Below are 102,336 nucleotides of genomic sequence, written 5' to 3'. Positions count from 1 at the left end.
TCCAAAATTCTCCTGTGTATTTGTAGATATGTCACTAGCCCTACTAGTTAAGAAAAGCACGAAGATGTGAACTTTAAAGCATACAAATACCCGCAGGGGGGGGAAGGGGAAAAATATAGTTTGCTTCAATAAATTGCATTACTGCAAATAATCTAATTATTTTATTTTTAGGTAAGTGGGGTGAATCTGACTTATCGCTGCATAAGTGATTTCCACCAGCCTTTCCCACTAGCAGGGTATTATTGCATACATATCTCGCTTCTGACATGGCTACAGTGAGTAACTGTAGCAATCAAGCTCAGAGCACCTGAAAAGGAGCCTATTTCAGACTAATCTCTTTGAGGGTACTTCTCCCACTTTTCCTGCTGTAGTACACAGTAATAAAGACTTCTGCAATCGATGCTGGAAGCAAATGGAGAAGACTTGCTAATGTATATCTCTCTTTCTTTCTACGCAGAATCTCCTTTACTCTCATAACTCTGGAGAGAAAGGGGTTTATGTAAGCACAGTAGTGGAAACCTATTTATATAAAGCCATGAATAAAAAATTTCATACTGCCAAATACAACTGGAATCCTGTGTGATAATCTTTGTAAGCCACACTAGCTCCTTCAGAAATTGCTGTTACTCCTGTCAGAGGATGACTTTGCTGTACGGGAACATTTCAGTGGTATGGACACTATCCATTTGTCAGATCAGGTGGCAGGAAGAAGAGAGGAATGCATTTTAAGCCTGTGTACAAATATAAAACCTGCTTTCAGGAAACAATTTCCTTTTAGAAGGGCAACTATTAGTACACAAATCATTTGTCTTCTACCCGAGTTCCAGTACTACACAATATTAAAAAGATATTCTGTGCAAGCGTTAGACACACAGCTATAGAATGTCTCCCTGTGTATGCAAAACTGTCTTATACTTGAAAAGAGAAGGAAGGAGATAAAATTTTAAAGGACACATAAAATACTATATATGTTATCTTGAAATTTAAATACAGACTGTAACAGTCATTGATATCTATCAACCAGTTCTAGAAGATTACAGAAATAGGTCTTTTATAAGCTGAAAGTTATGTACATTTGAAGGAAAGTAACTTTTTTATTCATATAGATAATTTTCCCAGGAGTCAGAAACTCCTCCAAATAGTAAAATACTGTGGAATTACCTTCATTTGGTGATGTGAAAAGTGCTCTGAATCATCAGGTAAAGGATAAACCACAGAAAGGCTAATGAGCTTGGCAGGCTGTTAGTCTGCTCTGTTACATGAATTCCTGTGCCTTGCTCTGCATAAATACAAAGCAAACAAACCCACAAAGCTATCCCATGCTCCAAAATGAGAAGTTTGGTAGTAAGTTAGTTTTTGAGATGGTTCTTAAGTTTCCATTACTTCAAATATGGCATAATAAAATATGGTACAATTTTGACTGTTTATTAGTTTTGTATAATGAAATCTTTCATAGCAAAAAATCAAATTGTTTCTAAATTGGCTTTAAACTAGTTTCAGTCCTTGTTTGCTACTTTTGGCATTAAGGGATAATGAATAAAGCTGGCAGCCCATTTAGCAGGCAGAGATGTACATTAAAATGCGTGTTGTGTAAACTGATTCCTGTTGCTTTCAATCTACTTTCATTAATGTAAGATGGATCAGAGAAAGTGCACCAAAGCCAAGGGCATGATGCATTCGGAGTAGATTGGCTCTGCTGCAGGCTGAGGCTAGCTCATAATTCTAGCAATCTCTTTGGGGTTATTGGGAAAAGGGCATGTTGAACTTAAAGAATATCATTTTTTGTCTCGCTTTCTTTCCTCTCATACACATTCTCCTTCCAACATTTACAGGAGAGAACAGAATTCTCAGTGAAAACATCACTAGTTTTCCATCATTTCATTAGAAATGAAACACTTGTTGCAGCAAGAAACACAATCCACTGGAACAAATTACAAAGGCAGAAAAGGGATCTTTTTAATGACTTACTGTTAACAGACTTCCCAAAGCAGTCAGAAAAGGCCCCTTTTCATTTGAGAGTTTCTCACCTGGTATGGGCAGCTTCTGAACCTTCTGTTATAAGATATGCAATCTGAAGAATGATGGGGAGAGGAGCAGCAGCAGATGGGAAAGGGAACAGAAAAAAGGTAACAGTGAGCGGAAGAGGGAAAAGGGAAGAAAAGTAATGGAAGGAAACAAATGTGATCGTGAGGAGAAATAATAATAAAACCTAAAAAAAAAAAGTCTACAAAGAGCTCCAAATTCAAGGGTGTGAGTTTATGGTGAAAAGAGGTTACCAGGAGCCATGGAAATAACCCACACACATTTGCTGTATGCTGCATTGAGTTCATTCCTTACTCGTGCCTTCCACTACTTAAGTTCTGACACCTATTTCAGTGGGTTGGGGTCAATATTCTTTGTTAAGCATCGACAACGTTTGCTGCATCTCAGCATAAGCGGGCAGCTCTTGGACGCGCGACATTCCTAGGAGGGAATGAGAAGCCCCGGATTTGCTAGCGTTAGTGGTGGGGTGCAGCCTGGCGCTGTACCCCGCCGCGGAGACTTCGGCTCCTTCCGACAAGCCGTGGCACTAATCGTATCCTAAACCTGAGAAGGGTGGAAAGCTAAGAATAAACGAAGAGCTGGCTCCTGGCGCGGTAGATCAGGGGGCAGTGCTGATGAGGCCGGGGCTACGCTGCGGGGCGAGGGGCGGAGGATGGGCGGGTGGCAGATAAACCGCTTGGCTGCCCCGCCCGAGAGGGCGGGTTGAGTCCAAGGTGCAGGTAGAGATCGGCTCTGGAAGGCTGGAGTTCTGTGGGAAGTTGTTGTTGTCTTTCGTCCGCCCGCCCGCCCGCATGGAGACCCGGCTCTTTCTCGGGGCGCTGCTGTGTGCCTGTCTAGTGGGTGAGCGTTCCACTGGGCAGGGTGCGAGGATGGAGCGGGAGAAGAGGCAGGGTGAGGCAATCCTAGCCATCATTAACCTGCTACTGTTGCCTTCCAGCCCTATATCCTTGGGATGCCTGGGCGCAGCTCCCTGCCGGCGGGCACATGCCCCTCCTCAGGTAAGGGCTCGCCTAGGCGCAGTGAGGCGTGCGGCTTGCAGCCCTGAGGCGGGCAGGGTGGGGTGTGGTATGTCTGGGCACAGCAAACCGTGCCTTGTTCTCCTGCTCTCAGCGAAGGCAACTCCGCGGGACCTCGGAGAGAGAACGGCCTCGCAGCGACGGCGCAGGTTTGGAGCGCGGGCTGGGAGCTGCGAGGGGCAGCGGGCGGCCATGGCGGGTCTGGGCGCTGTGGGGTCTCCTCGGGGAGATGAGGCAGCCGGGACGCGCGGCTTTTCTCTGAAGAGCCCCCTGAGAGAAAGGCAGCCCCTTCCCGTGGTCCACTCCCTCGGACAGCGGTGCGACCGGGGCGCATGAGGCGGTGCAGCGCGGCCGGTCGTGCCGGAGATGGGTGCCCGGCTTTCGCACCCTGCACCGCCGCCTGGCGAGATCCCTCTGAGGGGTGCCCGGCGTCAGGGTAACGTGATTCTCGTGTCTTACCTGAGTATATGGGTAGGTTACCATGAAATCGTCAATGCATCTGATAGCGGTTGTACCCCTTGTGATTCTTTAGGACTTGTCCTTCAAACAGTGTCGAACGTGTACCTAATCCTGGCCACAAGGAGGCTTTGGTTGCAAGGGATCTCGAGGATCATCTAGTTCCAACCCTTTGCTATGGACTGGGACAGCCAGCCTGGTCCTGAATACCGCCAGGGCATCCGCAACTTGTCTGGGCAACCTTTCAGTGTCTCACCACCCCCCTAGTGGCAGTCATATATGAAAGGAAACTTGGGATTTAAAGTGTTGAAGCAGTGAGGGAAGATGGTAGCTAGACCTTCAGCTCATTCAGAAATAGTTGTATGTAAATATGAAGCATCCTTGCTCCAAGGAAAGCTGGGGTCTGGTCTGGCTTGCTCAGCAATAATTGCTTTGTGGGAGCCTTTTCACTTCTTAGTAAAAGTAAATGAGCTGGCAGTATCAGATCACTACAATTCAGTACTGGGTTTTGGATGTGGTTTGTCTTGGCAACCTGATTGTATCACTGATGGCATGTTGCTGAAATGTAATTAGGGTGTGTGGTTCCAGCTCCCTTGTTTGAGGGTGGGAAAAGGAAAGTTTGCTTTGTAGCCCTTGTTTGAAGCTCTGCAGAGGAGTTGCCTTTCTGCTTGCTCATTCTGGGAAAAGCTCGTCAGCGAAAATCAAGGCACATAACTGCGAACAGGTAACAAAATCAACCACTGATAAGAGCAAATGTTTGTGGGTTGAGGTTCCCCCCTTTGCACACCGCCCCCCCCCCCCCCCGGAATTGCACATACAATAACAGACTCTGCTTCCTTTTTGTTAGCCTTCTGAGCAGAAATCTGCAGTAATAAATAAGCTTAAGAGAAAGAAAAAAAATCACATATAAATAAATGTGTCAATAAATATATAAATTGGTTTTAAAAAAGGAGGAACCTGAGGAGTTCTAGCCGTTTGAAAGGTCTAAACCAATAATGCATTTTCACACGTTCTTGCTTTTGATAAGCTCCTTTAAGGTGAAGGAGTAAAGCAACAGTAAGCGATGGTAGTTTAGCCCTCTGCAGAATTTTATGTCCATGAAGATTTAGTTAATGACATGGCTTCTAAGACTGGTTTTCAGTCAAATATCTGAAGAGGTACTCAGAATGCAGAAAACACCTAATATATTTTAAAAATATTTGTGAAACTGGCCAATAGATGGAGAAGTGTGAATTATAAAACTCTAGGACATGAAAATTAAATGCAATAAATCAAGCTAAGTCCTCAGGTAAAATTATGTAGCCATAGCTGGTGTTGTTTATAATGTCAATTCGGAAAAGTTTTGCTTGATTTTTTTTTTTTTTTTTTAATATCATTTTAGGCATACACTGTAGCCAACTGTAATGTTATTTTGGAAATATTTTGCTCAGCTGTTTGTAGCACTGTACATATACATTGTGGCAGTTTATTAACAGATACTGAATTTGTCACTGATTTTTTCCTTAATGGAAACTTTATTCTATAATTTTGTCACTGAAATATGAACATTTTAGAGGATATAGCTGCTGCTCTTCATAGGGTGAATTGAACAAATAATATGAAATGGCCGTAACATTTGTGTTACTGTATTAAATGAATGAGGAAATGTAATTGACTCTTCAATAAGGAAAAACTTACTGTCATAAGCCATTGGCTTCTGAGGATCAAAAAATCCATGCTAAACTGAGAAAAAGGTTACTCACCCTAGATGTTCTAGAACAAAGATAGGTCATTATAGAGAAGGTGAGCAACATTGTTTTGACAAAGTCTTGCTAATTAGGACTTAATCTTCTAGCTGTCGTGAATGTGGCAATATGACCACATCATGACAAAATATCAGTGGATTTTTGTAACTTGGCTGAGCAGGCCTACTTTTCTGTTTTTTCAAGTAGATGATATAGGCTGAATTGTTTTTTTTTTAATTTGATGTGTTTCAAGTGCTAAAACTTAGCACTTGCAAGGGAAGGACCTTGTATGTTCACACATCATGCCTAAACTATGCACCATGCTTGGGTAAAACTGTGAAAGAACGTTGTCCCTCTAGTTTACTTAGATGCTGTGGGATGGCTAGTGACCATGACTGACTTTTACGCTGCTAATGTCTAATCTATGGATTCTTTGTTTTGTTTTGTTTTATTCCCTTAAAGTATTGAAGTGAATCCTTGACTTTGTACTCTGGTATGACTTGGTATATTTCTGGTTCAGAAGTGATGCACGTGCCACTTTGTAAGTAGTTTGAGTTCACAAAGAGTGCAGGGATTGTGACTGGCACCACTGACAGATGGAAGAATGACGTGGAAGTTGGATTAATAGATGAATGTGGGAAGAATGAAGGGGAGTTGAAGTATCATGACTTACTAATTAAAAAAAAAATAATTTATAAAGTAGAGCAGATTAAGACCACTAGAGCTCCAAAGGTATATTTGTTGGAGAAAAAAGAAGCTTCATTTAATATAGTATGGAAAATGAATACAACAAAACTTGATACCTTGCTGCCAGCTGTTGAAGGCAGAAGTGCTTATGAGAAAGGAAATACAGAGAATAAATGCTTTAGTCTGTCATAACATATTTTTGAATGTTAGGACAGGAGGAAATTAAGGGGAAGATGGTAGGAAATGTTTTGAAAACTAACCTGGGTGTCTATGATTTCTTGGTTGTGTTTTTTGTTGTTGTTTTCTTGTTTAAACAAACAAACAAACTTGATTCTGCTGTGTTTTGGATCATGTTCTTGGAAAATAATGTGAATTCAGGACTTTGTAAGACATTTTGCTAATTATGATGATGTTGCTTAGTGATTTATTTGGGCACATTGTTAATTAATTTAAGTAACTGTAACTGAGTGATAAGAATTTCCAAGGCAACAGAATGTTTATTCTGAGAATTGTTAAATGCATATGATGTACAGAGGCTGTAAATGAGAATGAAAGGGTATGGAGAAGGGCACAGAGGATAGTGTTTAGATAGTTAAGCCAACATGCCTAAACCTATCTGACTTAAAATCTGCCAACTGTTTTCACATATAATGTACTTTGCTCTTTTACTGAAGTCTGGAGTAGAGGGACTGCACTTTTTATTTTACAATAGTGTTTTTGATAGCTTTTTAGTAGATATGAGGCTGTGAGCTTACTAAAAATGGTGAATTTACTGATAGTCTGTGAAGAGATTTTTAAAGTGTCTTGGCTATAGCTGGTGATATCTTTGTTCTTTCTGAAAGGAATCTGGAATGGCAGTTTATAATGCTTCATCGACTACAGTGTCCTTATCTTGGAACAGGAGACTTCACAGTATGAAATGTGGACCATCCAGTAAGTTAATTATGTTTCTACATGATGTAACTTCAATTGCTCTTTATAGTCTGAATCAATTATTTCTCTGAAGAAAAAACAAAAAATAGCTAATACAGACCTTTATGGTAAGTGGGGTCTACCTTGATTGGTCTCAAAATTGTATTCAAATTGTCACATTCTTTTTTAGGAATGTGACAGTTTATCATGGGGTTTGATCTAGCTTTAAGTTTACCCCTGATTCTGGTTTGATCATTTGAAGGACGGTCTCTAACTACAGCTTTTTTAATGAAGATCTTTCAGCAGAGAAAACCACTTTTGTAGCGATATGCCTGAAGACGTGGATTGCTGCCTAGATGCCATTAAATTATCTGTCCTGTATCTCCTCTGTGCTTGAAGGTGTTTTTGCTTGTTATGGCTTTGCTGAGGTTATCTATTGGTTAGCAGGATGTAGTACTCTTAGTCAGCAACTTGCAGTGGTGGGTATTTGCTTGAGAAATTTGCATTTTGACTTTGTTTCATCTTGCTTTCAACAATGAAAAGGATAGGCTTAAATATCTTTGTTCAAGGGTAAAGATCCTCTGTGTTAGTTCTTCTGTAGAGCCCCTGTCACGCTTTTCTTCTACAAAGGAGACACATCAGGCAAAGTAATTCACAGTAATTTTAGCTAGTGATGCAAAACGTCTAGTTTCTTTTCAGTCAGCCTGATTGGTTGCATGCAGTTTGCAAAGAGAAGATGAGAAGTTTGTTGCCAATAATAATTGTTTGGTTCCCAAAGCTTATTTTTTTCCAAGTGAAAATTTCTTTAATGGGATTCGTGGATTTCATGTTCTGTTTCAGAGCGCCTATCTCAAAAAAGGGTATTTAAGATTCCTTGTGCTGCTGTTAAAGTGTGCAATAATAAACTTGCATATAAACCCTTTGCAGAACAAGACTTCTGTTTAAGAACTCCAGCTAAGGGAGTGTAGGTTCATTGCTTCTTAAATAGTCTTAATATTTGAGAAGGGGAAGATCAAATCTAGAAGGAGGAAGGATGAAATGGGTAGCAAGTATCACAAGTCAACTCAAAGTTTTGGCCCTTCCTATCAGAAGAGAGATGCAAGCTGCTATAGCTCTGCCCATGGACAGAGATTTGCACCAATAACAGGACATAGTAAAGATTTCCTTTTTTTATTAATTTTTTCTCTTAAACTCAGCAAGGTAGGTTGTAGTTTTTTTTTTTTCCCATCTATTTTAGTGATGTCTCTATGAAAATTATTGACATACTTATGAAACTTATTATAACAGGTTTACATTTCATCCTATTACAGTCAATTCTTGTTGCAGTAACATTTTTTTCTTGCTTCCTATAACTCTGTCTATATAGATAAACCAACATGTTTTATATGAAGCTTTTCTACAATGGGTGCATCATTTTTGTGTGCAATAGTTCTCTTTTCCTTTGTGTTGTATTAGTCAGCTGAAAGTAGTTTGGAAAGTGATGTAATGTCTTATAGGTCAATGAAACAAAATGTTGGTATAGTACAAATAAATGCTAAGGGATAAATTCTTGTGTTAGTTTTTTGTACCTAGGGAAAAAAAAAAAAGCCCAAACAAAAAACTTCAGAGCTGAAGCATATTGAGAACCTGGGACAGGAGCAACAACTTGTTTCTGGAAGAAAGTTTCAAACTACTACTGAAAATACCTAACAGGTCACATTTTCTTATGTTGAAATGCTGTAGCAGGCATGAGTCTTCAGTTTAAGTCACTGTTACTATAGAAGACACTTGTTCCTTACAGTATGTGTGTTTAAAGGCTGATTTCAAATGATGTACCAGAGCAGAAAATCTGCAGCTCACTGGAAGGCTCTTAGAATTCAAGTATTAAAATTGCATCCTACTCGTTTCACCTTAGTGTCAAAAAAGAAAATTTTACATCCTGGTGTAAGGAGACCTTTGTTGTCATTTCAAGGCTCTATTGTATCCTCCTGAAGCCTGCATGCTGCAGAAAACTTGTGCCATTACAGGCAGATGTTTTCAAAGACTGTGAAGCTGAAGGATAAAAGATAATGCAAGAAATATTTGTTGTGTTAGTTCTCCTGGAGTCAAGGAAGTGCCTGAGAGATTTCTAGAGAAAGTGTACTATGGAAATTATGCAGAGTTACAAAATACAAAATTTCAATAACATTGACAGCAAAATATAAAATACTCAATTTTAGGCTCAAAATATTGAATACTCAATTTTTTCTACTTTTATTCACGACTATAGGTCTAGCTGATGTTTGTTGCAAATTCTTATCCCAAACAGCTTTTTTTTTTTTCTAATCCATCAATAATAATCAATCTTTTTAGTGCTTCAATAAACATCAGGCAGACCTCTCTGCTACACTTGTGTAGAATTTTAAATATGTGTCATCTTTTAAAGAATCCTGAAACCTAGAAAGTTTTTGTCTGTTTCTGTAAATGACTTCCTGGAGCTCTGAAACTGTTTGGGCCAAAGTTGGTAAATAGGCAGAATCCTAAGAACTGAGGGACCAGGCTGGACCTTGTACCTTGTAGCTTAAGTAAAGCGTAATCACTTTCAGATCTCTAATCTATATTTTGACTTTTATGTGCAAGTGAATCTAGTAATCAACACCCTGAAAGGAAACCTGTCTCCAGTGATATATGTTAAACAATTTTTTAATGACATGTCTTAAACAGTAGCAAAATACAGAATTCCAACACTAGGAAGTGCTTAATATTTTACAGAAAAAAACCTATAGGAAGGTCCGTATCAGTCACAAATCTTCAGGAGTTAATAATGTATTGATGATAATGGTATATAACAGTGAGGTCAAAATTCATCTGGAGCATCTGGATTCATGTGATAGCTAAAACAAAAGTCAAGTGTTTCAAAGAAGAGCATGGTAATTTGAGTAGTCAGACATGTCCTTGAATGTGTTGGCTTTTATTTTTGTGAAAGCTTCAATTTAGATGTACATTTGATTTAGATCTTAACTCTTGTATGGGGTACAGGTACGTACTTTATTTGCACTTATCTCTGTGTGCTCCAAGAGGAGCTCCAAGTTTTATTGGCTTTATCTCCCTTCACGTTAAAGGGCTTCACGTTATATAAATTACTTTGAGCTGTACTTATTTAATAAACGTGTTACAAGATGAGAAGAACAAATAACAGGAACAAATGACAAATAACAGCAAATCTGTACATGTAGTCCATTTGCAACTGAAATAAGTTTGAGATCTTAAGTAATCATTAGAAATAAGAAAGCATAATAAACTAAGGGGACACAATATTATAGATTCAAACACATGAAATCCATTGCATCTATATCAATATTTCAAAATAAATACTCATTTTGATGAAGATGCAAGATGCCTTTGAGCAGTTTATTGAAATTGGCATAGTTGTGCTTGGAACCTAAGTGAAAAACATTTGAAAGGCCAACCAGCATTTGTTCAGACTGTAGTGTATTTCAAAATGGATTTTGGAGCTCCCTCTTGTTAGGTATACATGGTGCTCCTAAAGCATCTCTTTTCAGAGAAGGACAACAGTAGCCACCTCTGTGAAGCATGGACAGTGATCACTAAAAACACTTGCAATGAAATGCAAACAGGCTAGGTTAGTCTCCCTGTTTCAAAGGCTGCAATAAATAACGGGTGGGAGGTTCTGCTGCTGCTTATAGGGTGCCAGCTCTAGCCTGAAGTCTCTCACTGCCTGACTTAGTTCAGTTCCTTCTTCTTAATTCTTCACACAAAATTTCATGTGCCCAAGGGACTAAAATAATGTATTAACACATTAAGTGGGGTTGTGTCCTATTCAGTAATTACCAGATGGTTGGAGTATTTAAGCAATGAGAGCAGCAGAGAAGAATTCAGACCTGTGTTACAAGATGAACCCAAGTCTTCACCCCACTCAGTAAGGAAGGAATTTGAGACAAGTCGCTTCATGACAACAATGGTCATATTATCAGACTGAGCTGCAGGTTGTAAAGGCCTCACTGGTTAGAGATCCCATTATTACCTATTCGAGACAAATCATGTTATTTAGGCCTACTACTTTCCGCTAGAAAACTCTCACCAGTTTTCAATTTCAGATTCCAACCCAATGCACTCAACTGGCATAATGTCAAAGGAAAAAGAAAAGCTAAGGACTTTTTAATAGAGGTCACTTTCAGGTAAACGAAGGACACAATATTCTGCCATGACCTTTCCTAATTTTAACCTTCACTTACTGTAGATTTTTATTACCTTTTTGCAGATGTCAAAACATTTCTCATGTCCCTAGAAGGGACCTAAACTTCTGATATGATCATATGGGTTAGCTTATTTAGGGAGCTTATATTTCTTTAATGACAGAGTGAACTGTTATAGGATCTTTATTCTGGATTCCTGAGGAAGTGTTCCAGTGTTAGTTGAGCAGAATTGGATAATTAAAAAAGGCCACATTCTTTACAGTAGGAAGAGCACTAAATGTGATCTTAATCAATGCCATATTCCACTTGTTACTTGGTTAAGGATAGCTACTGTTTGCACTCGGAGATCTTCTGCGCAGTGTAGTGAAATATATTCTACAGTGATGTAAAAAGGGAGATAAATACAAGAACTATGTTTGTCATATTTTCTTGGAATCATATATGCATAGACAGAAGAGAACTTCATAAAGAAGAAAATACTCATCGTTGAGTTATTTAATTTCCGATTCACAATTGACTAACTCTCTAAAAGGGAGCCAAGGAGATCCTTCCCAGTGACAGCAAGGGTCCCCAGATCAGCTGACTGTGTTCACAATCTGAATAAATGTGGCTTGAACTAGGTTACCTGAGCCATGCTTAAAGGGGAATCATTCAACACAAAACATCAAAAGGGGGATAACTTCCTCTACAGATACAAGGAACATGACTTGAAGTCGAATTGCACATTATTGTAAGCGGACAGGCAATGGGGCATATTTTTAAAGAAGCAAAGAACAGAGGCATGATCTCTGATTACACAGGTCTCGCAACACTTGAGATGAAAGAGATCGATGTCTGCCTCTCTTGACAAGAGGAATAAAGCTTTTGCATTAGTGACAAGATTGGTCACTGTGAGTATGTAAATGAGATGGCTCAGTCCGAATAAATAGGGACCTTTCTACGTGGTGCTTGCATTAGTTTTTAAATTGAACTCATGCTGCTCGGGGAGGGAAAGTAGCTGTGTATTTGGGGTAGCTAGGCAAAGGAGTGTTCTCTTTTACTTTGTCCACCTGCCTTGTTCTTCTCAGCATGGTCTGTTTTCTTTTTTTTTTTTTGGGTGGTGGGAGCAATGGTGTGTTGAAAATAAAGGAATCAAAATTGATTGTTTGGATATTTTAAAAGTCTTCATGTAAGTAATTAGTATTTATAATGTATTTACAATACATTAATGAATGTATTTGCAATACATTAATGAAAATGGCTAAATAAACATTAATGAAGCCTACTGACAAATTTTGGCAGCACTCGGTAAAGAAGTGTTCTATAAACTTGTAACTGAAGATAATATTTTGTAAAATCTCATGGCCTAAAGTAGATGAGCATGTAAGCTTTCTTTTTTTAATTATGGTACACTGTAAATTTCTTGAAGTCTTCCTCTTTCTAACATTATAGCTAGTTGTGAGCATAGATCTTGTTTCTCTAAGTTTCTAGGACCTCAGAAAGCTGAAGGAACTTCAAAGATGATGTTTTTCCTCATTAAACTTCTACATTGACCACACTTGGGAAAACCAGCTGCTGCTGCTGCTGTTTGAGGTAGCCACACAAAAAGCAGTCTTAACAGCATTCTATCCATAAATTCTGACTAGTTTGCATGTGAATTAAATTTTGGGTGCACTATTACTTGGTGTGTACATCTGAAAGTAATTTGTGTGTGGTAGATACTTGCAAGCCAGGTGAGGTTTTTAAGAAGTCTTGAGTTTTTTTTGGAAGTCTTGCTCAAGTAGGAGCTGGAGAGTGTTTGTAGCATCTTCTTAAAAATGCTGTTTCTCATTCTTCTCAGAGGTTTACTTGCTTTGGGGTAGGAAACACTCACAGGACACCCTCCATGTGCAACTTGCTTTTGGATTATTTTAGTGTATTTAAAGCTTTTAGTAAGAGAGTATGGCTCACTGGCTTCTGTAATGATGCTTCTGTTGATGTTTTCTGATGCTGGCAAAGCAAACTGTGCTATAAAAGATGTTGGGAGGAAATTTGCATTGGTAAACCAGCAATAAAACAAGCTTCTAGAAGAGGGGAGAAGAATCAGTAGGGAGAATACAACCCCAGAAACTGATTTATTTTTCTGTTGCTATTACTGGAATCAAGATTTCAACATCCGTTTAATGGCAGTAGGATGCCAATGGTCAAATCTTGACTTCTTAGAAAACGTTTGTTTCCTTGCAATCAATTTATAAAAAAAAAGCATTTCAATTATTCTGTAAAGTAGTTCAGAATCTGCTTTTGATGTCTGTGTTTAGCGAATGCCGAAAGTGCGAACAGAACTTAAAGATGGTGTGGGCTATGAAATCATAAAACAAATCTAAAGTCTAACTGTCAAGACTAACTCAGTTGTAGAGTTTACTTGGATTGTAAATAATGGAGTTTTATTTTGCCTGCAAAAAAGCTTCAAACCCTCTTTAGCAACGCTTTCTCAAAAGCCTGAATGTACTCTAGGTATGTCAGGACTTCTGTGTATGTGTGATATTTCGTAAGTGAGGGTTTTACTGAAATGGAAGAAAATATCATCTTCTGTGATTTCTGGTTTTCAGTACACCACTCAAAAATTCATTTAAAAGACAATTTTTCAAGAATGCTGGTGCTTATAAAGATAAAGAAAACAAGAAGGCTGAGTCTTTAGTTTGCCTCTTCCTGAAATAATTTGTTGTAAGAAACTTCTCTGCAACAAATACAATCAGTTTCTGTTAAACAAACACAACAATTCCTAATTCAATTGTTAGAAATCAAATGCTTTCCTAAAGAGACTTAAATTCTAAAGGATCTAATGTTAGAAAAATAAGTGAATATATTACAATTGTTAGAAAAGCATTTAATCAGAAAGTGTAAATCTAGCAGCAAGAAGCTTTGTTTCTGCTTTTGCACATCTTTCCTTAGACTGTGAAAACTTGTTTTGTCAGATTTTGATGGGGATCTTACCAGGGAAAATAAGAAGTAAATAATCCAATACCTCTCTCCCACAAACCCAAACCTGTTTGTGAGTCAGGGAGCTTGCTTTCTGTACAGTAGGCTTGCTGTACTTAAGCATTCCTCTAATAAAGTAAGAAAAAAGAGAAGTGGCCTGTGTCTTTATGGAAAATGTTTGTGGTTGGTACACTTGAAAGTTGCAAGATGAAGGCGGACCGGCAGCTCAAAAATTTACAGCTGGTGTGTTTCCAGGGCAGTACGTTCTCATCCTGGTAGAGCTTATCCATGAAGTGTTATTTGTAGCAGTCTTTTATATAAGGTTATAGACATTTTTTGATATAATAATACTTGATATATATATCTCAAGTATATTTTTTTGACATATAATACTTGTTTGCCTCCTCTATTCATTGCTTAGGGGATTAAATCATGTCACCACTTTATTTGGCTTCTGTAAATGTGCAATGGATTTACTTCATCTGGCTGTATTTCTTGAGGTGAAGCTTTTGCAGTATGTTTCGTGTTCGTGGTGGCCTGTGGGATTTTCCTGGACATTTAAATGATAAGATGACATCTCCTGTCATTCATGGATTACATTCAGTGACAGAACTGGGTTTTAAGAATACAAATTAACATAATTTATATTTAACATGCCTTGTTTTTTTCCACTCAGATTCATTTACATGTTTTAATGGAGGAGAATGTGTCAACAGATTGCTGTGCAACTGCAGTCGATTTAATGCAACTGGACCAAGATGCCAGACAGGTGTGTAAACGGAGACAATGAACTGGGTTTCTGGGATTGTACTTGGATTCCCAGTGCTAGAAGAATAACTGCCCACTGCCAAAAGGATCTTTCATGCCCTACCATTTTCCCCTCCCTTTCTTTTCTGTGTTGGCATTTCACAGCATAACACATACACTATTACATCTTAACTGCAGGTTGAATCTAAAAACCAGCACTATGTCTCAAGTGACTCTCCTTTTGTCAGTATATAACACAGGTGCTGAAAGAGATCATATATGCAGAACATGGGGTCAATATAATTTTGAAACTTTTGATGGACTCTATTATTATTTTTCTGGGAAATCCACATACGTACTTGTGAGACATACTGAATTAGATGAACAGAGTTTTTCCATACAGGTAAGGGTCTGTGCTTCTACATTCCTTTTAACTGTTGTTGAACATGCTAATAATGCATTAATTTTAAGATATTAAAAATAACTTGAGATGATAGTATGGTGTTCTAGATTGAAAACGTTGGTATAATTCTAACATGATGTAGCCTACCAGTTACAATAGCTGGAAGAGAACTGGTGCGTGTACTTCCAAAGTGTGCTGCTGCTGTGAAAAGACCAATTCAAGAAGAGTGCTAATTGTACTCATCTTTATGGGGACCAAACTACTTGTTCACATGCTGACAGTGGGAATGGGGGTATTAATTATATAATGTGGATTACAAAGAATTTGGTTAAAATCTTTGACTTTGACACTAGTGGTTTTATTTGGCAGGTGAATAATGATCCTGAATGCCATTCTTCTCCTTATTCCTGCAAACGGTCCATTAGTTTATTCTTTTCTGGAGATGAACAGATAAAGATGAGCAGTGAAGTCACCTATAAAGGATTTGGGTAATTGCACTCATGTTTCTGATTCTGTAGTTACACTGGAATTAATCTCATGGTAATGTTTTGATAGCAGAGATGTAAACTAGATCAGTTATTTGTTGGTACTTCAAAGTAAGTATCCAGACCACAGCAATACTCCCAGTCTACAGAGCAGTGTCTGAGGAAGGTGATGTGTAAGTAAGCAGTATACAGTATTAGGAAGTGTAGCCATTGACACTCATCCTTTAATTTTTGCAGCTATTTGCAGCTTCATCTCTTTTAGTGGAGTTAACTCCATATTTATATCAGGGTTTTTCAGATGTATGAGTGAGTCATGAAATCAGCAAGTAATTTACTTGTAATGGTGATATCTTATGTGAAGTTGCTTTTGTTTCTGTGTCATTTCAGAGTACAATTACCTTATATTATCGGAAACTTACATATCCAGAAACTAGCTGGATACTTCCTAGTCAGGCACCAGAATGGTTTTACTCTGACTTGGGATGGTACATCTGCAGTGTATATCAAAATGGCACCAGAGTACCTGGGCAAAACACATGGACTGTGTGGGAATAATAATGCTATCCTGCAGGATGATCTTGAAACTAGTTACGGTGAGTATTTAAAATATTCCCCCTTGTGTCATACAGTGTTGCTTGGTGGTGGTGATTGTTGTTGGGTTTTCTTTTTGTTTTGTTTTTTTTTGTTTGTTTGTTTGTTTGGGGTTTTTTCTTTGTTTTGGGTTTTTTTTTTGGTTAGGTTTTTTTCAGGTGAAAAAATGTTACTTTGCTTAGTTTTTGATTGTAATGCTAATTGAGTTTATGATGGGCAACTTCTAAAATGGAAGATAGGATACAGAAATACTTCTGGTAGATGATGCTGTTAGTGAAAAGGAACAATTTCAATACAGATGGAACTATGGGGAGAAAGATCTTTAAAAAGCTATCTTACTCACTTATTCACAATAATATTTGTACTTCAGTGTTTTGGCACCTGAAATGTAAAATCTATTTTTAAATGTCTACTGCCCTCAGCAATTTTCCAGCCTGTGGAAGTCTGACATATAGATATTTGAAATAAATCAGTAATTTCCATTGTTAAATAAAGTCACTGAAGACAGACAAATCTTTTTTGGTCTGGCTTTTCATTTATGCTAACACTTTCAGAAGTGGCCAGTGATCCTTCAGTACCAACTTTCAGACACGTCCAAGAGGCTTGGCTTTCAATAAATACTGAGTGAAGACCTCTATAAAACATAAAGAACTGGAAGGGGGTGGGGTTGGAAATAAGACCCCTTGAAAGGTATCTCAAGCTAGGTGATAAAAACTCCTCAATCTTTGCTTTGGGCTGTTTAAATTTTTTGCATCTCCTCTTTAAGCTATTTCTGTAGAGTACTACTTCAACACTCAGATTATATGTGGTAGGTTTCCTTTATTGCGAGCCACTCAATTTCAGAAGGCATCAGCCCTGTGCTATTACCAGTCCTTACCCCCACTGAATAGTTTGCTCACTGAATCAAAACATTTAACTTAATAGCAAGATCAATAGTTCATTGTCCCCATTGCCTTCAGAGACTTTACCCTCCCACCTTTCTCTAGGATATCTCAGTCACATAAAGCTGGGATTGTAGCATGAGTTGCTACACTGCACACAAGCTTTGTCCAATTAGCTTGGGGAGCAGTAGTAGTACAGATATGGCAAGGTATGCATTTGTGGGTAGTGCAAGCAGTAATCAATGTCACTATTTGTCTATGATGGATAATACCTTTCTTAGCTAGTATAACACTAGTGTAGACATACTTACATGAAAAAGTCACACCTTTTTTGGTTAATGTAGAAAATTACTTTGGTACCCTTGCAGTGACCCAGGAATGCCTCATCTTTCCTGGGTTTTAGATGCTCTTTTAGGAGTTTCATATAAAGTATCAGTGTAGACCTATGTATGCATATACAGTTTGTCACGTCTTCTTTCCTGTCTTCCATTCAAGGAATTTAGCAGGCACAGTCCTGCTCTCTTAAAGCCCTTCCTTGCCAAAATGCCTATCTAAGCTTTTCTTCCATTTTAGAGCCTTCCTACTATAGTCCTTTCTAAAAGTATTTTTGGGTTTCTTTAAAGGACCACATTGTCATCAGACTAACAGCTGATTCATTTAGTTATAGGAAGGGTTTGTCACACGCTGCTTAATATAGTGTTTAGATTATTGAGATATTTCTCTGGGAAATCCTATAGAAATGCTGTTGTTCTTCCAAGTCACTGTGTGTACCTGTGTGTGTGTCTTGTTTAGGAAAACTGACAGATGATGTAACAGAATTCGTAGAGAGCTGGCAGGAAAATCCTCCACAAGGAGCACCCAACTGGGATAAATCTCTTCTCAATGAACCACCCTGCCTGAGGCAAAGCCATGAATCTCTACAGGTTTGGATCAACACAGAAGGATTATTGCAATAGTTGGTGATTCTAATTAGAGTGAGAATTTGTCTTGCTTTGAAGGAGACTGAAAATATTCACATTTCTTCTTTGGAGAGATGGATTTAAATGGTTGCTGCAGAAGAGCTTCCCTTGTCTTCTACTTTTGCCCCCACTTCTGTGTTTCATTCTTGACTTTTTCAAATATTATATTGTCTGCATAGCAACCAATAGAATTGTTTGAGTCTGGGAACTTAAATGAGTGAAAAGTTGTAAAGTATGGGTGCATTCTAGAGCTGGTTCCTATTTCTTCCCTTAGGAATGATAGAAAGAAGGAAGTAAGCAAAACCAGAATGAGACCACAGTTAATTTGTGTTTAAAAATTATTCTTACTTTTGTCCATCACATTGAAGCAGATTATCCTTTTAAGTAATATTTTCAAGACATAACCCTGAAATGAAGTCCTCTAAAACTAAAGTTTCAAAGTATTGAGTGCACCCTTAGTAAATTTGCAGATGACACCAAGTTGGGTGGGAGTGTTGATCGGCTGGAGGATAGGAAGGCTCTGCAGAGGGGTCTGGGCAGGCTGGACTGATGGTCTGTGGCCAATGATATGAGGATCAACAAGGCAAAGTGTGGCTCCTGTATTTGGGCCACAACAATCCCATGCAACACTACAGGCTGGTGGAAGAGGGACTGGAATGCTGTTTGGCAGAAAGGGACCTGAGGGTGATGACTGATGGCTGAACATGAGCTTGCAGTGTGCCCAGGCAGCCAAGAAGGCCAGCAGCATCCTGGCCTGTATCAGCAATAGCATGGCCAGCAGGGCCAGGGAAGTGATTATCCCCCTGTACTCGGCTGCACCTTGAATACTGTGTTCAGTTCTGGGCCCCTCACTACAAGAAAGACATTGAGCTGCTGGAGTGGATCCAGAAAGGAGCAAAGCTGGTGAAGGGTCTGGCAAATACATCTTACGAGGAATGGCTGAGGGAACTGGAGTTCTTTAGTCTGGAGAAGGCTCAGGAGGAACCTTATTGCTCTCTACAACTACCTGAAAGGAGGTTGTAGCAAAGTGGGGATCAGTCTCTTTTCCCAAGTAACAAATGATAGGACAAGAGGTAACAGCCTCAAGCTGCACGAAGGGAGGTTTAGATTAGATATTATATAAAAGTTCTTCACTGAAAACGTTGTCAGCCAGTGGAACAGGCTACCCAGAGAAGTGGTAGAATCACCACCCCTGGGAGTGTTCAGAAATCATGTAGATGAGGCCCTCAGTAACATGGTTTAGTGGTGGACTTGGCTGTGCTGGGGTAATGGTTAGACTTGATGAACTTAAAGGTCTTTTCCAACCTAGCTGATTCTATGATTCTAAAGCTGATGCCATACGTGTTTTGTTTCTGTTGCTTTTCACTCTGTAATTTGACAAAAATGAAGACTATTTCACATCATCTGGGCTTAGCTGCAACATGGCTTATGCCTTTCTTGGTGAATGGATATATTTTACTACCACTGTTATGACCTCGGATAAAAGAATACTCTGGCATGGACAGCAGTGTTGCTAGCCACTGCTTCTTGTTGATGAAATGAAAGTGATTCCTAGTCACAGACTAAGATGGCTGTTCTGATTTACCATAGTCTTCTGTTCTGCTCAGGTTTATTTTTTAAAACCTTCTCTTCACAACAGCTATCTTATTCATTTCAGAGGGCATACAAGCTGTGTAATATCCTGTTACATCCCCCATTTGAAACATGTCGTGAATATGTGAGTCCTCTACCTTTTATGGCAAGCTGCACCAATGATCTCTGCATGTAAGTAAATGTTTTTGGGTAGTTCCAAAACTATTTCAAAAAACACTGTCCTTCTATCATGGGAATGAATTGTAAATGTTAACAGGACTAATTTGTGTCTTTTTCTGCAATTTTTTTTTCATCTAAGTCTTTTATCTTGCCTTTCTGGTTTACTTCTGGTTTTACTGCCAGAAATTCCTGTGGAATTGTTCCTGTTTTCTTTGGTACAAGGATGACCAAAATCAGGCCCAGATATTTTCATAACTTGTTAGCCCACCTGCCCTTGAATATGGCATCTGTTTTGATTCTAAGTGAGCAACATCATTAGTGTTTCTAACCTTAATAAACAGTAATGGTGCATAGGTCAGTTTGTCATTTGCAAGCCATATGTTAGTCCAATGAAAAGAGGAATCATATTACTATCTGATTTTATGCTATCATTTCACGACCTCCTAACCTCCTTATATCAAGCAGTTTTGACTAGCAGGCAGGACAGAAGATAATTTCCATTTCTTGTACCATGGTGACTCACTGGTGGAAACTTTACACTTTCCTCGTGTGAGTTTTCTTCACAATGTTATTCCTTTTGTAAAAATCAAGACCCTTTTTCAGGTCTGTTAATACTGCTCTATCTCTGGCTTTCATGGATTTATTCAGGAAGTTAGTTTCAGGTCTCAGATTTATTGATAACTTGTCTTCAGCTGTGCCATTTAACACTTTTAACCTAGACAAACAGCACAGTATTTTAGAACATTATTAAAGTAGATTCAAAAACATGATTGCATACAATGCAGGAGTATTCATGTGGTTATGATTACATGTTTGAATGTAGGAAGAAAATAATATGTCAATTTTTATTTGTGTAAGGTCAGCAGTTGATAATGCAACTTGGTGTCGAGCATTAACTGAATATGCCAGAGCATGTGCCCAAGCAGGAAAGCCACTTCATGGATGGCGAATGCACTTTCAGCAGTGTGGTATGAAGATGCTTTCGTACTTGGAAAGACTGCTTAATAGTTGTATTTTTAAAAGTATTCATACTTTTACCTCTTTGTCCTTTCTCCTATTTTGAACCCATATAGCTCTCATTGAAAGCATAAATATGGACTCAATTCAAGGCTACTTAAATGAAATAGAAGTTCTTTTTTTATATGTGTCATTTCTACTGAATGTATTTAAACACTAAGCTTATTAGAATGTGTTTTAAGAACCTTCTTACTAAAACATCAGAGATTCTTTAGGATGGTTAACCATTTGTTTTTTCATAGAGCTACTCTTTCAAATATTGTCAAAGTCTTCATGGATTTCTAATACATAAAATTTGTCATGAGCGTTTAAACATGAACTTGACTTACTCTTGTGTAAGTCATAATCTCAGAAATCACAGAAAGTAAGTTTGAAAAAGATCATCTAATTTGTTTGCCTGTCTGGAACACAGGACCAGAACTATTATGTCATTCATGACAGCAGGTATCCTCCATGTTTCCAAAAATATGTTATTGGATATTCTACTACTTCCTATGCTGGTCTGAGTATCTAAATAGCTCTATGGTGAGAAAGTTCCCCGAGTTTTCCTTGGCTTAATTTAAGATTATTCCTTCTCAGTGCATCTTTAATGGGCAGAATATGAACATAGGTATATCGTGTGTTTGTGTGTTTTATTAAAGCCATTGTTTCATTGTTCTAGACAACAGATACCAAATTGACTTATCAAAAAGTAAATACCTGAAACAAATATCTGCAGTCTATTTTAAGTGCTGAGTCAGAAACACAATACTTTGCTATTTATAAAATCATAGAATAGTTAGGGTTGGAGAGGACCTTAAGATCACAGAGATCCAACCCCCCTACCACAGGCAGGGATGCCTCACACTAGACCATGTCACCCAAGGCTCTGTTCAACCTGGCCTTGAATGCTGCCTTGGGAGATATGGTCTCCATCTGTTTCTATTTTTCAGTGATTACCTGTGCTGAACCCTTGACCTACAATGAATGCATCAACTGTTGCCCTGTTTCATGTCATCAAAAATCACAGTGCATTGACAGTGAACTTCCCTGCATTGATGGATGTTACTGTCCGGACGGTAAGTTTCGCTTCTCAAGTATATGTTATATAATGCCATGTAACTTTCTGATTGCTATCACCCAAGGTTAGGGGCTAGATTAAGGCACTCACAGGAGCTCTTTATAAAGGCAGCACGGAGCGTGTGGATGAATAACCTTGTTTTGCTTGTAACTGAGAAATGCCTTTTCCTCCCTTTAACAAGTGGGAATAGCTTTCAGTGCAGATCCACATTCTAGCTGTAGAACTCGACCGTATGAATGAAAAATTGGGTTTGCGCTGTTAACAGAGCAACCATCTTCCTGATTCTGGTGATATTTTGGCGAGTTATTTTTCTTCTGGTACACTTTGTTTGCCTTTAGGTTTGGCTGATTTTATGGTTTGGTTTGGGGTGTTTTTCACCCTGAAGAATGATTGCAAGGTCAGGTGTTTAGGAGATCTCAAAAATGTGACATGACTAAAACTCATTCATGTGGCCAGAAACAGGTTTTGATATTGATATTCTTCTGCTGTTGTATAGTTATGGCAAGTGAGGTATTTAGCAATGCAGCCTGTAGCAAAACTTCACCCTTGTTACCGAAATATACCCTGATGTCTAGTTTTATCCTTGTTACTGGCTTCTCTTGGGTACATAATTCTATCTAAAAGAGGTCAGAGAAAGTTATATGCTGAATCATAGAATCATAGAACAGTTAGGGTTGGAAAGGACCTTAAGATCATCTAGTTCCAAACCCCCTGCCATGGGCAGGGACACCTCACACTAAACCATGCCACCCAAGGCTCTGTCCAATCTGGCCTTGAACGCCACCACGGATGGAGCATTCACAGCTTCTCTGGGCAACCCATTCCAGTGCCTCACCACCCTTACAGTAAAGAACCTCTTCCCCATATCCAATCTGAACTCCTTCTGTTTAAGTTTTAACCCATTACCCCTTGTCCTATCACTACAGTCTCTAATGAAGAGTCCCTCCCCAGCATCCTTATAGGCCCCCTTCAGATCCTGGAAGGCTGCTATGAGGTCTCCATGCAGCCTTCTCTTCTCCAGGATGAATAGTCCTGCCTCTTAGACATACGCGATGATTTATAAGTAAGTCATCTTTGTCATAAATTTTATCTTTTATGGCTTAGTAAAGCCTTTCAGTTCCTGAATCTCTTAGAATGGAACACGCACAAAACCTCTCACAAGTAGAAAAAAAAACATTATAATAAAATAAAGACCAAACAGTACCTTAAAACATAGAAGCAAAACTTTGTAAATGTGTCAAAAAAGAAATGAGGGATACTCAAAACAGCATGGTTTGCTGTTTGTGTGTGTGTTTGGTTTTTTTTTGTTTCTTTGTAGGTGTTTTTTTCCCCCTGCCCCTCAATATTAAATATTTGTTATTCAGGCTATTGTTACTGTATCTCAAGCAATTCTGGTACTTGGTCCACATAACATATTTAATATAGTTCAAATCAAACTACTGCAGAAATTGCGTAGAGTTTTATTATCATACATGACTATTTGTGTTGTTCTTGGGTATACTTTGTGCTCCGTCAGCCATTTGTACAGATATTTAATTTTTTCCTTGTTTCATTTTTTCTAGGCTTAATATATGAAAATGAATTGTGTGTCAAACCTATGGACTGCCCTTGTGACTACCATGGAAGTTTCTTTGAAATGGGCTCAGTGGTTTATGAGGAATGTAATAAGTGGTTAGTAATTTTTCTTTTTACACTGTGAACTTAAGCTTTTCATGGTCATGAGAGACGACTTTTTAAGACCTGTTTTAGTTAAGAATTGAATGAAGTTGATAAGTACTCACTGTTTCTATGTGCAAAATCTGTTGTTTCATATGTTTTGAAGAAAAGGGAAAGATAAAGGAAACTATAGAGCTATTAATCTGAAATAAGAGCGAATGACAGATGTTACAGAGAATACTGTAATGTCTAATACACTTTTCACCTCAAACTCTGTCTCAAAGTAAAAGGAATCTAGAATTTAAAATCTTAACAGGAGAATGACTACTTTCTCTCCTAGTTTTGTTGTCTTGCTTGGACGCAAAGAGCGTAATGTCATCATGACACTAAGCTGCTCTTTTGGGAATTTCTAAGTTAATTTCATACATTGGAAAGAAAAGTTTGTAGGAAGAGATAATGTCTTTATCGGATAAATTTAACTGATTAAATGGATGAGCTTACAGATGTGCAACTTGTTTTTTCCTATAATTTTTTTTTCTTTTTAAAGTATTAAGATTCAAATTGCTTGCATTTATTCTTCTCGGTTTTAATAATCCTTAACTTTTATAATGGTTATCAAGGAGCTAAAAAGAAAGAAAAATGTTATTGGATGCATGGATGAAATTTCACCTGATCATATCCTCATGACAACTACTTGCCACAGCTCCCAGGCATTCTAGTGAGTGTGATAGTGCTGTTGTACCCTTTTGTGAGACTCAAGATGCCTGGTAACCACTTCATATAGAAGGAAATCAGGAAAAACAACTGAGGGACAGCCATATATGCTTCACCAAAAAAAAGAAAAAAGTCTGAAACTTTGTATTTCCATATTAATAAATTCATTTATTTATTTCATTTATTTTTTTCAGCACTTGCATTGGAGGAAAGTGGATTTGTACAAATCTTACATGTCCAGGTATGTCAAAGTTCTGAATACTTAACTATTTAATAACTGAATTTCTACTTTGGGTCAAATATTACTGTTAGATCTTAATAAGCTATTTCACTGTATAACTTGCATTTTTATTTCTATCTACATGTAAATGCATCAACACACAGTAGGTCAAATATTAAAATAATCTGAAGAGCAGGAATCTGCCTTTCAATTTAGGGCACTCATGTGTCTCCATATACATCACCATCATGTCTCTGGTAGATGACACTGCCTTGTCATTCTTGTCATTCAACTAAAGTTTGTTCTGCAATCTTCACTTGAAAGACATACGTCAAAATTACCTTTCCCCTCTTCCCCCTGCCCCAGTGTTGCTGGCTGGAGATGTAGTATCTAGGTATTGTACAAATACCAGTTAATTATTTTTACATGCCTGTGGAATGAGGGGTGTTATTCTCACTTCATAGGTGGGCATCTAAACTACAAAGAGATTAAGGTCAAAAGGATTTTGCATAGTTCTTATGGTTGCCAACAGATTCAAGCACTGGTCTTGGGGTTGTCAATTAACTGTGGGAGTGTTTAATGTTTCTGCAAATCTAATAATGTTTTTAGAGCCACAAATCAAATATCCAGAATGTAAGGATTACACATGTCATTGTCACCTCCAGGGTAAATTGTTTAGATATCTTGGCCTGGCACCAGGTAGGAACTCCGTAGCAAAAGCAAGGATAAGGATCACTTCTTCACTGTGTTCCTAGTACCTGATTATAATATGAATGCAATTTTATAAATTGTAACATATCAGAGTGTATGAACTCTACTCTTTTCTGCGTACTTCAAGACACTATTTATGTTTGTCAGCTGAATGCTCAGTTTCAGGAGACACACATTTCATGACCTTTGATGGGCGCAAATATACTTTCCAAGCTACCTGCCAATATATTCTAGCAAAAAGCCGTGCGTCAGGAGCATTTACCATATCCTTGCAAAACGCTCCTTGTGGACAGGTAAGGCTTAGAACTCTCTTGTAATGTTTATATGCTGATGGGTTTATTAACTGGGAGGGGGAGGAGTGGAGTGGGGAGAATACTAAAAATAAAAAATAATGAAAGCTACCTGCAATGGAATATGTTAAAATTAATCAGTAGCAACAACTTTCCTTAATGATGAAATAGTTGAACAACAAAGTTCAAGAAACCTAAGAAAGGTGTTGTATATTGATGCTATATCCTGTACTATATGGTTGAAGATAAGCAAAAGGGATCCCCAAAGAAATACTCTAAGGAACTTTTTTTATCAAATGAAAGTTGAAGCATGAAACCCTCAGTTAGATACCTCTCAGCCTGACCTGTTCAAAAACCCATCAATGGACAACAGAGGTCTGGAGCAAATATGTGCTATGGTAATATGCAGGATATGCATTGTGTGTCTTATTCCATTTTGTGCTAAAGAAAGCTTATTTCTGTGTGCAAAACAGACAGAAATGTGCCTTTTAGTTTAGTTGTTGTGGTACTTTTGTTGGGGGAAGCAATAATCAAATTAGTTGGCTTTCTGTAGCACTTGTGAGATCACCAAGAACCTTGCAGTATTTCTCGCGTCTTGTTTACCCTGACTTAGGGAGTTTGCTTAATATGTCTCCATGTCCAAGTAGTTTGTAGGTGAAAAAAAAACCCAGATTCTCTTGGCTTTTGCTATATGTTAGGCTTCATACTTCATTTAGCCTTCAACAAAGCTAGCCTAATCAGTCCCTCATAGGTACAGACTTTTATAGAGGTTTGAGTAAAGCTTTCTGGACATTAACAGCCAGGTGGGGGAGCAGAGACTTGTGTGGTATGTTCCAGGGCTACATGCTGCTAATTAAATTATCATTGTACAAGTTATGGGAGGGTAGTGAGAACAGTCTGAGTACTATAATGCAAGAGAGTGAGCCTTCAGTGCAGCTATTCACGTGTCTTATCAACTAGCTGGTACCACTTTGCAGAAGAGCTGCTTTACAGTTCTCTAGGCACCATCTATTATCTTTCCCCATTTATAAAAATTAATGAATTGAAATGGAAAGCTAAAAGATTTGTAGTGCAGAAATCTCATATTTCTTGATATATCGAGATTTTGTGGTTTTTTTTTAAAAAAAAAAAACAACTTTATCAGTCCCATCTCATTCAAGCAGATTAAAAAATGTAGAAAGAAAATACCTAGGGAGATTTTAGTTCTCTGAATCACAAAGAATCCAGTCATGTAGAGTCTTAGATCTGGTGACATAAACAGTCATCAGGCAACAAGTTATTTCAAAATGATGTGAAATTTTCTTTAAGCACCTTTTGGAAGGAGAATCATTCCAGTGATCAGCACAGCTTGACATTATCTGAGTTTCAGGTGACAACCTCACTGGCTTTGTAGTTTGTATGATGAGGTCTTCTGAATATAGACTTTTTTTTTTTTTTTTTTTTTTAAGTGCTTACTGAGAGATATCACCATTCCTGTGAAAACACCTGCTGAAAGTTAGCAGGGGCAGTGCTGTGAAAGAAGCAGTTCATTGGAACAGAGAACAATTGTCAGGCAGAATTTCTCCTTTAGTTTCAGCATGAAAGAATAATAAAGCTTTTGTCAATATTGTGCAGTAATTTATATAGTATGGAGACTTGTTCTCTTGTTTCTGGTCTGCTGCTCATACCAGCTGGTATTATTTTACTTTTTGCTTCTTAAAAAGCCAATAAAATTGTCAATTTATAGCTGCTGTTGCTGAATGACAGGCACAGAAACCTAATGTCTTAGTAAAGAGGCAAGACAACAAGACAATCTACAAGAGCACAGCTTCACCATGCAGATATCTGTCTTCACTATCAGTCTGGGAGAGCTGGTTAAGCTGATGCTATTTTTAAGTTTCATTTTATCATTTCAGCTGTTGGTGAGAGATCACTGTTGCACTATTATTTAGACAGGAAAATTCTGAATATAGTTTTTAATCTTTACACACCAGTGTGTGTACTTGTATGTCCATCGTATTTGAAGGACTGACATAATCTGCTCTGTGCTAGTTCAGCATCTGCCAAAGCCACATGGTAGCCTTAGGAGATCCCTGAAGCCCTAGCTATTGTTTTCAATGAGTAGGGCAACATTTGCCCACTACTAGGCAAGTCCCAGTGAAAGTCAGTGAGAGGAGGATAAAAGTGTGAGTCTTTGAATTGAACATCCTAATCTGTTTGCAGTGTGAATGATGTTATTCATGGTATAATTTTGCAGTTAGTGTGACTGTCCAAAGGTAGGGATAGTTTAGCTTCATCTTGCCCACTGCCTCTTACAGCACTGCAAATGCTTAACATTTTAATATTTCATCATAAGTTATGTCTTTACTGCAGGCAGTGGGATTGAAAAGTGCAGCTGCCTGCACCTCTTATGGACATTTCTTGACTGCAGCTCAGGACCAGACTCAATCAATGAGATTTCCTTCAGTGAGACCTAGACTGCTGTTTGCCAAGTGGTTTCAGATGTGTATGTTTTGGTATATAAGACATTATGAGACACTAAAGACGCATAATCAAGATGAGACTAAAATGAACAAATAGTGTGCCAAAAATAACTGGACCCAGTTTTTTTCATTGTTCTTGAATACCTTTTAAATGGTTACAAGGTCTTGCAGTGAAGGAGGGTGAAGAAACAGCAGTTGGATGCTTCCCGCTTTCCTCTGTAGATGACAGGGAATAGACAGGCTTCTAACTTTATCCAACTACACCAAATCCATGTAAATAAGCTGATGTCTTAGCTATAATAAAGAGATTTGAGTATAGCAGGAGTGGAAGAAACTTAATTCCTTCCTAGAGAAAAGAAAAAAGTAGAAGGTGGATTCTCATGTCTTTCAGCGTGTAGCAAGGTAAATTACAGAATGCTGACAAAGTTAAGTTCAAGTCATCTCTCAGTCCACCTTTATGCTTGATTCTCTGTGATAGAATATTTTTCTTTTTTTAAAATAAGGCAGTGATCAAATTAATTCTCTCAAGAAAAATTTGGTAATCTTCTGTGAGTAATGATCATGCTTTAATGAGCATTCTTTCCCTATTGGCATCAAAAGCCAAAATACCTGTAGTTATTCTGAAAGGTGAAAGTCCTGGCCTAACTATCCTCCTAGATAGGAACTGGTTAGTGTTAACCTTTCTCTGCCTAGTTTCTACGTTACTTAGTGCAGGTGTGTTTGTTACTGTGGTATGTTGAAAACAGTCAATATTCAGTAGTCTTCAGACTTGTGTTGCTTTCCACCCACATAGTATGGTGTCTAGTTGAAGATCACTACAGTAACATAAGACGTGCAGGAATTTTAAATAGTTTAGGACATCATTTATGTGCCAACTGATTTCAGAACTTGAATGGAAAAAAATATCCAACATAACTAACACAGAACATGTACATGATGTACATGATAGTCAACTTCTGTTTTGATCAAGGCAGTTAGCCTCAATTCTTGATTTTTAAGCTGCTGTGAAAATTTCTTCTGTAAGGCATGTAGCTTCTTTATGTTGTGGAATTTCAGCACAAGTCTCAATACTTTGATTTTTAGGATTTCAGTCAATAGCTACTTTTGGTAATGTTGACAGTTAAGTGACACTGAAGAGGGTGGTTGTGAGTAAGGCAGATGATTTTGAGCTAGGATTTTTTGGAGTATGTTTCATCCAGACTGAAATGAAGTATTTCTTTCCATGTTTTTTCTGTGTGATATTTTGACTTAAAGAGCTGAAATGAAAATAAGAATAAGCAATGGTAGTAACAATAAGATAGGTCTGTAGGATGTTGTAATACTGTATGCTGGCATGATGCTGCCTTTCTTTTGTCAATATTCATCCAGGGAGCTTATGAACACACTCCACAATTCCTCTCAGAAATAATGATTTTAAATGTTGTTTTAAATAACTACTCACAGGATACTTCTGTCTTTCATTGTAGTTTGCCTTTAAAGGAATTTTGTGTCTTACATATGCTTTGAAAAAACCTAGTATATCAGAACACTTTAAAGTACAAATTTTGATTTTTGCACACAGCAGTGCTGTGGATAATGCAGCCTTGTTTGGAGCATTCATTGAGCCTCAGTGGGTCTTTAATCAGGGGGTCCCATGAATTGCAGATGTGTTTGTACTTAGCTATGTAAGAACTATTTAGTTTCTCTTTCCAAATCCCACTTTTGAGCTGTATCAAACACACATGTGAAATCATTCCAAATACTAAGTTTTTTTTACTTAGCTGTAAAGCTGTGTTTTACAAGTGCTCTCTGCTAATAAGATAGATACAAATGAACATTTTCAATTCCCCACTAATTATAGCTTTACTTGCAGTCTTACGTAACTTTTATCCTTCTTAAGGTTTGTTTGTTTGTTTTGTTTTAAATGTGTTTTGCTCTTACTTGTAGAACCAGGATGGATCATGTATCCAATCAATCAGCCTTATTCTTAAGCAGGACCTCAAGAGACAAGTGACTCTGACTCATTCAGGAGATGTTTTGGTATATGACCAATACAAAATTAACCTGCCTTTTGTGGATGGTAAGGAGTAATATATAAACTTGCAACTTCTATCGAGCACTAAGGCAATATTTTAATGGCATATGCATATGTTGTGGTACTGAAGTGGTATATTTTTAATATTCTGTGTAAAATGTTTCACAAATTAACTTTTCTAAGGAGAAATTATTTTCTCTGATTCTTGAACTTCATAATTTCCTTTCTTTTGTAAACAAGTGAAGTAAATAGAAATGGAAGGAGCCCTCTCACAGATGATTTACAAACAAAAAAAAAATTTCTTTGTGCTTCAGTAAGTTTTAAATCTCTCCTTCTGGAAGGTGTTACCAAATATTCTGTGTAGGAATATATGACAATGTTCTGTGAGATTCAATGTTAACTTTAACAAGAGATTTATACGAAAAAATTAGTACATTTAATGTCTTTGGGAATTTCCCCAAAAAGGCTTTAGTACAGGAAGTATGTTGCTGGTATTGGTCTGCAACGTTTCTATCTTTAAATTGATTTACATTTAGTTAAACTTTATGAATATTCTGGTGAACTCTGGATGCATTTTTAAAAAAAGCGGTACTGTTGTAAGTTTCTTGTTTTCTTTAAAGTCTGAATCAGTGTAATGTTTGGTGAGAAATCAACGATTAGGGGAAAATTGGGCTTTAGTAGGAAGAAAATGCAACTTACATAAAAATGATACAGAACAAAACCAGTGAAATGGCAAGAAACAAAATGCAGGCAGGTTTCCTTTGCTTTTCAACAGTCTCTGTTTTTACTCACCAGAGTCATTTGAAATACGGAAACTCTCCTCTGTATTTCTTCAAGTAAAGACGCGCATCGGATTACAGATACTGTACGACAGAGAAGGATTGAGGCTTTACCTTCAAGTGGATGGACGGTGGAAGGATGATACTGTGGGCCTTTGTGGAACCTTCAATGGGAATACAGAGGATGATTTTTTGTATGAATAGCTGCAAGATTTCTATTTACTAGTGTATATATATATCATCTACAGTTAGAGTGGTAGATCAAATGTGGGCTGAAGCTGAACTTACAGATATCAAGAATAATTTACTTAGAAGTTTTGTTAGTGAGATAGTAAGTTTTAGTTTACTAACAAAAAGATCTGTAAATTCAACTATAGGGTATCAAGCCAGGTTTTGCTTAAAATACTGTAATACAAAAAACACAGTGAAGTATATTTGACTAGTGCTTGTTTATCTGCCAAAATATGGAGTGGCCTGTAAAAGGGACTTCCTGTCTCCCTGCAAGCCTCTTCATCTCTTTCCAGCTCCTGTTTTCTGCTGCAAGTTCTAATCCGCTCTCTGTGACAGAGCCTCCATTGTTCAGTGCCTTCAGGCTAACAACAGGAATTGACTGTTGCCTGAGCTTCACTTCACTGTGATGCAGTGAAAGGTGGTCAGAGCTGCCTGAGCACCACGGTCAAGATTGCTGCTTGTCCAGCTTCTTTCTAGCATGTTTCCTACAGATAATAAAGAACAAATTGGCTTCCAAAGGACTGAGCAGCCTAATGGAAGTGGGAGAAGGAGAACATGAATTTAGAGCTTGACAGAACATTTCTTTGACCAAGGGAAGGGGAAAAAAAGAAAGAATAGAACATCTTTCTCTCAAAACTAATAGAAAAATGGGAAATCTTTCCATAATGGTTCTAATTTAAAAACACACGCACACAAATACAGTAGTGGGGTTTTTGACGAATTTCAGTCTTAAAGATTAAGAAGTATTATCAAGATTTTTTGATAATGAGACTAGGAAATATATAAACAAGATTTCAATGAAGAGATTACTTATGTAAAACTACTTTAAAAATTCTGTTTGAAGCACATAAGTTTTGTAGTGTGTTTTTGACAGTCTTTGAACTTGTTCTCAAATAAGTGAGAAATTGTTCAATAGTTGACATTTGTGAAAAAAATCCCTTAAACTAATCGTGCTGCGGTATGACACAAACCATAACATGTAAGCATCTTGATATGTACACGCAACACCTGACCCACAACAGGTTTGGGGCACTTGCCATAGATGGTGGTGCCTTTTGCAACACCTTCACTCCCAGCTACTTTACCAGAAGTAGTATTACTGGTTGTGTGCCTAATGCAATCTTTCCCAAGGGTATAAAATCCCATGCACTGTTTCAATCATTCTCCCTATACAATAGAAATGTGCCTTGGTTATTTTGATCAAAGTCTTTCTATCTTTTAGCTTCTGCTGCCTGTTTGATTACCTCATTGAATCCTCATGGATTCAATTGCTTATGCAGTTACATTTCTTTACCTTTGAATTTCTGTTCCTTCCTCTTTTTTGCAGGGACTAGAGGGCCTAGGAAGTCAGCTACCTAGGAACAGACAGGAAAATATAGGTAGAGGAGAGATGAAAATGAATCAGATATCACTGAGGAGGCAGGATTATGAATGAGGAGGCAGAATTATGAATATGAGAATGCAGACTTTCAGGGCAGTGGTTCTCCCTCCTTCTCTCTTGTGAAAATGGAACTTGTCCTGTTTTGATCTGTTCTTCCTTACAGGAAAATATAGGTAGAGGAGAGAGAAAAATGAATCAGATATCACTGAGGAGGCAGAATTATGAATATGAGAATGCAGACTTCCAGGGCAGTGCTTCTCCCTCCTTCTCTCTTGTGAAAATGGAACTTGTTCTGTTTTGATCTGTCCTTCCTTACAAAGTATCTAATGGCTCTAGAGCACATCTTCTCTTGTTTCTGGGCCTTTGCCTGGAAAGAAAGAGGAGTCCTGAAACTTAAGCTGACTGCTTTACATAGAAATGCATGTGAATATGGAACAGTGGAAGGGGAGCTTGAATCAGCTCTGCTGAAGAGGGTGGTAGAACTGAGACCATTCTGTAAACTCACTGTGTCTTTTGTGACTGGCTTCTGTTTTGTAAAAGATCTCCAGTTGGAGTAACTGAAAGCACTCCAGAGCTGTTTGGAAATGCATGGAAGACTTCAGCGGCATGCATTCTTGTGCATGATAGTTCACAGATGGATCCATGTGATATTCATCTGCAGGCAGGTGGGCAGTGAAGGTCAATTGTTATGTACAAATGTACTTTTACTTATATCCATGCCGATTTTCCTAGTTGGATCAGGGCAAAGTGATAAACAGTCCTACCCACTGAAAAAGCAGTAACATTTGTTGAGTTGTATTCCCTAACAAACCATGTAGTGTATTGTTTAAGTATTTTATGATACTTGCAGAGGCACTTGAAATACCTTTTTTTTATTTCTGGATTGCAGTTACAAAGTGTTGAGTTAGACATGCATGAAAACTTGATAGTATGTCTAGTATTAGTGATGCTGCTGGGTAAGATGGAGACTCAAAAGTATTGCAGTGTTCAATTTTGAAAAATACTGAAAAAATGAAATATTTGATTTTGTTGTCCGATATCAAAGAGAATGAATAGGAGAAAGATACTGATGCCAGAACTCAGCCAGACTCAGCCAGAAGAGTCCAGTTGGGAAAGATGCTAGGACCCCAGATGGTCACCAAGACATCCTTTAATAGTAATGAACTCTGTAGATCATCAGTTATATCAATTTCATAGTTCTTACCACTTCCTGACTTGGACTGTACATACTTTTTGGCAAGATATAGGGGTAAAATAATGAATTAAGTTTTGCTTGTAATTTCAGCAGTGCTAGGAAATCATCACATCTGCTGCTACATCATCCCATCTTTTGAGTGTTATACAATGTGCCGCACTAAGAAGCTGCATTCTTGTTAGTGGGTTTGGACATAAGTATAGAAAAAAGTGGCCTGTACAGGAAATCAGAAATCCTGGAAAAGGAATTTTCAAGTCCTAGTTCATGCATGCCTCTTACTTTTTGGGGAATACAAAGTTAACTCTTTCTGGGTATGCTAATGTAGCATAGTATTTCTTTTGATTATTGTTGCACAAATGTTAGTGCATTCAGAATTAAGATACTCAGATGTATGCAGTATTTGGAGCTGCTTATGTAATCATTTGATATTGATCTCCCTCTCCTGTGAGATAGAGCTCTGGCTCTGGCAACAGAAACAATGGGTAACAGGTTATTCTTTAAAGCAGTGTGTGTTTATGAAAGGCATTGGGTAGTGTGTAGCATCTGTTGCCTAACCCACATTGATGAAATAGTTTAAAGACTGTATGTAGGCACTGTCTAGGTATTGTAAAATTTCCTAAATACCTTAAAATCATTCCCTGAACAAGTTCAAAACTATGAGCAGCTAACTTCTTTTCTGACCTTTCTTGTAGCCGTATAGATAAAGGTAAAAAGATATATATGACAGTAGTATATAACCGTGATCAGTTGCTTGGATTAGAAGATACTTTTTATTCCAAGTCTCTTTAAACTCCCTTGCTGAAACAGTGTTTAATCTGTTATTTGTATAGCCTCTTACGCAGCGGAAGCTTGTAGCATCCTTACGAAGGACCTTTTTGCTCCATGCTACCCCTATTTGAGTCCTGTTCCCTATTTTGAGCAGTGCAGAAGAGACACTTGCAAATGTGGACAGATTTGTTTTTGCTCTGCTCTGGCCCATTATGCCCATCATTGTCGAAGATTTGGAATTGTAATAGATTTCAGAGGACGTGTCCCAGACTGCGGTGAGTTGCCTTTCACTTCTAGTTTTAAATAGGCTTCAGAATGACCATAAAACTAAATGAATATAATATTTAAATGAGAAATTAATTAATTCTATAATGATCTGTTGTGTATAAGGCAAAGTTCTTTTTTGTCAAGACAGAAACAAGTGTTTTAAGAGGAGTGTTGATATTTAATTTGATTGGTAGAATACAGGTAATGTAGAGATAGCCAAAGGTGACATCTGTTAACTCCTCTATAATGCCTCACAATTATAGGATTGGGGTTTATATTATGAATTTTTTCAGTTTATATGAACTTCTAGTCATGTAAGAAATGTTGATAGGACATGTAGTGCCCTTGTATAATTTTTTGTTTTAAATTATAGAATTGCAAACCTTATAAAACAACACTTAATTGACACCTCTGATGTTTCAGTAGGTTTTGCTCCATAAACAAGGCTGAAAATCTTCTCTTAGGAATATTAAAAATTTAACATGTTAGTTTTCATCACATCATGTAATTAAGCATGCTGTAATGCATGGTAAAGAGGATTTTGGAAAGTTGGTCCAGCTTAAGTATCTTGAACTGGAGTTGTCTGCATTTATATCTGAAAAGTCTGGCTTGCTTACTGTCATTATGACATGCATGTCTGTGTCCACTATGACTAAATGAATCATTTAAACCATTTAATTATATTTTACTCTTCTAGAAGCAAGTATAGTTTTATTAGAATATATTTAAAAGTCATGCTTGTCAGGTTTTAAATGAGTCTTTTTAGTACTTCACAAACTTCAGATATTTTTAAAGGAGAGATTTATAGGATGTGTGTGTGTATATATATATCTCAGAAAACTTATGATGATACTGAGCAAAGTATACATTTTATTTCTTGCTTTTAATGTTTTTGTTAAGATGCTGTGCATTTCCTAAAGCCCATACACAAGAGCCATGCATTTTCAGAGTTAGAGAAAAAGAACCTTCAACTGTTCTGTTTTCCATGTGTAAATCTGGATTAACTATGCAGACTTCATTGTACTTGTTATTTCTGTGGATTTACATCTGTGTAGTGTACACAGCATAGTGCCAAGATAGCAATTTTAGTGGAATTTAATGTGATTGGGAATGAAAGAATAGAGATGTTTATCAGAAAACTGTTGGGAGGTGCTTGATTCTCTTGCACTGTGATTTGAGATGTTTGTTTCATTTGGACAGCTCTTTCATGTGAAGATACAAAGGAGTACAGTACTTGTGTATCTACCTGTGGCAGAACCTGCCAAGCACTGTCCATGCCAGAGACATGCAGCAGTGATTGTGTAGAAGGCTGTGCTTGTCCTTCTGGAATGTATTTGAATTCCAAGACTGAACGATGTGTACAGAGGTAGGTAAAATTGCATTTCTGATAGTCACATTCACTATTTTAGAACACTGCATTTGCAAGTCAGAGTGAAAAGCTAATAAGCATGTAACCTTGTGGATATTATGAATCTGTAAACTTGGAGGGATCATAGAATTATACAGAACCTGAGTGTTGATAAAAAAAAATAGCTCTTTTATAGTACTGACACTCATCCAACATTTTCAAAGCTAGTTTCTACGTATTATCTGGGTTTGGCAAATAAGAGATACAAAAGGTGTTCACTGTTGTGTAGAGGTGCTGCTTTGTTACTGATTTGTTTTGGAATGTGCTCAATATATATGGTGTGTTGAGATCAATTTCTTGTATTTAAAAATCAAACAAGCAAACAAAAAACCCCCCAACCACAAAACCCCAACCCAACCAACCAAAAAAACTCACCAAAACCAGCAAAACAACCAATTGAACTTTGAACAGCAATTAAGTTATTGGGAATTCTTTTCTTCCTTCAGTTTGAATTAATCATAGTTATATATTTTTCCTCTACTCCAGAAATGAATGCCCGTGTTATTTTCAAGGAATTGACTATCCCCCTGGAGAAAACATTATGACATCTTTGGGGAAATGGTAAGATACTTATTTATTTTGTTTAGTTTTTTAAGAGCTCTGGGTCAAGTTATTCTGGGTAGTCTGTTGGTGTTTTTTGGTGGTGTGTTGTTGTTTGTTTGTTTGGTTTTGTTTGGTGTTTTTTTTGTGGGGTCATATTAATGAAAAGTACAGAACAAGCTTACATCAGTTTCCTATGCATGTTAGGACAGAGCTTCTTTAGAACTTAGGTTTTCAGGTGCTTATAATCTAATATATTGATGTGCAAAGTAGAGAGAAAAGCCACTGTAATTTTGTACATCCACAATAATGTAGAGAGCTCCAGAAGACCCCAGACACTTGCTAACTGTCGATTCAAATTTGTTCAGCTAGATCTTCATTGCTATTCTCCTTCACTATACCAGATCGTAAATCCATACATATGTATCTCAATATATCTTAATTGGCAAGTTAGCTCATCTTTACCTCAGGACAGATTCCCTGGAGAACCAGGCAACCTACTCTGTGTATGGGGGTGTGCAAAATCTGGGTGCACTGTTGCCTGCCTTCCTGGATATTTTTTACAGCGCTTGTGCCAGAGAGCAGTTATGGGAAAGGGCTTCTCCTGATAGATTATTTGATTTATTTCATTTCATCTTCTTCCTTAAGGGTCTAGTTTAGCTTATTATGCTAAGCACTATGGGAGAGATATGGCTGAATGCACAAAAATCTGTGATCATTCACAAATGCATTTTTTAAGAAAAGAGTTATGTTTCATGTGAATCTGTTAATTAAAAATATATCTACTGGTTTACAGCTACTAGTCTTGAAGATAAGAGATCTGTATTTCCTATTCAGTCATGAATTTGCTTGCCATGTTTTAATAAGGCTGTATACATATAAGCAAGGAAAGGCTTTTAAGCTCCTTTGAATTGCCTTGTGCTAAGTAACACATTAGGAACTGTATAGGACTGTATGCATGGATGAACTGGAAACAATGTGCACAACATGTATTGTTTTTAATCTGTCATTGCTTTTTTTTTATTAGAAACAATTATGATCTTTATTATGCACTCTCCATCTTTCTTATCAGTTGCTTCCTTTTTGGAACTTCAACTTTCAAACTTGAATTTCTTCTCATGTTTGTCTATGGAGTAGCTTTCTTTCTCTGTTCTCAGCCAGTTCTTTGAAATATTTTCATTGTGATACCAGCATTTTATCAGCATTTGAGTCCCCTACCATGCCCCACTCTCAGTTCACTTTAACAGTGTTTTGCCTGTTGGCTGCATTGTACTGTGAAGTCCTTGCCCACTTTTCGTGCAGTACTTTGGAGTTCAGACAAACCCCCAAACATGACAGCACAGTGTCTGTAACACATACAGAATTCATTTCTAAATCTGCTGACAAGCAGTGAGTGTACTGGGGACATCATAGCCACTGCAAAAGAATGGAGAATAGAGCTGGAGTTCCTGGGCTCTAGGTTCTCTAGTGCAGCACAGGACCTGAAATTAAGCCAGCATGGCTAAGCTGGCTAAGCCATCATGGCTAAGCCAGCAATGCCATTTTTCCCTGGCATTGAGTTGCTATCAGATCTGCTACCATTTTATAAAAGGACTGGGTAATTTTGGTTGGAATTAGACAGAGGCAGTGGTATGTTGCTCAGTACTTCCCTGCACACTTCATTCAGAATTCTGAGATTCAATGCAAATATTTGTACAGTTACTTTGTGTTGACTCATACTGAATGCTTCAGTATTAAACATTCATATTTTTAGATCTTCCTGGCTCTTATGACAGCTTCATATGTTTTTATTGCAGCCATTGCAGGGATGGAATAATGAATTGTGATAACAACATAATAGGTGAGTGAAGAGAAAGAGGTGAAAAGATATTCAGGTCAAATGAATATGCATTCTCTAATCTCTGTGGAACCTGTTATTTGTAGTAGAAGAATGTGCAACATGTACAAATGCATGTGCTCGCAGGAAGGGATTGATCATGTAGGAATTATATGTTTGGGTGACTGGAAGAAAGGCTGGTGCAAATCAGAAGTGTAACTGTACAAAATACTGCTAAATCTGAACAACGTTTTTTTTTTCCAGTGCTTTTAAATACTTTCTTTTTCTTTTTTTTTGGGTTGTTAATATAAGTAAGCTTAGCTACATGACAAAGAGCAGAATGTCAGAAGAACAAACAGGTTAGCTTTGCCCCATAAAACGTGATTGTAGGAACTGAACACTGGCAATAATTTTTCACAGATATTTCCTCTTTCCCTCCACAAACCTTGAGAGTAATTGAAATATGGAAGAATAATATATCTTGTGTCATACTCAAGTAAAAGAATGTAGCAAGTACTTTTTTCTATTGCAGTATATTTTATATATGATTAAGTATTATGGTCCATATTGTTGTTCTAATGCTCCTTTTACATCAGTGAGAAAGACTTTCATTTGAGGTTTCAGCTCTAAAATTACCAGCTCTTTGGCCTTTAGCAGAAATCTCTTCCCCATGCACTTGAAGGTAGTGGTTGTACTGATTTGACAGCCAGAACCTCTCTCCCTAATAAATAAACAAAACCTAGCAACCAACCAAAACAGCTTTAAAACACTGCCACTGCTTCAGGCATTTGTGTTAACTATACAAAGTATGCTAAGTGCAACCCAAAGGCAATTGTGTAATTGAATTGTTTTATTCATAGTCAGTGACCAAGGCATGGAAAGTCACACATAGCTCTCAGACCTCTTCTTGTGTTTTTTTTTGTTTTTTTTTTTTGCCTTCTGTTGATTTATGATTCTCTCTTGGTAGCACTTTGTATTTCTGTTTCAGAGGGCTGAATCCTGACTGTTTAGAAAGTCATGTCCCTTACTAAACAAATATATTAATTCCGGTATTTTATATGAGATTTTACAAGGGCATGTAGGGATAGGAAAGAGGGAATGGCTTTAACTGTAAGAGGGTAGATTATGATTAGACATTAAGAAGAAAAGAGTGTGGTGAGGCCCTGTAACAGGTTGCCCAGAGAAGCTGTGCCTGACCCATCCTTGGAAGTGCTCAAGGCCAGGGTGGATGGGGCTTTGAGCAACCTGGTCTAGCGGAAGGTGTCCCTGCCCATGACAAGGAGGTTGGAAAGATAATCTTTGAGGTCCCTTCCAACCCAAACCATTCTGTGATGCTGAGATTTATAGGGGTTCTGTGAAGTTAGCTATGCTCAGGAGAGACAGGTAGTCAGATGTTACTGGATGATACACCTTTGCATTACATATTCTCAATCTAAATCTAATGCACCTTTATGAAATACAAAATTTCAGGCATGAAGACTAATATGTTTGTCAATTTTTCCCCTCAGTATACAGCTGCCCAGTTGGACAGATTTATATTAACTGCAGTAATCCACAAATTGATCCTGAACTTAGCAGAGAGAGAACTTGTGAGAATCAGCTATTAAACCTCACTTTCTCAGCACACCTTCCTTGTGTTTCAGGTTGCGTCTGCCCACCTGGGTAAGTACAGACAGATTTGCATCTTTTTGTGCACAAACACAGATGACCACCTTCATTAGTGATTGAACAATTAATTCTGCTGACATAATACATTTCTACTTGGAGAATTTGAGGTATTAAGGTGTGAGCATCCGACTTGCAAAGGCTTATCATGCAATAATGTGGACTGTTTAAGGCATAAGGAATGGTAAACTGAGAGACAGGTGGAGCTAAAGGTCTAATACCTCACAACAATAAAACCAAAAACCAACAGAAGTATAGAAAGGCCATTGCAATATTTGATCTAATCCCTGTACTGCAGCGGAATGATGTTTACCTAGATAGTTCTTTTCAGATAGCCGACTTCATTTTTGGACATATCACTGAGGGAGGCATGTTTCTTCATTCTTTCATTACTTTCAGTATCCTCTCCATCAAAATGATATTTTCTCAGGGATTTGTGCTGAAAATGTGCGGATGAGCAGCCACTGTGTTTTGGAATCAAGCACTGTATTGCAGATATTTTTTGAATATAAAAATAGAAATCATGTGTTTAAGTTACATTGGTTTTGATGGGATTTAGTCTCTTAAGCACATAACTAAGAAGTTTTTGAGTATTATTACCCTAAAATTACTGTTTATGCCTCAGAACAAAGAGTAAGAGCCAGATCCTCTGTCAAACTGTGTTGAAATAGCTCATTTGAAGTCTCTACTACAATTGGAGCAATTCAACCTAATAAGAATTTTCAGGTTTGTTTCTTTTTCTCACTTAATGTTCTCACAGAATAGAGCTATGAAAAGATAGTAAACTGAAAGCTATAGTATCCTGAAACTGCAATTAAGTTTTGAAACAATGAAACCATTGGGTGCTACAGTAATATTATTGACACCTGTTGGTTTTTAAATATTAGTTTATACTGTTTTCTGTTTAGGGAAGTAATGGTTGGTGGTGGAATTCTGGTATGTTACCTGCTGCTTATTTCATTCTTTTTACCTCCCTGAAACTCTATTGCAGATGTTTTGTTCTTGGGACTGAAGTCTACGTGGCTGCACAGAATCATAGAATAGTTAGGGTTGGAAAGGACCTTAGGATCATCTAGTTCCAAACCCCCGCCATGGGCGGGGACACCTCACACTAAACCGTGCCACCCAAGGCTTCATCCAACCTGGCTTTGGACGCTGCCAGGGATGGAGCATTCACAACCTCCCTGGGCAACCCATTCCAGTGCCTCACCACCCTAACAGGAAAGAATTTCCTCTTTATATCCAATCTAAACTTCCCCTGTTTAACCCGTTACCCCTTGTCCTGTCACTGCAGGATAAATCAGTTGGCAATAGACTGTTTCCCAAGGGAGTGCAAAGAGCTGTGCAATACAAAGCCTGGTGAAAACTGCACTGCTGGAAGCTGAGGGGGTTATTTTTTAGTGTTCTGGTCCAGATTTCTGTGTTTTGCAGAAGTGAAGAATTTTTTGACTCACAGGTGGCACATTGCTTCTAATGATGTCCTTACCAACACTATTTATGTATTTGTTTTTCTGTGAATGAGTAAAGCTATAGATAATAAAATAGTAACTGCATCTTCAGTGTAGTGAAATCATAGGTGTCCTTGGATCTTTGCAGTTCATTGTAGGTTGGAGAGTAAATATAAGCATCAAGAAAAACATCTGATACTTCAAAGACGAGCTGTGTACAGCCTCTCTGTGCAGTATTTGTGGTGAATTCTTAGATCATTGAAATCTATCCATTTGCTTGGCTTTACAAGAGAGAAAGCTGTTATCACTTGTTTTAGCCAGGGCAAGAAGGTGAGGAAAAAACTGTATTTAGTGTTACTTTGTCAGTGTGATGCTCTTTGTCTGAATGTGCCCTGTTCAGTTCTGAGCAGCTTTCTATCAGTGGGAATTTCAGTTTCACAGTTGGTTGTCTTCAAGAGACACAATATTTAAATTAAATATGGATCAGAAAGAACACTTCACATACCCTGAGTGAAAATTATAGTTTCTCAGTTTAATGGCGGACGGGAGTTTATGATATCTGCACATTCTCATTAAGAGGAGCTACAGAGTGGCAAATTTCTATCTGATAATTATCACAATGAAGAAGAACCTAAGTTACAGTACAAAAATTACCAGTTCATTAATATGAGTAAATAAAATGCAAATCTTTCCTTTTGGATACCTGGGAAGCAAAACAGTGTCATCACCCTGTTTGCCATGCATGTGCCTTACACCCATGATCCCTTGTCCATGGTTCAGGGCTTTTTTTATAGTAAAAGCACATACCACTAATGCAAAGAGGCATAATGGCACCCACATATCTTGGAAGACCTATTGTCTTCAGTTAAATGTAAGTTAATTGTCTGAGTTACAACAAATTTGGTGAAATGTAGAGGTGGTCTGGAAAAATCTTTCCCAGACTTTAATATTTATTTGTCAATGAAAAAGTCTTCATGGGGTTAGTGGCTAAAGGGCTAGTGCTGGAAGTGCTAGCACGTACCAAAGAGTCACTTTCCTGTGAAAGAAAATTACCAAATTACTTATATAATCATTAATAAAGTTATGCCTTTTCAATTTTAGAATATTTAAAATATTACTTGTTTTTCAATAATAATAATAATAATGTTAGTAATGTGAAAGTTTAGGAAAACGTTGTTGTATCTAGATACCAGGTGTACTTCTGCTGGATGCATGTATTTTTGTTCTGGTTTTTTTTTGTTTCTTTTTTTTATAGTCTTGTTAAACATGGGGATGTGTGCTTGAATGCAGATGAATGTCCATGTTCATGGAAAGGAAAGGAATACTTTCCAGGTGACAAAGTAATTTCTTCCTGTCATACATGGTAAGCAGAGATCTGTTTAGGATGATTATTTGATTTTAGTTGTTTATTTATGAATGGATTATTCCTTCATATTTTTTAATTATAAATTTCACACCAGATTTCAGTAAATAATCTACCCTAATTTTGTATTTACATTTATTCAAAGAGCTATGAAAATGACTTTTTTTTTTTAGGTTTGTTTGTTTCAAGGAGCTTTTGCATACAAAATTACAGCTATTTGGGATTTATTTTTTGTAAAGCTTGAATTGTAAAAATATTTTATTTCATTATCAAGGCAATCTAAAGATTCTTTGCCTAGTGTTCCTAAGCTAAAGTAAAATCCTTCAGTTATTACACCTGAATGACATTTTTTTTTTTAGAGCTTTATACTTATTTATTTTCATATTTAGCTTTGAGTCCTAGCAGTCTAAGGACCCAAAACATGACCTTGTGGCCATAAGCATGTGCCCCCTACAATGATAAATTAAGGGGAATACTGAGCATAGTAACAGATAAATTGGTTGCTAATTTTGAGTGTATGGATACTGATGAATCAATGGCTTTAAAAGGAAGCGTTCCAATAGACGGGTTGATAGGATCACTCAAATACATACATAAACCTATTCCATTTACTATCCAGTGTTGTAAATGCAGCACATACCCTACAGCTACATTATTCTGCAAAATTTCCTTGGGCACTCTCAGTAGATCATCAAACACTACCATTTTAATAAGCTTCACAATAGCTAAGATATTAAAATATACCCCATCTGCATGATCCTAAAGTAAACTTGTTTCTTGGTGGTCTCTGCCTGTTTTTCTTCTCTGACCACAGTTGAATGTTGCAAGCTGGCACTAAGCAGCACTATTTGTCTTACCAAAGCCTCAGAAAGATAAGGTGTACCATCAGACATCAAGATACTATGGTAGTGGTGTAGCCTCTAGCTTCTCTGTCTTCCCAGCAGAGCAGTTCCTGCCTTTTGTCCCATTATTTTAGCTTACCAGGAATATTTAACGGTTGTCACCTGGTAAACTACTGCTCCTGGCCTACACAGCTCAGTATAACCTAGTACAGTGAAGGCTTGTCCAGTCAGCACTAATCACTGCCTTGTCTGGATGTTGTTGCCCCCTCCAGCCTTGTGCTGACTGCTACCTCTGCCTCTTGTCAGGTCCTCAGTATCTGCTCTAGAAGATATTTCTAGCCCTTTGGTCGACTGGTGAAGCAACTTACAAGCCATCTCCACTGGGCAGGCAGGTAAAGCGACCCGGGTTATTCACCCCCTTATTTCTAAAGGCCTCTCCAATTGGACCTGGTGTGGGATTGCTTGCATCAGAAAGAACTATTATATCCCATTTAATCAATATGAGACTTCACCAAAGGCAACAGCAGTGCAGGCAGAAAGACACTGGATATTTAGCCTTCTCTTTTTTTTTTTCCGAGGCCAGGCTCATTAATTCGTGTACAAATCCTTCCAGTTGTCATGGCTTTTCTAGACATGTAAATGTGCATTTTTGCTCATGCAAAGTGTGAGAATACTCCTGTGTAAACCAGCCCACTTTGGCTATTATAGCAGTTATAATGACATTAGTGTTATGTAGTGCACAGAAATAGCCTTCATTCATACTAAATATCATCTTATTAACGTCTGATGTAGTATTAGCTACACAATCGTTATTGTGATTTTTCTATTGAGCAGTAAAATAGCAAAATAATTTCTTAAATTGGCAAAACTACCAGTGGAGTGCCAGGAACTTTTAACTTAAGCTTTGGGGTCTGGATGAACTACTGTTCTGGTTTCTTAAGTTTGGTTTTCAGTGCAACTGCTTCAAATTGTTAGCATGTGCTGGTGAGATTAAACACAAAAGGTTACTGCATTAACTGAAGCTATCAGAGTGGCATTTTCGTGCTCTGCTGGGCAAGGTAAGATAGGTGGTGCAGTTATCTGTGCTGGTTTGCTGTCATACTTTGAGACCATTGAGCAAATGTTCTTAAGTACTTCTTGGAGATACTTTTTTATAAAAAGGTAATCAAAATTTGGAAGATGCAAAGTTTGGAAGTAGCTCTGCTTTTCCAACTTAAGACTCCAGATTCTGATAACTAGTTCACTTAATATGAAACAAAACTGGTGCAGAGGACTTTGAAAACATTCTGTACCTCTTAAGCCCTTCCTTCTGACTGTAAATGCGTTAAGACTCCTGAAAAAGTATGCAAAGGAACTCCCTACTCTTTGCATGCTAAGAAATGTTTCTGCATGAGTCTGTAGCATAAAAGCATGTAGAGGATTGTTTGAATAGTCTTAAAAAAAATAAAAAAATAGGTAAACCTAAACCTTAATATCTTGCAGAGAGCATGAGAAGCAGCACTTGTTCTGTCCATCCAAATATACTTTCTTCTATTTGCCTCTCTCCATCAGCTTGATTAGGATCTTGCCTTAGGTACTGCTTTAATGTGACTAGAGTTAGGTAGGTGAGTCCCACTGCTGCATACCTGTGCTTTGGTACAGCACTTTCCACATGTCGGACTCTTATTTTAGCCATGTGCTTAGTGGTCTTATATGTGTTGTTATATAAAACACAAGCAGTGGGTGCATGAAAGAAAATTCTGGCCATCATTTGTAAATCTTACAGCATTTGTGAAAATGTTATTTAGATTGCAAGAGGGATATGCAGAAAGAGACGTAGTATCCAGTACTGCAAAGCCTCACTGTGAGGCAGTTACAAAACAAAGGTAATTCAGAAATGTCTGAATAGTCAGTGTATGTGTGATGAGAGCATTTTGATGCTTAGGGTGGCCATAGACAGAGCTTGAACTGTTCTGGAACCTCCTAAACTGGCTAGGGCTTAGAGTGGTATCTGGCCGTCTGAAAGAAAAAGGAGCCTAAGAACCAAAATAGGGTACTGATTTTTTTCCTTTTTACTGTGAAATTGTTCAAGCAGAGAGTGCATAATGACTGTAGCAACAGGACACATTGCTTGTTGATTCTAAGATGCAGCTCATATAGAAACAAATGTTCTGTGAGAAGCTGAAAAGGAAAACTTGTGGTATATCATTGGTATGAGTTATTAGAGAATAAATTGTATTATTTGGGTAGTAATTCTTGTTTTCTTGTTTAAACAAAGAATGCCCTTTTGGTGTTTGTATTTTCTAGAACCTATAAATTCTAACAGGAAGAAACACGGACTGTATGAGTTCAAGATGCAAATTTTTATTCCAGAGAATCAATTTATACATGCTGCCTCTAGTTAGCCTTCCAAAATGCTTTTGTCCGCAGTCATCATACCTGCATGGCTTCTGTTTTTTTGTTTCTTGGTGCAATAGCTGTAATCATTTGCTTGTGGTTACAATTGATACTACTATTATTGGTCATACATTTTTCAGCATTTGCCAGCATGGATCATTTCAATGCATCTTCCATCCTTGCCCATCAATGTGTACTGCATATGGGGATCGGCACTACAGAACGTTTGATGGACTAACTTTTGACTTTATTGGAACTTGTAAGGTTTACCTAGTTAAGGTGAGACTTCTTTTGTAAAACCTCTCTAAAACTGGATTTAAAAACTCCTCTTCTACTTATTTCCCATCTGACCATTTTATTGAGTTCATCATACTGTTTTTAAAGCTTTGATGTTGGTTAGACTTTGAATCATTGTTATGATTTAAGCCCAGATGGTAGCTTAGAACCACACAGCCTCTTGCTCAATTCCCCCTTTATTCCCCTGAGCTCCTGGTGGGATGGGGAGGAGAATCAAAAGAATGTAAATCCCACAGATTGAGATAAGACCTGTCCAATAACTAAAGTATAATGCAAAACTACTACTAATAATACTACTAATAATGTTAAGGCGAAAGAATATAAAACTAAAAAGGGAAACAATAACCAGCAGTGATTCACAATACAATTGCTCACCACACACCAGCCGATATCCAGCCTGACCCAAGCAGTGATCTAACCCTTCCGAGTAACTCCCCCCCCCATTTATAGACTGGGCATGATGTGCTATAGTATGGAATACCTCTTTGGCTAGTTTGGGTCAGATGTCCTGTCTCTGCTTCCTCCTGGTTTCAAGTGCCCCTCCTCACTGGCAGAGCATGAGACTGAAAAGTCCTTGATCAGGGTAAGCATTACTTAGCAACAGCTAAAACACAGGTGTGTTATCAGCATTGTCCTTAGACTAAAGTTGAAAACACAGCACTGCACCTGCTACTAAGGAGAAAAATAAGTTACATCTGAACCTCTCAATCATACATTATATAATAATTATACTCCGTAGTTTCTGCTATGTGATTTAAATATTTATGTCAGTATATTTAAAAGTGGCCATTTCAATTTATTTTTTTTTTTTTTCCCCAGGGTACTTCTTCAACCAATCTTTCTGTTATTATAGAGAATGTTAACTGCTTTAATACTGGAATTATTTGCAGAAAAAACATTTTCATTAACGTTGGAAAATCCTTTTTAATATTTGATGATGAATCTGGAAATCCAGTAAGTTTCAGTCTTTAACACTGATCAAAAGGTAGCATATGTACCTCTCTGGGTGTTTTTTCCTTTCATTAACAAAAACTTACTGTGCCACATGAGTAGCAGAGGTGTGGATATCATTGCTGTGAATGCTGATCACATCTAGATTGGTCAACAAAACCTTAAACAAAATCTTGTCTGTATTTAATGAAAATGTTAGATAATTTTTGTTCTTTTGTTTAGACTTAATTCCTGTTTAGTGTCTTTGGAAAAATCCAAATATTTTGAAGTCACTGGGAGTTTTGCTATTATTTCCACTAGGAATAGGAGTTTAGTCTGGTCTGGAATGCATAGGAGGAATATTCCTATACAGTTTTAAAAAAATAAATTGCAATCTCTGGTTTATCCTCCACAGCCTGGATTTCATTTTTGTTTTGGCCAAACTACAAGCTATTGCTGTAAATATTTAGTGGTTTTAGTAACTTTAGTATAAATAGTACTATTTACAGTCAATGGACTGACTATACAAAGGAAGTTGTGTCACTTCCTATGAGGTATTCTGCAGTTAAACCAGACATCTTAGTCCATGCTACATATAACTTAGAATCTGATTGTTATTAGACAGCAGGAAAAATGCCTTACACAAATAAGATGACAATCTTTGGGCAAATCTAGATAATTCCTTTTTCCAAGAAGTTGCCATTACCCATGCCTTAAATTTGATGGAAAATGAACTTTTAAAATAGCAAAAATTTAAAAATACAACATAGTTCACAATCAAAATCCACACCACTTTTATTTAAACATTTAACCCTCTGTGGCATTCTGTCAGTTTGTTGACTTTTGTCAGCATCATTCATTTTATTTAGGTGTTTCATTTCCTGTTAAATGAATATTTTGTGAAGACATTACTTTCATTATAAGCTGCCTTGTTGTATTTTGAACAGAGCTTATCTAGTCACATAGATGAACTACAGAAAATGCAGGTATGGAAAGCTGGATTTTTCACTATTATTTATTTTCCTGATGAGCACATCACCATCCTCTGGGATCAGAGAACGACAGTTCATGTTCAGATGGGTCATCAGTGGCAGGTAAGTGGAAGTCAACGTTCTTATTGCCTGCCATTTCTTTGAGGTGTTTATGTAAGTTTTATTAAGACGTTAGTATTTGCAGAATAGACAATCTCTCACGATCTCTCAGAAGTCATGAAGGAGAGTCTCTCACAATCTCTCAGTCAAGTAGAGAAACATCAACTACCTTGTCGATTAAAATTTTTTTTTAGTTCCTATTTACTGTCTGAATTCTATAATAGAAACAAGTATCTTTGGGCAACATTCTCCGTCAATACTGATTTCATATATGACTGATGCAGTTGTTTTGCTGAAGCATAAAAAAAGCACATAGCTAGCAAACAGGTCACTTCCTTGAAAAAAAGATCAGCTCCTTTCTGGAAGGCTTGGAGATAGTTAGTTGAAAAGAAATAATATTGCTGTTGTCAAAATAAAATATTTTCTGTAGCTTTATTATCACAAATTTCTGAACTGTTTTGGCTGAAATTTAGGTGAAAGGGATCAAATCCTGTCAAATTTATAATTAAACGGCTGAAGACAGGAGCTTAAGAAGCAAGTTTTGAAAATGGTCATGGCTCATAGTGTTTTGTGTCAAGCAGAAATATGGTGGGTTTTAATATATGTGAGTGTATATCTTTTTTTCCCCAGGGTGAATTGACTGGATTATGTGGAAATTTTGATTTGAAGACAGTCAATGAATTGAGGACTCCAGATAATTTTGAATTAACAAACTCACAAGAGTTTGGAAACAGCTGGACAGCTGTAGAGGTACATAGTAAAAAGAATGTGTCTGCTAGTAGATTTTTTGCTGTTATATCACCTAATTTACCTAGAATGAAATTATATGATACTTCCTGGAAGTATCAGGCAGGCAGCAATGCAAATAATAGCGTTCTTAGAGATGTCCTAATCCATTAAGGAGAAGAATATAATCTCCTTTTTTTATAACACAGCGTTGTTGTGTAGAAGAAAATGCTGTACAGTAGTATGAATCTACAAGTGTTTCTGAAGATGTTTGAACAGTAAAGTAGTAATTTTTTTCATAATGGTACAATTATGGGTTCACTTTAGACTGTTGTCAGTTTAGCTGATCTTTCATAGCTGGGAGCTATTTAACTGTGAAACCACAGCAATGGAAAGAAAAAATACGCTTTCATATGCTGTAAAATTAAAAATGGAACTATTTTTAATGTCATGTGTTTAGCGGTGTTCACAGAAAGGTTCCTTCCTAATAGTTATAGTAAAAAGTTCTGATTTCTGACCCATTCATGTCCTCCGAGTGATCATTTTTACTTATGTAAGCTAGACTATTCAGGTGTAAGGACTGTTTAGACCTATGTGTACGTAAGTGGTTTTTGTGCTGCTCTCAGGCAAATGAAACACTTCTTCATATTGTGTACTTTTCCTTTTCTGCAGATTAACATCCCCTTTTAATTCCATATCTTAGTCTGGCTTTAGTTTCATATGTGATGCATTTGCTTTGTGGTTTACATCTCTAAAAAAGTGAAAGAAAACAAAAGAACTCCAAGAAAAAAAACAAAGTTATGCTTTACAAGTTCAAGCACAAAGTGGTTATGAAACATGTTTCTCACCTTAATTTTGCTTTCTGGTTAAGTGTGTTGACAGCTCTGACATCCGAAATCCATGCAGTTTGAATCCCCTCAGAGAGCCATTTGCCAAGAAGGAATGTGGAATACTGTTAAGTGAAGCATTTGAAACTTGCCATCCAGTGGTGAGTTGTAGTCATGATATGAGGTGAACATATCACTAGAGAGAAACTCTATTCTTCAACTTGCATCACTTTGAATCTTCATCTTGTCTTCTGTAGCATAATAATTTTGACTACTATAGCAAAACAGAAAACAAAGAAAGGCTAACCCATAGCGATTCTGATTCTAAAACATGAATGTTTAACTGGTCTATCCTCACTTAGCTGATTTAGACAGTAAGCCACTTTGGCACCAATTTAACATTCTTCAATGCTGGTAGTCTTCTTAATGAATTCAGCCAAATTTATACCCAATTTGTGTTTTTCTTTTTTTTTTTTTTTTTTTACCACAATCACTATTTGCATCAGCATAACTGTTTGCTTTGTTTTGCTCAAATGTATTGCACAGTATGCATTTTTCAGACCACGTTTAAATAAACTGACAGTTTCTGCTAGGTAACATCAGATGTGAAGAGCTCGTTCCTAGAAAAAAAAAATGCATATATCTCCTCACTCAGGCAGCTACCTAAGGAAATAAATGAGCTAATCAACATTTTCTGACAGCCAACAGGCTCAGGTTTGGTTGGAAAAGGGGGGGACTGGGGACAACCTATTTCCAGAGATAGGTCTTATATGGAAATTGACATATCTCAAGATGTTCAGGTATTGACACTATGTGCATGACTTAAAGAGTGTAAGTGTCAGAATGCTTCCTAGGGAAAAAGGAGGTTTCATATGAAGGACAACCAGGAGTCTTGCAGAGTTGCTTTGTATATTATTTTTTGAAGACAGTGAGGGTTGATGTTAAAGTTGTATTAATGTAACGTCAGCTTAGTCCACTGTGTAAGGTAGGTAGCCGCTAAATCCCTTATCATTTTGGAAGTATTAGTCAAGTGTAAGTCCATGCAGAATGTGTCATGATTAAATAAGCAAATCCGCATTGAAAGTTTTCTGTGGAATTTTGTCACTTAAGACAAAACTTCAAAATAACCTAATGGAAAAGTCATAAATTTGCTTGTGAAATTGTTTAATAATATGAAGAGAATGAACCACTCACATGTAAAGAAGGGGTTTTGGTCTACTTTATTATTTCTTACATTTTATGTATATCTGTCTTCCTTAACATTTCTGCACTTTATTGATTTGTGATCAGTTTAGAGAGAGTTTCTCTTTTTTTCATAAGCTTTTGTAGTTTATTATGGTTTAAATATTGCAAAACCATATAAAACACAAGCTCACATGAACATCTTAGTGTGCATGTTCTTAATGGGTTATTGATTTAATTGTGTTACTAAGTACTGTGCAAGATTTCATTATGTGTTCTAATAAACTGTTTACCTTGTGTTTCAGAAAACATTAAAATTAAAATCTTTCATGCTTCAAAGTCTTACATATTAGATTTTGAAAGAGTCATAGCTTTGTATCGAGGTGATTGTTGTCTGTATCTATATGAATATTTTTTGTAAGTGATATTTTTTCCAGGTTGATGTCACCTGGTTTTACTCAAACTGCTTGACAGATACATGTGGTTGTAACCAAGGAGGTGACTGTGAGTGTTTCTGTACAAGTGTGTCAGCATATGCCCATCAGTGCTGCCAGCATGGAGTTGCTGTAGACTGGAGGTCTCCTAGAGTGTGTCGTAAGTTTACTTAACTAGCATTGCCACTGTCTGCATTCATGAGACCCAGACCTAAAAAATCAAACATATTAAGTTACCTGAGGCCATTAGTTGAATCACTAGGCCACGCTGGTAGATATATGAGTGGGTGCTTCTCACTGCCCTCTGTGTCCATTTTGGTCTATCTGGATTACACATTTCTTTCCACATTTGTGGGGGGTACTCTTCTGCTTTTTAACTCCTTGTCCTATGATATGAAAGGAAAAATCATGGCAAGTTGATATTAGGATATGGAATGCTTCCTTCAAATCAAAGTTACAAAGTCATCAGCTCAAGTAATTTCCATCTTCAGGATTTCACTACTTAACAGGGTCTAGAAAACATAGCTGCCTTACTACTGTCACCAGAGCAAGAGTGAAACAAAGGTCTTCTGAAGAAAAACAAGTAGGTTTTTAAGCAGGACTTTGTCATTACCTTAGCATCCTTATTCAACAATGCTTAAAAGTTTTAAAAAGATCTGAGGCCTTTTTCTAAAGTATCTAGTGCAAACACATAACGAGAAACAGTCTTTTCCCCAATGATGTGATAAAGCAGACACAACAGAAAGAATGGGAGGAAACAAGTATTTTCTGACTTTGCAGTTGCATAGAGAGAGCTTGCAGCTTGCTCAAAGATGCACATCAAATTGGCCATAGATCAAGAGGGTTACTCTTAGTTTTTAATGAAACTACATGAATGCTTTAATGTGAACACATAAAGACAGCAGAGTTTAGTCTTAACCACTAGAGGTCACAAAAAGACAGCTGTAGATATGTAAGCTTAATATTTCATGCTAGAAAACTGTAATTTTATTTAAAACAGTATCATTAAAATTAGTATTTTATTTAAAGCAGTAATTATTTGACAAGATTTTTTAAAATATCTGTGCTTTTGGTTTACCTCTTAATTGTGAAGGGTAATAGAAAACCTGTATATCTGCAGAATGCCTGAAACTGCCTTTCTTTTCCTTTTATTTTTTAGCTTATGATTGTGAATATTTCAACAAAGGTAAGTCCTAAAGGAGCTTATAAAATCTCAGTAGAATCTTTGCTTTCTTTATATAACTCTTAGTACCTTCTATGCAAATAATTGTGTTAATTAAAACAGTTGTGAATAATTTATTATTTAAATAAGCAAGATTCTGTTTTAGTCATTTATTTTGTTTTGTAAAAGGCTTTTCATGTCATTAACTTTCTTATTCCTGGGCCTTTCCCAAGAATACACACTTAACTAATTTTGTTTTCTTTTATGGATTATGATTAAACAATTCAATCAGTAAGTAATCAATAGACTATTCAACTCGCTAGTTCTAGTGGCAGTACTTGATCCAGGCACAGTGCAGTTCAAAACTGATGCCCTGTGGGTCTCTTAAATCAATCTTGACCACCTGTGCAGCCTCCAGAGGGAGCTAGCTAGTAAGACTTTTACAACTTTTGTGCCCAAACGGGGAATAACTCTCCATCTAGGTATGTCTGACTGAGCTTTAAGTTCCTGAGCAACAGCCACTGCTGCTGCATTGAAACGGCTCTCAGAGAGAGGTGCAAAACTTGTGCAAGGGGCTAGAGGAAACCTTGAATCTGTACTGGGTACTGTACTGCTGTGTTAACACTGGAATGCATATTGAAGTTAAATTGCAAGCGTCTGCATAGTTAGATGTAGCATGCAAGCCAGCCTGATGTGAGGAATGGTCAGAACTCCTGCTGTTTATTGTATAACTCTTTTTATCAAGCTTGTGTAGAAGCCTCTCTATCCAGATGGTTTATGATATTTTGGTCTTCTGTTAGATTCTATATTGCAGCAGCTCACCCCCAGGATAATCTCAGAAAGGAACTGAGTTTAAATTAGAAGAGACTAGTGTAATGTGCCAGGCCCAAACAATATTGCCAATAAATTTGCATTTTGTCATATACTGACTGCTGAAAATATTTGGAGTGGGGTCAAATTTCTAATGCAGTGGAATTTTATCTAAATCTAAGCCTTTAATTTAAATAAAAGTCCATTGAATATAGGAGGTGATTGCAGTTTTACATTTCCTTTTTTATTTGTTTTATCAATGAAATAGTTTGATGCTAAATAATCTTATTGCACTTGTAAAAGTTTGAAAGTGTGGTGCCTCTAACATCAGTTGTAGTAGTGAATTTAGATTATATACTTTCATAGTGCTTTATTAGTTTTACTTGCTACTGAATTCTTGCTTACAGAAATGGTGGAGAGTTTTGCATGTGACCAACTTTTAATAAACATAGCTATTGTAAACTTCTCCCTTTAGATCCTGCTACTGTTTGCTAATCCAGTTTATCAGTATTCAATATCGGATTTTTCAGAGCTCCAATGGGGGGGGGGGGGGGGAATCTCTATGCTGAAGATTTTATTTTCTACCTCAAATATAGAAGCATTCCTGATGATTACTTAGTTTTGGATACAAGAAAGTTAAGAAAATGTCTTAGACCAGGGAGAGGTTTTCTTTATGTAATTTTGTCATGAATCCAAAGTGAAATAGTTCTAGTCCTACTAGAAGCAGGAGCAGAAACCTTTTGTGTTTGGTAAGGGGAAATTCTCAGCTGGTAGCTGTGGTTTCTCAAGTTTTGGATGGGCCTGAGGTACCAGACTTAAACATATGCTAACATTTCCAGATCACTGAATGTTTTAAGCTATTTATAAAATGTATTTTAAATCCCTGCGCTGAAGGTAACCAGATATCACTGTACATGTTTAGCATGGGCTTGTCTTACTTCCCAGTGATTATGTTTGTATCTATACTCTTCAAGGAGTTCTCTGATACTTGATGATAACAAACTTCTATTCCCTGCAAAATGGCTAACACTTTAGACACTAATAAAATAGGTTTTAAAGAACACTAAGAAGTGTGTAATGAGTTCAACCATACAAATAAACAATTTGAAGGGATCCCAGGGTGGTCTATAGAACATCGTTTGTTTCTAAATCAAATAACAAAGAGGTCAGATAACTTTAATAAAGTGACTATGAAACTGAAGTGGATGAGAGGGAGGAAAAGCAAAAGCTAATCATGAATCTTGAAAATTGAAGATAGGTATTTTGGACAGTTTTGAGAACATGTATTTTCTAAAAGAGTTTGGCATTATTTTGGTTGTCATCATAGTTTAGTGCATGGTACCTAGAGCTGTTTTCAGAGTGGAAAGATATGCTTTTATGCGCTGTATCATAATATTTAGAGCTCAAGCATTTGTGACAATTGACATGAAAGATAATGCTGATATTTTTTCTCAACAGCTCTGGGAAAGGGCCCATATAAACTGGTCAGCTATTTGGCTGGGGAATTTGTAATGGCAGTGGAACTAGTGGATGGTGGTGTTTTCCCAGTGAGAGAAGAAGATCTTGTTCCTGGACATACAGTGACCTTTATGCTGACTTCAGGACTTTATAAACCCAAAGCACATGGTAAAGTCACTGTAACCTAGAGGCTTAAATAAGGCAGAACAAATTCTGCCTTTGGGTGTAATCCTACATTTAGGAATAGACCTGGGTGAAAGAATCTTTTTCTGTTAGCTGATTGTGCGTCTTAATGTTGTCTGCCAAAATTTTCATTTGCTTGGTTTAAAAAGATGATTGTAGCTTTATAAACAGATAATTTTAGTTAAAAAGCAACAGCCCCTCTGTGCTCCAACTTTCAGGAGGACCAAAACAGTGATTAGCCAAGTTCTTTAGATATATGTTGCTCCCTGAACCCTTCCTCTGGCAGAACTGGGACATGGGAAAGAGTGAGAGAGAAGTGGTACAAGAAAACTGTTCCCTAATTCTCTCACTTTGCCACCATCACCCTTCTTTGCTTGCTTGTATGGAGATGCCTATGGTGCTAACCTAAGCTGCACAAGGGTGCATACTGCAAATTTGTCTCCTTCAGGTCCCAACTTCAGTTTCTGCTGAAGAAATGTGTTGCTTATTCAGGTCTTGCACACCTTCAGAAAGGTGGAAAAAGCTTACAAGAGTATATTCAGCACTTTGTGATGTTGATTAAATGCTAGAGTTGTCTGCATATACAGCTTTAATTTGAGCTTGATTCTCAATACCATTTTACTGGCCAGAGTCCCCTGATCAACTCTTTGGATGGCCTGAAGGTGGCTGCCTTTGTGTAACCAAAGAAGGAATATGGGTCAATTGAAAAAATGACAGACATTTGGTTAGTAATACTGCTGTCTGTAGAACTGACACAAGAACTCATGTAACAGAATATCCAAGGCCAGATTTCTTTTACTACTCATAGTTTTGAGACACTTGTATGTTGTGTTCAATACACATTTAGAAAGGGAAGGACAATCCTACTGTCTTATTTACATATATAAATCTCTCTTGTTCAGAATTTAAACTGGGAAATGGAAATTGGGCCTTATAGTCCAATTTGAACATTTCATCATTCGGCCATGAGAGTGTTTGTACAATCAATATGATATTTTTCATATCCATGTCTACATTTATATTGCATTCTTGGTTCTTTGAAAAGTGGAAGTGTTTTATCATTTTCAGACAAATCATAGGCAATTGGAAGTTTTGTGCCTTGATTTGCAGTGGACTGACTGTCCATTGTTACTTTTCAAATAGCTACCTGCTACAGACAATTAATAAGGAGATATTCACAGAATCATAGAATAGTTAGGGTTGGAAAGGACCTTAAGATCATCTAGTTCCAACCCCCCTGCCATGGGCAGGAACACCTCACACTAAACCATGTCTCTCAAGGCTCTGTCCAACCTGGCCTGGAGCACCGCCAGGGATGGAGCATTCATAACTTCCCTGGGCAACCCCTTCTAGTGCCTCACCACCCTTACAGCGAAGAACTTCCTCCTTATGCCCACTCTAAACTTCCCCTGTTTAAGTTTTAACCCATTACCCCTTGTCCTGTCACTACAGTCCCTAATGAAGAGTCGCTCCCCAGCATCCTTACAGCCCCCCTTCAGATACTGGAAGGCTGCTATGAGGTCCACTGTGTTTTTCAAATTAGTTGAAATGTTTATGCTCAGAAAACAAGTTGGTCTTCCAGAAAGTGTTATACCAGAATGTGATAGTTATGCCTGGAGGGTTAGTTGATTTTACAGTAGTTTAATGGCTGTTTTCAATAGAACAGCAGAGTTTACCATAAAATAGAATGGTAATTCTTTGAGCAGCAGATGCCTGTAACAGGCTCAAGATCTGACGCTCTGCAATTGGTTGTGCAGAAGCTTGCTTAAATTCAGTACTGTTTTCAGGGTAAGGTATCGTGTGGATACACTTACCAGAAAACAGGCTTCACAGATAACATTCTTAGAAGTGTTAGGGAGCTGGCTGCTTAGAAAGCTGAATGCAAAATACAATACATTTTTGTAATTTATTTTTAATGAAAACTCCTAAGCTATAAATTCCTGATGGCAAATGTTCCTTCTAGGGCTAGCTAGATAAAGTTTAAGGTTTTTTAAATAAATGGCTTAGTGAAGGTTGTAAACTGAATCCTGGTATGGGCAAATGTCTTAATCTGTTTGTATTCCTGTTGAAATCTGTAGGGTACTTAGAAAACTAAATATCCATCAGTATCTAGCACTCTGAAATCTGTGTATTTTCTTAGGAGATTCAGGCTATTCACTGGTAAATCCAATGTCATCTTTCATTCCTCGTGCTACTATTAACAGTAGTGGTACATCAGAATGAGTTCAGTTTACTATGCATATATCAGCAAGTAAATGAGTTCTGTGTTGGTTTTGTTTTGTTGTTTTTTGGGGGTTGTGGTTTTTTTGTTGTTTGTTTGTTTTTGTTTTTAATTTTATTTTAATTTTCTTTCCCAGATTCCAACTTGATTTCATTTGAAACAGCTGAGAGACCAAACTATTTTCTTCAGCTGGTCTCCAATAATACTCTTGTTCTTTCTAAATGGAAAAAAAATAAAGAGTTTCACAGCAGATCTACATTTGTCATTCACAAGAATACATGGCTTTCAGGATATAGTTCCTTTGAGTCATTTGCAAAACCAGGATATTTCATCCACATTTCAGCTTCTTCAGTTGAGCTTCTGAAGTATCATCATTCAGAGGAGTTCAGGTTGTCAACCCTTTTTAAACTTGTAGGTGAGTAATTAAAGTTTTATTTTTATGAACAGCAGTTTGCTCCCTGTGAAAATACAAGCTAAATGGTATTCATATTTTCAGAGGTGATGGGATGGCTTACTTCTCCCCTACATAACTGGGCAATGTGGGTAAACTGTCATGTGCAGACTCAAAATCTTCTTCCCTGATGTTTGTAGTGAGCATGAGATTTTGTTTTCTTATCAAAAGCCATTAAATAGCTTAACATACCTTTGCTATATTTACCAACTGGTTTTGGAAATATATAGCCTAGTGTATAGTTTCTGGGCAACAGTTGCTTTATGGGTGGTGAGGAAATTATTAAGGAGTAGAAAATCCATGCTGATGAATAATGGATTCACAAAGGGAGTAGAAAAGAAGTGAATGTATTGCTAAAAGTTAAGGTCTGTGGATGATGTTTCTTCTCGTTTCCCTCTGACTGATGCCAAGAGACAGTTTTCTGTACAGTGCATTCTCATTGCAAGCTTTATGGCCTCCTCAGAGGTTCATGCCATCTAGTGCTAAGGACATTGCCTGTAGATTACACTTCTCAAAACTCATGTTTTCCCTGAAAACCACCTCAGACTTTATCCATGTACCCACTCGCAGGGCCTCTGCTTTTTATGATGTTATCCCCTAGTGTTTCAGGGACTAGCTAAGAGATCAAAGAGGTACATACCTTTACTTGGGGATCTAGATGCCTGTTTCTCTTATATGTCTTGGACAGCTTAAGCTCTCGCATACACAACATAGCTTGCTGTGAGAGTGTTTCTACCTAGGTGATAGATTTTTATTCCTGAAATAGTAGTCCCATTCCACTGAGACATAAGAGTCAGAGATGTAGCAGATATTCTTAGCATCCTTTGTAGGACCTGGACACAGAAGTTGCTCCTACAGGAACTGATGACAAAAAATACACATTAAAAAAAATCACTGGTAAAGCTCTTTGTTTTTTAGATTAGGAAGGAAAAGAAATAATAAGAATAACTGTTTTCACATATTCTTAAACACTTGGGAACTTTGTGCTGAAATGGATATGGCCTTGCAGGTCCAGAACAAGATGCAAGAAGTTATATTGGCCTATAAAATCATACAAAGCAGATTAAACCACCATTTTCTTTAGCTCTGCTTTAGTCTGCTTTTTTCATACATCACATGTATCAAACCTATTTGTCCAACTTTAGTTATGTACTTTAGCAACAAGTACTTCTTGCTGAAACCACCAAAATCACTACAAGTGTTTATATTCTAAAGCTTTTTATTGTGCTGTAATTTTAAATGCATTAGCAATCTACTAATGGCCATACGCAAAGAGTTGTGGTCAATGGCTTAATGTCCGGCTGGAGACCAGTAACAAGTGGTGTCCCTCAGGGATTGGGGTTGGGACCGGTCTTGTTTAACATCTTTGTCGCTGACATGGACAGTGGGATTGAGTGCGCCCTCAAGAATTTTGCCAATGACACCAAGCTGTGTGGTTCGGTTGATATGCTGGAGGGAAGGAATGCCATCCAGAGGGACCTTGACACGCTTGTGAGGTGGGCTGATGCCAACCTCATGAAGTTTAACCATGCCAAGTGCAAGGTCCTACACCTGGGTTGGAGCAATCCCAGGAACAGCTGCAGGTTGGGCAGAGAAGAGATTCAGAGCAGCCCTGGGGAGAAGGACTTGGTGGTGTTGGTCAATGAGAAAATGAACATGAGCCGGCTTCAGTGTGTGCTCGCAGCCCAGAAAGCCAACCGTATCCTGGGCTGCATCAAAAGGAGCGTGGCCACCGGGTCGAAGGCGGTGATCCTGCCCCTCTACTCCGCTCTCGTGAGACCTCACTTGGAGTATTGTGTGCAGTTCTGGTGTCCTCAACATAAAAAGGATATGGAACTGTTGGAACAAGTCCAGAGGAGGGCCACGAGGACGATCAGGGGACTGGAGCACCTCCCGTATGAAGACAGGCTGAGAAAGTTGGGGCTGTTCAGCCTGGAGAAGAGAAGGCTGCGTGGAGACCTCATAGCAGCCTTCAAGTATCTGAAGGGGGCCTATAGGGATGCTGGGGAGGGACTCTTCATTAGGGACTGTAGTGACAGGACAAGGGGTAATGGGTTAAAACTTAACCAGGGGAAGTTTAGATTGGATATAAGGAGGAGGTTCTTTACTGTGAGGGTGGCGAGGCACTGGAATGGGTTGCCCAGGGAGGTTGTGAATGCTCCATCCCTGGCAGTGTTCAAGGCCAGGTTGGACAGAGCCTTGGGTGAGATGGTTTAGTGTGAGGTGTCCCCACCCGTGGCAGGGGTGTTGGAACTAGATGATCTTAAGGTCCTTTCCAACCCTAACTATTCTATGATTCTATAATCTGTTTATTTGGGTAACAGAAATATTTTAATAGGTATTACTGGCAATACCATTTTTTAAAATCCATTCCTTATTCTGAGAAACCAAAATTTGTTTTGCAAGCAAAGAAAAGAAATGAAATGTTGTAACACATGAAGTGTGGCCTGGCCATATTTTACAGTGACCATGCTGAATCTCTGCACAGACAAAACTAAAGCAGGCATTGACTTCTGTGACAGAAGAGGCCAACTGTATGCCTTGTGGAGCTTCTTGTTATCAAAACATTGAATTAAAGTGTTAATGGTGGCATTGTGAATCTGCTGATGTTTTGCAGTGCATGACGCTGACAGCCTAATGCAGCTGTTGACTGGCACACTCCAACTTCAGAAAAAATGACAGATTTTGTCATTGCCAAATGCCTGTTGCCTCTTGACAAATGTTTGTAATCGCAGGGCTGTTGAGAGTTTTGAACGGCAGAATTACAGAGCTAATGCTATTACCAGGATGTTCATACAGCATTTCAATCAAGTAACTTTTTTGGGACATAACAAAAATAACTCCTTAGTCTTTTATCTTTGAGGGAGAAATGAAGAAGGTTAAAATGTGTTCCAATTCTCAGTGGTCATCCATTAGCAGAGTGGTATGTCTTTTTAAGTGTGAAGTCTTTACCCTCCTGTCATTATACCAAAAAATCCTGTCTATGCCAATGGAAAACTAAAACAATTTACCTCAGCAAGTGGGATCAGATCAAATGATCAAGAGGCATTTCATTAATCACCACATCCGAGGGCTTGGGTTTCAGAGTTTTATAAGCAGAGAAACATAGGGCTCGAATCTTTCTCCAGCGTACTTTCACAAGGGCCAGCCTGCTGATGTAGGGTAATTACATGGTCTAAAAATACAGCAGCATTTGTTTAAGTTAATGGAAAAGTTACACCAGCTCCAGAGTGCACAGGCAAAAGCGTATTGAGTTTCCTGCTGACTATTGTAAATGCTTTGCATATTAGATCAGAAACTCTTGAACCAGGAACAGCTATTCCTGTGGAATCAGAGGATAAATACTGGGAGCAGAATAATAGGCCCAGTAAATCCCCTTGGCCAGAAAGTTCCTCATGAGACTTCTTCGTGCTCTGACGCACATTCAAAAGGAAGAATTTTACATGACCTGATCACCACAGCAATAGATACATCTTTGTTTAAAGTCAGCTGACGAGTCACTTTTTCCAGTTTCACCGCAATAAATATCGTCATATCAAAATACTTTGACTATAAATTGCACAGACATGATGGGCTAACACTGCAAAGTATTTTCCATGAGAATTCACTTTGGCTTGTAACTTGGGTTATTTTCATTGTACTTAGGTTTGTTTGCTGTCCTGTTCCCACAGACATTTGAAGGTTTGAGTTGATAACTGAATTTTAGTATCTAGAGTATGCTTACAAGAAAATATATTTTGTGCAGGAATTTTTATCAGCGGTGGATTGGTATGCATTCAGTCAAAAGCAGGAATGCATTTAGTCTTAGCAGATGGACAGGCACAGAGGCGTCATGCAAGAATAATCAAGTCACATTTGAAATTATTGGGAAATTTGTCGATGTAAGGAATTGATGACCTTTTTATGGATATAGCTGCAGTTTTCTTACCCTTTTTAAAAAGGTCAGGTTCTATGAGGCCATGATCAACCTGGTCTAGAGGAAGGTGTCCCTGCCCATGGCAGGTGGGTTGGAACAAGGTGATCTTTAAGATCTCTTCCAACCCAAACTATTCTATAATTTTATAATAAAAATAAGATGCTCAAACTAGTTACCTTTTACAGTTCATAGAATTATCATAATATGCTTTATCCTTTTAAGGTCACTGTGAATTAAACTTACATATATTATTAAAATGTGATTTGCCCTATATAAATTCCATAGCAAAGTTCTTAACAATATTAGCTAAGTGCTTTATAAACCAACTTGCTGTAAATACAAGCCCTGTTATAGAATTTTCAGCTAAAATTAAAATTAAACCCCAAGATGTATTAAGTATATGCACACTGCATGGAGGTATTTATCAATATTTAATTTTATTTAATTTTCATACAGTGCATTTTGGGGTTCTTTTAATGTTTGCATTTTAATTAAACACATTCAGAAACATACTACAAAATGGCAAATGAAATTAAATTTAATGAAAAACTTTGTTTAGAAAAGCATCTTGAGTCTAAGATTTATACATGATATCATTGACTATCTTAACTTTGACTTACATCCATCAGGAGAGTTAGTTTCCTAGAACGTCCAGTTTTACTCATGAGTTGTTCATAACTCTAATTTGAGCTTCTACACTTTGTCAGTCTAAAAGATAATGACATGAGATGTGGAGCTGGATAATGCTGAGCAAGTGCTGTTGTACCTGCAAATCCCAAGTATGTCCCTGAACACATCTGCTTGGTAGCTCTCGGTATCAGACTGAGGGCACTGTAGAATTGTAACACCTTTCCTATTTATACCACAAACACAAAAATTTGACCTCCCATTTTTGACTGAATAAATAGGAGATTAAATAGTTACTGTAACAATATGATATTCCTCTAACATTGTAATAGTAAACTAAACAAAAGCATTTGAGAGATAGATAGGTAATTATACTTTGCTTTCAGTGATGTTTTGTCTGGGCACAAAGTTCCATTTTTTCCAGTGATATTTGCTTACACTTATTGCAGAAATGTAGAAGTCATGAGAAGAGTTTGTTAGTAGTTTGAGTGTGTTAAGTGGGTAGATAAGATTTCAAGTTTCTAAACTTGTAACTGAGGAGATAGGCAATCTATTACTAAGCAGAGTTTTGCTGCTGTTACAAACAGAACTAATTCTAAAGCAAATTTTTCTCATACTAGATTTTTTTTGGGGGAAAAAATAGCAAAATAGAAGAAAGCATCAGATGAGAACAAAAATCCTTTTTTAAAAAAAATTATTTTAAAGGTCTTTGTTTTAAATACAGCCTTTTATTAACATCAGAAATTTTGAATTTAGCTTAGTTCTTTTTTAATTAAACAGCCATTTTTTGAGCATAGCATGAAATTATTGATAATATGCAGATGCTGACAATGGCAGATATTGTCTTTATGAAGTGAAAGGCAGCATAGGAAAAAAGGTAGGATGGACTTGTGAACACCAGGAATTTTTAACACACAAAAAAGTGGCCAAGTTACTCAGAAAGGTTGCTGCAGCTCAACAGAACACCACAGTCTGTCAGTGATGAAAAATTAAAATTCTTTATAAATGGTTGTAACAGTTCTCATGGCCACAGAATTATTTTTGAAAGCCCCGAAGAATGAAAATCATAAGTTATAGGAAGAAAATGCTTCTCTGATGTCTGAGCATGTGAGAAAACAATGGAGTTGGGGAATATCTTTTAATATGTTGTCTTTGGCAACCCATATACCTGCAGTCATAAAAAGCTTTCTGCAATACTGTAACCTGTTGATATGCTCAGCTCCTGTTAGGTAGAAGAACTGTGGGCTCATTTGGCATATCAACTGGAGCGACTGTCACCCAGGGCATAATTTAACATTTTTCGAAGGATTTGCTGTGTCACTGAACAGAAGACAAATGCTGGTAGTCTTCACCAGGAGACACATGGTTATTTTCAAATGCCATGACAAATCCTTTTGAGGAACACATGCCTCATATAAGAAGCTTGACTCATTGTCTGTAAACTATGTATCATTCTTTTGTTATGAGTGAACTGTACAGTTGCAGAGAGTACAGTAAGCTCATATTACTGGTTGCAGGAGGGGGAATTTAAGTATTAAAGAAATGGAAAGCATGTGGTGGAGATGGCTGATTAGCATCCTGCCTAGCATAAAGTGTTTGTGCCATGACACTGGCAAAATCCAGAGTTTCTGAGCTATAGTAGTTTCTGCCATGGGAATAGTAGTATTGTAGCAACAATAAAGCCAAGGTTGGTCTCGCTTGGAAGTTAATGTCTAAATTCAATAGAGTGAACTAAATATTTCCCTCATTTTAGGAAAAGGGATGTCTGAATGGCTTTAAAGCACGTTGTTGCTGCTTTTCTTTGTACCCTAGTAACTGTGGATGTTTTGATCATTGTTAATATACAGATGTATTAATAAGAGGCAGAATAATATTTTGACTAGTTATAGAGATACTTTATTGTTCTCTTGGCTTAGAACGCATTCATGTTTGTTCAGAACATGGCTCTGTGCCTCTGTTTCTCCTCCCCTTCATTTGCTGTCTAATGTCTGTTGAGTCTAAACTGTTTAAGTAGGAACTGCATCTTGCTGTGTGGGTTTTTTTTGGTGGTGTGGGCTTTGGGGGTTTTTTTTGGATTTTTTGCAGTGGCTAGCACAGGCAACAAGGTAGGTCCTTGGGCTGCTGAAGCATTCAGGAAGTGATGTTGCCAGTAGTGAAAACTTTAAATATGAGGAGTGACTGAACAGACATTCTTCTAATGCCGGAAAGGCATTTTCCCATAATTCATAATAAAGCATAGATTTCACTATATCTGATGGCTTTACTGAGGCATAATGAATTTTTTTGAGATACTCAAAACCAATTCATGCAATATATTCTATTGGAAACCAATTCATGCAATATATTCTACCCTTGCTGTGGTGATTTAATCTGTTCTTTCATGCAATTTACACACTAAACAACCTAACTTGGCTTAGCCTGGCATATTCAATTCTCTAAAATCCCTTGACTGGAAAATTGAATATTCATTGGTTCTACAGCTCTTTGAAAACTCTTTTGAAATTTTTATGACCAGGTTCATGAATTCATCTGTTGTCCATACTCCTTTCTGCAGAAGCAGAGACAAAATTTGCAGAGAAGCGTAACTCTCTTCTTGACTGAAAACAGTGTTTATTAACCACTCAACAAATTTTATGCCTTTATATAGAAATTTTCTCTGTTTCCTACGAATGCATGAAACACCAGCAAACTCTGTGAACTTAATCTGTAGGAAAGCTTCAGGAAAACGTGGCAATCATTTCATAAAAGTCTTAAATTTATTTGGAGAATAGGAGATAGTATGTTAATCCCAGCACTTGGAAGTATCAATTCACGAACAGTGTTCTGCCAAATTGAGAAACTGCCATTCTTCATTGAGTTACAGTGTGCTATCTGCAAAGCTTGTACCGTTATTGTGTTTGAAAGTTCTGTGATTAATGTGAGGTTTGTGGTAAGAGTTAAAAGTTACAGATTGGTCTCAGTACTTAATCTAGGGTAGTCTGATGAATGAGATTTCCTAGATTCCATTTGGATATACTGTTATTGCTGACTATTACTATTGGTGGTTGCCTGTGCCAGCAAAACGTATGGAAATAATTCCTTTTCTGCACTAGATTTAAGCAATTTGAGTTGGTTTCCTTAGGAGGGGTCACAGAAGAATTCAGTGTTGTGTACTTAGCTTATTATGGGAAGGTAACTTTATAAATGCATTTGTTACCGTCACAAAAATCACATATTCAAAAGCAGTGAAATGTTCTTGGATAAAGGGACATGTAAAATGGAAAACACTAGATGGCAACATACTCTTTTGTCTGAGTTTGATTTATACCTCTGATTTAGGAGAATTATATGAATTTAAAAAGAAGGCAGTAATGGTTAATAATGGCAGAAGTGCTGATGTCCCTGAATTTCAGGAAAAACAATTTCTTAGGATCTTCAAGAAAAACTGCCTCCAAAAAGACGTGAAAGAGCTACTCTCTTCGTATATCAGTCAAGCAAAACTTAAAAGCAGAAAGACATAGAAACCCCAACAACACCCTCAAGTGCCCCAAAAACCAAAAATGAAAACTCTTTCTAAGTAGTAAGCATTTTCTTTCTGGTAAACATTGAGGGCAGCTACTCTTGTAGGCTCTGGATCGCATACCTCTAAGATAGGTTTACCAATCCAGAGGGAACCCGTATGTCATGATGATGATCTTCTCTAGGCATAAGTGTAAGTGAAGTGTCACTGCCCTGCCCTGACTGCCACAGGCAGAAGCTGGGATGGGCAGTTTTAGTTCAGGTACTGAATCATGCAGTTGTTGGAAGAGCCACTGTGCTAATCTAGCATTGTGTGAGAAACTGTTCTGCATGCAGATGGGGCAATGTTGTAGTGAAAAAGAAAGCATGATGCTGCATTTGAACATGCAAGTGTGTCTCACCCACATGATGATTGCCACAAATTTATTTCTCTCACATTCTACACTCAGTCTCTACATTAATTCTGTAAAGTTCCTGCATAATTTAATAAGCACTGGAAGTATAGCTAATCCTTATTTCTGTTAATTTTTCTTTTAAATCTAACTTTTCCTCTACCTGAATTTGTATTTTGAGTTTCAATTATGTGAATTTGAAGTCTTTGAAAAAATAGTATCTGCATAGGTACTCTGAAGGCAGTTTGGGTTTGGGGGAGGGCGTTTTGTTAATTTTGGGGAGGGTTTTTTTGTTGTTGTTTTTAAACTGCTAGTGTCTCATTGGTGCTATTTTGTCTGGTGAAATACATGTTTTGAGTTAATTTCTGCGAGACTACAACTCTCATCTCATCTGACTTGCTTTGTTCATTATAGGAGAAGTTAGAATTTCAGATTTAGAATGTTATGGGTTTGACTTAATTCCTCTTGGAATGGCTGTCTTATACTGCTTTTGAGAAGATCAGCTGTTAAGATAAATTGCTTTAAAGAGCCTAAACTAGGATAATTTCTGGTTACTTTATTTGGAGTGGTGTTTGATTTGGCTTTTAAAATATAATTGTCTCATACAAGTTATGTAAACCTTTGTGCTGTAGCAGTAAATTTTACACATGAAACAAACAGCTGTTAATGATATGTTATAATGAGTATCACTGTATCTAACTGCTGCTTTTTATTTTGATTCTAATAGCAATAATTGCACTGAATCAACATAATCTCAATTTTGCTTTTTGTTTGAATAACCTACATACAGTTTCACTATTGACATAGTCTTTAAAACTTAAAAACAGCTCTAATTTGCCTGGCTTTATCTTCAAGTGATTGTAATACACAATAAATATGAATAATACAATGTCATGTTTTATAGTACAAAACCAGATTGCAGAACCAGCACACTCAAATATACTCTGCATATACTGTCATCTTTTTTTTATATTTTAAAGACCTTGGCAGCTCAAGAAATATTAGTGGTTTTATTTGCGTAGAATATAGGTAGAAACAGTAAGAAATTTAGAAGTGCAGTGAACTTAAAATATGCCTCTTAGTGATATGAATCTCTGTGTGTATATATATTTCTAGAAATATATATGGTAGTAACAGGTATTTATTGTTTTTCAGATGTAAAATTTAAATTTCTATCCCATTCTGCATGTGAATGGCATTATGATACTTGCGTAAGCCCTTGTTTCAAGACTTGCAGAGATCCTTTGGGAAAAAACTGTCAGGCAGTACCAAAGTAAGTATCTGTATTTTTATGGAAAAGTATGTAATTTGGGTGATAGGCAGTATAATAAGAATATGAGGGACCAGATGTAAGCTCAGCATAGCAGGACTGTGTTCTTGTATAAGAGGAGTGAAGGAGAAAAGAAATGGAATAAAACCTGCTGCAGCTGCTACGTGAAAGTGACATTTCAGTTGTTAGGTAAGTATTGTCAGGTTCTGGAGTTATCAGTATATCTGTAATGTTCAAGATGGGGGGGAGGGAGCATTACAGAGTATTAATAAAGAAAGGGGATAAGTTTGTTTCAAATAGTTGTGCCCTTACATTTTTAGTATGAGATTAGAACAGCTATATCTGTCCTTGCCTTTTCCTCCCAATTGGAATTTGTACTAAGTATGGTAAAACAGGCATTTGGATTTTGATACATGAAAGTGTTTGGCATTTCTTAAGCAGAAGCATTCACTGTTGAACTTATGACCATTCATTTCAGAGGCTGAGTTCATGCTTTATCTTAGATCTGAGTAAGAATGGAAGCCATGGCAATGACATTTTGAAGGAGTACACTGAAATGACAAGATTTAGATAGAACAAGATTGTCTACTTAAAAATACTTTATAAATAAATTCTGTTTTCCTAAAAGGAAATGCTAAATCCAGATCCTGCTCAACTAGTTAATACTTACTGTTTTTCTTTTAGAGTGGAAGGCTGCATCCCTGATTGTCCTCTCAATATGTTGCTGGATGAAATCACTCAAAGATGCATGTATTTTGAAGACTGTATGTTTGAAAAATTATATGTATTATGTATGAGACTTAGCTTATTGATTTCTTAGGTCTTTAGTAATATTTTCAAATACTAGTGCTTAAATTTGTGTAACTTTAATCTTAGTTATATGAATCTTGAGCTCACTAAACACACATTTTAGTTAAAATAATTTCACCTCTCAAAAACCAAACTAAGTAGTTTTGTTTTTTTTTTTAAATACTTCAGCAAAATTGGATATGGAGCAAATTATTTATTGAATTTGTTTCTTAAGTTGTCTACAAATTTCAGGAGTTTAAAGGCAATTGAAAAGATCAGTTATATGTGTTAACCTATAACTCTGCTAGCTTCATGACTATAACAATTCATACATTTCAGACTACTGTTTGCGTTTGTCTGATTTCAGGCATTGAACCTGCAGACGATAGTCTGGCTTTGCCACCCAGCATTCAAACACCATCAGTTTCACATACAAAATCAAGTACAAGTTTGACAGTGATCGGTGAAGCGCTGACTTCATTTCCTGCACCTGAAGCAATAGACATGGCAACAACTGCTTCAAAATTGCAAGTGACTGCAACTACAGGGAAAACTGAGTTTTCAGCTCTTATATCTCATACAACACTTCCAAACATATCTTTATCATCAAATATTTCTTCACAGTCAACAGAAATTACATCTGGAAGAAGCACTACAGCAGTGTTTGGGACACCAAAGTCTAATGTAAGCTTATCTTCTCCCATTGACATTTCTCCATTGTTTTGGTCCACTGTCACTTCAGAAACTTCCACAAAGATACAACCAACCAGTATTGGTTCTACTGAACTGCTGAGGGCTACAGAACCTCACACAGTAACAGCTACAAACGCAGTGACTACAAATACAGAATCAGAAACCAAAACAATTGCTACTTTTATTTTCACTGGAACACCACTAATACTTAGTACAGCAGAAATGCCAGTCAAAACTAAAAAAATGGAAATATCAGAAATAGCCACAAGAACACTTCCCACAAAAGAAGCACAAGTAAAACCAGAAGGACTTACAATTACACCCAGTACATTTGAATCAATAACAGAAAAAACTACTGCCTCTCTGCTCCAGTTTTCCACATCACCATCTCTGGACACGCTTTCATATGCATCACCAGTAAATCTAACAGGAACTTCAGGAGAGACAAAAATAAGCATAGGACAGTCTTTTCCCACAGCATCTAACACTACAGTAATATCGTTTTCTCCTGTGATCAGTACTTCATCAAAACCAGCATCTTCAGCAACAACAAAAGCAGCAACTGTGTTAACTGAGCGAAGCGAGAAGACTGCATTGTCACCAACATCCATACCACCTATTTTATTAGGAAAGGCAACTACACAGCCTCCTATTGAAATGGTTCAACACCTCACTGGTACTGCAGAGATACCTTTCACTACAACTCTAGGCTCAAAACCAGCAACTCTGCAAACTCAAGAGAGAGCATCAGAAGCAACTTTGCTATCATTTACAACTCTTAAAAGGGAAACTCCTAAGACAACATTTCATGTGGAGCATATGTCAAGTTCTTATTTCCCTACATATTCACTACATCCCAGTTCTACAACTGAAAAATCCCTTACTCTTTTTACAAAAGGACCTTCAGTGTCTGTTCCTACTCATGCTTCCCCAGCTTCAAGCGAATTAAAAAAGACATTTAAAACTGTTTCAACTACAAAATATCCCTCATACACAGTTCTAAACACAACAGAGTTCCTGACTACATTATACACTAAATATCCTGTTGTGGCTGAGACTATCAAAGTGACACCTTTGTCTGTTGAGGGAACATCCAAAATAACATCCCCTTCTGAATTAGTGGCAAAGTCAACTTTGTTTTCTGGAAAAATATCTACAGAACACAAGCCAACTCTGCTTTCAAGTACGCTGAAGACAAGCACTTCAGCATATTCAGGTAGTGTTACTACATCAGCAATGAAAACATCTGTCTTGTCAAAAACAACCACCACAGTTCCTTTCGAAGATACAGAGGTGGCTCAAAGAGCATCTGTCACTGTATCTCCACTTACTCTTCTTAGTGCACCTGAAACCACATTGTTGACAACACAGCCTGATACATCACAAGTAGAAAGAATTACTAACACCTCTACTAGGAAGCCATCTGCCTTCCCTTTTTCACCATCAAGTTCTCTAATCTCCTTAAACATTTCTCTTCCTTCACTACTTTCCTATGGAAAAGAAGCATCACTGACAGCTCTCAGTCCTATGCACACATCCCATGAAACAACTTCCTCTTATCCAAGAACAACTCTGGCAAAATCTATGTTACTAACAGAAAAGACCTCTCCAGTCCTGAATTTCTCTGTTTTATCTGCTATAACAGAACAATCAAGTCCAATAACAACAGTATCACATGGCAAATCACCAGGCAAAGCCATTTTAAATGTCACCTATGCCACATTCTCCCCATCTTCTGAATTCAGCAGTCATCTCATGACAACTAAAAAAGTCATGACAGCCACAGAAAGATCAACTCTGTCCCCTTCTTTTATACTTCCAGTAACAAAGACCTCTTACCTTTTGTCTCAGTCTCTAGCAGATAAACTGGTTTCTTCACCTTCTTTAACACGAATTGTACCAGAAGTAATAACCACACCAAAATATCCAGTAGAAACTAAAACAGTTTCTACAGCATTGGAATCTACAGTCCAAAGTATAACAGATAAACCTGCAGCAGCTAAAACTCAGCCTTCCTTTCCTCCATCTTCAGTAGGCCCCCTCTCTTGGCAGACATCTTTAGGAGACAATTTTTCAGCACAGACCACAAAGACCATAGTTATACCGCTTTTTTCTACTCAGAAAGCTACAGAACTTGGTCGTCAGACTTCTAAGCCTTTGTTGACAAGCCAAAGTATCACCCCAATATACCAGTATACTGCAAAAACTCTATCAAAATCCACTGATCAATCACAACATGTCTTTAGCACAACTGAAGCTACAGTAGAATTGACTTCCTCATACCCTTTAATCACCTCCCTACCTGAAGACATTCATTCAAGTATATTACCTACCTTAGTAGGTACTACACAGGTTACTTTGCCAACTGAAAGAGAGTTGCGTTTAACTGATTCAGTAACACAGTCTTATGCACCAAGGACTTCTGTTTCACAACCTACAGTCCCAGCTAGAATGACAACGGATTGGATTTTTGGCACCAGAATTCTCCCTTCCTCACCAGAAGTGTTTACATCTTCATCTTATTTAGCAACAATTAAAAAAGTATTTCCTTCATTTTCCACACAAAAGGCTGGTACTAGTCAAAAATTCACATGGCAGGCCTCATTTACCAAGTCACTTGATTCAAGTCAAACACTTGAAACAGCTGCAGCTTCTACAGGACCTAAGTCAACCTCTTCATCAGTTTTGTTAACAGAAACAACAGAAACAACAGAAATTCCCACATCAACGAGCAAAAGTGATATAGAGGAAACTGCAGTACTGCCTAAGGAAGTCACACTTTCAACCACTGCCTCCAGTTCCATGTTTCTAACAAGTACAATGCTGTCAGCTATGGCACATTCATCAGCTGCTGCTTCAGCTTCTTCAGTGATAAGCAGTAGCAGGCAAAATGTTAGTATTGTATCAGCAACTTCAGACAAAGCAGAAGCAGTAGCAGAATCTATCACAAGGTCTGTAAAGCCCACCTATTTTTCTGTTACTTCCAAAGCAAAAGGAGCTGTGCCCCCTGATACAGTAAAATCTGAGGAGTCAGAATTAACAACAGAAGTCGAAGCTGTCCGCGTTCAAGGTGCTATCACTACTCCAGAAACACCTCGGACATTTTACTCTCCATATTTCACAAACACAACTGCAGTTTCTTCTAATATAAGTGTATCAATACTGTCTACTCTACATTCATCCTCTGAACCAAAATCTTTTTCTTCTATAGCTGTGTCATCGGTCAGTGCAACTCAAACTTCAAAACTTGAAATATCATCTGAGGTACAAACACCTTCTGTGAGTTCACTGCTAATGATACCTGACCATCCAAATGACACAACAGCTCCATCAGTTTCCTCCTTTGCCTATTTATCTACCAAAGCACTTTATGGCTTGACTACAGCTTTTTCTGATGAATTGGCAACAGCTGAAGCTCTGTCAGGCGCCACAGCATCAACTTTTATGCTGCCTAGAGAAACAGCAACTCTTCAGACTTGTACAGTGAGTAGCTGTATCTGTTGGGTTTTAAAAATGTCTTGGCTGCTTTCACACACTGATTAAAAAAAAAAAAAATCATGAGCCATACTTTGATCTTTAGGATTTAAAATATCTGTATCAACAAGGGAGCCCTATTTTCTCAGTTATGTCTGAAACTTCAGTTGATTTCATTGTGCATAATGATTTTTGCAAGTGCTATAATACACTGTGGTTTAGGCCTCAGTTTTCTGAGTACAACTGTTACAAGAATGTTGTTTTGCCAAAATATGGTGCTTCATATTGGTCAGTGGCAATTTCTTGTCACGTTGCCCTCCTTGAAATACGTCTTTCCAGAGATCCATGTTATTATTCCTACTTGTGCCCTTCCATACTTTTTGTGCTCAACTCTTTTTTGAATGTAAAGTTAAAATTTGGTAATGCTGTTCTCTGCTTTACAACAGGACAGCAGTTTTAAACTGACCTCAGAATGCATGAGTTTTCTTCATCAGTGTTACAGGGATTCATAAGCATTCTGTACTTGAAGAATGTGAGCAAATACTCTGCAATATTGTGATGTTAGCTTTGAAAGAATGGTAACCTATATCTTCTATTAAATATGCCTTAGCCAATCACAGAGAATGAGTGCATAAAACACATTTGCTTGGATGGACAGCTGATCCAAGTTAATAAGTCACAGAACTGCCCATACAATGCAACTCAACCCAGCTGTGGAGTTTTAGGATTTGCTACTCAAATGAATGGTGACAAATGCTGCCCGAAGTGGGAATGTGCATGTAAGTTTTAATTACGCAGTACTTTTAAAGAATTTAGGTGACAGTTTAATGCATGTTTAAGAAGGCTAAGAACTGGCACTTCTAGACCATGGCGTAGAAATAGATGATTGTTTAATGCAATTCATAATTCTAGTTCTACATTATGTGTAGGAAATGAAATCAAACTGCTCTTTTAATGTAGGACATTCCTCTTGCCAAGCTTTAGATATCTGCAGAGACACCTCTTGGTCTGTCTTAGGCCCATCTTGTCTTCTGTCTAATCAGGGCACCTAGGCAATATAGTCAGTGAATTTTTTTTGGTTTATCTTAGATGTACTTTAGAATGAGAAGATTCCCTAGACTCTGTTAACTAACTCTGTGAATGGTTTGGGGACTCTGAAAACATAGCTGTACTGTACTCACTCCCATCAATTACTTAGAATTGGGCAGGAAGAATCCTGCCCAATAAAGAAAATTCAGTTTACTCAGAATAATAAAGAAAGTATGCAGGGAAAGCAATGCAGATTTATGCTTATGCTCTAGATTTTTAAATAACTGGTAATAGAACTCCAAGCCCTTTGAAAATGCAAAAGCTTTAGCACTAAGACTCTGAAGAAGAAACTTTCCACATGAGATTCCATCTTAGGAGCAAGACTAGAAGAGCACTAATGATCTGTCATAATCCACTGTTATTCACGTTTTGCTAGTTTGGGGTTTGTAAAAATTACAATCCTTTGCTGGCAAGAACTGTAAGTTACTAATTGCAGAGGTTTGCAGGTTTCCCACTGAAATATGCGTTGACTCTGGTCTCCATTTACAGAGATGCAACAGTTTCAAATATAGCTGAAAATGTGCTGCATATGCAGAACTTAAGTTTAACACATAGTAAGCAAGCTAATTAGTCTTACAAATATTATTGGCTTATCTTCATATTTTGTAATATTTACTTAAATTCTAAAATGTTAGAAAAAAAATTTATTTTTATTTTTCTTAGGTCGTTGCACAATATTCTCTGATCTGAGCATTGTAACCTATGACGGAAATCATTTGGCATTATTCAAAGAAGCATCCTACGTTGTTAGTCAAACTCGAGATGAAACTATAACCATCCATGTCCTTGACTGCAGACTGGTAATTAACATATTAGCTAACAAATGATGTTAAATGCTGCTAATAAGACACATTTTAAAAGAAAAGGCATATTAATACTATATAGCTGTGGTTAATTCTCACTTTTGTGTAACATCTATGAATTGTACTTGCACTTTACAACACTTATGAATTGTGCAGCACTTTATTACCTTGCTGTATATGCACAGTTCCTTCTGAAACAGCTGGAAGGTGAGAAGTAGGACCATGTTACTGTACAAATGCATGATTTTATCTATGTTCATATGGAGAAATTTGCACTGGAAACACCAATCTTCAGAGCCATAAAAGACTGTGGATTGTCAGACTAAATTAGGCCACTCTGTGCATTCAAAGTCTCTCACAGGGGTAAATACTTGTTGTTTCAAAGAAGGAAGAGATAAACCCTAATGAGTATCCGGCTAATGGGTAGTGTAATTGGCTTTATGTCGTGAAGAGTTAATTTCTTGTGAGCCTTTACAAAACTCTTGAAACTCCACTTTCCCATATAAAAACTAGGTAATCTCGATGTCTATATAAATGTCCTTTGCAAAGTTTGGTCTGAAGTAATACCTTATGGGACTTAATTCCAGAAGCTCAGTATGATTGATGTCAATAAGGACATCTGGCTTTCAGATTTGTTTTCCTGTTGGATTCAGCTCTTTCTGTTTTGTTCAGTGCCCTGTAGATCAGGAAGTACGCATGTATTTCTGTTCCATTACTTCTGTACATATATAATTTCATTATTCCCAGTATCAGCCTTGCTCACCTTCAGACATGTTCATTTTTTTGGTATCTAAGTAGCTAGTCCACTGTATTTCTTTTCCTGAAAATCTTTATTTTTGTTGTAATTTCAAAATCAAGTGATAACAGCACAGTTGCTGAACACAATGAGATCATACTGTTTTTGTTTATTTTTCAATATTGCTATCCAGCTGAAGTTTGTAGTTCAGACTTGAAACTGCAATCAGCAGCAGTTTTCTCCTCTTAAAACTATACCCCCTAAACCCTTTTACTGTCCCAATACGTAAAACCAGTAAGCAACTAATGTATAAAAATTTTGCACATTGTGACTATGGTTTATGTATTTTTGCTTTCTCCACAGAGAAATTCAAATTCAACTTCTTTGTGCCTGGCAATGTTGAATCTAACCTACGTGTCAAACCAAATTATTATCAATCGTTTAAGTAGAAAAGTAAGTATTTTGAGGGTTTGTTTTTCTTTGCCTTTTAGATAGCAGCTTCTGTTATCAACTGTCGCTTTATTTGTATACCAAAAATTAGAGTACGATACAGCAGATCATGTAATTCATGGTTCCAACTTTGTAATTTAATAAACTGCTAGTGAATTCAAAGGGTCAAACTGTGATACAAAGGCAGTTAATGAGGCAAGTCAGAGTGAAGCACACAAACCATTAGTCTCTTCAGTACCTATATTATTTTTTAGAAGGTGAGCCTGACTGTTGCTGAAATTAGTTATGAGTTAGATTCCTAAACTGTTGAGAATCTGGCCTCAGTTGTTCTACCTACAGCACTTGGTAACCTGTTTTTGGTGTGTATTTTAGATTACAGTAAATTCCAGATTTGCCTGGCCTACTGTTAGACAATATGGATACAAAGTGGAGGATTCGGGCTTCAAGTATGCGGTTGAAACCCCAACAAAAATCAAAATTCAGTGGTTTCACAACACAGGTGTGATGATTATTGAGTTTAATAGTACCAGGGAACCAAGAGCTTTGGGACTATGTGGTAAGTATAGAGTAGTGCAAGAAATAAAGGCATTCACATGCTTTGCTAAGGAGCCACATTCCTAATTACATAAACTATCTTTTGCATGATCTGGGCCAAAAAAAGAGTTATTAAAGATTATAATATTGTTAAAATTAAACTATTATTAATTTTGATAATTGCTGAAATCATGTTTGATACCTATCCATGTAATCACTTTTTACCCATAGTGTTGTTTCTGTCTGTAACCTGTTTGGATCATAGGCATGATTGCTGTAACCAAGCCCAAATAAGTAAGACAGGCATAAGTCCATAATGTCAAATATGGTAATTTGCAGATTTAGTTTTTGTTATCCATCTGATAGAAAGTGGTATGTGCTATTTTCAGTTTCTAAAGGTCAGAATTCACAGGAAATGTTACTTGAGAGAGCTAATCTTAGTTTATCTGTTGGAGGAAATAGTTCAGAATTAATTTCTTAATATTAATGGGTTAAATACCCTCATTTTGATTCTGTTAGGATTGCTCAGTAGTTTTACCTAGTTTCTTTTTTTTCTAAAAAGCACAGCCTTGAATAAGTTGCTGGTGCTATGGTTTTTACAAGCATATACTTGTTGATATAAATCCCTACTGTGACATCTGAATCTGTAAATTTATCTGATGTAAATTGAAGCTAGAAACCAGGGTTGCAGAGTTCATATAATTACAGTGGATATCTTTCCAGTTTCAGAAAGGGCAAATGCCTGTAGCTCAGTATCAGATACCAGTGACAGCTCAGTCCAGTTCCAAGTCCTGCAGACAGTAATGTGATTCTCACAAAGGAAGAGAGTTTGAATTTACTGTGATTTTGAAATTAGATTATTAACTATAGTTTGCCTTAACTTTTGCTTTCAAAGTCATTCTTGCTCTTTTTGGCTAATTCTTATTATTAAGAACAGTATTTTATAGTAAGCCTGATTCAAGTTATTGTGAAAATTTCTTTTGCCTTTACCTGTTTGATTATTGTGACAGCGAGAACTGGGAGAATTACATTCCTGGTTTACAAGGTGCTTTAGCTAGAGCACAACACATTTCTGTAGCTGGTGTTCCAAGTACAACTTCTTCAGAGAATGTGCTGTATTTTTCTGGTATTTATCACTGATTGGGATTCTCTGCATAAGTCTGTCTGTACAGTTATGTCTGGAGCCAGCTTTAAAGAGCTGGTTGTACTACATCTTTTCAGGGTAAATTAGTCTACCCTCATCTCCTGTGCAGTCTGTGTTAGTCTGCATCTTTTATTTGAGCTTTCTTAGATGTCTTTTAACTGAACTGCAGTACTGGTAGATCCTGTTTTCTAAACTTCATGGAAATGACAAAACTGAAGACATCATTACTGTTCTATAGCAAAAGCATCCCTTGGAATGGTCTGTGTCAAAGACAACAGTATCTTTTACAATGGAAAGTCTGGGAAAACATGGCAACTGGTGAAGAGCTGGTGTGGGAGATCAGGGATGTGGAAAGGTAACATGGACATCTCCATAGCAAAACTGGTGAAAGAGAGCTCAAGCATGTCAGTTTTAGCTGCAATCATGTCCTACTAAGCCAAAAGTGAAGCCTTAGTTTTGCTGTGCTAAATCTCATTGTCAAAGAGTAAGAGAAGTGAAAAAAGCTATCCCAGACAAGATAGCAATCCTTTGAAGTCTCTCAGAACCATCAAGATCTTCCTATTTGCATTTCATAGACTCACAACCTCAGGAAGTTCACCCAGAAATATTTCTGATAGAATAATGGTTACAGTTTCAAAAGATGTTTTGCTTTCTGAATGCCCATTGCTGTATCACTGATTGTCAATGGCTTGTTCTTGTGATCAAGAAATTTGAAAATGCTAACCAGACCACTTCTCTAGAAAAGTATTAAAACCACAACTAGTTTTTGAACAGATAAAAATTTAGAGTTGCCATTCAAGGCTGTGGGGATACCAGAAGAAAACAGTCTAGAAGTCTGATAGAAAAGTCTCAGAAATAACAATTACGAAGAAAGAATCAGTGACTGCATTTTTATACCTGCGGACTCTTAAAGGACTTCCAGAGGAGACTACTGTAATACCTGGATGCTCTGTGTTGACAAAAGTAATTCTCCATGTGTTACATTGCTTCCTTTGTTCCAAAGTGTTGCCAACTACCTTAGTTTAAGCAGGAATAAAATGGTATGCTGCCTTCTGAGAATTGAATACAGAAAAGGTGGGGGTTTTATTCCCCTGCTGAGGGATAATATACCTGGATAATAATATACCTGGAAGTGACAAAAGATGAACTTTTATAGTAGCTTTTAAGCCAATAGATGCTTAAGACTGCTCAGAAGCATAAGTAGAATAGTATAAGATTTCTGCAGTATCAGATGAGTATCTTGGCATTTTTATGGGAGTTCCCTTTTCTGATAACATTTACAGTTACACAAAAGCGCTTTGTAACATTTTTAAAACTACATTTTTATCTAGTGCTTGTGCAACTGAGAGGTGATGTTTGTGTGCCATAGCTGGGCTATCTGAACAGCTCTTTGATATGGAATGTATTTCCATTTATAGATGCATCTTTACTTTTGTTTTGCTTAACTTGTCTGAATTTTTTGTATTTTGTGATACTCCGAAGAACTTTCTGCAACTGTTATGGGTTGTGATAATGTCATGTTATAAAAGTTTTTTATAAGCTATTTATTTCTTTGAATATGCCACTTCAAACATACTTCAGAATGAACCATTCAGTGTTAACCTGCTTTTTCCTTCTGATCATACACAGGGGTTTGTGATAGAAGCTTGGAAAACGATCTGATGCTACCCAACAGGACAGTTTTAAGCAAAAGTGATGCTCCAACGACTTTTATAGACAGCTGGCAAGTGCCAGACACGTTAAAGTATGTTGGAGAAGACAGGCATCAGGAAACTAATTGCTCAGTCATGGACTGCTCAGAGTGCTTAAGAATGGTGTTGAACCAGACCTTCAGCAGCTGTCATCCTTATGTATGTTAACTATTTCAGAAGCTTACACTTCAAGAGAGATGCAGTTCTGATGTTTTTGTATACTTCATAAATTCATTAATGTTAAACTACATGCAACCACATTTATGGAATGAAATATATACTTTTTTGTATCTACAGTTGCAAGGTAAAAGATACTGAAGAGAGTGGCAGCTTAGTGGGAGATTTACAATATGCAATTCACACTTTCAGAATACATTTATATATCTCTGTTAATTTTGACAATACCATCTAATTTATAAATCAGTCCCAGATAATTCACTTGTATCAATATAATGTAGAGCAAAGTAAAATAAAATACTTTTAGGATTTCATTCATCCTTAAGCTTTCTGTAATTTAAGTAGTTCCAAGTTGCAATAGGTAATTTGAGAGCCTGCATTCTCAAGGGCTCTAGAGACAGGGAGTTCCAGCCTAGAGAGATGAGAGGGTAGAACAGACTGTTTAAAGCAAACCTAAAGAAAATAACAAACTTGCAGTGTGCAAATAAAGTATTCATTTGTGATCATGTGAGTGCATTTACCATTTCACCTTTAGTATATTGTTGAGTTTGATGAAGAGGAGGCCAAAAATAGACAAATACAGAGGTAAGGAAGGACAAGGAACTATGAGTAATCATGCCTTCTATTGGGAAAACTGTATTATCTCTAGCTTTGGCAATTCTAAGAAATGAAACTGCAGAGTATAAGGAAGTCACCATTTGGGAAGCCTTTTAAATACTAGTAGATTCTCTTTGTATACCAATGAAGCCTGATGACCTCTCACTTACTATGAACCAAGAACTTTTGGCTTCATTTTTTGTAGCTGGTATTTTAAAAGGTCAGTCTTTTTCCTACGTAGCAGGGTCTGAATGAAGGTGCAATATTTTTTATTTTTTCTTTGTTAGGTTCCACCTGAGCTATTCTGTGATATATGGGTTCAAGACACTGAGTACATTCGAAGTCCATGCATTTCTCTAGCTGCCTATGTGGCAATGTGCAACAAATTTAATATCTGTATAGAATGGAGGAGCTCTGATTACTGTCGTAAGTATTCTGCATGTATGTGTACCTCTAGTGTTCAGAGACAAAATTTGCCTAATATAAAGCTACTGTAAGTTGAAAATACTCCTTGAGTCCTCATGTACTTTGGAAGTCATGATTGAGATGATAAATTCAGCGATTTTTTTATGATACAGTTGAGGGCAGTGTGCAAAAGGTATCAGGATCATTATAGCCATTTCATAAATGGAAAAAGTAACCTTGCTCAGAAGCCTACCTCTGGCTTATTTTGTACTTAAATGTAGAAGCCAAATCTTCTCACTCGCAATGTAGTGTTCATTTCTCTTAGCCACTTTCCACTGATAAAACCTAAAAACCCAGAATTGTTTGTAGAAGGGAGGAAGATGCAGAAAGCAAGTTCTGTGGTGCTTTGAATTGGTGATATCTGCTTGCTGCTGCTGCAGAAAGCTGTGCCTTTGGCAAAAGCATTAGAGAAATTAAACACCTTTGATATCAGATGGAAGGTAAGGAGTAAAATCTGAGAGCTAAAGTATCCTGGTGGAAGTCACCTCCCATAGCAGCATAGTAAAATGTAAGGCCAAATGTGATTTGTAGTTGTCAATGAATAGAAAACGTGGATTGCAGCATCACTTTATGCTGTCAATGATCACTGAGGAAAAGCCCGATGCAGTGATGACATAGGGATGTCTGTGCTTGAAAAAAGGAAAGACTTATTGATGAAATGTGGTCTCCAAAACTAAGAGAACTCACCGTACATATAAATCATAAGTGATGTCTGTTTTAAAGTGATATGAGGTGTGTATGCATGTGCAGACTGTGTGCAGGCATGCTGTAATGCCTGCAAATAGTTACAGAGTCTAAAACTTAAAAACAGTCAATTAAAAAAAAAATTTAGTTTGTATGGATTTTATTAGAAAATAACTGTTTAAAAAGAGATATTAGAAAATATATATGTAAATTCGTTGTGAAGGGACGCGTCGCTCTTGTACCACAGTGACCTCTGGTGGTGCGTGCCCAGTAAGGAAGAACCATGAAGCCGCGTGTGGATTTTGTGGTCATTAAATGTTGACTTGATATGCAATGATTTTTAAAAGTCCGAGTTCCTGTATTTACAGGGCTGTAATACATTTTCTGTAGAGCATTACGGCCATTTTTAGTAGTGAGGAGGTGGATAAAATCAGCCTCCTCTCCCAATTAATCTTTGAAGTCCAAAGTGGAACCTTCTTTATTTTTGATCAGACAGACCTGTTGTAAACTGGACTTTTTCTCATTACCATGATCCCAGATGACATTGCTGTATAATTTAAGTATCATTAAATGATGAATATAATATATTTTGGTCTTCCACACAACCACACTGTTGGCATTTGTAGTCATAGAGTTGGCATATGTAGTCATAATCATGTTGGCATATGTAGTCATAATCATGTAGCCATATTTATGCAGCTTTAATCACAGTTTTGAACCAATGAAAAATCATGTTAAGTTTTCAACAACAAAAGCTAAATCAAAATGAGATGCTTTTTTTTTTATTTCTGTATGTAGTCATAACATGCCAATGAATTTACATTAGTAAAGAATGTAAAATTTAACTGTGTTCTTTGACTTAAAAATCACACAGAAGAGATTAATTAATGTGGATATCTATTAAACATAGTAAATAATTGATCCCATTCTTTATTATTTTGTGGTAAAAATTGCTACATTTTCTTTTACATATGTATTTTTGTAATTAACAAACCTTTCCCCTTTACTAATTACTGCTTTTTCTTTAGCCACTGCAAAGCATTCAGAATGAATCAGAGCACTGCATTATTAACCCATGTAGTCTAACTTACAAATGTTTTGAAGTTTAAATTACTTTACATCAACACTGATGCATGATTTGATAACTCTACTGCCAAAATGCAAACTGAAGCCTAATGAGAATGTTACTACAAGAAGAGGAGTAAAAGCGCATGCAAGTTCCTTTTGTTTGAATTTGTCATGTAGAAGGTAACTGGTCTGCATCCATGTTTTAGGCTGGTAGATCCGAGTGAATTGGCAAGCACAGGGAACTGACAAGAATACAATAGTGTCTTCTCTTAGGTATGCCTCATGTGATTACAATTTCAGAATGAGTGACTTGTTTATTTCCTTCCTAGCCTTCCCCTGCTCTGAAAACTTCTCCTATCGGGCATGTATAGCTGCCTGTGAAGTTCCAGATAGTTGTCAGAATAACGAGGTTGTTTCTCTGGACTCAGACTCCTGCTCACTGTTGACAGAAGGCTGCATCTGTGCTGGAGGGACCATCCTTCACCGAGCTCACACTGCTGTCTGTATTCCTGAAGAAAAATGTGGTATATTTGGATGTGATTTTCTTCTTTATTATCTGCAAGTTGGTGGTCAGATACTTGATTACTAATAAGTTGAGTTCTGGCCTGATGTTGTATGGGTTCTGCATATGTCATTCAGTTGAGGACTTTAGGTAGTCAGTAGACTTAAACTGTACACATGAACAATCAAGGAATGTCCTTATGACACAGAATTTTGCTCACCTTCTCTCAGCTAGAGGATGCTTTTTAAAATCAAAGTTTTTGCTTATGTTTATGCATTCCTAGTGTTCTACTTATGTTGGTTTGACCTTCTTTTCTCTTAGCCCTTTGCCAAGGGTCCAACCTGTCAAAAGTAAATGGCATTCAAAAGACATGCGGCAAGAGTTAATTACACATTTTGAATAATACATGTATATGCCCTCTGTTCTTTCTGCCAGCATTGATATTTATTTTCGTTACAATTCTGCCTGAACATATCAAATTATGGACCAATTGGACCAACACTTAACACTAACTACATAAACTTTAAAGATGCAGTTTATTATAAATCAGATTGCATAAAGCTCTGTAAATTAATAATAGTTTTGATGTGTGTGAAATGAAAAAGTAACTTATTTTCAGATCACTGGTTTAAAAACGAAGGACTGGATAGGGATTTTAAGTGACTAGCCTTGCAGGGGTGACACAAAACAAAGTGGAGGCCTTGATCCTCTGGGGGATATTGAGTGTCTTGCTTTCTCAAACAAACTTAGTCTCAGATTGTCTCCTCTTTCACTTTTTTGTGGGATGATGGGGATAGGTGATGCCTTTAATGCTCTGAGATTTTTGTACTTCATAGATCCACACCCACTGTGGAAGAAAATGGTGGTCAAAATTTAAAGTAAAAAGGAATTACTTCCATTTTCTGTTGTCTTGATCTAGCTTGTACAGATAGCTCAGGAACACCTCATGCAGTAGGTGAGATCTGGAAAACTTCTTTGAGCGGATGCTGTATGCAAAAATGTGTTGACAGTGAGACCATAGTTCCAGTGGAGTACGACTGTTCAGATATCCACAATTTACACTGTCAGCGATTTGCAGAAGTGGCCTTGCTTGTTCCTAGTGATGAGACATGTTGTCCTCAGCAGATCTGTAGTAAGTATGCTTCAATAATTATGAATGCTGCCTGATGGAATTTGCAGATATCCTTTCTCTGAAGTTTGTTTTCTTGTTACACATCCTACTTTTGAGGTGAATGGAAAACTTGGATTTGAATTTACAGATTATGTAGAAAACTGTAAAAACTTTGTATTATTTGGCTCAGCATCCTCAATAGCAAGGTTTTGGGAGAATGGTAAAGGTTGGGGACAAGAGTTGTAAAAACTGAAATAGCACTGTGTTTATCTGGATATGAGCTGTGTTTTGGCTGTACAGGCTACTGATTTATTTTTAATATCCAAATACAAATAAATGATGCACCTAATTCCAAGAAAAAAAGGATCAGATGATTATTTATCTAATTTACAAAGTGAGCAGTTATAAAGAAGGTTATAAAACTTCTTTTTTTTATAATCCTTATTTAGATTAGAAAGTCCATCTTTATGAAAAAATTGCAAGCAGTTTTCATATTTTGACCACCTGGGATGATGTTGCAGTGACTTTTCCATGGGATATTTTATATGTTATACTTTAATATTTTATTTTATTATATTTTACTTTATATTCTCACAAGGACTCAGCTCTAGTTTAACTTTGCCTCCATGGAGAGTGTTGCAGTGCCAGACACTTCTGAATACTGGCTCAGGGGTTTTTGCTGGCTTCTTGTGGTTTTCATATGCATGTTGTTATTTGGAGATTTGGGTTATCAAACTGCAAATACTGCTTGCCATTGCTCTACTAAACTTATAAAATCATAAGATAGTTTAGAATGTTTCTTGTTTTTTCTTTTCCTTTTCATAACAGTTTGTAATCAGAGCCTCTGTGAATACTTAATCCCTGAGTGTAATGGCTTGGAAAAGCTGGTCACTTACTACAGTGAAGAATCCTGTTGTCCGAACTATGTTTGTGGTAGGTTTCTTTTCAAAAGATGAGAAAAGTCATCTTGTAAAAGATACTCAGTAAATTAAACAGCTCAACTTTGAAGCAAAAAGGTAGTTAGTGTAGACTCATTGTTAATATGGCCATTTATCAAATTCTCTTTCATCTAAAAGCTCAGGGTTGGTCTGTGCCTCTCTTTGAGCAGATAGAATGATGAAGCAGATGAATGATGTGTGTATTGGTCAGGCAAAAATGTGTCTTTGCTCTCTTGCAATACAAGGTAAACATTTTTTGAAAACATCTTTGTCGTATCTCTGCTCTGCACTGCCATTTGTTAAGAATATAGCATAGCAAAGGAGGAATGCCATATTTCCTATATAGAAATACATCTCTTGTACCTTTTTTCAGAATGCGATCCAGCAAAATGTGGACCAGTGGAGCAGATGCCAAGCTGTCGAGATGATCAAACGCTAATTGCTGCTCGGGTGGAGAGTACCTGCTGCATTTCCTATATATGTGGTACAGTATCCTGGCTGTTTGAGACTATAAGTGTTTTTACGTATGCAATGATGTCCACTGCTATCTTGCTAATTAAGGCTCCTTATACTTCCTTTAGCTCTCCCAACATAGTAAGGCTTGAAAGTGGTTAAAAAAAAAGGACATTAATTTTGTAAAACATAAGAAATGGCAACAATCACCAAGAGTCACAAGACAGCTTTGTGCAACTGAGTAGTTGGGTCTTGAGTGCTGGTGGAGTCCATGGATGAGGTAGTTGAGGGCCTTTGAGAGACTGTCCATGTACTGTGCATGGACATTTTATCTGAAAAAAGGCTGAAGTTGTATATGTTCTTGCTTCCTATATCCTTTTGTATCAGCTGTGGCCCATCTTACTCAGTGGTAAATATCCCATATGAGACTATTATACAAATTTGTTCAGTTCCTTTGCGGTTTGGCCTAAGACTGAATTCAATAATAAAATTGCACTTCTAGCATCAGTATAGTTCTGATGTTACCATATGGATTTTCTGATAATAATGTTATAATGAGGTCCTATTGAATTTACTCTGGTTTTGCAGTTTTGCCGATAGATACCTGTGAATCAAAGGCCAACTCATCTTGATTAGCTCTTCCGTGTGCAAAAGTTTGAGCATGAGCAGTAATAGAAAACTTGAGTTACACTTCTGCTATTTACAATAATCAGGGGGTTACTTTGATCATGTGACAGTGATGTGCTGTGTTTGGCGCCTCATTGTCTGCATAGCATCCTTCTGTCTCTTTTTTGATATAATGAGTCTTTGCGCTGCGCATATCAGAAAGTACCTACTGTGGTCTTCATATGTGTTCAAGTAGGAGATTAACACAGGAATCGCAGAAGATGCCTCTTACTGGGAATCAAAGATCCTATGATTTGAGCAGAAGTACATTCCTGAAACCAACAGTATGACTTGGTAGGAGAGAAAATCTAGCAAAATTTTTCATAACAGAAAGGCAAAGAAAATCCTATTTGTTGTGATCCATCTCACAAATAGTGTATTTATCCTTTATAGTAGGAGACAAAGAAAAGGGAAGCTGCACTAAAACTAACCTCTTGTTTAGGGCTATAAGGAATGAATGCAGAGCATCTCTGTTCTCTTTCATGTGTGTTTGTGACAAAATTATGGGCATGCTTCCTAGGAAGTGGTAAAATTTCTTCCTGTGTTTTTAAATACTTGTTTTTTCCAGCATGCGGGGCTTGCTCTGATCAAATACCCAAATGTCAAGAAGGAGAAGTTCTTATTGTGGATGGCAACACTACAGAGCGGTGTTGCCCTACATACCACTGTAGTAAGTTATTAATTTTGATATTTTAAGTAATAGAGAACATGTCAAATTTTGTAGTGTGGATGTTCAGTGCCAAAAATGGTGGCTCAAAGAGATAGTTCCACTTGTGCATATAAGCATGCTATCATCTGTAGTCTTGAAAGATTTTAAAGGTAATATCTTTAAAGGTAATATCTTTACCATGTGCCTAAAGCATTCTCTCAATATCTGTATCATAAAGAAAAATGAATACTTTCAGGCCACAAATTACAGAGATTTATAATTGTTTTAAATATTGCCTAGAGTGGTTGTACTCCACGCTACTATTATGGCTAAAGTTTACATTTAGATTATTGTCTTTTCAAGTAAGATATTTTCTAAAAGTATTTACTATGAGTAAGTAATTTGCTATCTCTTGATTCATATTTTCGTTTGTCAAAATATGACAAACTTGTGTTTATTGGACTTTCTTTTCTTTAATTTTAGTTTGTGAAATACATCGTTGTCCTGAATTCAAATGTATGCTAGGCATGTCTTTGGTGGAGGTGTGGAGCCCAGAGAAATGCTGCCCCTTTCGGACATGTGGTAAAGTGATTGATTTTCATTTTAGTTAATTAGACAATAAGTCACTGACAAGAGCTTTGGACTCTGGGTTTAAGTCTTATTTCAGCCAACTTTACCATTGTGATCTGTTCATGAACAAATTATATGGAAAAGTCATCTCATGTTACAGAACTTCTTAATCTGCCTGTTCTGTTTTTTTCTTGCTTCACGTGGGTGATAGTATATTGTAGGATTTGCCTGTTCCAACTGGGTCATTTATCGTTTTGAAAATTTTGTAAGAGTGTATTGGGGTTGCATGGCAAGGTTTTGGTAGGAGAGAAGTTACAGGAGTGGCTTCTGTGAGAAGGTGCTGGAAGCTTTCTCCATGTCAGTTAGAGTCAATGGCAGACACTCAAAGACGGAACCACTGCTGACCAAGGCTGAGCCCATCAGTGACAGTATAGCGCCTCTGGAATAATGTGTTTAAAAGGGGGAAAAAATGTCAGCATGGCAGCAATTGCAGCCAAAAAGAGGAGTGAGAATACAGAAAAGAACTCTGGAGACACCCATGTTGGTGCAGGAGGTGAGGAGGTGCTCCAGGCACTGGATCAGAGATTCCCCTACAGCCCTTGGTGCAGACCATGGTGAGGCCAGGCTGCGCCCTGCATCCCATGGAGGTCCATGGTGGAGCAGATATCCACCTGCAGACCATGGAGGACCCCACACCAGATCAGGATGCCCGAAGGGAGGCTGTGACCCTGTAGGAAGCCCTGGAGCCTGACAGGACTTGTGACCTTGGGGGGGGGGCACCCACACTGAAGCAGTCTGCTCCTGAAGGACTGCACACCATGGAAAGGACCTACACTGGGGCAGTTCATGAAGAACCTCAGCCTGTGGGAAGGCTCACATTAGAGAAGTTCATGGAGAATTGCCTCCTAAGGGAGGGTCCCCACGATGGAGCAGGGGAAGAGTGAGGAGTCCTCACCTGAGGAGGAAGGAGTGGCAGAGCTACTGTGAAGAACTGACCACAATCCCTATTCCCTTTCCCACTGTGGGGAGGAGGTAGAGAAATTCAGAAGTCTGAGAAGAAGGGAGGGGTGGGGGTAGGTGTTTTAAGATCTGGTTTTGTTAATTATTATTCTACTCTAATTTGATTGGTAATAAACTCATTTCCCCAAGTCAAGTCAGTGACAGTAATTTGTGAGTGATCTCTCCCTGTCCTTACCTCAACCCACAAGCCTCTACTTTTATTTTCTATCCCATCACAATTAGTTAATTATTTATGTCTAACCCCCCATCCCCATCCCCTCCCCCCCCCCAAGCCAATTAAAAAAAAAAAAAAAAAAAAGCAGACAAAAAAAAAAACAACAAAACAAACCAGCAAAAACACCTAAGGCTCACAGGTCAGGAATTTGTCAATTTAGAAAGACTGTAATGTATCATACATGTCTGTGATGCCTTAAACAAAATTCTCCATTGCTTTATATTGATTGTAACAATTGTCACTGCAAGGAGACTAGGAACTAGAATGATCATGATTTTTTTCAATGTGCTCAGGTGGATTGCAATTTATACAATGCTGTAAATAGTTGTAATAAGTAAAGGTGGTCATAGAAGCTGGTATTATTTTTCAGGATGGAATAGAAATCAAACGTAATTCTGAATTCCCCAGATGGGTATATTTCAAAAACCAGCAGAATTTCTTCAGTGATGACTTGTAAATCTGGATTTTTCTACTCTCTTTGATGCTCTGTTTTAAGCAAATAACATATAACTTTCTAAACTGTTGTTTCTGTTATTGTATTTTGTTTTAGAATGTGCATGTGAAACAATCCCCAAACCTCAGTGCAAACTGGTATGAAATTAACCTTTGTCAGTATTTTTTACTTAATTTCTTAATAAATCTATTTCTCAGCATCTTAGTTTTATCAGTGAAATATGAAATGCCATGTCATTCTCCTTTTTATTGCTTTACAAGAAGATATATCCATTTTTAAGAAGCTAGTTAAGTTTAAATATCTTGCAGAATAAAATGGCAGTATAGCATTGATATTTCTGGAGTTTTTTATGACCATATCCTGCCCTGAAGTATTTGTAGGATGAAACTGCTTTTGTGCAGCAGAGGATGAAATTTTTTTTTTAAAGGGTCAGAAGTAAATGCTTTTAAAGCATCAGTGTTTTGTTAATATTATTTGTTATAGGGAGTATGTTAGGATATATCATGCACTCAGACCACTGACAAAGCAGAAACTGTGTTTCATTGTGACTTGTTCTGCATTGCAAAAGTACTTATTATCATTGCTGGGTTAGGTTCTTGGTCATTACTGGGTATACTTTTTGCTTGTCATTATTTTATGGAGAAAATAATATTTAAATGAGAGTAAATAACAAAAATTATGATTTGGAGTCCTAGGAAGGAATTGGAAATAGTATTTATTTTTATAAAAGAAATTCAAAATGTTTTGTAAGCAAGGTTGTTGTTAGTACTTTCATTTCATAGATGGGCATAAGGAATCAGGACTTGCAGAAAATTAGGAGAAAAATTTTAATATGCATACATATAAATAATAAAAGGAAAACAAAAGTACATTTGTGCTCTTGTAATACTATTTCTATCAAGATATTACATGAAAGAATACACTTCATGGATGTTTCTGTACAAAAGCAAGCCACTTCATTTATTTTTTGGCCTCCCATAGTCTTTTCTGTCCTAAATGTCTGCTGTACTGACACCAACACCAATTCCTCTTTTTCAGGTGTAAAAAAAAATGAATTCCCATTTGGTTGTCATTGCCAAATTAAGTGTCCCTGTGGCTGATGAAAATGGATTCTAAATAGGTTTCTAGGGGCAAGAGATAGTGCTATTCAAATCCTGACTCAAAGGTGTTTTAAAGAAAAAGATCATACAGATAAGACAACACTGTTGTTTCACTTACCTTTTTTTTTTCTTCTTCTTTTATACACTTAGGGGCAGAAACTTCAGAGAGATGATCAGTTTCAGAACAGTACAGAAAATATCTGTAACTGTGTTAAGTATAAATGTGGTAAGTCAGAAAATTATTTAATTCAAATAAATACCCTTTCAAGTACTAAGGTATATTGGTAATTATAAATCAGATGTTCACTTTGAGCATGTACAGAGGAGGAAAGGGTTGACTGACATAATTCAGAAATAGTGTAGGAAAAGGCAACAAAATAAGAGCTCCAGCTAAATACTTGGTTGATTATGGCCTGTTGTTGTATTCTATCAGTTCCTTCAGCAGGAGGTCTGTGCAGGTAAATAGCAGCATTTTGGGCAAATTGAGTGGTGTTGACTCAGCAGCCTTCGTTTTGCTCAGCTGAAGTAAGGACTCCAGCAAGAAACTAAAACATACACTCAATGTCGAGTGTATGTCCCCATTATGGGACTTCTCAGGAGCTGGTGGCATGGTTATGTGCTTTACAAGATCAAGAATAGTATTCAGCACCATGCAAATTCATCTTAAAATATGCCCAATAAGATCTGTGAAAATTCAGGAAAGAATAATTCCTGTGGCGAACCCAGTTGGCCAACAGAGTTGGGATTGTCCTTGTCTAGATTTCTACAGCAAAGATGTGTACTTCTGAGCTAATTATCCTCTGTGCCCTCAGTAATCATTGGGGAGAAACAGATATTTCTTAAATATATTTCTTATCATAAGTAGACTTACAAAACAAATCAGTTGAAGAAGCATGCACTGTCACTATGGTGGTTCAGCTAATACAATATTACATATATATTTAGATTACATGCATGGTTCTGTTTGAAGTAATTTGGTAATTGTAGTGAAGCATTGGACTGATATTAAACATTTATATATGCAAACCTGACCCATAATTGTTAAAGAGGCAGGGGAGCTTTTTGCATTCCTGTTTTACTGTTTAAAACATTTTTTAACAGAGTTTTGATACCAAATTGATTGTCCTGAGCACGCTGTTTATTTTTGTGGTTTTTTGTAGTGAGAGACAAAGTTTGCCTGAGTAATGAGAGAGGTGTGCTGCTTCCTGGACAGACAATCGTGGAGCATGGCACAGATGGCATTTGCCACATTTATCATTGTACTAATGTGATTGATCCCTCTACCAAATACTACCGAATAAACCAGACTTCAATAGATTGTGATGTCAAGTGCAAACCTGTAAGAAATTCAGAATTGTAGATATGTATATTGGGACGGGTGGTCTTAAATTTCATTTATGTTTGTTGAGTAGCTACAGTCATAGGAACAAGATGGAAAGAGTAGTCGTGAGGTCTACCTCTATGCTACTGTGTTTCTGATGGAAGTTTATGAAAGTCTCACTCCCTTCACTTCCCCCCCCACACGTAAATCTTACAGAAACTAAAGTACACAGTACACTGCCCCACTGCATCCTTGTATTACTTCAGCTGTATTCACAAACTGATACAAACTAATGGCAGACATTAGCACAATCGGAATTAGGAAGAGAGTAATTATAAATAAAACAAGAATTCTAAATGTGGTGAAAACAGCTTTATAAAATAAGCAAATGATAGGTTGTCTTTTTACAAAGTATGATTGCCATGGGAATATATTATATAGATGACTCTCTAGTTATGTACTTACTTGATTTCTAATGTGTAGAAAGTAAAAATTTCAGTGGTTCTTGAAGCTGTAGTCTTACATTTGAAAATGATAGTAAGACCAGTTCATTCTCTCAGAGCTGGAACTTCTCCCCATTTGCTTCAACTAACATCAAAGGTATTTTATAAAGGTATCATGAACGTACAGTTTGTACAAATGTAAACTATGTGATTTGAAAGTTATTTTAAAAAAATCCCTAAAATCGGATACAAAAAAAAAAAAAAAGTAAATTTGCCCACTGCAGTAATAAATGTTAAGCTGCAAGACAGTCTCATACAAGGAATAACCTATTTGATTTTGGCAGAACCAAGTCTATCAGCCTCCAAAAGATTTATCAGCTTGCTGTGGTAGCTGTAAGAACTTGTCTTGTCTCCATATTTTCAGTAATGGCACAGTTTCCAATTTTAAGGTAAGTCTATACTTCTTACTCACTCAAAATATTTAGAAGTAAGAAAAAACTATGTGATACTGTACATATGTTGCCATATAAAATGTGCAAAGAAGAGATTTGTTAGGCAAAATACTAGGAATAGTTTTGCATGTGCACAACATTAATTTCTTGGAGAGCCAATCATATACTTGTCTATGAAGATTAAGGGATTTGATATAGCAGAGAATTATCATCAACTTGATTATTTTAGAATCTGTTTAACATTTTCTATTTAACGGACTTTTAAGTTGAGTACTTCAACAGAACTTTAGCATGACTCTAAATTATATATTGCCATAATTATTACTTTTGATTCAGACAAGATCACGTTCAATGGAATTGTGTTATAAATACTCATAGTACTTTTTTTGCTAAGTGGCTGAGTAAGGTTTCTATTTTACAATTTTTTAACAGCCTGGTACTGTTTGGATTTCAAACTGCATCAGATATGAATGCATTAACACAGCAATAGGGCCAGTTCCGGTTTCCTCTTCAGTTGGCTGCCCGCCCTTTAATGAAACTGAATGTATGAAGGTCAGTGTTTGATACATTTTTTGCATGATTTATGGTTGCATGAAAAGATTAACACTGACAAAAGATGTTTTTACTGGAAGAAGGGAGAATTTATTAATTCTTGCAATGCCCGCGTTTTTGCCCAGACATTCAAAGGTGAGAGGCTCTAACTATACACAGATAGTGTGCCACCAGACTTCCAAGTTACACAGCTGAGAGACCTCTTCTTAACCTCAGAAAATACTTCTTTTCATAGAGCCTTGTAATGCCAAAATAATCCTCATACAGCTGTCTGAACTTGGATGATTTTCTGGCTTGGACTTTTCCTTTCTAACTGATTTTCTGTGTATAGCAATTTGATTTGTCACAATTGAATATCAGGAAAATATTTTCCACAGTGAGACAAAGTTTTGTGGACTAGTTTTGCAGCAGAAGCAAAAGCTCTATTTGAATTTGCAAAATGAGATTAGACTAAATGTCAGAAAATGTGGGCAGGCCACATCTCATATTACTTTCTTTAACTCTACATTTACATGTGAATGGGAGGATACTTTTCTTAATGAATAATGGTGCATAAGCAGAGAACAGATCTAAAGAAACTGTCTGGGTGTAGTTCTTCCTTGCAGATAATGATGTATTGGTTCTTCAGAAAGTCTCAGTTATGTAGCAGGTGAAAGGCTTTTTGATGTGGGTATAAAAAATTGAGCTCTTTTTCAATGTACCCTTGTGAGAGCTTTTGAAAAAGCTGTTCTTCCCACAGTGCTTTGGGGAGTGCTTCATGCTACATCACTGAAGGCAGAGATGGATCTCCTGTATGGGGAGTGGGTAACTTCTCATTTGGATGAGATTTCTTCCTGCTTTGAATTCAGAAGCAGGGGGGTTGTGATTTTTCTTTTTTTTTTTTTTTTTTTTTTTTTTTTTTTGTGATTGTCATAGAATCATAGAATAGTGAGGGCTGGAAAGGACCTCAAGATCATCTAGTTCCACCCCCCCCTGCCATGGGCAGGGACACCTCACACTAAACCATGACACCCAAGGCTCTGTCCAGCCTGCTCTTGTCAGTATGGCCTCTACAAGAAGTCAGAATGATGGAGTTGGACTTAGCACAGTCATTCATTCTCCAAATGTGGGAGCTATTTTGATAGCTGGTGATGTATAATGGTGCCCAGTAAAAGCCACTTAATACTCACTTGGGCTAAAACAGTCAAGTTAGATCATTTACAGCCAAAATTTCATCCATTCACCTGAGTGAGCATTTGTCTGAATAAAGTTGCAGAGCTTTATCTGGAAGATACTTCTAGTAGTGCAGGTATACCGGCATGAATGTTAGAAAAAATCAAGTTTTTTCCTCTTTATTTCTTTCTTGGTCAGGTTGGAGGCTATATTGTGCCATTCTTAGAAGGATGCTGCAGAACATGTAAGTGATTAATGACACTTCCTGCCTCACAAGTCTAATTTGTTATTATCTTGGAAACTAGGTTAATTCTTTCCTGCATGAAAGCTTGATTCACTAATCCCAAAGGCCATTCTTTTCTTAGTTTTACTCATGTAAATACTAGTGAAACTAGTGGAGTTAAAGCAGAAGAAAGCAGTTTAACATCAAAGGGTTTACTCCACTGAAAATGATTGTGGCTGGCCAAGTCACTAAAATTGCTACCTTGAGTATTTTGTAGTTCTTATGTAAAACTCCTCAAAATACTAGTTATGGCTTTAGTATAATAAAATATGCTGTGTTTTGAAAGGCACCTTAAAACATGCTTACTCTACATTCATATCTTTAGTAAAAGATTGATCTATGCAGTTTCTAAGTTGATACTGTCAATAATTGATTGAATGTAATATAGTCTTAGAGTCCATTAGTATACATAGTTCAGATGCTTTCAGGCAAAATCTTTTAAAAGAATTTATAGTAAAAAAAATCTCCCTTAATTGATTACCAAGATCTATATTAACATCCATGAAAGCTAATGAAGGTTCTCTGGAAAAAAAATAAAATAAAATATTCCTTACAGAGTAGGTTCCAAATATGCTAATCCTTAATATAAACAAGAGATAAGTACGTTTTTTTCTTAACATATAGGTACATAGCTGAAACATTTTGGCTGATTTCATGAAGCACTTAGCCTGGGGCAGATACCTAACCTGAAGAATTTAGATCAAATGCTTGAAGTTGACAATGTTATAAATAATTATAAAGGAGATTTTATACTGGACAGTATAATGTACTATCTTTTAAAAGGTGCAAATATCTCACTTTGTTTGCACAAGAGGCTGGAGTAGTGCCCTAATAACCAAAGACAGTAGGAGATAAACTGTGGGAGAGAATTGAAAAAAGTGCAGGTATCTCCTGCTGGGTGCGATGGAACTTGATGTGACTACCAGATATGGTACCATGTGCACAGTCACTGCAGTGGGATATATGTTGCTGAGTGGGAGGTATTTTTTGGTGTTAATCACTATGTATTACATTTTGTAGTACAAACTGTGGAAGATTTACCTGCTTTTTTCCTGCTCCTCATCACTGTGAGGGAATGGTAATATCTCTTCATGTGTTTTCACTCTGATGGACCTGTGTTTCAAGCACTTGTCCTAGTTCTGTAGCCAGTTCTCAATAGGTTTTGACATTAGGCTTACTAATGTAAATAGTATCTGGAAATGGTCCTGAGCTGCTGGCACAGTGATCCCTGCTTGAGCAGGTAGGTAGGACCGAATGACCATCAGAGGTCCTAACATCAGCCATTCTGTGATCCTGTGAAAAGCTTGAATTTTTTTCTCAAATATCCTAAAATCTAGTAATTCCAAAATGTTTCATACTGATAGGGAATCCTCTGTAACGTGTACTCTGTTCAATATGTAATATTCTTACCAGGTTCTTCAGTGTCAATGCTCCTCCCATTCTCTGTTAGTCCAGTCACACCCACAGCCTATGCTAGCTGTTACACAGGTACATTTTCCTAGAAATAAGTAGGACCAATCCAAACAGCATCATTGTTGATTTCCAACAATGTACTCCCTGATAGGAATGTCAGGTTTCACGTTACCCGATTATGCCAAAAGCCGCAGTGTAGTGTAACTGCTCATGGTTCAGAGTGGCTGAGATTTTGGTTTTATTGTGGTTTTCATTTTGCACTGTGTGGGCAGTGCATTGTTGTTAGCCAACAATGTACTGTTGTAGTAAGCACTCGTGTAGTCTTTAGCTTGCTGCATGTATAAAACTGCCATGTTTAAAAATGTTTTACGGTGCTGTAAAACATTGAGACTGATGGCTTTGCTTGTTAAAGCTTATTCTGTAAGCAACATTTTCACTGATGATGTATTGTATAGTTTTGCTTCCAGTGGCATATACAGTAGAGCAACTCATTTCTTTCCCATCCATAGTTAGGACAGTATACTGAAAATAACTACCCTGTGTTTACTCCATAAAAGCTGGAGATTATCTTTGTTCTTCCTAATAGAGTGTGTTAAGTTTTTGAATTGTAACATGGAATGAGTGCAATTGTTTTGGCATTTGTGAAAACATCCCCCTATATTTCTGTAAGAAATATGACAATAATTTTGTACATCACTGATATGTCCCTCATTAAATTACACTTACGACTCCAGGAGTACTACACTGAAATCTATACTACTCTTGCATATTGACATCACTTTAGATGACAGCAGTGTTACAAGACAACTCAAAAACAAAGCAAGGATTTTCAATTGTACAGACTGTGAAAAGAATCTCATTGTATTACAACATGTCTAAGATGCTCACATATTTTGTAAGGTTATTGATGGAAAAGTTTATTATGTTGTAGAGCTCATTAAAAGCCACTGGACACTAAAGTACATGCATGGAAATATGCTCTAATCTATTTCTTTGAGAGATGATGTACTTCTGCTAGGGCCTGGATGAAGTCATAGCCGTAGCTGCACTGAAATCTCCACCCTACACACTATGTACGATGTAAAAGAAGAAAGGACATGAATAGGACTGTGAGAAACATGAAATAGTCATAAGGTTTGTATTTTCAAAAACGATTTTTTCCCCCTCCTTCCTCAATTTTTTCCCAAAGCATAACTTCAATGACAGTCGAGCAGTAGCCACCCATTTCTGATTGTATTTGTTTATTTGCTTCCAGAAGATTGACTGCTGTACTTTCTTTCATGCTCTAGAAACTCTGCTATGTCTAGGAAAAGTAGCAGGCTCACATATTAAATAAAATAAAAAAAAAACAAACCCGAAAACCCACCACAAAAGATATTTCTCTTTGGGAAGCAGTATTACCTGGTTTGAAAATGATTAGAGCAGGGAACTGGACATCGCACATCAAGATGTGATAAACCTCTGCCACAGTTCAGTATTGGGTATTGGTCAAGCCAATGAGCCTTTCATTGCCCTTGCTCTTCTGGAGCTAACAGTATTGACCTTTTGTTAACAACTTTGAGGTTTTTGGCTGCAAGAAAATGCAGCTTTCCAAGTGGAGAGTCATGTAGGACTGCATAATAGTGTGCAAAATCTGCTGTTGAACCCCGTGGAAGCTGTTATAATGAAATGGTCTATTCATTTCTCTTACAGTCTGCAATGTGATATGGCTTCTTCTGCACAGAGAGGATCATCATAAGAAGATACTGTGCTTTCTTTTCTCTAACAACTGAACTCTACACTAAACTTTGCTTTTCTTCAGATGATCATTATGCCCTTCTGAAGTTTAACTCCTCATTTCATTTACTGATTTCTTATCTTCTTTATTTCATCCATTTGCTTTGTACATAGTTCTGTGAGAAAAGTTATGGAAATAATACTAATAAAATGTAAATTAAAAAAATCATTTGATTACTGGTGTTCTTTTTCTTATTTAATAAACACATACAGAAATGTAAAGGCATCTGAAGCCCCATTCTTCATCAGGCTCTGCTGTTAAGTGTTCGATTTAACTTTGTTTATGCCACTGGAATGCAACTGCTGCCATTAAAGCTTGTTACAGTTATTTCATAGAAAATGCATTTTATACATTATTAACAAGCCGTCTCCCAGTGGTGATCAATCAGTTTTACAGTATTCTTTTAAAGACAGTGGACTTTCTCTTAAAGGCTTCTGAGTGAAGAATGAACCTTTTATAATTGTTATTGAAGGTATCAGAGGTACTTTAATGAATTAAATAGAATAGGTTTAAAAGCAATGCAATGTATGTCACTTTGACAGAGTTTTGTATGTGCAGTAATGTATTGGGTATTTTCTTCTTTGTGTTTCTTGACACCACAAAATATTCAGAAATGTTCTTGTCACTGAAATGCTTAGAATTTTGAGCTAATATTTTTCAACCAATACCCATTTTGCAGGTAAGGAAGATGGAAAATTCTGCAAAAAGGTGACTGTTAGGATGACTATCCGCAAGAATGACTGCAGGAGTAACACACCAGTAAGTAAACAACTAGCACAATTTTTTTTAATACAATAGAAAAAATACGAGAAATAAAAAGGAAGAAAAGGAACGCTATTGTCTGCATCTTTATTTCAGCAAGGCAGAGGTTTCTGTGTTTCATAGAGCTGTTTTACTATTACACTCCACTCTCAGCAATCATCTTCTCAAATAATAAGAGCAAGGGGATGTGACTTCTGCTTTTGTATGCATTTAGGCATACAAAATCTTGCAATTACTACATGCAAATTGAATGTAACTTTCAGTGACATGGAACAGATAAAATGGCTGCAGATGTGCTTAATTTTCGTATGTTTAGGGAAAGTATTTAAATGCCAACTTCATGAAGAAAACAATCGTGGGTCCTGAAGGCTTGGTGTTTGTATTTTTTTAGAGAGTAGCACAAGCATACTGTGAAATGTGCAGAAAGAATGAGGCACTATCTACGTATCTGCTGAAGGATTTACTGTAGGAGCACAACAACAATGTCCAGGCAGTAAGGCAGTGTGAGCAGCAGCAAGGGTACAGACAGGCATCGTATACGAGATGTGTAAGAGCACCTTGAACAGTGTAATAAAAGAGAACAGGGAAACAGCCGTAACATCTGAAATTACTCTGGAAGTACATTTTGTACAGTAAACCATTCAGCAGCCAGCAAATTTAGTTTCAGTGTCTCATTGAACAGAAATACAAATCCTGACTATTACACTTGAAAAAATTATCAGTTTATATGACTGTTTCTGTTACAGTCTGTATTACAATTTTGCTGTCATTAATAACAATTTCCTTTGCCTTTCCAAAGGATTGACTTTTTATATTCCTCCTTAGTGCTACCAGTATAACAATACTGCATCAGTGTATCACTGAAATAAATACTGTAGGGAGTTTTGGACAGACTGTTTGGTGCTATATTCAAGCTAATGTTGTTATGAATACTTTAAAATCCAAAACTGAAGTTGTTTCTTCATGTCTGTTAACAGCCAAAATCTGCTGTTACTGAAATTGATGGTAATGTCGTCATTCATCTCAATAAAATGACCTACCTGTGCAACATACTTCAGAGTTTATTACTCAGATATTGTGGGATTTCCTAAGGGGTAGAAGAAATAACTCCAAATTTTTCACTGCTTTGCATTGGATATGGGTGCCTCATATCTTTGAACTTCACTGCGAACTCCTAACTGCTTCAATTTGCTGATTAGTATTCATGTTTGTTACCAGGTGAACATTGTTTCATGTGATGGAAAGTGCCCCTCTGCAAGCATTTACAACTACAACATCAACACATATGCAAGATTCTGCAAATGCTGCAGGGAGCTTGGACTACAAAGACGAACTGTGCAATTGTATTGCACCAGTAATTCAACCTGGGTCAGCTATTCAATCCAAGAGCCTACAGATTGTTCTTGCCAATGGTCTTAAAAAAACTTGAAAGAAAGCAGCAAGCCCAGCTGTTCCCAGTATAAGAAAATATGAACAGTTTATCTATTAAAAATATAATACCAAATCCACCTACTTTTACCAATTTCATGCTAAAAGAGTAAAAATATTTTTGGGGTCTTCTAAATTTCAGATTTTTTTTTTCATTATTTGTATTGTGATTTGTCTTTGTGTTCATTCACAGGGACTGCTTAAGAGTTCTTGTGATACGTGCCAACTTAAAAGATGATTTATGTTAGAGATACCACAAGAGCAAGAAGACCCTCTATTTTGCTCTGGAAGGCTGGCCCACAGTTTGTCAGGCACCCAATCCTGTTTTAACTCTTTGACCGACTTATCTGGCAGCAGTTTCCTATTTTGAATAAATTGCAATTGTGCAAATACGTTCAGTGCCTATTAAGAAAAAATGCTTGGACAACATGAGGTGAATTTTCAGTTTAAATCATATTCCTATTGCAAAGTAAAGCATGTATAAGAAATCCAATTAAAGATTTTATTTTTTTTTAATCAGGGAAATATTGTCAATACTGATAACTGTACTTAATATTCCCTGTTAATAATTTCAGTTTTTCTAGCACATTTTGTATCGCAGTGAAAAGCATTATGGCAAATGTAGTTTATGAACAGATAGGTTATTGTTAGACTATCTAGATTAGTCATTAGTATTTACTTTATCTTTCTGCTGAACAATATGACACAAAGTGAAAATACACAGATTTAACAAATGAAAACCATTTTACATTACTTTATATATTCTCTCTATAGAATATACATATATTTTCTATAGATAGAATGTTTAAATGAAAACATTCTGCTTATGAAATACACAGTACTTAAACTGGTTTTGTAGGAGAATGAACTTTGTTTAACAGTAATTTTAAAGATGTGAAAATTCGTTAGGAAAAAGAAAACCAGAATTATGTGTCTGTCTAAAAGAAAAAGTTGAAAATTTTGGTCACCAGAATAGTAGAATGTACCTTCTTATGCAAGTATTTGGTATTGAAAATATACAGTTTTAAGGTTTGAAAGTTCAAAAGTGTTTTTGCTTATGAACTTCAACAATTAACATTTTGTTGTAATGAACATTTTTCTTCTTTAAGCTAATGTTGCTGTTTATTCTTTTCCCATGATTGCCACCAATATGCAGCAAAAATTCAGTAGCTTCTATTTTGTAGATTTAAATTGTAGGTAGCACATAGTGATATACTTGAGATCCTATAATAGAATACAGATACCAACATACCTTCTTAAAAATTTGCTTGTCTGCATTTAATCCAAAGAAAAATGTGTTGTTAGAATCAATCATGTGAACATTTTTGATTCTAATTTTGTATACTGTACATTTCATTCTTACAATATCTAATAAACAACAGGAAGTCTTATTTTGTTACAATTAATTTTGTTATCATTGGTAAAGCTGCTTACTATCATGTGATTCAACACAGTGTTAGTAGTTTCTTTTTCAGCACTGCACATGGTTAATTTTAGGGTTTGCTGCTATCACGAGTACTGGTGATCTTACAACAAAGAAGACTTGCATATGTGTTTTTGAAACTTGTATCTTTTTTCTCATTTCTTCGCAGTTCACTTTTATCCTCAAAAATGCAAAATTTAACTATATGTCAATTTATTCAAAAGTTGGAAAACCATTGCTCATCAAAGCAAAACAACACATTTCTCACACCAAGTGTCAGATAGGCTGTTTGCTCAGAAAAAAACTGGGGAAAGGGGTAAATTTCTGCACAGTACCTTTCCCCAGCTTTTTTCCTGAAAAGCTTTTTCAGGATTGACTGCAGTGAGTAGACTGTTTTGAGCAAGTGTAGGCATTTTCTTACAATATAGTTGTGTAGTGATGATTACCCTGCAGTATTTAGGGCCAGGTAAGTTGTTAAGATCTAACTGTGGTACGTGCAGTCCCTACCCATTTAGTTTCCTTTGCTCTCAAGCAAGACGGTATTAGCTGTGAAGTACCAACCAAGTGCATGAGGGACAGAATAAGAGCCAGAATTAGGCCAGCCACTGTGCTTCCCTTGGCTGCAGTCTGGTCCCTTCTCTTTCCACTTGAGCCAATAGCAAAGCCTTCATTGCTTCCAGCAGCGCAAGGCAGCTAACTCTGAAAACTATTCAAGACACAAACTTTGAACTCTTGGTTGAAGAGCAAAGTTAATACTGGCAGTGAGAGTAGAAAGCAGACTGTAGTGTATCCAGTAACTGTAATCAAGCACTGCTGCTGCTTCTACTTCAGGAGTAAAACTATAAATATCCTGTGAAGTCCCTACTTGTGGTTTTGTAAACGTTAGACTTATGCTGACAGAGACAAGGGGAAAGATCCAAACTGCCTATTGCTTGATAGGGGAAGCTACTTTTATCCTTTCCTCATTATTAAATTCCTCCATGGCTTCTTAGCCTGTCTGCCTGTGGTTAGTTCAACCTGGGCCCTTAACATGTATTTCTCTTATGCTGCCTTCACACAAAGCAGCTCACCTGGAAAAATATTTTTTGCCTTATTTGTACTTCCATGTCTTCAGAAACCAAAGGACCTCGATGAGCTTTGGGTTTCATCTGACCCTCCCAAGCAGGAGGAGGCACTTGAACTGTAACAATATCTGGGTCCTGAACCAACTTTACTTTCTTTTTTACTAAGAAGTTGTCTTTTTGCTTGATTAGATAGGTACAATACAAAAGGTAGACGACACTGAATCTGTACTCTTTAGAATACATCCATTTTACTATCACAATCTTGTTTGTGTCTGTGTTACACTTAAAGGCATATGAACACTTGCAGATAATGAAATATTGGACCTTTTATATGAGATCTCATAGTGGCAAAAGTTAAATCCTGTATTCAGCTCGTAAACCAAGTTCCTGCAGAGAAACTTGCTTTCAAAAAGCATTGCTGCCATGACATGCTCTATTGCTACAGCTATTCCTGTTGCAGCAGTGCACTGCACATGCTTCAGGGACAAAACCGTGACTGGATCCTTCACTGAGTTCAACCACAATTTTTGCAGGTTTTAGAAGCCTAGTTTTAGAAGCCCAAGAGAATAAAAAGCTGCCTGTGTAGCAGATACTAGGTAGTCTTTTGGAGGGCCACCTCAGCTGGATGACTGCTGTGGCAGCAATAGGTGTGAAGGCCAGAGCAAGCACAGGGATGGGGCAGAAAAAACACCTGTGCTGATGCCATTCATTTACTGCCTCTCAGAAGGA

The 102,336-nt window shown here is 37.1% G+C and overlaps 1 protein-coding gene across 1 annotated transcript; it reads left to right on the top strand.

The window, feature by feature from the left end:
* The first annotated feature begins 3,425 nt into the window (after positions 1 to 3,425).
* On the top strand, positions 3,426 to 100,511 carry OTOG (otogelin). The gene is made up of 54 exons (XM_062608917.1): positions 3,426 to 3,530; positions 6,769 to 6,859; positions 14,627 to 14,719; positions 14,946 to 15,100; positions 15,470 to 15,588; positions 15,973 to 16,178; positions 17,850 to 17,980; positions 19,674 to 19,780; positions 20,627 to 20,736; positions 21,718 to 21,843; positions 23,408 to 23,516; positions 24,410 to 24,456; positions 25,294 to 25,439; positions 29,825 to 29,957; positions 30,708 to 30,885; positions 32,844 to 32,968; positions 34,329 to 34,541; positions 35,734 to 35,899; positions 36,428 to 36,502; positions 38,278 to 38,321; positions 39,806 to 39,959; positions 42,666 to 42,773; positions 46,132 to 46,270; positions 47,108 to 47,242; positions 48,166 to 48,312; positions 48,940 to 49,059; positions 49,907 to 50,023; positions 51,482 to 51,638; positions 52,638 to 52,664; positions 54,909 to 55,076; positions 57,449 to 57,727; positions 67,352 to 67,469; positions 68,151 to 68,230; positions 68,623 to 72,431; positions 73,033 to 73,201; positions 74,175 to 74,311; positions 75,414 to 75,503; positions 75,873 to 76,056; positions 78,808 to 79,028; positions 79,931 to 80,069; positions 82,190 to 82,384; positions 83,282 to 83,494; positions 84,302 to 84,406; positions 84,785 to 84,895; positions 86,099 to 86,200; positions 86,663 to 86,761; positions 88,534 to 88,574; positions 89,688 to 89,763; positions 90,698 to 90,876; positions 91,646 to 91,750; positions 92,186 to 92,305; positions 93,656 to 93,701; positions 97,610 to 97,689; positions 98,911 to 100,511. Exons 1-54 carry the CDS (start codon positions 3,426 to 3,428, stop codon positions 99,109 to 99,111), a joined length of 10,650 nt encoding a protein of 3,549 aa, XP_062464901.1. The 3' UTR covers positions 99,112 to 100,511.
* Positions 100,512 to 102,336: the final 1,825 nt, after the last annotated feature.

This window comes from Pezoporus occidentalis, unplaced genomic scaffold, assembly GCF_034315485.1.
Source record: "Pezoporus occidentalis ecotype Australia unplaced genomic scaffold, CSIRO_AGI_Poc_V1 ctg131, whole genome shotgun sequence".
Lineage (NCBI taxonomy): Eukaryota > Metazoa > Chordata > Aves > Psittaciformes > Psittacidae > Pezoporus > Pezoporus occidentalis.
Note: the sequence above shows the minus strand (reverse complement) of the source record. Positions and strands in the feature narration are given on the sequence as shown.

Bases quoted from the DNA above. Each gene is read 5' to 3' on its own strand.
- OTOG (XM_062608917.1), top strand. From the start codon at position 3,426: ATGGGTGCCCGGCTTTCGCACCCTGCACCGCCGCCTGGCGAGATCCCT. The intron at 86,762-88,533 runs GTAAAGTGATTG...ATTTTGTTTTAG, and splicing joins CTGCCCCTTTCGGACATGTG to AATGTGCATGTGAAACAATC. The intron at 93,702-97,609 runs GTAAGTGATTAA...CCCATTTTGCAG, and splicing joins AGAAGGATGCTGCAGAACAT to GTAAGGAAGATGGAAAATTC.